The sequence below is a fragment of the Pelobates fuscus genome, chromosome 3 (assembly GCF_036172605.1).
Source record: "Pelobates fuscus isolate aPelFus1 chromosome 3, aPelFus1.pri, whole genome shotgun sequence".
Taxonomy (NCBI): Eukaryota; Metazoa; Chordata; class Amphibia; order Anura; family Pelobatidae; genus Pelobates; species Pelobates fuscus.
The window spans coordinates 401575929-401720107 of record NC_086319.1 but is presented as its reverse complement, the minus strand read 5'-3'; the positions used below and the strand labels follow the sequence as shown (position 1 = coordinate 401720107).

The 144179-nt window shown below is 44.9% G+C and overlaps 1 protein-coding gene across 8 annotated transcripts; it reads left to right on the top strand.

The window, feature by feature from the left end:
* Window positions 1–24422: 24422 nt before the first annotated feature.
* KDM6B (lysine demethylase 6B) lies at window positions 24423–136359 on the top strand. Of its 8 annotated transcripts, none has more exons than XM_063449716.1 (23): window positions 24423–25083; window positions 106008–106081; window positions 115992–116069; window positions 116481–116601; window positions 116755–116853; window positions 116940–117153; window positions 117301–117390; window positions 117819–117971; window positions 118446–118583; window positions 118673–118903; window positions 119056–121673; window positions 121901–122027; window positions 123205–123310; window positions 123625–123830; window positions 123984–124048; window positions 124145–124216; window positions 124732–124880; window positions 125664–125778; window positions 126302–126489; window positions 127075–127216; window positions 127318–127444; window positions 128177–128347; window positions 131384–136359. In XM_063449716.1, the coding sequence occupies exons 4-23, from the start codon at window positions 116489–116491 to the stop codon at window positions 131405–131407; spliced, it is 5148 nt and encodes a 1715-aa protein (XP_063305786.1). In that variant the 5' UTR covers window positions 24423–25083; window positions 106008–106081; window positions 115992–116069; window positions 116481–116488; the 3' UTR covers window positions 131408–136359. The 8 variants fall into 8 exon arrangements, with proteins under 8 accessions (XP_063305786.1, XP_063305783.1, XP_063305787.1 ...); XM_063449713.1 differs by having other exon boundaries at window positions 104335–106081; XM_063449717.1 differs by lacking the exon at window positions 24423–25083 and adding an exon at window positions 86336–86617.
* The last annotated feature ends 7820 nt before the right edge of the window (window positions 136360–144179 follow it).

The following is a 144179-nucleotide window of genomic DNA, read 5'->3' as shown; positions in this document are numbered from 1 at the left end:
CTCCAGGAGCGTTCAGCACAACGGGAGCATCTTTGCAGGTAGCGCGTTGATTTAGTATGCCATGGTTGGGGGCGGGTCCTCCTCGAGGTGCTTGTTTGGAGTGGCGCTGCAGTGTTCAAGGCAGATGTAAGAGTAGAGTTATATATGGAGATGGCCTGTGAAGGACAGGAGAGGGAAGGGATGGACAGCAGTTGTGAATCAATGTCAGCTGACAACTGTTGGAGATCAAGAGAATTAAGGTCCCTCCTGAGTTGAGGGGGGTTAGGCTGAGGTTTTTGGGTGAGGGGGTATGTGAGAGCAAATGATAAGAGGTGGTGATCAGAGAGTGGATATGGAGTGTTGCAGATATTAGATACTGTACATGCATAAGTGAAGATTAGGTCAAGGGTATTGCCAGCTACATGGGTGGGAGAATCTGCCCACTGCGATAGCCCGAGGGAGGAAGTCATGGAAAGTAGTTTGGTGGCTGCAGAGGTCAAAGGTGGGTTTATAGGAATATTGAAGTCCCCGAGAATTAGGGATGGAATGTTAGAAGAGAGGAAATAGGGTAGCCAGGCAGCAAAGTGGTCAAGGAAGAGAAGAGGGGAACCAGGGGGGCGGTAAATAACAGCAATGTTAGCAGAGAAGGGTTTGAAAAGGCGAATTGAGTGTATTTCAAATGATGGGAAAGAGAGAGAAGGGGGGGTGGGAAGAGGTTTAAAAGAGCAGTGAGGGGAGAGGAGAAACCCAACACCACCACCTTTACATTCAGAGTTTCTTGGGTTGTGGGTAAGTTGGAGACCACCGAAGGACAAAAATGCAGGGGTGGCAGTGTCAGAGGGGGAGAGCCAGGTTTCTGTTATGGCTAGTAAATCTATAGAACGAGAGATGAAGAAGTCATGGACAGCAGTGGATTTAGTTATATTGCAAACAGAGCGTGCGTTCCAGAGGGCAGTATTGAAGGAGGATTTAGAGGAACATGAGATGGGTATGAGATTAGTGTGGATCCTTGGGTTAGTATGTGCTGAGTTTGTTGCGAGGGGGCCGGGGTTAGGAGAGACATCACCAGCAGCTAGGAGCAGAAGGATAGAAAGGAAGTGAAGGTGGGAGTAGGATTTGAAAGTTTTGTAGGAGGGTATGTATGTAGAGGATTTGGGAGGAGTTGGTGGAGATAGGCTGGAAAGGTATGTGTAGAGTGCATGAGATGAATAGAGAGGGGAGGGGAGTAAGGTGGAAGTAATAATTATGGTGTTGCTAGGGACAGGTGAGTGAAAGGATAGGGATATTTTAGTGATGAGAGAAGTTAGTGTTAAAGTGAAAAATAGAAGGGAGAACATTAGAAAAAGTGTATTATATAGATATGTAGATCATATATACAAACACACAAATATCAATGAGTGATTAAACCAATGTAAGGATGCAGTGTGTTAAATAAATTCAGGTGAGGAGAGGTTTAGTGATTTGATTGGTGTGTTAAGGAAACCAGCTGATGTGCACTATCTATAAGTAAGTTGTCGACCATGGGGTGGGATGGTGTGGGGAGGGGTGGGGTGGGGTGGGTGGGCAATCTTCCAGAGATGATACCTCTGCTCTGAAGATTCAGCAGGACTTGGTTGCTTGGGAGTGCTGGGTGTTAATGCTGTTTTAAGGGGCCCAGTCTGAAATATAAGGTCTGAGGTTAGAAAAAAAAAGAAATAAAACACACTATTATGGGTGGGGAGACATGGGGCTATTGAGGTAATTAATTAGAGATGAAAAACTAAAAGGAGATAACATTTGGGATAAAAAGATAGGAAGGATCAGATAGGTGAAAGTCATAAACTATAGTAAACTATAGAAAGTCATATATAACTAATACAGAGACCCTATGGTCAGTTATATATAAACTAATACAGCGACCACATGGTAAGTTATAAATAACTAATACAGAGACCCCATGGTAAGTTATATATAACTAATACAGCGACCACATGGTAAGTTATAAATAACTAATACAGCGACCACATGGTAAGTTATATATAACTAATACAGCGACCACATGGTAAGTTATAAATAACTAATACAGAGACCCCATGGTAAGTTATATATAACTAATACAGCTATCATATGGTAAGTTATAAATAACTAATACAGAGACCACATGGTAAGTTATATATAACTAATACAGAGACCACATGGTAAGTTATATATAAACTAATACAGCGACCACATGGTAAGTTATAAATAACTAATACAGAGACCCCATGGTAAGTTATATATAACTAATACAGCTATCATATGGTAAGTTATAAATAACTAATACAGAGACCACATGGTAAGTTATATATAACTAATACAGCGACCACATGGTAAGTTATATATAACTAATACAGCTATCATATGGTAAGTTATAAATAACTAATACAGAGACCACATGGTAAGTTATATATAACTAATACAGCGACCACATGGTAAGTTATATATAACTAATACAGCGACCACATGGTAAGTTATATATAACTAATACAGCTATCATATGGTAAGTTATAAATAACTAATACAGAGACCACATGGTAAGTTATATATAACTAATACAGCGACCACATGGTAAGTTATAAATAACTAATACAGACACCCCATGGTAAGTTATATATAACTAATACAGCGACCACATGGTAAGTTATATATAACTAATACAGCTATCATATGGTAAGTTATAAATAACTAATACAGAGACCACATGGTAAGTTATATATAACTAATACAGCGACCACATGGTAAGTTATATATAACTAATACAGCGACCACATGGTAAGTTATATATAACTAATACAGCTATCATATGGTAAGTTATAAATAACTAATACAGAGACCACATGGTAAGTTATATATAACTAATACAGCGACCACATGGTAAGTTATAAATAACTAATACAGACACCCCATGGTAAGTTATATATAACTAATACAGCGACCACATGGTAAGTTATATATAACTAATACAGAGACCCCCCCCCCCCAGCAAAGGGGAACAAAAATCATTTGAACTACTATAAATAAATAAGACGAAGGGAGTAGCAAAAGAAGCATTGGTATTATAATAATAAAGATTATGGCAGAGACATACATTATTCAAGAAAATTTAGAAATTTATTAAAACAAGTTACAAAAAATCCAGGGAATTAAAAAAACAAAAAAAAATATAACAAACAAAATCAAATGTGTTAAGGAAAGCAATATAACTGTAAACTAGAAATTTGCAAACATTCAAAAGAGGGGTAGGGAAATAGACTGCAGATATAAAAAACAGCAGCAGAATGTTTCAATCGATTTGATATATGGAAGATGAATAATTCTCCTGGTTCCAGTACCAGAGGATCTCTATAGAGATCAGAGAGGAAATGTGTAGAGTGCCATTTGTAATGTGTAGGAGATGAATTTCTCTTGTCTTACGACTGAAGGACCGGTGGGCTGAAGATACAGTGTCATTATTCAGAAAGAACGACCTCAGACTGGGAATTATAGGCCCATAAGGCCAAAATAAATAGTGGAATAGCTTTTCCAGTGGCTTCCAAGGGACAGTATCCATGAACACATTACTTAATACTAGATTAGCACAAATCAATAATTTCTTTTATGAGACATGAGGTCACGTCAGACAAACTCCTGGCTTGCTACGAGTTTCTTGGTGGGAACATCAACTACAGATATAACACAGATTTATCTTAGGTAGATTTTGAGGTAGAGTTTGCAAAAATCGGGCAGGAAGGCAAAAACTCTTTTTCTCGAACACCTTAACAACATTAAGAAAGGTGTTCAGAACCATTCCATACGAGTACGTTGTAATGTCTGCCCTAATTTCAAATAATTGTTTTTTCATGGGTAATCATTGAACAGGTCACTTTAGATGCGAGAGGTGGAAATATTGTTTTGAAATTAAGACAACGAGAGTGAATTTTGGATTCACAGGCTTAGAACACTTCAGCCATGTGGGCTGAATGTGGATTTTGATTTAGTTTGTTTTTTATGATTATTATTATTTTTATTTTATTTCATTTGTATTATTTTTCATGTTTATTTTTATTATTTATTTTAATTTTTTATTATAATTTGTATTTTTATTTTATTATTATTTTTATTTTTACTTGTATTCTATTTCTTTTTCTTTTTTATTTTATTGCACTTTATTGTTGTTTTTATTCTTAAGCCGTTCCCTCTTTCTTCTTTTTGGGGATTTTTTTGGGATTATTAGTATCTCTAAGTTCCCTCTCTATTGTCAGATCCACTGTATATATAATTTAATATTTCTAATACATGTCAGATACACTGTATATATAATTGAATATTTCTAGTACATGTCAGATACACTCTATATATAATTGAATACTTCCAATACATATCTCGTGGTGATATTTTGGACTAGTGATTTGCACTTATAATCTTGATTTTTATTGTCTAAACCACTTATAGTGGATCATCAATTGTTTTATATGTGTTAGAGAATGCTTTTTGTATGAAATTTTATATTATAAGTATTTCCAGGCTGATCGCTAAACACAATTTTTTTCTTCTATGTTACTACGGATATGCATGGATGATTTGGAACGCATTATGCATTCCAGACGCATTGATGTCATCAAGGAGGACTTAACTTCCGGGTGTATGGAACGCATTTACATTCCGGGAACAACCACCAGAAGTCCATATATGGATTATGGCCATCTGAATAAGTAACAGCACATGTGAAGAGGAGAAATGATTGGTAAACCGCCGAAGGAGGGAGATTTAAAAGAAGAAGCTCCCGTCTCTACATACTATAACACTTTATTGACTCACTAACTAGCACTTTGTTTGTAGTCCTGAAGAAGTCTATATGTTAGACGAAACGCATAGAGTTAGTTTTTATTTGCTTTAGATATATTTACTTGTATGCTGCTGTTTCATTTAGCCTAACACAGTTGTGAAGGTTCCAGCTATCGATATCGTTGGGAATTGGACTGGAGATTACATTTGATGGGCTTGTGACTCATTTCCACTTTGTTTTAAATATCTTTATTGGTATCATGTCATAGGTGTGGTTTACGATTGCACTTAAACATTACATTCGATTGCCTGCGCAGAGGCGTGTTTCTAATTGCATCGATCGGAACATTTAGTTGCCTGCGCAGAGGCGTATTTCTCATTGCATCAAACATAACGTTTTGTTGCCTGCGCAGAGGCATGTTTCTCATTGCATCAGATGTAATGTTTAGTTGCCTGCGCAGAGGCGGTTTGAACATGTCATTTGCATCTTTATCAACTAACATAGTTAGCGTGTTGCATGTGGTTTTGTCTGTGTGTGTTGTTCGATGAATGTGGTGCGTATCCCGGTGCTTGTTTTGGGTTTTGTCGCATGTTGCAGCGCTTTTTGTCATATCTATAGGGGAGTCAGCCCGCGCTGTGTGCGTTTGAATCGTTCTTAAGGCTATGTGTGGTTGAGTATTGTATGGGTGTGTGATGTGAGTGCTTGTTGCGTTTTGGGCGTCTGGGTTGCTGTCTCTTAGTCGGCGTCTTTCCCGCCTGCCTCTGTTGTGGCCCCTGCTGTCTTGTCTTGGTTTTTTGCTTGTTGTCGTGTGTTTTGCGGGGTCTGTTGCGGTCCCGTGGGTAGCACAGTGTCCGGCGTATCGAGTGGGTTTGTGTCTTTGGGTTGTCACTGTGTAGTTCCTCGGGTCAGGGTGATTCCCATTCTTTGGTCGTGCAGTTGCTTTTAAATTTCTGGTTGTTCTGTTAGTGTTTTAGTTTTTTGTTTATTGTGTGGGAGGGGGGTCGTTGTTGCGGCCCGTGCCTCCTGTGTTCATGTCGGTGGTGTGGGGGTGTTTATGTTACGCTGTCTCGTCTTGTTCGGTTCATACTTGTTCGCTGTAGTCTCTCGGATTGTTCCCTGGTGTTTGTGTTGTGTGGGGTTGGTTATGTCATGCGGGTGTCGTCTTGGCGGGTGGTTGGTTGCGGTCGTATTATGTGTCTCCTTCTCTTCGTCCGGTAGTGTGGCTGTCTCTTGTGTCTGAGGTCAATTGTTTGAGTGTGTTAGTGTGTGTGAATGTGTCCTGGATGGGTGGGTGAGGGGGTTGTGGGTTGGTGGTCTGTTATCTAGTCCCCTGTCGCCGCCCCGTTCCGCTCAGCCCCTGGGTCTCTCGGCCCCCCGTTTGGGTCTGTCTCTTTCTCACTCGTTCCTCTCGGGGGTGTTTGCTGCGAGGTGGCTTTGGAAGGGGTCTGATGTGGTGTGGCGGAGCCAGTGGAACCAGCGTTGTGTGTAGCGGTCCCTTTGCCGCGTGGTGATAGCTTTCATGTCTTCGAATTTCCACGTCGCTTCCACTTCTTCTACCCAGCGTCTCAGTGGGGATGTAGTGGTCTGCTTCGAGTAGATGGGGATGGTCGCATTGGCCGCGTTGAGTAGTCTGGGGATAATGGATCTGATATAAGCCTGTGTTGGCATGGTAGTTTTGTGTAGAAGGAAGGCGGCTGGGGTCTCTGGCAGTAATTCATCTGTTACTTCGTGTATCGTTTTCCTGATCGTCTCCCAATATAGGCGGATCTTGGGGCATGTCCACCAGATGTGTGTGAACGTTCCCACTGCCTCCTCACACCTCCAGCAGGCGTCTGGTATCTCCGGGTTTCTTGCGTGGAGCGTTGATGGTGTCAGGTACCACCTGGTGAAGATTTTGTAGGAATTCTCCTGTAAGCGTGCTGAGCCCGGCGTTTTCTGTATCAAGGTGATGAGTGTGTCCCATTCTGCCTCTGTCATGGGTTCGTCTAGGTCTTCCTCCCACTGTCTGATGCATGGGGGTGCTAGTAGGTATCTGCTCGTGATTAGGATTGAGTAGATCTGTGATATAGCTTGTGGCGGTTCCTTGTCTTGCGTACAGAGGTATTCAAACGATGTTGGTTCTCTCAGGAGGGATGGTTTCTGAGGGATGGATCGGGCGTATTGTGTCATTTGCGCTCTCTGGAGTGTGTGCATGAAGGTAAGTGGTCTATCCGGGAATAATTCGTTCAGTGGTCGGATGTCGAAGGGGTTCCGGAGGATGTCCTTCATGCGGATGATTGGCTTGTGTCCTATTGGGTTCGGGGTTGGTCCCATGTCCCCTGCCGGGAAGTCTGGGTTGCCTCTCAAGGGGAGGAGTGGGCCTGGGTCCGTCATCAGGTATTGCTTCGCGCCCTGTCTGTGCCAGACTTGCATGGTGGCCGCCACGAATGGGTTGTTGACGTGTTTGTGTTTGTATGTTGCTTTTGGAATCCAAGGTAGTGTTCTGAGGTCGCAGTTGGTCGTGTCCATTTCTAGTTGGGTCCATGGTTTCGTGCCGCTGGCCACCGTCCAACTGATGATTCTCGTGAGGTGTGCCGCGTGGTAGTACTTTTCAAAGTCCGGCAGCGCCAGTCCCCCGCGGAGTTTGGGAGGATTAGTTGGGCGTGTGCTACCCGGGGAGACCTGCCCTTCCATATAAATTTACGGACTTCCATTTTCAGTGCCTTGAAGAATGATGGTGGGGCTGTTATCGGGACTGTTTGAAATATGAATAGCAGTTTGGGATTCAGCGTCATTTTGACCGTGTTTACCCTTCCTAGCCATGATATGTAGTAGGAGTTCCATTTGTGTAGTTCCTCCGTTGCCTTTTTCAGTATTGGGAGGTAGTTGTGCCAGTATAGGTCCGCTGGGTTGGGCATGAGCCAGACCTCCAGGTATCTCATTCGGTGGTCGCACCAGCGGTATGGGTGTTGTCTCTGGATCGTTTTTCTCAGTGCGTGGTTGACGTTTAGGTTCAGGATCTCCGACTTCGAGTGATTGATTTGGAGGTTCGAAAGTCGGCCATATAGTTCGAATTCTGTCTGTATGGCCCGGAGGGAGGTCTCTGGGTTCGTAACCACGAACAAAAGGTCGTCCGCGTAAGCCAGGATTTTATGGTGCGAGTTTCCGATCCCCATTCCTTGTATATCTGTGTTCCGTCGGATCTTATTGAGGAAGGGCTCCAGCGTCAGTGCAAACAGTAAGGGCGAGAGTGGGCAGCCTTGCCTAGTTCCGTTGAGGATGTGGAATGGGTCTGATAGTGCGCCGTTGATACTGATCCGTGCTGTCAGGTTTGTGTAGAGTGCCGTCACCCAGGTGAGGTATCTTACCCCTATGCCGAATTGTCGTAGAGTTTCGAACATCAGTTCCCAGTCCACTCTGTCGAACGCTTTTTCCGCGTCTGTTGACAGGAGTAGTACCGGTGTCTTTTGCATTTTGGCGTGGGCTATGATGTTCAGTGCTCTGATGGTGTTGTCCCTCACTTCCCTGCCTGGGATGAATCCCGTTTGGTCTGGGTGGATTGATGCGGGGAGCAGTGGCGCCAGTCGGGTCGCGAGGATACTTGCCAGGAGCTTAAGCTCCGTGTTTAGCACGGATATCGGGCAATAGCTGGGGCACATTGTTGGGTCCTTCCCCCTCCTTCGGTAGTAGGGTGATGTTGGCCGAAGTGAATTACGCCGTCGGTGTGGCCCCATCTTGGATGGAATTAAGTGCCATCAGGAGTTTGGGTGTCGTATCTTGTGTGAACGTTTTGTAATACTGGAGGGGGAGGCCATCCGGTCCTGGTGCTCTGCCGGTTTTTGCTCTCTTGATGGCATACACTATATCCTCTGGTGTTATGGGTGCTTCTAATGCCTTTCGTGCTATGTCGCCTATGTCTGGCACGTTCGCGGAGTCCAGGTAGTCCCTGATGTTTTCAATTATGTTCGTCCGTGGAGCTCCTGGGGCTGCTTGGCGGAGGTTATATAGGTTCTGGTAGTAGGCTCGGAACGCTGTGGATATGTGGTCTGGCGGTGTCTGAGTTGCTGTCTTGTGTCTTTGATTTTCGGGATGTAGAGTTGGGTCTTGCGTTGTTTGAGGAGGTTTGCTAGTAGCCTCCCGCATTTGTCCCCGTGTTCATGTATCATGTGTTTGTAGTGTTGGTATGAGCGTTGTATCGAGCAGTTGAGGAATGTGTGGTGAGTTGATCTCGTTTGGATACCAGGTCCCTATACGTTGTCGTGTCCAGGGTGCGTTTATGTCTTGCCTCCAGGGTTGCTATGTCTTGGCTGAGGTCGAGGATCGCTTGTATCGCTGTCTTCTTGTGGAATGCGCTGATTGCGAGGATCTGGCCGCGGATCACTGTTTTGTGTGCCTCCCAACATGTCAGTGGCGTCACGTTGTCAGTCTCGTTTTCCTCAAAGTATGTTCGTGTGGAGTTGCTGATTTTATCTACCACTGTCGTGTCGGATAGGAGCGATTCGTTCAGCCACCACGACATTTGTCTGGGCCTGAATAGCGGTGACTTCATCCGCATGCGGATCGGGCAATGGTCTGACCAGGTCATTGGTAGGATCTCTAAGGTGGTGAGTAGGGTCAAGTTTTGATGTGGTGTGAGGAAGTAGTCGAGCCTTGTGTATGTTGAGTGGGTCTTTGAGTAGAAGGTGTAATCGCGGGCCGTTGGGTGCAGAGCCCGCCAGCAGTCCGCTAATTGATGGTGGTGGAGGAGGCGCAGTGTATTCGCGTATCTGTTGTGTGGGGTTGCGCTTTGTGGGGATGAGGAATCTTGGTCAGGGTGTAGTGCCAGGTTCAGGTCTCCTCCGATTATTAGGGTGCCTTCTGTGAATTTCATCAAGGTATTCAGTGCGCGTCCAAGGAATTGGTGTTGTTTTGTGTTCGGGGCATACATGTTGGCGAATGTGTATGTTTGGTCCAGAATTGTGCCTTTGGTGAATATGTAAATACCTTGGTTGCATCTGATGGTAGCTTTCTCTGTGTAAAGGATAAGTCTGGAGAAAAGAATGCCTACTCCCCGCGTGCGCCTGTCAGGGTTGTTACTGAAGTATCCCATGTGGAAGTTGCGGTCTTTCAGGGCTGGTGCTCTGCCCTCTTGAAAGTGGGTCTCCTGCAGGAAGGCTACCGACGCCTTGTAGTATTTCAGGTCTCGTAGGAGTCCCGTCCGCTTCTCCCTGATGTTCAGTCCGTGTACGTTGTACGAGACGATGTCCTCCCGTGCGAATCCGTTTGGCCCCGGGGCCGGCATCTCATGGGCGGCCAGGGGGGATTATTGGGTATGGCAGGGGATTGGGGGGGGGGGAGGTGGTAGGGAGTGTTGGGCTCGTAAGTGTGTTCGCGTGTGGATTTTGTTCCTGCCCTGTGTGTGTTTACACTGCCTTTGGGAGTTCAGTGTCCGTATAGGGTAATGGACAGTTATCCCGTCGGTTCGACTGTTTGTCCGGCCTATTGGAGGGACCGAGTCGACTCTGGGGTGTGTGCGTCCCCTACCTTGAAGGGGGCCGTGTGTCCTGATCCTATGGGGGAGTCGGGCTATGTGTCGGAGCTTGCCCTGCCGGGTCTGTACAGGTGTTAGAGTTTTGGTGTTGGGTTTGGTGTGTGGTCTCCCGTCTCTTTAGTGGTTGTGTGATCGGTGCATCCGCTCATTCTCTCGTTGCGGTACGCGTGTGGGTCCTCTGGTGTATTTTGTGCGTGGTGGTGCTTTTGCTTAGCTGCCTTGTGGCGCTCTGGTGTGGTGGTCGTTCTGTCAGCCCATTCATGTGCGCGGCTCTACTGTTGTTGTTTTCTTCGGTCCGATGGGGTCTCGGGGTGGCTGGTCACGCGGGTCTGTACTAGGGGTACCATAGCGTTTTCTGTTTAGCGTCTCTAATACTGGTGCTTTGAGGTCTGGGGTCGTGGTGGGGTGGTTTATCCCTCTGTGGTGACTTAGTGTATCTCTGTATCATGTCGCATAGTGGGCCCGTGTATCGAGCGAGGGTGAGTGCTGGTCTAGGGGTTTGGCTGGCGCCGCGGCTGGGTGCGTTGTGGCGCATTGTGCGCGTGGTGGGTGTAGTGCATGTTCAACATTACATAGTTACATAGTTACATAGTTACATAGCTGAAAAGAGACTTGCGTCCATCAAGTTCAGCCTTCCTCACATATGCTTTTGCTGTTGATCCAAAAGAAGGCAAAAAACCCAGTCTGAAGCGAGTCCAATTTTGCAACAAACTAGGAAAAAATTCCTTCTTGACCCCAAAATAGCAGTCAGATGTCTCCTTGGATCAAGCAGCTATTATCCCACTAATTAGAAACTATATCCCTGTATGTTATGTTTTTGCAAGTATTTATCCAATTGCAATTTAAACATCTGTAATGACTCGGACAAAACCACCTCTTCCGGCAATGAATTCCATATCCTTATTGCTCTTACTGTAAAAAAACCTTTTCTTTGCCTTAGATTAAATCTCCTTTCTTCTAGCCTAAATGTGTGACCTCGTGTCCTATGTATAGCCCTGTTTATGAATAGATTTCCAGATAATGGTTTGTACTGGCCCCGAATATATTTGTATAATGTTATTGATGTGGGATTATTTAAAAAACCTTATTGTACTTGTATTCAATTATTGCACTAACTCCATTTTAACTTTATACTGTGACAATCCTCCATTTTGTCCTCCTAACTTGACTTCTACAATCCTCCATTTTGTCCTCATAACCTAACTTGTTCATTTTAAAACTACCTTACATGACAGAATTTCCCAGCACATCTAATACAATAGAACAAAGACTGTATTTTCTATAAAGACATGATTAACACAGGAATTGCTGACTTTTCCTTAGATTTGCAACAAAGTATAATTTGAAGGCCATGCGAACACAGTAGTAATGAAATGTTCTATTCATAAGAGACCTTGCACCTGGCCACGAGGCCTGAGATCACCGACCGTGTAAAATGACGCTCAAGACCCCTTGTCCCCCACCCGTGTCCAGAACAATCCCACCTCTTGGTGGGTGGACACGGGACTAACCACTTAGTTGTTTGAACCAATTAATTATATTGATAGGAGGACACTAATTCCGACACTTAACAATTAATCCAATTAATGATGTTTATTTGCTGATATTCTAATAATCAATAATGACGTAAAATGTCTCTTAAAAGGACCTGCGCGTCCGCTTTTTAATCACTTGCCAATAAATTTTCTCGAAGTTATTTTAACCTGAACCTTGTGTGTCAGACTTAATTACTTCAGCGTATATACGCAATTTATTTTATTAATTTGGACAGGAACAGATAGACATTTAAACATTTTGGTTTACTGCTAAAAAGTACCATAACATTATCATATCCCCTCTAAGGCGCCGTTTTTCCAAACTGAAGAGATTTAAATTTTTTAACCTTTCTTCATAACTAAAATGCTCCATTCCTTTTATCAATTTTGTAGCTCGTCTCTGCACTTTTTCTAGTGCCATGATATCTTCTTTAGAACAGGTGCCCAAAATTGCACAGCATATTCAAGGTGTGGTCTTACCAGTGATTTATAAAGAGGCAAAATGATATTTTCATCTCGAGAATTTATGCCCCTATTTATACATGACAAAACCTTACTGGCCTTAGCAACGGCAGATTGACATTGCATATTGCTACCTAATTTGTTGTCTATAACAATTCCCAAATCCTTCTCGTGTGTGGTTATCCCTAGTTCACTACCATTTAGGGTGTAAATTGCTTGTGCATTCTTAACCCCGAAGTGCATAACTTTGCATTTTTCTACGTTAAATTTAATCTGGCATTTTAGTGCCCAGTCCCCCAATCTATACAAATCCCTCTGCAGCAAGGCAATATCCTGCTCACATTTTATTACTTTACAAAGTTTTGTGTCATCTGCAAACACTGATACATGGCTTTCAATGCCCATTTCAAGATCATTTATAAATATGTTAAATAGAAGCGGTCCCAAAACAGAACCCTGAGGGACACCACTTACCACTTTTGTCCAGCTTGAAAATTTACCATTTATGACAACTCGCTGTACTCTATCCTTAAGCCAATGTTCTACCCAAGAACAAGAATATTCATCTAGACCAATTTCTTTTAGTTTGAAGACTAACCTATTGTGAGGAACCGTATCAAATGCCTTGGCAAAATCCAAGTAGATCACATCCACTGCAACACCCTGATCTATATTCCTACTTACTTTTGACATAGCGCATATAGCAGGTATAGGTTACATCCCCTAGCTAGCATTACATTTTGTTTGTTCTTACTTCCCTTCATCTGCTCGTGCTGCCTGTGGCTCTCCATTCCCTCCCCGCCTTCCCTAATCAAGCTTTCTTGGAGCGCCCTGGAGTGCGCGTTTAGATTGTTGTGTTCCCCTCATTCCCTCCCCCTTTTCTTCCCCTCCTCCCCCTCCCTCCCCTTTGCCTCCTTCGCCCCTGTCTTCCCACCACTTTTTGTTCCCTCCCGCCCCCTTTCTCCCCCCCCCTTTCCTTCTGTGTGTGTTCTGTCGTCTGTTTTCTCACTTAATGCTCGCTTAACCCGTGCCCTTCCCTCCCTACTCCTTTCCCCTTTCTCTCCCTCCTCTAGTGCGGCTTTGCTTATGAGTGTAATTTTGTGTCCATGTAGAGTGCCGTGCAGTTTCGTAGAGCTTGGGCGTTATGTGCATGTTCGCCTTTAACCTTTCTGGCCCCTTGGTCCGGCCCGTTCGGCCGTTCCCCACCCCAATTGTCCAGTTCCCCCTCTTCTGGTAAATGGTTGCGTGGGGAATAATGCGTTAGTCCCCTCAGACCCCCCGGTTGCCCCTTTCCCTCCCCAATCCTTCTTGCTCATTCTTATGTATGTCCCCTTATTTGTTACTCACAGTTCGGTGTGGTTCGCTGTAGCCCATGGGTCCCCCCAGGCTGTTTGGTGGTCTGTTTCCAGTCACAGCGGCGTTGGTGCTGGGGCCCTTGGGGGTTTTGATCCGGTCTGCGTGGTTGCTGCGGTCCTGGTGGTTGCTGGAGGAACGACCTTGTTAGCCAGTCGGGTACTTGTATTGGTGGGAGGCCTAGGGTGCGTAGGAAGCTTGGAACTTCTTCTGGTTATCTCAGTGTTAGCTGATCTGGGCCCTGTCTAGGTGTCAGGGAAAATGTGTAGCCCCAGCGGTATGGGATCCCTGCTTGTTGTAGGGCTGAGGTCACCGGGCGTAAGGCTCTTCTTGCTTGTAGTGTATAACGGGACAAGTCTTGATAGATGGATATACTTTGCCCCTCTAGGCGTAGGGTTCCCATGCGGCGGGCCGTGCGCAATATTTCCACCTTTAGCTGGTAATTATCTAGACAGCATATGATATCCCTGGGCTGGTCTTCTGGGGCTGACAGGGGTCTCAGAGCTCTGTGAGCCCTAACTAGGTCTATTCTGGATATTTGCTGACCCCCAGTACCTGTGTGAATATTTGCCTCAGCGTTTCAGGGATATTCTCAGACCTCAGCGTTTCAGGGATATTCACCCCGCGGACGCATAGGTTCAGCCTGCGGCCGCGGTTGTCCAGGTCATCTATCCACGTGGTGAGGTATGCCATGTCTGCTTCTTGGCCAGTGACTGCCGTATTGGTGTGCTCCAGGTCTGTCCGGAGGGCCTTGGTCTCTGCCTCCGCCACGGACATGCGAGCCTCCATATTTGCCATGTCCGCGCGGAGTTGGGCCACCTCCTCGCGTACTACACGGCCCAGGCGATCAGAAAGGGCCTCAAAGTCAGACTTTGTGAGGAGGTTGGGTAGTATCTCTCTCCACCCATCTTCCGGCGGCATCTGAAGCTCTGATGTAAAGGATAAGGCTGGCGAGTGCCTGGCCGGGGTGGATGGAGTGGAGTCCGGTGCTTGGTTTGCGGCCTCCATTTATGGTTGCGGTGATCGTGCGCGGGCCGTGGAGTGTAGGTAGGATCTAATCGTGTGGTCCCCCCCGGGACCCACGGGCCTCGGGGTGCCTCCCGTGTCGGTAGGCTTCCTTTGTGCGACCCATTAGTTAAGTGCGGGCGAGCGGGATTAGCGGGTTGCTGGCGTTTTGTGTGCGGGCGCCACGAGGAGCTCCGGGTTCACACGTCCATCTTGGTCGGCTGCCGGACACGCACCCCCCTTATTTCCACTTTGTAAGTGTGATAATTAAAGCTTGTAATTTCTATTTTACAACAATGTTGCAGTTTGGTTTTTTCAATTTCTTTTCATATGAACCCTTGGATTGCTGAATATTGTTGAATCCGGTGACTACTATGATTAATGAGCTCGAAATCTTCTGCTACTCTGTGAATGCAACCTTAAATGCTGGGGGGCTCTTTAACTTAAACGTTATTACCCTATGAGTTCTCTTTCCATGTTATGTTTTTAGGTATATTTGTTTTGTTATTTATATATGAGGATAAAGAGGAGTCCTTCTGCTATACCGTACATCTAAAATAGGGTAACTGTCATTTTGATTTATTGTGTTTTTACTGCATCTGGGTGGTCTATATTTTTGTTTCAGATTTTGCAAAAAGGCTTTAACACGTTGACATTAGTGTAACTCAAAAGGAAAACAGTTGTATATTATTATTATTATGATTTATATAGCGACATTTTCCGCAGCACTGGGATTATTTAGCAAGAAGCACTAGACAGTAGAACATACTCCTGAAAGACTCAAGGTGAAGAAGTCTCCACTATATGAACGTATTCTCTAAGGAGCGGACTAGTGTTTACTTTATGTTAATAATATAAATACAAACTTTTATTCAAGATAAATAAATGGAAGTGCCATGCTGGTAAAATCTGTAGGTTATCTAATAGTTGTGGAAAAACACCAGGAGTTTTCAAGTCATCTAAATGTACTTCGTATGTTTATTTACCAACAGGTCAATCCACAAACATGGCGCAATGTCAGATGTTTTCTGCGTACCCAACACGGTCAAAATATATTATTATTTATTTTTACGGTGCTGTGTTACATTGCACATGTAAAGGTAAATAGCTATGCATTGAGAGCATGTTATACAGTACAAAAAGAGTGAACCGTTTTTTAAATTAATTTTTTAAACAATTCACATAACAAGGGACAACAGTATGTGTAAGTGACACAATCGTTATCAATAATGTGAGCATCAATCTGTCTATGGTCCCTAGGGACGAATATGGGAATATGCTGAGCGACCTCATTATAGGCAAATGCTAGGTAGTTTATATGGGTATTGAATTAGCCATAGGTGATGTTTTAGACTTTCTATACGATCCTTGCCACCCCTGAAGGTGTATCGGCAGTAGGTCTCTGCTAATCATGAGAGTTGACGCCTCTGCTATCTTAAGGCTATAATGCTGCTAACTAATCGCTGATTGCGGCGGGGAAGATGGTTATAGTGCCAACTCAATTGAGTGCGTAATGTATTCTAGTGCTAGTAGAGGAAAACGAGATATAAGCGAGCCTTGACATCCTGACATATGAAATGAATAACATAAAACTTGAAGCATGAGCCGTCTACAGCTCTGCCCTGCCAAGTAAGCATAGTAAGGCAGACTGCGGGGGATCTCAGGTAGTAGCCACAGAATAGGTATTCGATTCAGGCTGTCGAGAGACAAATGGAGTGATGGTCGACAGGTCCCATCCGCCGTGGCCCCCTGGTGTCCAAACTGGAAGGGGTCTTTGGTAAGGATCAGAGTCTCCAGGAGGGCATTCACCCCAGTCATCACTTGGATTTTATAGGAGGAGCTGCCTTGGTTGACCAGCTGTAACTCATCTTCCTATTTCTTAACAGGGAGGTGAATGATCGGAACGATCACCTCCAAGACGGTTCCTGGTATGTCCACACAAAACGTGAGCGTCACGCCTTCAAAGGCGTGTTGGGGGGTCCCCTTCAGAGCGGCCTGTATCCCAGACTTGTCTTTGCCATGTTGATGTGGTACTTGGAGCCTTCTTTGGTTTAGGGATGCGGAATATTCTTCTAGCAAGACCAACTTGGCGAGAGCAGTGCCGCCACTAGGCATCTCACCAGATGTGAGAGCTGTTCTGTTGGCAGCTCCTCAAAAATTCCCCTTATCTTTAGGTTCGTCTGTCTCCAGTTGTATTCCATGATCTTGAACCGTTGCTCAGTCAGGGATTGTTGCTGTTGGATGCCCAATACGGTGTTCTCCAATGCAGCTATCCTCTGAGCTTGGCTGTTTGTTGTTGTCTTCAGGGTGCCCAATCTGCTTACCAGACCAGTGAGGTTAGAGTGGAGGGAGGCCACATAGGTGTGGATCTTCTTTTCTAGGTCCACAAGCAGCTCCTTCAGGGCCACCACTGTGACTGGCTGAGCTTCTCGGCCCGATGGGGCCAGAGGATTCGGCGCTTTAGCAGGTTTGTCAGCAGTCAGATTGTATAGGGGTTCTTCCTCTGAGGAGTCTGAGTACTCAGCGAGGTAGTCGGCCATCTTGGGCCCAGCTGCTTCATGTGCCTGCCGCAGCATGTCACCGATATTTATGCCTGCTCATGGTTTGTTGGGCTTCTGCTTTTTAGTCTTGCGTCCCATATCGATCGGGCCAGTAGTATTGCTTGCTTCAGGGCTGTAATAGGATGATAAATCGGTCTAGAATCGTAGTCGTAGCAGGAGCTCGTGAGAGCTGTGTCCATCCTCTTCAAGCGCTAAGCTCCCCCCCCCCAGCAACATATATTATAGGGCAAAGTAGGGGCTACTATGTCTCAGTAGTTTTTGTACACTTGTTATAAGGGGGAATTATCTTTTGTCAAGCTTGTCATTTCCCCTACTGGTAAAAAGAATCATGGAACCGCAGCACTACAACATAACAAAATAAAGATTTATTTCACCATTAAGTGGACCCAGCATGTTTTGACACATGCAGTTACATAGTTACATGTCGCTGAAAAGAGACATGGGTCCATCAAGTTCAGCCTTCAAGCTGAACAGAGACACTGCACTTGTCAAAACGTTGCTTGGTCCACTTAATGGTGGCATAAATCTTCATTGGGTTATGTTGTACTGCTGCAGCTCCATTCTTTTACTTTGTGATGGTGTTTAGATAGTAACCTTGGAAGCTGGCACCTATGCTATACATGAAGAGTGCTAAATCTCCAAGAAGTATACACTATTTCCCCCACTGGTAATGGCCGTAGTGCCAACGTTGGCTCCTGGCAACTGAAGCGCCACGAGCTTGAAAGGACTGGACAGAAGAGGATGTCGGAAACCCGCGATTGACCGGTTCAGTTAAGTAAAACTTACCTTATTCTGCCCCCCCTGGCCACTAGACCCCCAGCAGCAATGTCATCTTCAAGGGTCTTTTCAAATTATGACAGAACTGTTTTAAAAACCTCTGCAGTAAATACATAGTTATAGACTAGATTTTTTGGTGTCTTCTGGTTTCAGTATCTTCAGCATGTTGTACTCTCTCATACCTAGAGAATTCCTAGCTTCCAGTTACATCTCTCTCTGTGTGTTACAAGTGTAATCATCCTGGAAAATACTATTCAAGAATTACCACAGGGAATAAATGGCTATGATCTAGTCGCGTTACTCTTCTTGTTTTTATGTCTCCAGAACTTTAAAGGGACACTGTAGGCACCCAGACCACTTAAGCTAATTGAAGTGATCTGGGTGCTGTGTCCCTTTTGCACTTAGTGCTGCAATGTAAAAAATTGCACTTCAAGAGAAACTTCAAGAGAAACTTCAATGTTCACATTGCAGCTCTAAGTCTACCAGACAGCCACTAGAGGGCTTCTGGAATCGAAAGGACCTTTGTTATCTGACTCTGGACTTCCTCTCGCTCTGCATGAGGATCTCCAGCGTCAGATTTTTCCCCATAGAAAAGCATTTATTAATGCTTTCCTACTGAGAAATCCTAATGCGTGCGCAGCCATTGCTGCGCATGTGCATTAGGTCTCCCCCACTGACGTCAGCGTGCGCGGAGCCGGAACCCAGTGCCAAGGGACATGTGCGCTGGATTCAAGTAAGTGACTGAAGGGCTTTTAACTGCAGGAAAACATTAAGTCTAAATCTGAAAGATCTCAAAGTTTAACTGTAATTATTTTTGATTCCTGGTAAAATTACTTCAAAGTCAGTGTAGGAAGTATTTGTTTTTGAGACAATAGATACAACGTGGCTTGTTAGTACAGAATCAATAGCTCTATCTTTCCCTAAAGAGGTACAAGCGCACAGTTTGTCCTCAGGTTCCATCACCATGTTGTGTGCTTGTTCTTGAATCCTGGAAGAATATAAACCTTTTTATATATATGACTAGTTGATAACTCATGTAACTATTTTGATGTGTATGCCTCTCGTGACATTGTACTGGACTCATTGTTTGAACGTTCTTGGCTTGTTCTAGCAGAGTTACCATTGTTGGTAAGTGATCCAGAGGGGATGCAGGTTAACTCTGCAATGGTAACATTGTTTTCAACTGGCTGATTAGAACAAGGGGCATATGGTGCCTGTAGTGTCCTTTAATGACCACACGATGGCTTATCTGTCATGTAGTGCAAGGCTCTAACACCCTGAGCCCAGACTGACTGATGCCCTATGTGCAGTGCTCAAAGCAACTCATAACCCTTTTTTTCTTTTTTGTCTTTTCATATTTTAACAGGACATTGAAAAGAACGGAAGTTATTCTGCAAACATGGAAGATATTACATGTGACGTATTCAGGAATGAATTATTGGTAAGAAGTCATACCATTCTAAAATATATACAGAGATTTTAGTGCTGTAGTGGTTATGGTGTTTGGAGTGTTACTTTAACCCAGTGGTTTCCAAACCAGTCCTCAAGACACGCTACCAGTCCACGATTTCGGGATTACCCAGTTGTGTCTAAGGTTTTTTTAGATGGAAAAAAAACACCTTGACACAACTGGTTAATCCCTCAATCCTGGACTGGTAGGCATGCCTCCCACAGCTATACTGTGACAATGATTGGCAACATGTCTTATGAGAAAAGTAAAGTGGTATTTTGTCTGATCCTGACTGTGGCCATTGGTCTGAGGCAGGGGTTCAGGTCGCAGAAGCTGTTAGTGTACAGAGTTATGTGTCTATCATTGCCTACCACTGTAATATACCGACTAATAGAATTGCTATATCTATTATATTATATTATATTGATTTGCTCTGATTGGCTCACAGCCGGGTTCCAAAATTGAAACCAAGAGAGCTAATAGTGAACCGTCAGCTGAAAAGATGCTCATCGGAAGAAACAGAGAGAGAATAAAGGTAATTATGTTTCAAATTTCCCAGTACTATTTATACAGCTGCAAAGTAGTGATTAAAAAGTAACAAATCCACATAAAATGTAAAGGGGTCCTATCTACCATAGAGCGTCCCACTGAGAGCATGTTTGGGACTGATACCCATGCTGGATTTTTCTACATATTCAAATTTCCTTAGTTTAACCCCTTAAGGACCAAACTGGAATAAAAGGGAATTATGACATGTTACACGTCATGTGTCCTTAAGGGGTTGAAAGATGGTCACCTTTCTGAGGCATAACCCCGCCCCCTTAGCCACGCCTCCTGTTTTCACAAGAAATCTCCCTCATTGGAAGGTACGCAGTGTAGCTCAGCCAATAAGAGATCAGTGTAACTGTGCTGCTGACTTGACTCCGCCTCTCGAGTATTTAAAGCTATGTAAGATAATAGGTGGACGTTAGTAAGTGACTCCAGGGCAAGACAGCAGCTTGGCTGCAAAACCACTCATTTAGAGTGCCGACATGCAGTAATTTAGAGTGCTGGCATGCAGTAATTTAGAGTGCCGACATGCAGTGATTAGATTGCTGGCATGCAGTGATTAGAGTGCTGGCATGCAGTGGGGAGAGTGGTGACATGCAGTGATTAGAGTGCTGGCATGCAGTGGGGAGAGTGGTAACATGCAGTGATTAGAGTGTTGGCATGCAGTGATTAGAGTGCTGACATGCAATGATTAGAGTGTTGGCATGCAGTTATTAGAGTGCTGGCATGCAGTGATTAGAGTGGTGACATGCAGTGATTAGAGTGCTGGCATGCAGTGATTAGAGTGTTGGCATGCAGTGATTAGAGTGTTGGCAAGCAGTGATTAGAGTGTTGGCATGCAATGATTAGAGTGGTGACATGCAGTGATTGGAGTGCTGGCATGCAGTGATTAGAGTGCTGGCATGCAGTGATTAGAGTGGTGACATGCAGTGATTAGAGTGCTGGCATGCAGTGATTAGAGTGCTGGCATGCAGTGGGGAGAGTGGTAACATGCAGTGGGGAGAGTGTTGGCATGCAGTGATTAGAGTGTTGGCATGCAGTGATTAGAGTGGTGACATGCAGTGATTAGATTGCTGGCATGCAGTGATTAGAGTGTTGGCATGCAGTGATTAGAGTGTTGGCATGCAGTGGGGAGAGTGGTAACATGCAGTGATTAGAGTGTTGGCATGCAGTGATTAGAGTGCTGGCATGCAATGATTAGAGTGTTGGCATGCAGTGATTAGAGTGCTGGCATGCAGTGATTAGAGTGCTGGCATGCAGTGATTAGAGTGGTGACATGCAGTGATTAGAGTGCTGGCATGCAGTGATTAGAGTGTTGGCATGCAGTGATTAGAGTGTTGGCATGCATTGATTAGAGTGGTGACATGCAGTGATTGGAGTGCTGGCATGCAGTGATTAGAGTGCTGGCATGCAGTGATTAGAGTGGTGACATGCAGTGATTAGAGTGCTGGCATGCAGTGGGGAGAGTGGTAACATGCAGTGGGGAGAGTGTTGGCATGCAGTGATTAGAGTGTTGGCATGCAGTGATTAGAGTGGTGACATGCAGTGATTAGATTGCTGGCATGCAGTGATTAGAGTGTTGGCATGCAGTGATTCGAGTGTTGGCATGCAATGATTAGAGTGGTGACATGCAGTGATTAGAGTGTTGGCATGCAGTGATTAGAGTGCTGGCATGCAGTGATTAGAGTGTTGGCATGCAGTGATTAGAGTGTTGGCAAGCAGTGATTAGAGTGTTGGCATGCAATGATTAGAGTGGTGACATGCAGTGATTGGAGTGCTGGCATGCAGTGATTAGAGTGCTGGCATGCAGTGATTAGAGTGGTGACATGCAGTGATTAGAGTGCTGGCATGCAGTGATTAGAGTGCTGGCATGCAGTGGGGAGAGTGGTAACATGCAGTGGGGAGAGTGTTGGCATGCAGTGATTAGAGTGTTGGCATGCAGTGATTAGAGTGGTGACATGCAGTGATTAGATTGCTGGCATGCAGTGATTAGAGTGTTGGCATGCAGTGATTAGAGTGTTGGCATGCAGTGATTAGAGTGTTGGCATGCAGTGGGGAGAGTGGTAACATGCAGTGATTAGAGTGTTGGCATGCAGTGATTAGAGTGCTGGCATGCAATGATTAGAGTGTTGGCATGCAGTGATTAGAGTGCTGGCATGCAGTGATTAGAGTGCTGGCATGCAGTGATTAGAGTGGTGACATGCAGTGATTAGAGTGCTGGCATGCAGTGATTAGAGTGTTGGCATGCAGTGATTAGAGTGTTGGCATGCAGTGATTAGAGTGTTGGCATGCATTGATTAGAGTGGTGACATGCAGTGATTGGAGTGCTGGCATGCAGTGATTAGAGTGCTGGCATGCAGTGATTAGAGTGGTGACATGCAGTGATTAGAGTGCTGGCATGCAGTGGGGAGAGTGGTAACATGCAGTGGGGAGAGTGTTGGCATGCAGTGATTAGAGTGTTGGCATGCAGTGATTAGAGTGGTGACATGCAGTGATTAGATTGCTGGCATGCAGTGATTAGAGTGTTGGCATGCAGTGATTAGAGTGTTGGCATGCAATGATTAGAGTGGTGACATGCAGTGATTAGAGTGTTGGCATGCAGTGATTAGAGTGCTGGCATGCAGTGATTAGAGTGTTGGCATGCAGTGATTAGAGTGCTGGCATGCAATGATTAGAGTGGTGACATGCAGTGATTAGAGTGTTGGCATGCAGTGATTAGAGTGCTGGCATGCAATGATTAGAGTGGTGACATGCAGTGATTAGAGTGTTGGCATGCAGTGATTAGAGTGCTGGCATGCAATGATTAGAGTGGCGACATGCAGTGATTAGAGTGTTGGCATGCAGTGATTAGAGTGTTGGCATGCAGTGATTAGAGTGTTGGCATGCAGTGATTAGAGTGCTGGCATGCAGTGGGGAGAGTGCTGGCATGCAGTGATTAGAGTGCTGGCATGCAGTGATTAGAGTGCTGGCATGCAGTGGGGAGAGTGGTAACATGCAGTGGGGAGAGTGCAGTGGCAGCATGCAGTGAGAGATTATTTTCATGCAGAGCGAGGGAGAAATAAACAATAGGTATAGAGAGAGCCATGAGTGAGGTGTGATGACAGGGAGGAGTGAGAGGGGGAGAGCCAGGGATAGGCTGACAGAGTGAAGGAGGGAGAGATGGAGGAGGGGGGGAGAGGGCTGACGTCAGGCACACTACGCACTTCAAATAAAGCAGCGAAATTTCCAGAGGAAGCCTGTTCTCTGTTACCCCATCCTCCTACATTCTGCTGCCTTCTTACCCTTATTGCACCTCTCCCACCCTCTCTCCTGCTCTTACCCCTTAGCCTTCTGGCCACCCTCAGACTGCTGCCCCTACACTTACCTCCACTCTCACTACCACTTCTCTGATCCTAGTCTTCACTTTCTTTGCTGAACCTATTCTGACCTTTTACCCTGCATCCCCCATGCACCTGGTCAGTCACATCCCTGACCTTTTGTCCACCCCCCTCTCCTATCCCTGCACCCTGCATCCCCCCTGACACAATGCCCATGGTGAGTCACATCCCAGACCTTCTGCATCCCCCCTGACATCATGCACCCGGTAAGTCACATCCCTGACCGTCTGTCCAGTCCCCTGCCCCTACACATCCCCCCTGACACAATGCCCATGGTGAGTCACATCCCTGACCTTCTGTCCAGCCCACTCCCCTGCATCCCACCCTGACACAATGCCCATGGTGAGTCACATCCTAGACCTTCTGTCCAGTCCCCTCTCCTACCCCTACACCCTGCATCCCCCCAGACAACATGCACCTAGTCAGTCACATCAATGACCTTCTGTCCAGCCCCCTCTCCTACCCCTACACCCTGCATCCCCCCAGACACCATGCACCTAGTCAATCACATCCCTGACCTTCTGTCCAGCCCCCTCTCCTACCCCTTCACCCTGCATCCCCCCAGCCCCAGTCACATCCCTGACCTTCTGTCCAGCCCCCTCTCCTACCCCTACACCCTGCATCCCCCCAGACACCATGCACCTAGTCAATCACATCCCTGACCTTCTGTCTAGCCCCCTCTCCTACCCCTACACCCTGCATCCCCCCAGCCCCAGTCACATCCCTGACCTTCTGTCCAGCCCCCTCTCTTACCCCTACACCCTGACCTTCTGTCTAGCCCCCTCTCCTACCCCTACACCCTGCATCCCCCCAGCCCCAGTCACATCCCTGACCTTCTGTCCAGCCCCCTCTCTTACCCCTACATCCCCCCAGACCCAGTCACATCCCTGACCTTCTGTCCAGCCCCCTCTCCTACCCCTACACCCTGCATCCCCCCAGACAACATGCACCTAGTCAGTCACATCAATGACCTTCTGTCCAGCCCCCTCTCTTACCCCTACACCCTGCATCCCCCCAGCCCCAGTCACATCCCTGACCTTCTGTCCAGCCCCCTCTCCTACCCCTACACCCTGCATCCCCCCAGCCCCAGTCACATCCATGACCTTCTGTCCAGCCCCCTCTCCTGCCCCTACACCCTGCATCCCCCCAGACAACATGCACCTAGTCAGTCACATCCCTGACCTTCTGTCCAGCCCCCTCTCTTACCCCTACACCCTGCATCCCCCCTGACACCATGCACCTAGTCAGTCACATCCCTGACCTTCTGTCCAGCCCCCTCTCCTGCCCCTACACCCTGCATCCCCCCAGACCCCATACACCTGCTCAGTCACATCCCTGACCTTACATCCAGTTCCCCTCGCCAACACCTGCCTAGCACCATCATAGTCTTCTGTTATATTTCATTACTTTTAATCCTGACCCTCACATTCCCCTACCCTCCCCACTGTGTGTTTTTCTATATCTTACTTTTATTTCTGTTGCCCACTGTTGGCCTCTTGTACCCAGAGCTAAATACCTCTCTACAGCCCAGACATCACTTTCAAACCTTGGCCACTTTCTTCCATACACTCCCAGTCTCTTCCCTTTCATACTTAACTTTCCAGCAAATATCCCAGATCCACTGCTTCTGCCTGTGACTTACATCAAAGGCACAGATGTATATGTAAGCAGCCCGTACAATCACCCTCACTCTTGAAGATGCCACGCTGGACTCCCCAAGAACGAGGAAGGGCAGATACACAGGTGTGTAAGCCCGGGTCATGGGGCAACGGGGTAACTGTGGGCAGAACAGGGAAGGTACTGTTCTCTGGCTCATTACTCCTAATGTCACGTATGCTAGTAACTGTTTATACTATGAGACTGTTGTATGCGTATCATTGTTTAGGTGTGTCCCTCATATCTTTCATTTACAGTGTAGGACTGTCGGATATTGGACCTGTCTTCTATATCCTGTTTATATTATGGGACTAATTATAGAGTTTAGAACCATTTATATTATGAGTCAATAGTAGGGGATATGTCTTATGGTTTAATAACCTCTCTTTATATCTAATTTACATAATAGGACCATTATAGGGTCTGTGTCTCAAGGTATAGAAGGTTCCCTAACTCCTATAGTATATACAGTGCGTACTATAAGACAGTAAGTCCTTCTGTGTCTTAATGTAGAGAATCCCTTTATACTATAGGACGGTATAAGGTGTTTGCCTTAGTCCATGGGAGCCTTGCTCTTACTGACCATGGGATCTGTGTCTCATTACAGACACTTCCCTCAAATATCTAATTCATCCCCGGGACTGTGTCTGTGTCACAATATATAGAGGCCTCCCGCCTGTGTCTCACTGTATAACAAACACCCTCAAATATCCCATTTATACTAGTCTTTGTTACAATGTATAGAGGGGTACCTCATAAATCCCATTTGTAACACAGAACAGTTAAAGGGTCTGAGTCTCAGTGTATAATAAACCTCCCTCATATATCCTATTTAAATCATATCCAGTTATAGAGTCACAGTGTATAATAAACCTCCCTCGTATATCCTATTTATACTATAGCCAGTTATATAGTATCAGTGTATAATAAACCTCCCTCGTATATCCCATTTATATCATATCCAGTTAGAGTCTCAGTGTATAATAAACATCCCTCGTATATTCCATTTATACTATATCCAGTTATAGAGTCTCAGTGTATAATAAACCTCCCTCGTATATTCCATTTATACTATAGCCAGTTATAGAGTCTCAGTTTATAATAAACCTCCCTCGTATATTCCATTTATATCATATCCAGTTATAGAGTCTTAGTGTATAATAAACCTCCCTTGTTATCCTATTTATATCATATCCAGTTATAGAGTCTCAGTGTATAATAAACATCCCTCGTTATCCTATTTATATCATATCCAGTTATAGATTCTCAGTGTATAATAAACATCCCTCGTTATCCTATTTATATCATATCCAGTTATAGATTCTCAGTGTATAATAAACATCCCTCGTTCATCCTATTTATATCATATCCAGTTATAGAGTCTCAGTGTATAATAAACCTCCCTCGTATATTCCATTTATACTATAGCCAGTTATAGAGTCTCAGTTTATAATAAACCTCCCTCGTATATCCCATTTATATCATATCCAGTTATAGAGTCTTAGTGTATAATAAACCTCCCTCGTTATCCTATTTATATCATATCCAGTTATAGAGTCTCAGTGTATAATAAACATCCCTCGTTATCCTTTTTATATCATATCCAGTTATAGAGTCTCAGTGTATAATAAACATCCCTCGTATATTCCATTTATACTATGGCCAGTTATAGAGTCTCAGTTTATAATAAACCTCCCTCGTATATCCCATTTATATCATATCTAGTTATAGAGTCTCAGTGTATAATAAACCTCCCTTGTATATCCCATTTATATCATATCTAGTTATAGAGTCTCAGTGTATAATAAACCTCCCTTGTATATCCCATTTATATCATATCTAGTTATAGAGTCTCAGTGTATAATAAACCTCCCTCGTATATCCCATTTATACTATAGCCAGTTATAGAGTCTCAGTGTATAATAAATCTCCCTCGTATATCCCATTTATATCATATCTAGTTATATATTATCAGTGTATAATAAACCTCCCTCGTTATCCCATTCATATCATATCCAGTTATATAGTATCAGTGTATAATAAACCTCCCTCGTTATCCTATTTATATCATAGCCAGTTATAGAGTCTCAGTGTATAATAAACCTCCCTCATATATCCCATTTATACTATAGCCAGTTATATAGTATCAGTGTATAATAAACCTCCCTCATATATCCCATTTATATCATATCTAGTTATATAGCATCAGTGTATAATAAACCTCCCTCATATATCCCATTTATACTATAGCCAGTTATATAGTATCAGTGTATAATTAACCTCCCTCATATATCCCATTTATACTATAGCCAGTTATATAGTATCAGTGTATAATAAACCTCCCTCGTATATCCCATTTATATCATATCTAGTTATATAGTATCAGTGTATAATAAACCTCCCTCGTATATCCCATTCATACTATATCCAGTTATATAGTATCAGTGTATAATAAACCTCCCTCGTATATCCCATTTATACTATATCCAGTTATATAGTATCAGTGTATAATAAACCTCCCTTGTTATCCCATTTATATCATATCTAGTTATACAGTCACAGTGTATAATAAACCTCCCTTGTATATCCCATTTATACTATAGCCAGTTATGGAGTCTGTGTCTTGGTGTCTCATTCTCTCATCCTTTATCGTTTTTCCTCTATAATTTTGTTTTCTTATTCTCCCCTGCTCTGAACTCTTCCAATTAAATTCATTCCCCTGAATTCAGCAGTCTTTGTTCCCAGCCTTTCCCTCCCCGGTCTCTCTTTTCCCATCTCTTACAGTCTCTATGCTTGCAGTCTTTTTGCCCGCCACCCTCTAGATAAAGATGTTTTGATTCCCTTCTGTCTCTCTGGCAGACTGCTCTTCCAACTACTCCCTTCTCCACTCTCCCTCCCTTTCTGTTCCACTAACTCCCTGCCCTCTGTCTATTTGTCACCATCTCTCCCTCCAGCCTTTATCGTTCCTCTCTTATTCTTCTCTCCCCACCTCTGCTAGCGTTTCTCCTCCCTCCCTCTCTCCCTCTGCAGTCCTTTCCTCATTCTCCCTCCCTCACCTAGTCACTTGTTATCCCTCTTAACAAACCTCCTCTCCCATTCCAATCTGTCTTTCCTACCTTTCTGTCTCTGTACCCAGTCCCCTCTGTCTCACTGGTTTTCAATCTCTGACTAGCTGTTCCCAGTTCTCGTTCACACAATTTTTATAAGACCCTCCCCAGCATGTCTCTTTGTTTCCAGCTGTCTTTTAATGTGTATCTTCCAGGCTGTCTAGTTATGTCAGACTGCCCTGTGTGCATTTTGTATGTGTGCTCTGTCCGTTTTTCCAGCTGTCCCTCCTGTCTGTGTATTTATTATAAGTGCAACCTATTCCCCAGGTTTCTGACTGTTTAGCTCTTTTAGCCACTCTTTGTATCTGTCATCCAGTCTAATTTATTTAAACATATCTCCACATTCTCTCAGTCTACATTTTCTGTTTCTTTTTCAGCCACCACCCACCATGTCTCGTGTTTTAAATGTATTTATTTATACATTTTATTATTCTTAAGTGTTTCCCCCCTTTTTCTGTCACTTTATTTTTCCTTTTTTCACACTTTGTCTTGTTTTTTCCAAAATATACAATAGAACCGTCTGTGTCTCTATATAGAACCTCCCTCGTACACCCTATTTATACTATAGAACTGTTACAGGGTCTGTGTCTCTGTATAGAACCTCCCTCATACACCCTATTTATACTATAGAACTGTTACAGGGTCTGTGTCTCTATATAGAACCTCCCTCATACACCCTATTTATACTATAGAACTGTTACAGGGTCTGTGTCTCTATATAGAACCTCCCTCGTACACCCTATTTATACTATAGAACTGTTACAGGGTCTGTGTCTCTATATAGAACCTCCCTCGTACGCCCTATTTATACTATAGAACTGTTACAGGGTCTGTGTCTCTATATAGAACCTCCCTCGTACGCCCTATTTATACTATAGAACTGTTACAGGGTCTGTGTCTCTGTATAGAACCTCCCTCGTACGCCCTATTTATACTATAGAACTGTTACAGGGTCTGTGTCTCTATATAGAACCTCCCTCATACACCCTATTTATACTATAGAACTGTTACAGGGTCTGTGTCTCTGTATAGAACCTCCCTCGTACACCCTATTTATACTATAGAACTGTTACAGGGTATGTGTCTCAATATAAAACCTTCCTCATACACCCTATTTATACTATAGAACTGTTATAGGGTGTGTGTCTCTATATAGAACCTCCCTCATACACCCTATTTATACTATAGAACTGTTACAGGGTCTGTGTCTCTATATAGAACCTCCCTCATACACCCTATTTATACTATAGAACTGTTACAGGGTCTGTGTCTCTATATAGAACCTCCCTCATACACCCTATTTATACTATAGAACTGTTACAGGGTATGTGTCTCAATATAAAACCTTCCTCATACACCCTATTTATACTATAGAACTGTTACAGGGTCTGTGTCTCTATATAGAACGTCCCTCATACACTCTATTTATACTATAGAACTGTTACAGGATCTGTGTCTCTATATAGAACCTCCCTCATACACCCTATTTATACTATAGAACTGTTATAGGGTCCGTGTCTCTATATAGAACCTCCCTCGTACGCCCTATTTATACTATAGAACTGTTACAGGGTCTGTGTCTCTATATAGAACCTCCCTCATACACCCTATTTATACTATAGAACTGTTATAGGGTCTGTGTCTCTATATAGAACCTCCCTCGTACACCCTATTTATACTATAGAACTGTTATAGGGTCTGTGTCTCTATATAGAACCTCCCTCATACACCCTATTTATACTATAGAACTGTTACAGGGTCTGTGTCTCTGTATAGAACCTCCCTCGTACACCCTATTTATACTATAGAACTGTTACAGGGTCTGTGTCTCTATATAGAACCTCCCTCATACACCCTATTTATACTATAGAACTGTTACAGGGTCTGTGTCTCTATCTAGAACCTCCCTCGTACACCCTATTTATACTATAGAACTGTTGTGTCTCTACATAGAACCTCCCTCATACGCCCTATTTATACTATAGAACTGTTATAGGGTGTGTGTCTCTATATAGAACCTCCCTCATACACCCTATTTATACTATAGAACTGTTACAGGGTCTGTGTCTCTATATAGAACCTCCCTCATACACCCTATTTATACTATAGAACTGTTACAGGGTATGTGTCTCTATATAGAACCTCCCTCATACGCCCTATTTATACTATAGAACTGTTACAGGGTATGTGTCTCTATATAGAACCTCCCTCGTACACCCTATTTATACTATAGAACTGTTACAGGGTCTGTGTCTCTATATAGAACCTCCCTCGTACACCCTATTTATACTATAGAACTGTTACAGGGTATGTGTCTCAATATAAAACCTTCCTCATACACCCTATTTATACTATAGAACTGTTACAGGGTATGTGTCTCAATATAAAACCTCCCTCGTACGCCCTATTTATACTATAGAACTGTTACAGGGTCTGTGTCTCTATATAGAACCTCCCTCATACACCCTATTTATACTATAGAACTGTTATAGGGTCTGTGTCTCTATATAGAACCTCCCTCATACACCCTATTTATACTATAGAACTGTTGTGTCTCTACATAGAACCTCCCTCATACGCCCTATTTATACTATAGAACTGTTATAGGGTGTGTGTCTCTATATACAACCTCCCTCGTACGCCCTATTTATACTATAGAACTGTTATAGGGTCTGTGTCTCTATATAGAACCTCCCTCATACACCCTATTTATACTATAGAACTGTTACAGGGTCTGTGTCTCTATATAGAACCTCCCTCATACACCCTATTTATACTATAGAACTGTTACAGGGTCTGTGTCTCTATATAGAACCTCCCTCATACGCCCTATTTATACTATAGAACTGTTACAGGGTCTGTGTCTCTATATAGAACCTCCCTCGTACGCCCTATTTATACTATAGAACTGTTACAGGGTCTGTGTCTCTATATAGAACGTCCCTCATACACCCTATTTATACTATAGAACTGTTACAGGGTCTGTGTCTCTATATAGAACCTCCCTCATACACCCTATTTATACTATAGAACTGTTACAGGGTCTGTGTCTCTATATAGAACCTCCCTCATACACCCTATTTATACTATAGAACTGTTACAGGGTCTGTGTCTCTATATAGAACCTCCCTCGTACACCCTATTTATACTATAGAACTGTTACAGGGTGTGTGTCTCTATATAGAACCTCCCTCATACGCCCTATTTATACTATAGAACTGTTACAGGGTATGTGTCTCAATATAAAACCTTCCTCATACACCCTATTTATACTATAGAACGGTTACAGGGTCTGTGTCTCTATATAGAACCTCCCTCATACACCCTATTTATACTATAGAACTGTTACAGGGTCTGTGTCTCTATATAGAACCTCCCTCATACACCCTATTTATACTATAGAACTGTTACAGGGTCTGTGTCTCTATATAGAACCTCCCTCGTACACCCTATTTATACTATAGAACTGTTACAGGGTCTGTGTCTCTATATAGAACCTCCCTCATACACCCTATTTATACTATAGAACTGTTACAGGGTCTGTGTCTCTATATAGAACCTCCCTCATACACCCTATTTATACTATAGAACTGTTACAGGGTCTGTGTCTCTATATAAAACCTCCCTCATACACCCTATTTATACTATAGAACTGTTACAGGGTCTGTGTCTCTATATAGAACCTCCCTCATACACCCTATTTATACTATAGAACTGTTACAGGGTCTGTGTCTCTATATAGAACCTCCCTCATACACCCTATTTATACTATAGAACTGTTATAGGGTCTGTGTCTCTATATAGAACCTCCCTCATACACCCTATTTATACTATAGAACTGTTACAGGGTCTGTGTCTCTATATAGAACCTCCCTCGTACACCCTATTTATAATATAGAACTGTTACAGGGTCTGTGTCTCTATATAGAACCTCCCTCATACGCCCTATTTATACTATAGAACTGTTACAGGGTCTGTGTCTCTATATAGAACCTCCCTCATACACCCTATTTATACTATAGAACTGTTATAGGGTGTGTGTCTCTATATAGAACCTCCCTCATACACCCTATTTATACTATAGAACTGTTACAGGGTCTGTGTCTCTATATAGAACCTCCCTCATACACCCTATTTATACTATAGAACTGTTATAGGGTCTGTGTCTCTATATAGAACCTCCCTCATACACCCTATTTATACTATAGAACTGTTACAGGGTCTGTGTCTCTATATAAAACCTCCCTCATACACCCTATTTATACTATAGAACTGTTACAGGGTGTGTGTCTCTATATAGAACCTCCCTCATACACCCTATTTATACTATAGAACTGTTAAAGGGTCTGTGTCTCTATATAGAACCTCCCTCATACACCCTATTTATACTATAGAACTGTTACAGGGTCTGTGTCTCTATATAGAACCTCCCTCGTACGCCCTATTTATACTATAGAACTGTTACAGGGTCTGTGTCTCTGTATAGAACCTCCCTCGTACGCCCTATTTATACTATATAACTGTTACAGGGTCTGTGTCTCTGTATAGAACCTCCCTCGTACGCCCTATTTATACTATAGAACTGTTACAGGGTCTGTGTCTCAATATAAAACCTTCCTCATACACCCTATTTATACTATAGAACTGTTATAGGGTCTGTGTCTCTATATAGAACCTCCCTCATACACCCTATTTATACTATAGAACTGTTACAGGGTCTGTGTCTCTATATAGAACCTCCCTCATACACCCTATTTATACTATAGAACTGTTACAGGGTCTGTGTCTCTATATAGAACCTCCCTCGTACAACCTATTTATACTATAGAACTGTTACAGGGTCTGTGTCTCAATATAAAACCTTCCTCATACACCCTATTTATACTATAGAACTGTTATAGGGTCTGTGTCTCTATATAGAACCTCCCTCATACACCCTATTTATACTATAGAACTGTTACAGGGTCTGTGTCTCTATATAGAACCTCCCTCATACACCCTATTTATACTATAGAACTGTTACAGGGTCTGTGTCTCTATATAGAACCTCCCTCATACACCCTATTTATACTATAGAACTGTTACAGGGTCTGTGTCTCTACATAGAACCTCCCTCATACGCCCTATTTATACTATAGAACTGTTATAGGGTGTGTGTCTCTATATAGAACCTCCCTCATACACCCTATTTATACTATAGAACTGTTACAGGGTCTGTGTCTCTATATAGAACCTCCCTCATACACCCTATTTATACTATAGAACTGTTACAGGGTCTGTGTCTCTATATAGAACCTCCCTCATACACCCTATTTATACTATAGAACTGTTACAGGGTCTGTGTCTCTATATAGAACCTCCCTCATAGACCCTATTTATACTATAGAACTGTTACAGGGTCTGTGTCTCAATATAAAACCTTCCTCATACACCCTATTTATACTATAGAACTGTTATAGGGTCTGTGTCTCTATATAGAACCTCCCTCATACACCCTATTTATACTATAGAACTGTTACAGGGTCTGTGTCTCTATATAGAACCTCCCTCATACACCCTATTTATACTATAGAACTGTTACAGGGTCTGTGTCTCTATATAGAACCTCCCTCATACACCCTATTTATACTATAGAACTGTTACAGGGTCTGTGTCTCTATATAGAACCTCCCTCATACACCCTATTCATACTATAGGGTATATATACTATATATACTTAATATATAGTAAGGTTCACCTTATGCAACAACACTGCACATGTAGAAGTGTGAATCCAGGCAGCTGATGATCCTGCTAGGCTGAGGCCCAGACTGACAGGTCCAAAAGGCCCATAGTGAAGTGCACCGCAGAGTAAGCGCAATACTGGCGCAATAAGGCTGCCGGAAGACAAAATGTCCGCCAAAGCCATTGAGAAAGCCTCCTCCCCTGCCTTAAAATTCAGAACACATTTTCTATTTTACAGAAGCAGCAGTTAATGTGTTAATAAAGCCAAAGCAAGGCTAAAAGTATTGTTAGCTATAATAACAAGAATTAATGACAATAAAAAGGATTATTAAAAAATAGTTTTTATTTTCTTAAGCTTTTGCCCCTTCAGCTTCGAACGCTAGACCTCTGTCTAGTCCACAGTGCTTCCCTAGCTAGTCTGAGAGCAAGCCTTTTTATTATTGCTATGAAAATGTTTTTAATTACTTTGGATATAATATCCAGGTGTCAGAGATCCCATGAAGGAAGATCCGCTTAGCCCCCCAACATCCATCTGAGGAGGCACCCTCGCTCATTTGGTCCCCATCTTGTCAGTGCAGCTTTATGTACATGGGGGATAGTGCAAGGTAATGGCCAAATCTAGCGGAGGATCTGTGTCAGGCTATAAGCAATCTGGGTCTACGCAATCTGGGTCCACCAGGACGATGACGTCCAAAAATATGTGATGCTTTTTAAAAATAGCTCTTTCTCCAGTCTAACAGAGCCTGTGCCAATTTACCGAGAATTGGCAGAGATTGCAAGATCCAGCTGTCCAAAGATGTCGGCGTCCCAGCCAAAACCTCACAGCAATAATTATTGCTTCTTACTATAATGTCAAAGGTTGTTCAAACAAGTATTTACTCCAGAAGGTAGGAGTACCTAGGAAAACCAATGGCTGGAGTTTATGTACAAAACAGTGATTTGTGGGAAATTCGTAAAATTTAAGGCAAAACAAGTGAGACTGGGGATATAGCTCAGTTTAAGATTTCTTTTTCCAGATCAGCTATTTTGTAGCTTCAGTTTCACTTTAGCGCAGTTAATTGTTTAGTGAATAATCCCCCCAATAAAAAAAAAAAAGAATCTGTCACAATAAAATAAACGTTTGCATTTTTATCGTGTAAGGTATATTATTTAAAGAGACACTCAACGCACTATAACCACTACAGCCTGCAAACATGCCCCCAGCCTTGCGAGAACACATGTAGCCACAGTGTAAATGAGGTCAAGTTTTAAACAAGCCTGAAAGATATAATTGTTGCCAACAATATAAAAAAAATGTCCAGGGACACTTTGCAGCACAGCTACCAATTACTACCTTGAAAATTTACCACACCCACTGCCGCAAAGCTCCGCCCACTATGTCCAACCCACATTATTAATCTCTGCCTACTTATCGTGGTGTAGATTACAGGGTCTACTCAATAAAGAGAGAAATACAGGGAATTGAGAAGGTAATTTTAAACTAAGGCCAAAGTAGCCGAGTTGGAAAAATACTCCCATTCAGCTACAGTATTTCTGCCTAAAGTTTGAAATTTCCATCACAATTCCCTGCAATTCTCTCTTGAGTAGACCTTTATAACACCAAGTTCCCACCAACAGTACCATCATCCTTGGTGTGCGATAGATACATTCGCAGCACAACATCTATAGCAGGTTCATTTTATCACAAGGTGAGTTGGGTATCAGTGGTGACACTGTCAGTACAAGTACAAATATAGAAAGATCTTGTGCAGATGTGCTTCAGTCAGAGAGTTGTGTCTATACAATAGAACATACATTAGTTCGCAAACAAACAAGCTCAGTGACACACACAAATTTACTTCAGACAAGCTCACTGACACACACACACTCACTAAATACAAGTTCACTGACACACACAAGCTCACTAAATACAAGCATACTAACACACACAAGCTCACTAAATACAAGTTCACTGACACACAAGCTCACTAAATACAAGCTTACTGACACATACAAGTTCACTGACACACAAGCTCACTAAATACAAGCTCACTATTGCGGTCGCCGGCCCGCCGTCGTCACACGGCCGTGCCCGACCGGCACAGCCTCGCCGACAACACGAGCTTACCTGCGAGCCGGCAACCGCTCCCCCAGGTCTTGCGGGCATCGCGCGGAAATCCAAGATGGCGCTGACCGCGTGGTCGCGTCCATCTCTAGCTCCACCCCCGAAAATTATACTAACGTGTGCGTGACGTCACAACATCAACGCACACGCACGTTTTGGGGTCAGAGGTCGACCTCTGACCAATCAGAGCATAGAGAGGGATATTTAAATCCCTAACTCACCCCAGTACCTTGCCCTGTCGTGGTTTCCGTTTCCTGGTTTCCTGAGAGTGCTCTATATTCGTGTATCTGATTTCCTGGTATCCTGATCTTGGCCTTTCCCTGGTTATTCTGTATTCTGGTTTCCCTGACTTGGCTTGTGTAAACGGTATTGTGTATTTTCTGGCTTCCTTGACCTCGGCTTTCCCTTTGACCATTCTCTGTCTCTAGCGTATTAGTCCGGCCATTCTAAGGTCCGGTTTACGCTCTGTCCTTTTATTTTCCATTCCTTGTATATGTATATGTTTACATAGTTTCTGCGTGCTGGACCACACTAGTAGTCGTGACACTCACTGACACACACATGTTTACTAAATACAAGCTCACTGACACACACAAGCTCACTAAATACAAGCTCACTGACACACACATGTTTAGTAAATACAAGCTCACTGACACACACAAGCTCACTAAATACAAGCTCACTGACACACACAAGCAGTAACATCTTAACAGCGATATGGGCACCCGAGCAAAGCAGTGCACTGGGACCCTTCCTACACAACAACTCACGGGGAAAAAAAAATTATCAATAAAATTAAGCTTTATTGTACCTCCAACAAATGCAATACATACATACAATAAATATACACAGACTGCTGAACAGATTCACACACAGACTGCTGGATACACGCACACACCGACTGCTGAATACACGTACACACCCTTTGCTGAATACACACACACAGAGACTGCTGAGTACACACAGACAGACTGCTGAGTACATACATACACTACACTGAATGCACACACACGAACACATGCACAGAGACTGCTGAATACACACATTGCCATGGTAACACGCGGCAACGCTCTGCACAGCATGCTCTGCCTCCCTATCACTAACGAAGGTCCCTTGGGCATGTGAGGGAGATCACCTGCCCAAGGGACAGGTCTCCTCTGTCGGCCTGGGCACATGGACATCACGGTGGGGTCCCCATGCTTGTGGAGCCCCCGGGCAACTGCCCCACGTGCCCAGGCGGAGAGACGACCCTGCACGCAAGCTCACTAAATACAAGATCACTGACACACACAAGGTCACTACAGACAAGCTCGCTGACACACACAAATGTATTACAGACAAGCTCACTGACACACACACACAAGCTAACTACAGACAAGCTCACTGACACACACACACAGGCTCACTACAGACAAGCTCACTGACACACAAACTAACTACAGACAAGCTCGCTGGCACACACAAGATCACTACAGACAAGCTCGCTGACACACACACACACACAAGCTCAATACAGACAAGCCCACTGACACACACACACACAAGCTCACGGACACACAAACAAGCTCACTACAAACAAGCTCATTGACACACACACAAGCTTTCTGACTAGCAGGCACATACACACACAAGGCTGAGTATATCAAGCCTACCTGGCACTGGAGGCTTTTGCTGGGCCTCTTCCTCCTGCAGCGAGGTCTGCTTCTTAGCAGGGGCAGAGATTTCGAGCGGGAGGCAGAGCTAACATACGTGAAGCAGAGCTGGAGTCTGTGTCCCAGGGAAGCTGCTGGGAATTCGGAAGTGCTCCCTCTGGCCTCCAGCACCTCTCCCCAGCCCCCAGCACTTCTCCCTAGCCCCCATCAGTTCTTTCCTGAATCCCCTGGGACTGTAATAGGCTGTGGGAAAATAGTAAAAGCACATGACCAGCAAGTTGCCAGGATAGTTGGCAACTAAACGGCTGTAAACTCCACCCTGTTGCTTGATCAGGAGTACAATACAGAATGCTGTGTGCACAAAGTGCCACAATAGTGATTTATTTGAAGGACAAAGCATCAATGTGAATGACCTACATTTTTTTGCTGTTTTGACACAGACCAATGTCGTTCAGATGTCCACAGCGCTTGTCTACACTTCCGCATTAGCAAGATCCTTTTTGTCCAAGTTTGGACGGCATTCATTGGCTAAGCATGTCAGCTGATTTCATCAGCCAATGAGTGAACAGAATCGATATTACTGAAGTACAATATTCTGAGCAATTTGCTAGGCTAAAGGCACATGGGAGACCACCGATGGTGTCACGCCACAAGACTTGTGGGACAGTGGCAGTGAGCGGTAGTGGTTATGGTGCTCAGACTGCCTCTCTTTAAGTGACATTGTAAAATCATAGCTAAATCCATTTTAATTCCTGGATGTAATAGTACAAAATCTGAGAATAACAAACGGAAAAAAATCTGAGAATTTATATTAACAATACTTATTTGTTAATTGAAAAGGTTTGCAAAAGTTATGTTAAAACAGCAGATTTTTTTAAATGTTAAATTCATCACATTTTCGGTTTAGTTACAGAATCTTTAAAAACTCTTAAAGTTGTGTGTATTTTATCTGGTAGAGTCACTGCAAAATGGATTGCGTTGTGTACGTGGAGCTCTATCTATTGGTTAAGCACTGTTTTGCATTGTGTATGTGGAGTGCCACCTATTGGTTAAGCACTGTATTGTTTTGTGTACGTGGAGCACTATCTATTGCTTGACCACTGTATTGCATTGTGTATGTGGAGCGCCACCTATTGGTTGAGCACTGTATTGCATTGTGTATGTGGAGCTCTATCTATTGGTTGTGTACTGTATTGTTTTGTGTACGTGGAGCTCTATCTATTGCTTGGCACAGCATTGCATTGTGTACATGGAGCTCCATCTATTGGTTGGCACAGTATTGCATTGTGTACATGGAGCTCCATCTATTGGTTGGCACAGTATTGCATTGTGTACATGGAGCTCCATCTATTGGTTGGCACAGTATTGCATTGTGTACGTGGAGCTCCATCTATTGGTTGGCACAGTATTGCATTGTGTACATGGAGCTCCATCTATTGGTTGGCACACCGTTGCGTGTGTGGAGCTCCATCTATTGGTTGAGCACTGTATTGCAATGTTTACGTGGAGCTTCATCTAACGGTTGGCACAGTATTGCATTGTGTACATAGAGCTCCATCTATTGGTTGGCACAGCATTGCATTGTGTACGTGGAGCTCCATCTATTGGTTAGCACAGTATTGCATTGTGTACGTGGAGCTCCATCTATTGGTTAGCACAGCATTGCATTGTGTACGTGGAGCTCCATCTATTGGTTGGCACAGCATTGCAGTGTGTACATGGAGCTCCATCTATTGGTTGGCACAGTATTGCATTGTGTACGTGGAGCTCCATCTATTGGTTGGCACAGTATTGCATTGTGTACGTGGAGCTCCATCTATTGGTTGGCACAGCATTGCATTGTGTACGTGGAGCTCCATCTATTGGTTGGCATTGCATTGTGTACGTGGAGCGCCATCTATTGGTTGGCACAGTATTGCATTGTGTATGTAGAGCTTCATCTATTGCTTGGCACAGCATTGCATTGTTTACGTGGAGCTCCATCTATTGGTTGGCACAGCATTGCAATGTGTACGTGGAGCTCCATCTATTGGTTGGCACAGCATTGCATTGTGTACGTGGAGCTCCATCTATTGGTTGGCACAGCATTGCATTGTGTACGTAGCGCTCCATCTATTGGTTGGCACAGTATTGCATTGTGTATTTGGAGTTCCATCTAACGGTTGGCACAGTATTGCATTGTGTACGTGGAGCTCCATCTATTGGTTGGCACAGTATTGCATTGTGTATGTGGAGCTCCATCTATTGGTTGGCACAGAATTGCATTGTGTACGTGGAGCTCCATCTATTGGTTGGCACAGCATTGCATTGTGTACGTGGAGCTCCATCTATTGGTTGGCACAGCATTGCATGGTGTACGTGGAGCTCCATCTATTGGTTGGCACAGCATTGCATTGTGTACGTAGCGCTCCATCTATTGGTTGGCACAGTATTGCATTGTGTACGTAGCGCTCCATCTATTGGTTGGCACAGCATTGCATTGTGTATTTGGAGCTCCATCTAACGGTTGGCACAGTATTGCATTGTGTACGTGGAGCTCCATCTATTGGTTGGCACAGTATTGCATTGTGTATGTGGAGCTCCATCTATTGGTTGGCACAGCATTGTGTATGTGGAGCTCCATCTATTGGTTGGCACAGCATTGTGTATGTGGAGCTCCATCTATTGGTTGGCACAGTATTGCATTGTGTATGTGGAGCTCCATCTATTGGTTGGCACAGTATTGCACTGTGTATGTGGAGCTCCATCTATTGGTTGGCACAGAATTGCATTGTGTACGTGGAGCTCCATCTATTGGTTGGCACAGCATTGCATGGTGTACGTGGAGCTCCATCTATTGGTTGGCACGGCATTGCATTGTGTACGTAGCGCTCCATCTATTGGTTGGCACAGCATTGCATTGTGTATTTGGAGCTCCATCTAACGGCTGGCACAGTATTGCATTGTGTACGTGGAGCTCCATCTATTGGTTGGCACAGTATTGCATTGTGTACGTGGAGCTCCATCTATTGGTTGGCACAGTATTGCATTGTGTACGTGGAGCTCCATCTATTGGTTGGCACAGTATTGCATTGTGTATGTGGAGCTCCATCTATTGGTTGGCACAGCATTGTGTATGTGGAGCTCCATCTATTGGTTGGCACAGTATTGCATTGTGTATGTGGAGCTCCATCTATTGGTTGGCACAGTATTGCACTGTGTATGTGGAGCTCCATCTATTGGTTGACACAGTATTGCACTGTATACTCCACGTACACAGTGCAATACTGTGCCAACCAATAGATGGAGCTCCACATACACAATGCGCCACCTATTGGTTGACAATGATGCTGTATTACCTGGATTTTCTAATAACTGAACAAAAATCACTGCAGCATTATTGATTAATGGAAATCTGTTTCTGCATGTTAATGTGTTACACCAAAAGCTTACTGCTTTATCCATCATGCAGCATGATGTATGGCCATATCTATTTTCTATTACTGTTGCTCTACCTATATATGATATGGCCCAGCATCGGGACCCTGTAATCAACAATGATCCCTTTCCAATTGAATCATTGCAATCTGCAATTTTTCTGTAAATTATTGTTTTAAAGGAACACTAAAGAGTTAGGAACACAAATATGTATTCCTAAAACGTGTCCCTGTCCCTACTTTCTTTTAGGTTCCTCTGCATCAAAATGTATGAAAAAAAATGCTGCTTTTCTCTCCCCCTCCCGCGATGTTACAGACAGGGCTGGTGCAAGGATCTTTGCCGAAACATTTTGCCACCCCATTGCCGATTAGTCTTCACCTGTGTTTTCCTAACTCTGCTTTTGAATTTCTTACCCTTCTAGTATTTAATAGCCTCTATTTTGAATGTTTTACCTCCTTTTGCCCCTTTGTGTGTCTTACACCCCCTTTTAGTGTATTTGATCTCCCCTATTGTGTATTTGATCTCCCCTATTGTGTATTTGATCTCCCCTATTGTGTATTTGATCTCCCCTATTGTGTATCCCTTCCCCTTTGTGTGTCTCTTACTTCCCCACCAGGCCCATTTTCCTGTCTCTTTCTCCACCTAAGTCCCTTTCTGTGTCTCTTACTCCTTCCCTAGCCCCTTTGTGTGGCTCTTACCTCCCACGCCATACATACATAGATTTGCAGACAAAAATACATACATGCACAAAGACACACACATACAGACATAGTTGTTCAGGCACAGAGCCACAAAGATATACAAAAACACAGTAATAAATGGCACACAATCAAACAAACTCAGACAATACATGCCAGACATGCAGGCACACAGTCATACAATCTACACGTACAGTTGCACGGTCATACAAACACAGACAACACAGACATACTGTCATACAAAGACATACAGACACAGTCTTACAGAGACATACAGACATAGATGAAGTTATAGTGAGACATACAAACGCAGGCATACAGTAACATACAAAGGTAGATAAATGTCAGCGCTGTGGAATAGCCCCAAATCAGTGTTTGTGGGGAAGCTGGGTATTGAGGTAAATGTGTATGATTTCCACCTCCACAGCGGTGGTTTAGGAAATGCATTAGAAATCCAGAGAATGTCCAAGGGTCTCGCCGAAATGCTGCAAGTTCAAATGGAGGGATGACAAAGCACTTAGCTGCCAAAGGTGTCTGCCTGGAAAGATAACATATAAGGCTTCTAACTCATCCACGCGTTCCACCCGCACTCAGCTGGCTTTTTCAAGATCTTTGTCATCACTCCATTTGAACTTGCAGCATTTCGTCTAGATCCTTGGACATTTTCTGGATTTCTACTGCACCCAGGGAGTGATAATACTTTCAGCACACTGCGTATCTGCTACATATCCTGGACTCTGGATCCTTAGATGGAAAGTAGGATTTAAACACCATCTTTTTTACTGTGTATGAGTTATTTAAAGGATTTGGAGTTTTATTTTTATATGATATTAATAAACTGTGTTGCACTTTCTCTGCTTGGTTTGTATCTTTGAAGATCCGTTACTGTGATCACTGCTGTTGGATACAAATTTACACAGAATACTCCTAATTTCCTAAACCACCGGTGTGGAGGTGGAAATCATACACATTTACCTCAATACCCAGCTTCCCCACAAACACTGATTTGGGGCTATTCCACAGCGCTGACATTTATCTACCTTTGGACATTCTTTCACATAGGTTTGCGGAATAACCTTTTATGTCTGGCAGCTAAAAAATTTTTTATCTTTGGACTTTTAATATTTGGTGTGATACAGACGATTTAATTTTATATTGCGCTTTTTTGCTCTATTTTTTGAGTAACATACAAAGACATACAGAACAAGGCATACAGAACCATACTGACAGTCATATGAAACATAAATACATAGTCATACAGAGACACACAGACTCAGGCATACAGAGGCATACAAACACAGACATACAGTCATACAGACAAATCACATAGTCATACAGAGACACACAGACTCAGGCATACAGAGACATACAGACAGGAATACAGAGACATACATACACAGATGTACAATCCTAAAGAGACATACAGACAACATGCAGAGACATACAGTCATGCAGAGACAGACATAAAGAGGCTTATAGACACAGCCATACAGAAACTTACAGACACAGCCATATGGACACAGACCTACAGAGACAGTCATGCAGAGACATACAGACATTCATACATGCAGTCACAATTACATACTTACATCTCAGGTCCCTGGGCAGCATGCTGTCTGGCTCTGATCTGTGGAGTCCCATCCTGCAGCCCAGCCCCATCACTAGGGTGGCAGCCGCACTGTGTGCTATACACACGGAGCAGGGATGTGCTGCACTTTTGATTGTGTGCGATTTCATCCTTGTCTGCGAGAGCTATTTAGTTGGCAAATAACGTGGAAATCCTATACTTATCTCTAAAATCCAGAAAATCACATTTAAAGGGACACCGTAGGCTCTGTATCTGCTTCATCTCATTAAACTGGTTATAGTGTCTGGAGTCCCCTGGTACCATCATTTCAGTTTCTAATGTTTTAAAGTTAAACAAGAGTGCCCGGCAGTCCATCCCCTCTGTGCTGCTTTGGCTAATAAGAAGTATTCACCTGAGCAGCAATGGGCAGCTGTGATTGGCTGAGAGTGTCAGCTGACTGCTTTTATCCTGTCAGAGCTCCAACTGACGGTATGAATGGGTATGACAACAAGGAAGTGTGTAATCTCTGCCTTAGCTACACATACAGAAGAGGCCGGACTGTGGGTGGCCAGGGGCTCTTATTTTGTGGCATACTACATGAACATGGTGCAACACTGAATGGAGGGACAGTGCCAGGGCATTCCAGGCACTATAACCAATTCAAAGAGATCGGGGGGTATTTTTTCTTCAGAAAATATTGTATTTTTTGTGTTTCATTTTTTGTGCTATTATTTAGTATTTCACCTTTGATGGTTTATCTATATAAAAATGACATTAAAAAGCTATGTCTTTAAAAAAAAAAAATGTATATCATTTGTATGGTGCATTAAGTAATTAGCGGGGAATTTGTTGAACAAATTGGTAAAATGCTAACATGTTTAAAGACTATAGAGCCACATGATAAACAGCAATGATTGTTAATGATTTAGACGTGACCTTGTTACAGCTTCTTTTAGTGTTTGGGGTAAAATCTAGATATAGATAATTTACCATAGTTTGTTGTATGAAAACCAAATGAGAGATTGGATCTAACCACATATTTAGTGATTTGTGTGCATGTGGGCCTTATTATAATTGTTCTTTATATCTAATTATGATTAGGATTACGGTACTTACATTAAGTTAGTTTAATATTTGAATTTAAAGGACCACTCTAGTGCCATTGTTTATAAAACAATTAGTTAACCCTAGCTGGACCTGGCACCCAGACCACTTCATTAAGCTGAAGTGGTCTGGGTGCCTAGAGTGGTCCTTTAATACACTGCGTGCAGAATTATTAGGCAAATGAGTATTTTGACCACATCATCCTCTTTATGCATGTTGTCTTACTCCAAGCTGTATAGGCTCGAAAGCCTACTACCAATTAAGCATATTAGGTGATGTGCATCTCTGTAATGAGAAGGGGTGTGGTCTAATGACATCAACACCCTATATCAGGTATGCATAATTATTAGGCAACCTCCTTTCCTTTGGCAAAATGAGTCAAAAGAAGGACTTGACAGGCTCAGAAAAATTAAAAATAGTGAGATATCTTGCAGAGGGATGCAGCACTCTTAAAATTGCAAAGCTTCTGAAGCGTGATCATCGAATAATCAAGCGTTTCATTCAAAATAGTCAACAGGGTCGCAAGAAGCGTGTGGAGAAACCAAGGCGCAAAATAACTGCCCATGAACTGAGAAAAGTCAAGCGTGCAGCTGCCAAGATGCCACTTGCCACCAGTCTGGCCATATTTCAGAGCTGCAACATCACTGGAGTGCCCGAAAGCACAAGGTGTGCAATACTCAGAGACATGGCCAAGGTAAGAAAGGCTGAAAGACGACCACCACTGAACAAGACACACAAGCTGAAACGTCAAGACTGGGCCAAGAAATATCTCAAGACTGATTTTTCTAAAGTTTTATGGACTGATGAAATGAGAGTGAGTCTTGATGGGCCAGATGGATGGATTGGTAAAGGGCAGAGAGCTCCAGTCTGACTCAGACGCCAGCAAGGTGGAGGTGGAGTACTGGTTTGGGCTGGTATCATCAAAGATGAGCTTGTGGGGCCTTTTCGGGTTGAGGATGGAGTCAAGCTCAACTCCCAGTTTCTGGAAGACACCTTCTTCAAGCAGTGGTACAGGAAGAAGTCTGCATCCTTCAAGAAAAACATGATTTTCATGCAGGACAATGCTCCATCACACGCGTCCAAGTACTCCACAGCGTGGCTGGCAAAAAAGGGTATAAAAGAAGAAAATCTAATGACATGGCCTCCTTGTTCACCTGATCTGAACCCCATTGAGAACCTGTGGTCCATCATCAAATGTGAGATTTACAAGGAGGGAAAACAGTACACCTCTCTGAACAGTGTCTGGGAGGCTGTGGTTGCTGCTGCACGCAATGTTGATGGTGAACAGATCAAAACACTGACATAATCCATGGATGGCAAGCTTTTGAGTGTCCTTGCAAAGAAAGGTGGCTATATTGGTCACTGATTTGTTTTTGTTATGTTTTTGAATGTCAGAAATGTATATTTGTGAATGTTGAGATGTTATATTGGTTTCACTGGTAAAAATAAATAATTGAAATGGGTATATATTTGTTTTTTGTTAAGTTGCCTAATAATTATGCACAGTAATAGTCACCTGCACACACAGATATCCCCCTAAAATAGCTAAAACTAAAAACAAACTAAAAACTACTTCCAAAAATATTCAGCTTTGATATTAATGAGTTTTTTGGGTTCATTGAGAACATGGTTGTTGTTCAATAATAAAATTAATCCTCAAAAATACAACTTGCCTAATAATTCTGCACTCCCTGTATTTATATCTCTGAGAATGTTTTCTTGAATTTTTCTAAAAATAAATTGTGGATAAATCTTTGTGTCTTTGATTCACATGTGTAGTGTTGCCTACTTCCTGCTGCAAGATGCTAATTTATCGATATTAAACATTTTTTATAGCATATAAAAGACAGTTTGCCTGATTATTCTGCTTATGTATGAGCTAAGATCTTGTGCTTAGATTCTTGTTTGTCTTTTGTGTCTTTGAAGCAGTGTGTCTATCCCAAGTTTTCCCAGACTCTACCATTGTATAATATTTACCAACTCTGCTGGGAAGCTATACCACGCATCTCTTCTGATTACAATAATATTCCTCTGGTTATTTGTAATAATCAGAACAGGAGGCAAGACTGGAGCTTTGAAGAGCTCTATGTATTACTTGGAGTGATTGGAAACACATGATAATGGATATGTATTTAGGTGTCCTCGATAAAACAGGAGGAAAATAGACAAGGGCATTGATAATGTTGAGGCCTAGGTAGGCACGTATTCTGCTGCTGAGATACTTTGCTCTAAGTTTTGGCACTTAACCTTGTCAGTTCTTCACAATTCCCAACTTTCCCTATTTTGACTAGACAATAGCGATTTTCGGATCCTGTCCCGCCATCCTGTTCCCAGGTGTCCTATTTTGGGGGCACCCGGGAACTGTCCCCAGGAAACACAGCGCGAGTGTATCATTAGACGCACAAGCACTCTGCTCAGAACATTTGGATCCTGCAGCATGCATGGAAACAGGTGGGCCAGCATACTCCATTGACAGGCAGCCTGGCGTGCATTTACGAATCACACCGCTGGTAAAGGTGAGGTGTACTTACCTGAACCTGTCCCTCCCATCTTGATCTGGCGGGTGCTCTATTCGTAGCCGACGTCACTGCTGTATTCTTGCACATGCGCGAGAGTACATCATTGAGATCTACGGAGGATCCTGGGATACGTAGCCAATTCACTGCTGCTGTCACTGGCGATTGACACCTAGACTTAGTAAGTCAGGCAGAGGTGAAATACAGAGACAAGGTAGTCCCAACACAGTCAAAAAAAGTATTTTATAGGGATTCTCTCAGGAGGAGTGGGGGGGGGGGGGGGAGGGGAGGTGACAGTGCTGCTTTAAATGTAGAAATCTTCTTTATCCTACATGTGGGTGCCTCCATCTTGGCTAGCTGTCAATCATTGTTATAAGCTCTGCCCTTTGCACCTACCAGTCAGGAGAGAGAGGACGAGAAAGAGGAGAAATTAAACAATGTTTTTTTTCTATGTTTCATATCGGAACAAATAAAAATTAAAATAATACATACACATCACATAAAAGGATAGCTGTTGAGAAAGCACCATTAAGATGTGACGCATGCCCCCCTCCTTGCCCCCTCTTCTGTGATATGCATTTATTACTTTATTCTTGTTTCAATAAAAATAGACTTTAAACTCATAGTAGATGTGTGTAACCTTTATGTGTTTTAGAAACCGTAAGAGGCCATGGTGCAGCGCAAACGCAGCCATTGTTAGAAATTGATTGATTACTGGTTAAATGCTGATTTTGGCTGGGAGCTGTCCAAAGTGCAGTGCCCATACCGTGACCTGCACAAGGTAGTTACTGTTTTGTTCCCATTAGAAGCGTTGCCTTACAGTTTATGCTGGGGCACAAAGCAGCCTTCTGACTGACAGCTGTGGGTGACTCTTTATATAAGTGACGATTTCCCTTAAAACTGTCCCTTTTATAAAGGAAGAAAGAGGGGACTGTTCTTTTAAATGTTTGAAAGGTTTGGAGTTTTTCTTTAAAGGACCACTTAAGTCATCCAGACCACCTCGTCTTAATGAAATGGTCTGGGTGCAGTGATTCTGTACTTTTAACCCCGAAATGTAAACATACCTCTAGTGGCTCTATTGATGACCGTCACTAGAGGCGCTTTCTTTACAACGACCAAATGAATGTGACCGTGTGACCACACACGGCTTATAGGAAAGCATTGGACCCACCGTCCATGCACATCAGTCCCAAACGCTCCTCTATGAAGAGCATTGAATTAAACTATCGGATTGAGAGCAACGTCTGCCGGATCACGTCGCGGGGGGTGGATCGGACTACAGCACCGAGGGAGTCTCGATGCTGGAGTAAAACTCAAGTAAAAACTGACTAAAGGACTAGGGCACTACAGAGTTAGGAATAAACATTTGTTTTTGATGTGAAACATTGTTTGTCTAAGTTTATATAGTTTTGTATTTACAGAGTTAAATGTTATTTTTTTAACTGTTCTTTATTATACTATTTACTATACTGTTATACTGTTTTTTATTATATCTTTATTGAGACAGTTTAGCTTCTTTAGACTTTGAGATTTTGAGTTCCGTACCAAGATATTCTATGCCAGTTTATTATACTGTGTTTTAATTGAGGTATATCGAGGTTTGCCTGTTATATAGGAGTCCTTGATCTATTTCAATTATCACATAGCTGCACATCCAGAAAACAGCCACTAGGTGACACCAGATTTCTGAAATCATATCTTACTAAAAGCAAGAGATTAGTAAGAAACTACAATAAAACTAAACTATATTTACATAATTATTTGTATGCAGAGCTCTGCCAGTACAGGATGCTCTGCATGTACCGAGCTAGGAGTATGTTTGCAGAGCTGGGATTTGTATTGCATTCTGTTTGTGCAGAGCTGGGATTGGTACAGAATGCTGTGTATGTGTGTGAGTAAAGCTGGGATTGGTACAGAAGGATGCTGTCCCTGCAGGTTTGGATTAGTACAGTATACCTCCCAATTTTGACTTCCTGTGAAGCGGGATGCTGGTGGGAGGAGCTAAAGGAGGCGGGTCAGTGGCACAAATTGGGATTAGTACAGGATGCTGTGTGTGTGTAGAGCTGGGATTAGTACAGGATGCTGTGTGTGTAGAGCTGGGATTAGTACAGGATGCTGTGTGTGTAGAGCTGGGATTAGTACAGGATGCTGTGTGTGTAGAGCTGGGATTAGTACAGGATGCTGTGTGTGTAGAGCTGGGATTAGTACAGGATGCTGTGTGTGTAGAGCTGGGATTAGTACAGGATGCTGTGTGTGTGTAGAGCTGGGATTAGTACAGGATGCTGTGTGTGTGTAGAGCTGGGATTAGTACAGGATGCTGTGTGTGTAGAGCTGGGATTAGTACAGGATGCTGTGTGTGTAGAGCTGGGATTAGTACAGGATGCTGTGTGTATAGAGCTGGGATTAGTACAGGATGCTGTGTGTGTAGAGCTGGGATTAGTACAGGATGCTGTGTGTGTAGAGCTGGGATTAGTACAGGATGCTGTGTGTGTAGAGCTGGGATTAGTAAAGGATGCTGTGTGTGTAGAGCTGGGATTAGTACAGGATGCTGTGTGTGTAGACCTGGGATTAGTACAGGATTCTGTGTGTGTAGAGCTGGGATTAGTGCAGGATGCTGTGTGTGTAGAGCTGGGATTAACACAGGATGCTGTGTCTGTGTAGAGCTGGGATTAGTACAGGATGCTGTGTGTAGAGCTGGGATTAGTACAGGATGCTGTGTGTGTAGAGCTGGGATTAGTGCAGGATGCTGTGTGTGTAGAGCTGGGATTAGTACAGGATACTGTGTGTGTAGAGCTGGGATTAGTACAGGATGCTGTGAGTGTGTAGAGCTGGGATTAGTACAGGATGCTGTGAGTGTGTAGAGCTGGGATTAGTACAGGATGCTGTGTGTGTAGAGCTGGGATTAGTACAGGATGCTGTGTGTGTGTAGAGCTGGGATTAGTACAGGATGCAGTGTGTGTAGAGCTGGGATTAGTACAGGATGCTGTGTGTGTAGAGCTGGGATTAGTACAGGATGCTGTGTGTGTAGAGCTGGGATTAGTACAGGATGCTGTGTGTGTAGAGCTGGGATTAGTACAGGATGCTGTGTGTGTAGAGCTGGGATTAGTACAGGATGCTGTGTGTGTAGAGCTGGGATTAGTACAGGATGCTGTGTGTGTAGAGCTGGGATTAGTACAGGATGCTGTGTGTGTAGAGCTGGGATTAGTACAGGATGCTGTGTGTGTAGAGCTGGGATTAGTACAGGATGCTGTGTGTGTAGAGCTGGGATTAGTACAGGATGCTGTGTGTAGAGCTGGGATTAGTACAGGATGCTGTGTGTGTGTAGAGCTGGGATTAGTACAGGATGCTGTGTGTGTAGAGCTGGGATTAGTACAGGATGCTGTGTGTGTAGAGCTGGGATTAGTACAGGATGCTGTGTGTGTGTGTGTAGAGCTGGGATTAGTACAGGATGCTGTGTGTGTAGAGCTGGGATTAGTACAGGATGCTGTGTGTGTAGAGCTGGGATTAGTACAGGATGCTGTGTGTGTAGAGCTGGGATTAGTACAGGATGCTGTGTGTGTGTAGAGCTGGGATTGGTACAGGATGCTGTGTGTGTAGAGCTGGGATTAGTACAGGATGCTGTGTGTGTGTAGAGGTGGGATTAGTACAGGATGCTGTGTGTGTGTAGAGGTGGGATTAGTACAGGATACTGTGTGTGTAGAGCTGGGATTAGTACAGGATGCTGTGTGTGTAGAGCTGGGATTAGTACAGGATGCTGTGTGTGTAGAGCTGGGATTAGTACAGGATGCTGTGTGTGTGTAGAGCTGGGATTGGTACAGGATGCTGTGTGTGTAGAGCTGGGATTAGTACAGGATGCTGTGTGTGTGTAGAGGTGGGATTAGTACAGGATGCTGTGTGTGTAGAGCTGGGATTAGTACAGGATGCTGTGTGTGTGTAGAGCTGGGATTAGTACAGAATGCTGTGTGTGTGTAGAGCTGGGATTAGTACAGTATGCTGTGTGTGTAGAGCTGGGATTAGTACAGGATGCTGTGTGTGTGTAGAGGTGGGATTAGTACAGGATGCTGTGTGTGTAGAGCTGGGATTAGTACAGGATGCTGTGTGTGTGTAGAGCTGGGATTAGTACAGGATGCTGTGTGTATAGAGCTGGGATTAGTACAGGATGCTGTGTGTGTAGAGTTGGGATTAGTACAGGATGCTGTGTGTGTGTAGAGCTGGGATTAGTACAGGATGCTGTGTGTGTGTGTAGAGCTGGGATTAGTACAGGATGCTGTGTGTGTGTGTAGAGCTGGGATTAGTACAGGATACTGTGTGTGTAGAGCTGGGATTAGTACAGGATGCTGTGTGTGTAGAGCTGGGATTAGTACAGGATGCTGTGTGTGTAGAGCTGGGATTAGTACAGGATGCTGTGTGTGTGTAGAGCTGGGATTAGTACAGGATGCTGTGTGTGTAGAGCTGGGATTAGTACAGGATGCTGTGTGTGTGTAGAGCTGGGATTAGTACAGGATGCTGTGTGTGTGTAGAGCTGGGATTAGTACAGGATGCTGTGTGTGTGTAGAGGTGGGATTAGTACAGGATGCTGTGTGTGTGTGTAGAGGTGGGATTACACACCAGACATACATACAAAGACATGTTTAAGACATATTTAAGTCACCCTCCTGTTTCCTACATTTTAGGTGCAGGAAGGTGACTTTCCCTGGGATCCAGTGGTGGCTCAGGTTGATGGGAGTCAGCTGTTCTTCCTCCAGCGCGGGCTCTGTGTGTTAGCTGGGACGAGTGACGTGCAGTGATTTAATCACAGGGGCCCGGTTGCGCTGTTAAAGCTCCCAGAGCTGACCGGGCCCATTGATAATCCATCTCCATCGGGTGGCCCTGACAGCATAGGTCACCCGATGGGTTTGCTGCGCGGGCCGGGGCCGCAAATGATGATGGCGGGAACCCGGTCGCAGGAGTCTGCAGGGCGGCCCGGCCCCCTGGAGTGACGACCCCTGTGACCGCGGTATGTACGCCAGTGGTCATTGTCATGTTGAAAAGTTCAAGAGTGTCCCATGCGCAGCCTTCGTGCAGAAGAATGCAAATTGTCTGCCAGTATTTTCTGGTAACATGCTGCCATCAATTTTCACAAGATTCTCTGTGCCTTTATAGTTTACACAACCCTTAAACCATCAGTGAGCCACCACCATGCTTCACAGTGGGATGGTATTCTTTTCACCATAGGCCTTGACCCCTTTCCAAACATAGCCCTTATGAGTGTGACCATAAAGTTCTGTTTTGGTCTCGTCACCCCAAATTACAGCTGTGAGGCGTGTCAAGGTGTTGTCGGGATATTGTAACCGGGCTTTTTTGTGGCATTGGCGCAGTAAATGCTTCTTTCTGGCAACTCGATCATGCAGCTCATTTTTGTTCTAGTATCGTCGTATCGCGCTACTTGAATAACCACAACGTCTTTTTCCAGAGCAGCCTGTATTTCTCCTGAGGTTACCTGTGGGGTTTTCTTTGTATCCCAAACAATTCTTCTGGCACTTGTGGCTGAAATCTTTCTTGGTCTATCTGACCTTGGCTTGGTATCAAGAGATCCCCAAATTTTCCACTTCTTAGTAAGTGATTGAACAATACTGACTGGCATTTTCAAGGATTTGAATATCTTTTTATATCCTTTTCCATCTTTATAAAGTTTCATTACCTTGTTACGCAGGTCTTTTGACAGTTCCTTTCTGCCCCCCATGGCTCAGTATCTAGCCTGCTCAGTGCATCCACGTGAGAGCTAAGAAACCCATTGACTATTTATACACAGACACTAATTGCAATTTAAAAAGCCACAGGTGTGGGAAATTAACCTTTAATTGTGTGTCTGTAACAAGGCCAAACATTCTAGGGTAATTTGTTCATTAGGGTGATATCTGTTATTATTATGATTTTAAAAGGAGCCACACAACTATGTGATAATGGCTTCATATGATAACTATCCTTCAGTAAAATACATTTATTTGCATGATCAGTCATATTTTCAAAATCAATGCCAAAATTTCACAATTTCTGCGAGGGTATGCAAACTTTTGAGCACAACTGTATGACAGCTGGGGATCTACCAATTGCCCATCATTGCAGGGTTGTGTTTCTGAGCAGTGTTTGTGCGTTTGAATGTAAGCATGTTTTTGTATAGAGTATGTGTGTACGTACTAGGGTGTATTTGTATGTACATTTGCTATTGGAATGCAGTGGGTGTGCTTGTGTGTAGTGTTGGCTTTTAAATGCAGGTGTGCTTTTGTGTGTGAATGAAGGGGTGTTTCTATATAATTTTGGTGTTTTATTACAGGAGTGTGTTTGTGACTGATGTTGGCTTCATTTGTGTGTAGTATTAATGTTTGATTGAAGGTGGGCGTTTGAAAGCAGGACTGTGTTAGATTGCAGGACTGTGCGTGTATGTTGTGTTGGTGTTTGATTGTGGAAAATACAATTATATGTAGAAATCCACCCCCCCGTTTGTATCCCGTAACTGAGCGGCTCCATCTTAGCTCCCTGTCAATCACTGTTATAAACAGTGTGTGCATGGAGAGAGAAACAATAGGGGAGATTTATCAAAGAGTACTAAAGTATAGGGCAGTCACCATGGAAACCAGCAGAACCAGCAGGCACATTCCATTGGGGACTCTTCCTCTTTTTACATTTTTGCGCTGTTTTTTAAACAGAAAACTTTGATAAATTTCGCCCAAAGTTTCTACGTTTCCTTTTTATTTTCAAAGTTTGCCCTGGGTTTGCCTTATCTGAACTGCATTGTGGTTTAATTTGCCAGACCTTAAAGTTATTAAAGTAAAAAGTATATTTCTCAAACACTTCCTCTTCTCATCCTCCTAATAAAATACTTAACACAAAGTATTACTCTGTCATGTATTTTTCCTCTGCTTGACAAAGGGCAAGCTTAAATTGTTAAGCCCCATTTTCCCACAATACCCACCTTCCCGTCTATAATCTTGTGATTTGAACAGGTCGTGCTGTTATAGCAGGCCGGAGAAAGGCAGACACGATATGTCATTGCCAGCATACTGAACCTGGCGGCGGCTTGGAACGAGACCCAGTGCCACACTCGAGGAGGAACCTCTAGGAGTTAGAAAGTTGGGGGGGGGGGACAGTAAATAAAACACGGTTGGCTTTTGATAGAGCCACTTCAATACATTTGAAAGATGGGGCTTCTAATTAAAAAGAATCTGCAACTTAATGTTTGAAACTAGGAACCAAACACTGGATGTCCATAGCCAAACGCATGAAATTTGTAGCCAAACGCTTGAAATCTGCAATCTAAACCACTGGGAACAAGAAGTAAACAAATTCAGCCAGGCAGGTTTTTATCCTATTTTTTCCAGATTTTAGCTTTTCAGCAATGTATTTGAATAAAGTGCTTCCAGCGTGAAACCTTGCAATCCCTCGCAGTCCATATCCCAAAGGAGCTCCCATGAAGATTTAAAGGAACACTCCAAGTACCATAAATACTGCTGTGCTTTTTTGAGCTATCCAAACGCACCTGCAGGAGAACTCCGGATGCAGGGGATGGTACTGCTGTTTGACTACTTACCGTGGGACGGCAGCGGGAACTCTTGGCACCATGACCTACGTCAGACTGTAGTGGTTATGGTGCTTGAAGTGTCCCTTTAATTTGTTTCTTATTGGACAGCATTGGTGTGCTCTGCCTGCGTCCCAAACAAAAGAAAGGGGTGGAATCGTATCTCATAGCAGGGTTTCCAAGTTCCCATTGTGTAAATTTATGCTGAGAGGTCGTACATGGCAAGTGTTTCTGTATAGTATACAGAAGTCATGTGCTTCAGGAAGGAAATCAATGAAAGTAGTTCCTTTGAGGTCAATTTCTATTGTTACGGAAGCTCTACAGGGCAGCACTTTTCCTGCGCTATTTAAACTCACAGCTAGACGGAAGCAGAGCATTAGATACATTCGTAGATAGATAGCTAGACAGTCGGACAGACATAGATATTGGATTTTATTGTTTTTGCGTGCAAACCTTCTGTTCTCATGTTTGACTTGGCAGCAATAATGTACACTCTTTTCTTGGTTGTAAAATATAATTTAGTACGTCTCGCTGCATGGGTACATTTTTGCTTAAAAGCAGGCTGTGAATGGGAAGCTTCCCAAGTGTCCGTGGTATGCACAGATGGACTGGATTTTTTATATTTTATATATTGCCCTGAACAACACTGGTTAATCTCTCAATGCCGATTGGCCCAACTGGGCTGGGGCGGATTCCACTGTTGTCATGGTGATGCTTAGCCTTGTTGCCGTGGCTACTCAGGTTCTGGAATCTGGCTTAGCCACCAATCAACAAGACTCTGGGATGTGTGATATCATGGGAGGGGCAGCCAATCAGAGGATGAGTGGGGAGGGGGGGTCCTGTTACTAGGAAGGCTTGGAAGGCTGTGCGTTTGATAAATTTATTTATGGTGTGGATAACCCTTTCAGGGCTGGGCAGAATCAAAGTCCCCCGGCACTCTAAGAGTTAATGCAAAGCGTTTGTGAGTTGAAAAAATGCAAAGGGGGAAAAAAAACTGTATCTGTTCACAATAGGAATTTCTCCATAAGCATCTGTGTTCCATAGGGTTGTTTAGTCCTCTCGTTGTAATATACATCAGTAGAGCTGTCCGCTGGTGTACATGCAATGTGTATTTTTCACAATGCACGGGTTTACACGGTGCAAAATAAAGGAGTATTGCGGTATATTGTTACAATATATTTTTTATTGGAATAACAGATTTTTACAAAGACAACCCCTCAAGCCTTTCACCTGGTTTCAGTGTTCAAGTATTTTTGACCAAATGATGAAAAATGCGTGTCTATGTACAAAGAGAATTTTTTTTTTTCCCCCGACGGTAACTCCTATCATGCTCAGACAGCTTGATTCGAGCCTAATGTGAGTTCGCAATCAGTTGAATTTGCAAAGACTAGCAGTGGTTGCCTAATTTAATTTCTGTTTTACTCTCCCTCAAACATTCTCTTGGTATGCTGTTCTGTATTGCTGTGCTGTGCAGTACGCATCGATTGTATATATTAACCCGAGCAAACATCTAAGCACAGGCCGCAGTACGCTTCTGAGAAAGAGCATTGCTGTACAGATTGCTGTGAATTTCCATAGGCTAAGAGCTATCGGGCTAGTCCCACAGAATGAATGTTTCATGAGAGGTGCCTTGAGCAGTGAGTGAGTGCTCTGTGTACGTGGATACATGTACATACACCTATACAAGCTTCGGCTCACGTTCACGTTGGGATTAAAGGGACATGTAATGGGGGCGGGGGGATACAAGCATTATGGGAACAGTTGGTCTGGTACACACAAGATGGTGCAAAGCACGTTTCATCTTTCTTCTTGATATGGGGGGGGGGGAGGGGGGGTTCCTCTTCCCTGTTGGTTCTTGCACAAGGGAAGGTCTCCTTGTCTGCATGCGCAGAATCCATAGCCGACCCGATCTCACGGGAGAAGTTTGAGAGTCGTTTTCCCTGAAACTGGTTTTGTGATACAAAAGATCGAAAGACGATCGTTCTCCGTCTCGCTGCAAGCGATGAACGTGGAGCGTTACTGCATCATTAATTCCCAGACACTATATACGTGCCATTAAGGAAGGAAAGCAGAGCAGACCGCCATCACTTCCTCGACTCGATGATAATCGTTACCTTGGCAAACTCATCCATCATGATTCCGCCTGGCAGTGACTATATATATTTATAGAGACTTCGCGTTCTTACCTTACAATTAGATGTTCGCCAGTAACGTTTGGCAGAGATAGAAAGGGCTGTGAAAAATATATTGGGTTCGCACATGAGCAAAAAACAATAATATAGTAAAAGGCAGAAAAACAGATGCCGAGTACAATTTAGTTTTTTAATAATAAGCTTTGTTTGTTTGTTTTTGTGTAAGTACTAAAGTACGGTTTGCTCTGGATTGTTATCTAAATACGTGACTGCCCAGCCGATAGACCAAGTTCTGTCACTTCATTGGGTTTAGTTCAGCAGTTACATTGTTTGGCCGTTTGTAAATATATTCAAACGTATACTTCAGATTCTGTGTATACTCTCCCCCATCACGAGTTCAGTTTCAGCCTTTATCTTTCCTGTTTCCTCGTCCTACGCCCCCTGTTTCCCACCTGTGCGCCGTTACCAGCTTTTCTACACGTGTTGTGGTCGCCCGTTCGGGGTGAACGAGAAACCACAACCAGACAAACTAGATTTCTGCTCATCCACGCTCACTTTTTTATGTTCTGTTTTCACTTTACTGTTTGTTCCATTTTACTTTTACAGAATTTTCACTTTTTTTGTCCATACTTAGAACTAACCGTGCAACCTCGATAAGGACGCTGTCTTGCATAATATGATTGCTTTGATCTAAAAATTGCACGGGCTGAAAGAGCAGGTATATTAAAATAAAATGATTTATTTTTTAAATAATTAAACATTCTGTGCATGTATTTCTTTCCAAAGCAAAACATTCTGGGACAGATTACAGTAGATGGCACTTGGAACGTCAACACTGCTAGCTTGCGTCCAAACACTCAAAATGGGACAATTTCTAAAACATATTTGTATATTTTATCCCAAAAGTATGAGGCAGACAGCTGCACCAGGACGAAATAGAATACAGTTATAAAGTATCCGAACAAAAATGGTGTGTGATCGGGTAGGTACATGACTACTGCCCTTCGAAACTAAGCTTGAAATTAACAGTCAGACCAAATCACAAATACAAGTAAAAACATAAATATACATTACAATCAATGAACACTAAACTATACTACACTATCAATGAACACTAAACACAACACTATCAATATTCATTAACCTCTAGATTATACTACACTATCAATAAACATTAAACACTATACTACAATATCAATGAACACTAAACACTACACTATGCAACACTATCAATAAACATTAACCTCTACTTTATACTACACTATCAATAAACATTAAACACTATACTACACTATCAATGAACATTAACCTCTACATTATACTACACACTATCAATAATCATTAAACACTACTCTACACTATCAATAAACATTAAACACTATACTACAATATCAACGAACACTAAACACTACACTATGCAACACTATCAATAAACATTAACCTCTACATTATACTACACACTATCAATAATCATTAAACACTACTCTACACTATCAATAAACATTAAACACTATACTACAATATCAACGAACACTAAACACTACACTATGCAACACTATCAATAAACATTAACCTCTACATTATACTACACACTATCAATAATCATTAAACACTACTCTACACTATCAATAAACATTAAACACTATACTACACTATCAGCATTAAACACTACACAAGCAATACACATTAAACACTAAACACTATCAATAAACATTAAACACTACACTACACTATCAAGACACATTAAACACTATACTATACTATCAATAATCATGAAATACTATACTACACTATACTACACAACCAATAAACATTAAGACTATACTACACTATCAATAAACATTAAATTCTACATTAGACTACACTATAAATGAACATTAATCACTATACTATATAACACTATGAGTACACATTAAACACTACACAACACAACACTATCAATAAACATTAACCTCTATACTACACAACACTATCAATAAACATTAACCTCTATACTACACAACACTATCAATAAACATTAACCTCTATACTACACAACACTATCAATAAACATTAACCTCTATACTACACAACACTATCAATTAACATTAACCTCTACACTACACAACACTATCAACAAACATTAACCTCTATACAACACTATCAATAATCATTAAACACTACACTACACAACACTATCAATAAACATACACTACACAACGCTATCACTAATCATTAGCCACAACTAAACATGAACCTACACAAAACTATATATACTTGCACTACACATTATCCACAAAGCTAACTAAACACCTTAGGCAAACATTAACTCTTAGTCTACTTAAACCCTAACTCTAACCTAAATATATAATGTAAAATAAAACCTCTATAACAGGGAAGAGTGTATTAAGGAAAATAATGCAACCTCAGGGTTCTGTAGACATTTCTATACCACTCGACATATCTGTTATGGCTTAATATGATTTCTTCAGAAAATCTCAAAGCTATTATTTAGCCATTATCCATGGTTCACCGTCATGAATCATGATCTAAATAAATACTATATGTGTAATTATACACACACAAATTGCATGACTGAACTCAACTGTATACCCTCCATACAGCTCATTTCTGGACCCCGAATCTCTGAAAGAAAAGGGGCATACATGTAAAGTAATGATATGCAATAAAATAAATAAAATATGTATACCGGCAAAGTGTGTATTAGGGGGACATAATGGCATCTTGCGGTCCTCAACTTCTGTTTTCGTTATGATCCCCTGAACCCCTTAATGGCTTGCTTTTACAATATGTGTCCCATTTCCTAAAATGCATCCTCTCTAAATAAAGCCTGCAGAATAAAGAGTGGGTGGCGTGTGATCCATTACAATGAGTTAGTGGTGTCAGAATATCTGATCACTTCGCTCTTACAACATTGAAAATCCAGCCCATATAGGACAGAGAAGTAGAAGGTAGTCTGCCATATGCAAAACATGAAACACAAAAAACGAAAAACAACGAAAAACTCTAACACAAGTTTTCAAGTGTTTTGTTTTTGTTTTGTATTTTTAAAGCTCCCGGTTTATTTCATACATTGGAGGATATACCGTGTACATCAAAGTGATCTAAAAAGTGTGCTTGGATATTGGTCTCTAATCTGTGGTTTAAAAAGTTTTGGGGTTTTTCTTTGCATAAATTCTTTAACCCCTTAAGGACACACGATGGAAATATTCCGTCATGATTCCATTTGATTTTTGAAGTTGTGTCCTTAAGGGGTTAATTTTCCCAGAAAGAGTGAAGGAAAGATTAATAAGTCCGTTGTGTCACTAGAAAAGTGGTGGAAATGTAAAAAAAAATGAGTGTTAGGGCGCCAAAAAAGCAACAGATGAAACAAACCGACAGATTTAATAAATTGCCCCAAAAAGATGCCAAGAAATGTCACAAAACTGTCTGTGACCCTCTGCTAATTCTCTCGCAGTCTGTATCTATATGTGAATGTCAGAGAATGGCTCTCTGAATGCAAGATTTATTATAAGTGGGATACTTACCTCCAAACCATCGGAATGGAGGCTGGGCCTATAATGTGTAGCCCAGCCTTCAGGAACATGCGAGGACTGCTGCTGCATTGCCTCCTGCATGGTTCTAGTGCCCACCGTACAGTGCAAGTAATGGACTTGTGCTGTGCTGCCCCGCGGACTGTTCCCTGATGTCCCCAGATGTGAACTAAAGCAGGACAGTACCCAGAAACTGGGACATGTTGGGAGGCCTGTTTGATAGGTGTGTAGAGGAGGCAAAGGAAGGAGTAGGGAAGTGAGAGCCTGTACTCAGTAAGATACATTGGTAGAACTCATGCACCACTCCCTGTTATTGTGTTTCACAGTGTTGGAGGAGGAAAACATCAATCACCATGCAAATACCAGGACTTTTCATGCTGATAAATATAAACTGCTAGTTCTTCTCATGGTGAAGACAGTGTCCCCACAATGCGCTGAGGAGCGTCCTGGAAACGTCTGTGGTTCTGTGAGTTGTACACCTGCACTGGTACACTGCCCACATACTCAGCCAGAACAACGGCACCGGTACACTGCCCACATCCTCAGCCAGTACACCTACACCGGTACACTGCCCACATCCTCAGCCAGTACACCTGCACCGGTACACTGCCCACATCCTCAGCCAGTACACCTGCACCGGTACAATGCCCACATCCTCAGCCAGTACACCTACACCGGTACACTGCCACATACTCAGCCAGAACAACGGCACCGGTACACTGCCCACATCCTCAGCCAGTACACCTACACCGGTACACTGCCCACATCCTCAGCCAGTACACCTGCACTGGTACAATGCCCACATACTCAGCCAGAACACCTACACCGGTACACTGCCCACATCCTCAGCCAGTACACCTACACCGGTACAATGCCCACATCCTCAGCCAGTACACCTGCACCGGTACAATGCCCACATTCTCAGCCAGTACACCTGCACCGGTACACTGCCCACATCCTCAGCCAGTACACCTGCACCGGTACAATGCCCACATTCTCAGCCAGTACACCTGCACCGGTACAATGCCCACATCCTCAGCCAGCACACCTGCACCGGTACAATGCCCACATTCTCAGCCAGTACACCTACACCGGTACAATGCCCACATCCTCAGCCAGTACACCTGCACCGGTACAATGCCCACATTCTCAGCCAGTACACCTGCACCGGTACACTGCCCACATCCTCAGCCAGTACACCTGCACCGGTACAATGCCCACATTCTCAGCCAGTACACCTGCACCGGTACAATGCCCACATCCTCAGCCAGTACACCTACACCGGTACACTGCCCACATCCTCAGCCAGTACACCTACACCGGTACACTGCCCACATCCTCAGCCAGTACACCTGCACTGGTACAATGCCCACATACTCAGCCAGAACACCTACACCGGTACACTGCCCACATCCTCAGCCAGTACACCTACACCGGTACAATGCCCACATCCTCAGCCAGTACACCTGCACCGGTACAATGCCCACATTCTCAGCCAGTACACCTGCACCGGTACACTGCCCACATCCTCAGCCAGTACACCTGCACCGGTACAATGCCCACATTCTCAGCCAGTACACCTGCACCGGTACAATGCCCACATCCTCAGCCAGCACACCTGCACCGGTACAATGCCCACATCCTCAGCCAGTACACCTGCACCGGTACAATGCCCACATTCTCAGCCAGTACACCTGCACCGGTACACTGCCCACATCCTCAGCCAGCACACCTGCACCGGTGCACTGCCCACATTCTCAGCCAGTACACCTGCACCGGTACAATGCCCACATCCTCAGCCAGTACACCTGCACCGGTGCACTGCCCACATTCTCAGCCAGTACACCTACACCGGTACAATGCCCACATCCTCAGCCAGTACACCTGCACCGGTACAATGCCCACATTCTCAGCCAGTACACCTGCACCGGTACACTGCCCACATCCTCAGCCAGTACACCTGCACCGGTACAATGCCCACATTCTCAGCCAGTACACCTGCACCGGTACAATGCCCACATCCTCAGCCAGCACACCTGCACCGGTACAATGCCCACATCCTCAGCCAGTACACCTGCACCGGTACAATGCCCACATTCTCAGCCAGTACACCTGCACCGGTACACTGCCCACATCCTCAGCCAGCACACCTGCACCGGTGCACTGCCCACATTCTCAGCCAGTACACCTGCACCGGTACAATGCCCACATCCTCAGCCAGTACACCTGCACCGGTACACTGCCCACATTCTCAGCCAGTACACCTGCACCGGTACACTGCCCACATTCTCAGCCAGTACACCTGCACCGGTACACTGCCCACATTCTCAGCCAGTACACCTGCACCGGTACACTGCCCACATTCTCAGCCAGTACACCTGCACCGGTACAATGCCCACATCCTCAGCCAGTACACCTGCACCGGTACAATGCCCACATCCTGAGCCAGTACACCTGCACCGGTACACTGCCCACATTCTCAGACAGTACACCTGCACCGGTACACTGCCCACATCCTCAGCCAGCACACCTGCACCGGTGCACTGCCCACATTCTCAGCCAGTACACCTGCACCGGTACACTGCCCACATTCTCAGCCAGTACACCTACACCGGTACACTGCCCACATCCTCAGCCAGTACACCTACACCGGTACAATGCCCACATCCTCAGCCAGTACACCTGCACCGGTACACTGCCCACATCCTCAGCCAGTACACCTGCACCGGTACACTGCCCACATTCTCAGCCAGTACACCTGCACCGGTACACTGCCCACATCCTCAGCCAGTACACCTGCACCGGTACACTGCCCACATTCTCAGCCAGTACACCTGCACCGGTACACTGCCCACATCCTCAGCCAGTACACCTACACCGGTACACTGCCCACATCCTCAGCCAGTACACCTACACCGGTACACTGCCCACATCCTCAGCCAGTACACCTACACCGGTACACTGCCCACATTCTCAGCCAGTACACCTGCACCGGTACACTGCCCACATTCTCAGCCAGTACACCTGCACCGGTACACTGCCCACATTCTCAGCCAGTACACCTGCACCGGTACACTGCCCACATTCTCAGCCAGCACACCTGCACCGGTACAATGCCCACATCCTCAGCCAGTACACCTACACCGGTACACTGCCCACATCCTCAGCCAGTACACCTACACCGGTACACTGCCCACATTCTCAACCAGCACACCTGCACCGGTACAATGCCCACATCCTCAGCCAGTACACCTACACCGGTACACTGCCCACATTCTCAGCCAGTACACCTGCACCGGTACAATGCCCACATTCTCAGCCAGTACACCTGCACCGGTACACTGTCCACATCCTCAGCCAGTACACCTGCACCGGTACACTGCCCACATTCTCAGCCAGTACACCTGCACCGGTACACTGCCCACATTCTCAGCCAGCATACCTGCACCGGTACAATGCCCACATCCTCAGCCAGTACACCTGCACCGGTACACTGCCCACATTCTCAGCCAGTACACCTGCACCGGTACACTGCCCACATCCTCAGCCAGTACACCTGCACCGGTACACTGCCCACATCCTCAGCCAGTACACCTGCACCGGTACACTGCCCACATTCTCAGCCAGTACACCTGCACAGGCATCATCAAGCATGGCAATATCAAGTACGAGGTCTGTTAGCTCTGCCCTCCCCAGCTGTGATCACTGAGAAATTGTGAACTGGTTTGGAGATATTCTCAGTAGCCAAAACTGTATTTTATTTACGTGACTGTCTTTATCCCTAAGATAATAACGTTGGCAGCATTACAATACAGTTTGATTAAGCTTGGCTATAGAGGCCCCTGAATCCTGGAGAGCTGTAAGATTCACAGTGGAGATTTGTGTGAACGGTGTAACTGGTTGGCCCACATAGTGACACCACGCTATATTATAATAGAGGGATCAGCACCTGTGTCTGGACATATCAGGTTTATAACGGATTGTTACTTACAGTGTGCTATGTGCTCACAGGGATGAGGGGAGCATACTGTATTACAAATATTTAAAGGACAACTAACATGAAACAAAATATTTTATTAAATGATGTATACAGAAATATGTCAGCAATTCCCTTGCCTACCTGAAAGCCCCCCCTCTTCAACCTTCCATCTTTCTCCTCTTTCGATCGGATGACAGATTCGTCCGTCCATTCGATCTCGTGGACTGCTCGGCTCCAGCCTGTGCACCGTGTGCTGATGTCATACGCCATCGCTCTTTTCTAGCTCGCCTCCATTGCAGGACAGACTGCAGGGACATTGCTAAAATATTTTAATATACATCATTTTAAAAAAAACATTACAACAGAAACAACATAGAGCGTAAAATTTGTTCAGCATTTCTACCTGTAACTTTGTATTCCCTTACAAACCGCGCAAGATGTTGATAATGCAAATGAGATTTATCAAAGTGGCAATGACAGGTTTGTGACTTTTTTTGGCACAATTTATTACATATATCGGGTTTTTTCATCTGTTGCTTGTTTTGTGCCCGTACTATTATTTTTGTATACCATTTCTGGTGACACAACAGATGTATCAATGTTTCCATCACTTTCTCCGACGTGGATTTGATTAGATCTCAATGTCATGGTCTATTTCTTCAAAGTCGTTCCTGTTATTTTTTGATGTGTGAAAAAAGCACATCCCTTGTATGTCATAGCTTCCTAATGCAATAGGGTTAAAACCACCCGACCTGTATGGGCCAGTACACATGCACCGGTGCACTGCCCACATTCTCAGACAGTAATTCGAAGAGATGACTGTGGTCAAATGGGGCATTCTGCATAGAATGTAGAGTATCAAAATACCCCATCATGTGCCCCATCCACCTACAGCAGCCAGTCGGTACGGATTAACAGGCACACATGGAGGCACATACGAGCTCTGTTTGTGTAGCTGTTTTAAAGCAGCTCTGTCATTTTAAATGACAGACCCTTGCAAAGAGCCTTAATGGTGACTTTGCCGCTTGGTGTCTGGTGGATGCAGGGTGCAAAAGAAGGTGAGCTACTTACCTGAATCTGTCCTTCCCATCTAGTGGGTCCTTTTCACTTCCTGCTGCTTCACGTGCCAGGAGCCAACGTCATACTCTTGCGCATGTGAGAGAGTACCGCACTGAGGATGTAGGATCCCGTCAGACCACGGGGGCCTCCATAGATATTGTCTCTCAATGAGTGAGATAATGCCGTATTCCCCAAGTCATCGCTAGCAATTTTTTTCAAGTGGAGAAAAACTATATACTTTGCCCTATGTTTTTTTTAGGAGAAATAGATTGAAAAAGGAGTAAGGAAGAGAAGAGGAATAGACGGGAGGAAGGTAAGTATAGGGTAAAACGTGGGTGTTGAGTTTGTACAAGCCACAGGTGTACTTAAAGCGTGTGGGTGCTGAGATATTTTATAGCATTTGGTGTGTATCAGATTGGGTTTCTGAAGAAGGCCTGTATAGAAACATAGAAACATAGAAACATAGAATGTGACGGCAGATAAGAACCATTCGGCCCATTTAGTCTGCCCAGTATTCTAAATACTGTCATTAGTCCCTGGCCTTATCTTATAGTTAGGATAGCCTTATGCCTATCCCACGCATGCTTAAACTCCTTTACTGTGTTAACCTCTACCACTTCAGCTGGAAGGCTATTCCATGCATTTATGTATATTCACTGACGTATCCCTGGCAGAGGTGTAAATGTGTAATGAGTCCATGTTCAAACCAGAGAACTATGACGTTTTAAAACCCAGAATGTACTTTTTGTTATATAGTTTGTACAATACATAATAACATTTGGTTGAAGCAGCACATGATACTATCTGTAACAGACCCAACCGCTTCGCCTCCATAAAGTGGGCTGGGTGCAGTGCTTCTGCCTTTTTAACTCTTCAGCATAAAACATTGCTGTTGCACAGGCAGTTTTGCTGCAGCGGCTGTGTAAAACTCGTTCACGTAACGCTGCAGTCTCCGTAGGAAAGCACTGATTTGGTGCTGTCCTGTTGGGAATGAGCGCATGATGTTCGTCGTGTATGCGCATCGGTCCCTAGTGCTTCTCTACGACGAGCATTGAATTGGACCACACCGGAGGAGGACGTGGTACTTAAAATGTACTACAAAACAGCTTCCTGACCCACATTGCCTGCGGTACCATTATTTACAACTCCTAGCAATAACAGCCCCAGCAGCCTCTGCCTATTCTGTGTTTAAAATATTATCAGATATTTATAAGCCATATTCATACGTTTCAACAAACCAAATAGAGATCCATTTCTTTAATTATGTTTAATTTCACTATAGTGTATATGTAGACTGTCCTGTAGCCCCATGTAGCTAGAGCGCAGCTAAGCGGAAAAAGGCCTTGACAGGGGTTAGGAGGCGGGCTTAGGAGGAAGTAAGCGTGGGTTGGAATTATGGGTAAGTGGGATTGGCTATTTAAACGAGCAGCCATTTTAGGTGAGTCATTCTAACTTCCTACCTGGTCGAGTTTGTGTTCGCCTCGGTGTGCGCGGACTTTGCTTGGTCGGATTTCTTTTGTCTCCTCTGCAGGAACAATGGACGACGTGGAGCGTTTGCTGGAAGGGATCGGGTCGGCAGCACGGCATCAAGGTGTGGACTGGCTTCGGGCACAGCTTGGCCCTGCCCTGGCGGAGGCGGCGGATCGGGACGGCGATGGCGGGAGACCGGTCCGGGCCCGGAGGCCCCCGAGGAGGCTAAGCCCGGGCGCGGGGCCCGGTGAAGTGGTACCCGGGAGCAGTGGAGTTCCAGTTACAACCGGCAGCAGGCCCGGGAGCCGCGTGGTCGAGGCCTTGCCTCCCCGTGTGCGGACGGAGCCTCGGATGTGCACTAGGCGGCAAAGGGATATCGTGGACGGGGGCGCGGCTGCTAGCAGGTCGGAGGCGGCCGGGCGGCCCCCTGGTGCTTCGAGACCCACGGAGGGGAGGCCCAGGAGGGCTTCCCCCCCTTCGGACAGCGGAGACAATGAGGAGGCTGGATCCGGGAGACCGCATGGCAGGCATCAGGCAAGTGCAGAGGGCTCAGGTCGGGGCCCTCTTGGCGGGAAGGTTGTTCGGGGGAGCTCTGCCACTGTGGGGGGCGGGAGTAAGCCGGTTGGGGGTACACAGGCCTTAGTGGGAAAGGGGGAGGGCCCTGGGGCCCCGAAGAGGAAATGTGGCTCTAAAGGAGTAAGTTCTACGGGTGGTAGGGGTTCCCGGGGGGGGGCCAGGTCAGACAGAGGGTCTCCCGTAGGGGTGGTGGGTAGTTCGGGGCCATCGGGGTCTGGCAAGCAAGGGGTCAGAGGTAAGGGGGTGGGGGAGGGGGTTTCGGAGGTAGCTAGGCAAGGGCGTAGGGTAGGCCGGGAGTCGGGTCTTTCCGTAGTGGAGGGGCGCAGGGGGGGCCCGGGTTCCAGGAGTAGTAGTGACAGTCCCTCGCCCGTTAGATCTCTGGGGTCCCGGGATGCTCGGGGGCGGTCGGGTCGGCACTGCTCCCCCTCGGATAGCTCAGCAGGGGAAGGTGCGGCAGCCCCTCGGTATGGACAGCAGGGGCGGCTTGCGGGTAGAGACGGGAGGAGCCGTAGCCCCAGGGGTTCCCGGGTGCCACGTGGTGGTAGAGGTCAGCGGGAGGCTTCGGTGCAGAGCAGGCGCTCCCGGGGTCGGGACGGGAGGGGAGTGGATGTTCGTTACCCCCTACCCAGGACTTCTTCTCCTTGTCCTAGATTTCGGAGCCGTTCTGCTTCCTCACAGGCTGGGCACCGGGTGGGCTCCCCGGTCGGCGAGATGGCGGCGGAAGTTCCTCTTCCCGGACGTCAGGCGACCTGCACTGCAGCCCCCACCGCTCCGGTGTCGGGGGGCTTGGCCGGTGAGTCCAGTGGGTCACTACACTCTAGCGCACTAGTTACCACACTTCAGGCACTACTCCACTCATTGGGGGCGGGGGGTGACACTAGCGGCGTTGGTCAGGTGTGGGCTCCGGGTGCAGGGGCTTCAGGTTCTCGGATCCGGGATTCCGCGGGGCCTAGTTCGGGCGGGGATTTGGCGGGGCCGCAGGACGTAGGAGAGGTTGGGAGCGAAAGGGCTGAGTTGTCCGGGGGTATCCCCGACGCGGCTAGGCAGCACGCGTACGTATCTTTTGCGGGCCCACTGGGGGTCCATTTGAAACAGGACGTGAAGGATAAGATTTGGAAGGGCGAGTTCTGTGAGATCTTCTCCCTCCTCCCGTTAGAGGACTTCATTGACCTCAAGGAGGAGGATAAGAAGGATGAGAAAAAAGAGGAGGAGGAGAAGAGGAAGCGGTACCGCAAGATACCGAAGTCCTTCGGTAATTGGTTGCGGGCCTTTTGTGTGCTGGCTAGTGTGCTCGGCGAGAAATCGCCGGGGTTGTGCTCGTCTTTGTTCTGCTATTTGGATGGCATTTGGGAGGCGTACCGGACTTACGGGGGGTTGGCATGGTGGAGGTACGACGAGCAGTTTCGGCAGCGGCTGGCGGCTAACCCGGGTATGCGGTGGGACCAAATGGACCTGCCGCTCTGGATGAAGCTAATGATGGCGCAAAAAGCGCAGCCCTTTCAGAGTTCGGCCGGCGCCAGGGGGCAGTCCGCCTCGTCGGCCACCTTACAAAAGGGCTTATGCTGGCTCTATAACGAGGGCCAATGCAAATGGGGAGCCTCCTGTCGTTTCAAGCATGAGTGCTCCGGCTGCGGGGGAGCTCATGGGCTCAACCGCTGCTTTAAGAAGGGTAAGTCCGGAGGCGCCGGCGCGGCTGTCGCGCCGGGGGGAGGGGGTGCATCCGCTTCCCCTGGGCCTAACCCCAGTGAAGCTAAGCGCGATGGAGCCGTGGCTAGGCCGCTACGGTAACAGGGCGGACGCTGCGGTGCTCCTGGCGGGGTTTGCGGTGGGGTTCTTTATTCCGTTTCAGGAGCGACGAGGGGGTCAAGGGAGGCTGCGCAACCTGAAGTCTGTGGCGGACTTCCCGGATGTGGTTAGGGAAAAGCTGGGCAAAGAAGTAGGACTGGGCCGCATGGCAGGCCCATTTGTAGTGCCTCCGCTGGAGGGCCTGCGGGTTTCCCCACTTGGGGTGGTCCCCAAGAAGGAGCCGGGTAAATTTAGACTCATTCACCATCTCTCATACCCGAAAGGGGAGTCGGTGAATGACGGTATTCATAAGGAATTGTGCTCGGTGTCATATGCATCTTTCGACCGGGCGGTCGATTTGGTCCGGCGGGCCGGGCATGGGGCCCTGATGGCTAAGGTGGACATCGAGGCCGCGTTCCGGCTGCTACCGGTCCACCGGGACTGTCATCACCTGCTGGGGTGTTTCTTTGAAGGGGCCTACTTCGTGGACTTGTGTCTGCCCATGGGCTGTTCCATTTCCTGCTCCTATTTTGAGAAATTCAGCACTTTTCTCGAATGGGTGATACGGGTGGAAGCGGGGAGTCGTCTTATTGTACATTATCTAGATGATTTTCTGTGTGTGGGACCGGCCGGTTCCCTGGATTGCCTGCGCCTGCTGCGGACGGTTGAGTGGGTGGCGGGCCAATTCGGGGTTCCGCTGGCGGCGGATAAGACCGAGGGCCCGACCACGTGTCTGAGTTTTCTAGGTCTGGAGATTGACTCTGGGAGGGGAGAATGTCGGCTGCCCCAGGATAAGCTGGCAAGGCTTCGGGGGGCGGTGGCTGCCGTTGCTGGGGCACGCAAGGTGACTCTGGTGCAGCTACAGTCCTTGATTGGGTTGCTCAATTTTGCGTGTCGGGTCATCCCGATGGGAAGGGTGTTTAGTCGCAGCTTGTCGGCCGCTACCGCGGGGGTTAAATCCCCGCACCATTTTGTACGGGTGTCGGCGGCCATGCGAGCGGACTTGGGCATCTGGGATGCCTTCTTGCGGGATTTTAATGGGACGGTGTTGTTCCGGCAGGAGGGCCAGTCGTCGGCCGAGCTGGAGCTTTTTACGGATGCTTCGGGCAGTATAGGCTTTGGGGCATATTTTGGGGGCTCCTGGTGTGCGGAGCGGTGGCCGGACTCTTGGGGTTCGAGCCCTCTTATGCGCAACTTGGCTTTCTTGGAGTTGTTCCCGTTGGTTGTTGCAGTAGCGTTATGGGGTGACAGGTTGCGTGATCGGAAAGTGGTATTTTTCTCGGATAACATGGCGGTGGTTCACGTGGTGAATCGCCAGTCGGCGGCATCAAAGCCGGTGGTTCAGCTGCTGAGGCGACTGGTATTGCTGTGTATGTCCCGAAATGTTGTTTTTCGCGCGCGCCATGTTCCCGGCTATTTGAATGAGGTGGCTGATGCTCTATCTCGTTTTCAGTGGTCCCGTTTCTGGCTGGCGGCGCCGGGGGCATCGAAGGAAGGGCTGGCTTGCCCGGACGAGATTTGGCAGCTGGGGGCGTCCTGCTTGGAGGACTCGTGAAGGCTTCTCTGGCACCGGCCACTTGGGCCTCGTACAGTAAGGTTTGGGGCTTGTGGGAACGGTCACTGGAAGGGTTGGCCATGGACAGCGGGGAGGCCCTGCGGGACGCTTTCTTGTGGTACACCTGTCAGTTGCTGACAAAAGGGCCGTCCCCTGCCGTGGTGGACAGATCCATGGCGGCGATGGCGTTTTGGTTTCGGTGGCATGGGAAGGAGGACTTTACCAAGACCTTCGTCATCAGGCAAGCCCTGAAGGGTTATCGCAAGGGGCGCAGGGCGCCGGATACCAGGCGCCCGGTGTCGGTGCGGCTGCTGGGGGATTTGGTGGGTATATTGCCTGAGGTTTGTTTTGATGGGTTTGAGGCTTTACTGTTCAAAGTAGCGTTTGTTTTGGCGTTTTTTGGGGCATTCCGAGTAGGGGAATTGGTGAGTGCTAGTAAAATGGCGCAGGGGGGCCTGCAATTTTCGGGGGTCCGTATCTTGGATAGGAAGGTGGTGGTGCACCTTGGCAGGTCCAAAACGGACGTCCGCGGCGTGGGCCGGGACGTGACACTGGGGGCCTTGCCGGGCTCGGCTTTGTGCCCGGTGGCTGCTACGGTGGAGTATCTGGCGCGGAGGCCAGCGGTAGGGGGCTCCTTATTGGTACATGCTGACGGATCGTCCCTTTCTCGGTTCCAGTTCCCGAAAGTTTTTCGGTTGGGCTTGGGCAGGTTGGGGCTTCAAGCTGCACGATTTGGGACGCACTCGTTCCGTATTGGGGCGGCCACGGAGGCCGCACGGTTGGGATTGGGGGACGAGGTGGTGAAGAGGATCGGGAGGTGGGAATCGGTAAGATTCCGCTCCTATGTCCGGTTGGGTCTATTGGATTAATGGCATGGGACTGTTTTGTATTTCAAAAAAAAAAAAAAAAAAAAAAAAATAACCATCAAATTTAAAAGGTGTTGTGTTATGATATGAGGGGTTAATGGCTATGTTGGGATGTTTCGCTGTGTTGGTTGGGGATGGGGTAGGGGTCTCTGTTGGACTTCCCTCATCATTTGTTTTCTCCCCCCAGGGCGTGTGGCATGGATCGTGGGCCATTCGTTTGTCTTCTGGGCCGAGAGGAGGGCCGCAGCTCGAGCGCAAGGCCAGCAGCTGGGTTTTCCGAGAGGCCAGTTGGCAGTTCGTTGGTTTGGGTATCGGGGTTTTTGCTGGGGGGATGTTTGTGGGAAACTGTTTGGGATGCTGGCAGCAGGGTACACGCCAGACGTGCTGGTATTACATGTGGGGGGTAATGACCTGGGCCTTACGCCGCAGCGCCGGCTGGTGAAGTGGATGAAGCAGGACATTAATAAGTTGAGGGGCCTGCTTCCGGGGGTAATGTTGGTCTGGTCTGAGATTGTCCCGCGGCGCCGGTGGCGGCACGCTCGGGATACGGGGGCTATGGAGAGGTGCAGGAAGAAGGTGAATAGCTTGATGGCAAGCTTTGTGCGGAAAGTAGGGGGTGTAGTGGTACGGCACCTGGAGTTGGAGGAAGGGTTGCCAGGATACTACCGCTCGGATGGTGTTCACCTCTCGGATGTGGGTTTGGACCTGCTCAACTTGGGTTGGCAGGATGGTATAAGGATGGCCCTGTTTCTTCGGGGTGGCGGAGCTCAGACAGCTTAAGGGGTCAAGGTCTGAGCTTGTGGCGGGACGGGGAGCTGAAGGAGAGGAAATAGGCTCCCCTGGATGAACGTGAGGTGGAATAAACAGATTGTGGTCATCGGTGGTTGAGAGGTTTCGAGTCCTGGAGGTGGCTCAGAACCTGGTGGGGCAGGGGTATCCGGGTATACCCCTGCCGTGGTTAATGGTGGTTGGCACTTTGATATAAAGTTGGTGTATGTTATAATTATGTATATGTGTTATTATATGGGGGTCATTGCCTTTTGTATGGTAGCCGAAGGAACAGGATGCGAGGGGGCGGAGTATGGGGGGCAATGACCCATGTTTACCTGTTAATTTATTATCGATATTATTATTATTATTATTATCATTATTATTATTATTATTATAATTATTGGTTAATAAAGCTGTGGACAAATTTCCCCATACTACTTAGTGTCTGTGTATTATTGGGTTAGGTTATGGGGGTGGTTTGTCCTGGATTCCGACTGCCCAAATGGCGACTATAGACCTGTCATGTAGCCCCATGTAGCTAGAGCGCAGCTAAGCGGAAAAAGGCCTTGACAGGGGTTAGGAGGCGGGCTTAGGAGGAAGTAAGCGTGGGTTGGAATTATGGGTAAGTGGGATTGGCTATTTAAACAAGCAGCCATTTTAGGTGAGTCATTCTAACTTCCTACCTGGTCGAGTTTGTCCCACCCACCCTCCCTTTGTTTGTTTTGTGTTTATTTAACCCGTTTCTTTCACAGCGGCGGGACGGGGAGCTGAAGGAGAGGAAATAGGCTCCCCTGGATGAACGTGAGGTGGAATAAACAGATTGTGGTCATCGGTGGTTGAGAGGTTTCGAGTCCTGGAGGTGGCTCAGAACCTGGTGGGGCAGGGGTATCCGGGTATACCCCTGCCGTGGTTAATGGTGGTTGGCACTTTGATATAAAGTTGGTGTATGTTATAATTATGTATATGTGTTATTATATGGGGGTCATTGCCTTTTGTATGGTAGCCGAAGGAACAGGATGCGAGGGGGCGGAGTATGGGGGGCAATGACCCATGTTTACCTGTTAATTTATTATCGATATTATTATTATTATTATTATCATTATTATTATTATTATTATAATTATTGGTTAATAAAGCTGTGGACAAATTTCCCCATACTACTTAGTGTCTGTGTATTATTGGGTTAGGTTATGGGGGTGGTTTGTCCTGGATTCCGACTGCCCAAATGGCGACTATAGACCTGTCACGTTATTACTAATAAAAACTATAATTAAATTATCTCTAATTGCATTGTTAAAATAAGTGGTTTTATACTAGTGGTAATCTCTGGAGATTTGACTCCATCTGTTTGGTTTGTTTGTTGACATTTATCAGGGACTACGCCCCTTAATGGTTACCCATACAGTCCCCTTTTCTTGCAATAGGGTTGGGGTTTTGTACCTAACCCCTATAGCAATTTTTCTCTTTATACTCATAAGTTGATGTGCTGTAAAGACAATATGTTCAGCATTTCTACAGAGTCATCAAGGCTCCTCAGAAAGATGTCAGGAAGCCATCATACCCAAAAATGCAGTGTACAGTCCAGATCGTAACTAGAAGGGACAGCAAAATGGAAGAAAGTACGCAAGATGTATTACTGGCCCTTCGAAAGGGGGATCTTAAATGGACATTAAGTGCCCCCAGACCACTGTCCCTAGTGCCCTTAGTCCTGCAGTGTAAACCATTTCAGTTTTAGACAAACTGCTGTCTACCATACAGCCACTAGAGGCGCTAACTGCTAGGTGGGCAACTTCTGGGTGACGCTGGACGCCCTCACAGTCTGCATGAAGACATAGGATGCAGAGGGAATCTTATTATCATTTTAAATGGACCCATTGAGTACTATAACAACATATGTTTATTTCATAGATATAATGATCTGTCTAGAACACAGGGACTTATAACTGCAGCTATAAGATGGAAATCAGAGGAAGACATGTTATTCCTCAATCCAGCCCCCGCCCTCCTTCCATCGAATTTGTGTGTAATATGCGAGGGGCATGCTGGTTGTGTTACTTGCTCTTCACCAGTCATGGCCATGTATATACACATCCAATCCCTGTACACAAAACCGCTCTCCACTACGGCTCAGAAAGGGTTACTTGCATTTCCCCTGGTGTATATGTCCAATCAGGCTATGCTAGGTACCCAAACTAGCATGTAGTGGGGTAGTGGGCCCCATTGCCAAAAAATGTCTGTTATCTGTGTATAGTTATATTGGTCGGTTAGAATTAGTCATGTATTAATGTTTGGAATATAATTTTAAGAGGCTTTTTACCTCTCAATAAACGTCACCTGCTTAACTGGCCCGCTATCTCCTGTTGTGCTTTTTTATCTGGGTGGGATCCCCCTAGCGGTGCATCGTGGTGCGGAAGGGGTCTCCTGACTTCATGGAGTGCATTGTGCATCTACTTCTTTGTATTAAAGGGGCACTCTATTCCTGTGCGTCCAACTCGTCTTGTAGCAAATACTTGTCTGTTAGTACACCCATTGTACAGCGCTGAGGAATTTGTTGGCATTTTATGAATAATAATAATAATAATATTCAGATAACCTGTACTACACAGCTGTCACCTGAGTGTGCCAGAATGTTGGTGGATTATTTGTGACTTGTGCCTCGCTCCGGTACGCTACCTGTTACAATTGTATTTACTGGATTGTACATTTCTTTAGCTTTATCACTAACATTCTTCTTTTTGTGTGTTTCATGTAGAAGTATTTTTGTATTGCATTAATAAAGCTGTGTTCAGTATTATTAGCTGCGTTGGTTTGCATCTTTATGTTTGAACAGATTGCAGTAATTACCGTGGGAAATTAATGTGAAGTAATAATCCATCTCCAATAATGGGAGTGGTGTCTGAATGGTCATAGGCTGTCAGTGAGTATTTAGTGGCGTGTGCCGGAATCAGCAGATAATACATTGGATGGCCAGTGTTCCGTCTTCAGCTCTGCTCAGTTTTATTAAAGGAATGCTGTAGTGATTATAGTACCAGGAGCGCTCTTGCATCCCTACCGCCCACTGTAAATAGTTAAACCACTTTAGAACTCTTACCTGGGACCCTCTGTGATTCATTCCTTACCTCCACTACTTCCAACAGAAGAGCTGGAAGCAAAGTACAAGGCTTAGCTCTTTTGCTAGAAGCGATCAGCTGACACTCAGTCAATGAGCTAGGCCTGCAGTCTGCTTAGCTCACGAGAGCTAACGAAAGCTTCTACGCAACAGCATCTGGCTAGGGTAGTGGAGTCAAGGACAGGGGTCTCTTTGGCACAGTAACCACTATGGCATTTTGTAGTGGTTATGGTACTTGGATTTTCCCGGATCTCTGTAGGATGTAGTAAAGTTATTCTACTTTGACTGCTTACCGGGGTGTGGCGCTAGGACACTCATGGCACCATAAACACTGCAGTGCGCTGTTGTGTACGTGCTGGTTGGAATGTTTATTTAACAAACAGCAAGCCCACAAAAGTCAGTTTTCACTTAGGAGGCTTAATACAAAAATCAAATCATGTTTGTTTGGAGACAGCGCAGAAAGATGGGCGCCATACTTTTCTATAGCATTCTATCTCCTACCAGCCAACAAAATGGCCTCCTAACCTCATCCCTCATCTACTCAGACATTTAATGAGCAAAAGTTGATTCAATCCTTCTCCCCTCCAAAATGGCAGTAATTGGGTCTCCCCTCAAAAATGGCAGTAACCTGTCTCATTGGCTGTCATTGTCGCATTGATGGTAACATCACAAATATCATAGCAATACCTGTCATATAGTGGGCCAGAAATACAGTCAATGTCGGGCATATTTACTAAGAGATTGGATTAAGAGGGATGTGTTAGGCTAGAGATCCGCCAGTTACATCATGGATACAGGCAAATGAAAGACATCTTAAATGTAAATGTAACAAAATGCAAACAGCAAACCTGTTGTGTTTTATATAAATTAGATTGTTTGCCTCCTTTCATTATTCAATATAATACTTAACGTGAAATCCGACCTTTTGCTGGAAATCTATAGATACATACACTAAAATACATTAATCGTTAGTTGACTGCTGACCAATCCTCTCCCCCCATTGCCCCCAACAAAACATGAGACCAGAAATATGGGTATGGGCAACGGCCACAGCTTTATTAATTTTACAACTTTTTAACGGACCAGCATTCTATCCAACTGTCAGCTGTTGGATAACGACCCCCAGCAGACAGGTACTACTTCCTTGTCCAGAGTTCGTATCACTCCCCAAGTCGTTTCCCATCACTTTCCATTTCGCTGGCCAGGAGCATCTCCTTAATGAGCACCTCCTCATTAAGACCACATTGTCGCCCTCCAGGTCCACGTGACGGACCACCTTGCCACCCATCCATCTCACAAACAGAGACACCGTCATGTTCAACTTTCGCCGCCCACGCTCAAGGCCCCTAGCGTTCGTCAACGCCCGCCAACAAGGGTGTGGAACGATTTCGGACCAGACAAGTGTGAGATCCCGAAACAGGACCGCACAGCGGGCTAGATCCTGCTTGATTACGTGAATGAGATATGACGTTCTCATCCGGCCCAAATAGTTCGAAACCCATGTGCACCACCATAGTTACCGGCCCCGACACAACCCTCCTAAGTTCAACACATTAGTTATAAAACTGACCCCAGGAAAGACCCCTAATCCCCCGCCACCGATCCCTGGCCATTTCATCCGGGAAGCTCATGTTCCTGCCGTAGGACCTCACCTCCGCTCTGCAAGCTGCCCAGTAAACATATGAGTGGCCCACGATCCACACATAACGAGGGGAACCTACAAGAGAGGAAAGCGTTACAACAAGTGCGGCCAAAGATACAGCCAAAAATGAGTCCCATCTGCCCAAACGCTTAATCGCAACCGCTGAATAACCTAAGATGCCCGCCTGCATGGTGACTCCAATCTGAAAGGAGTGAGCAGAATACCCAGAGGCGTCCACTCTGCAGGCACGCAACGCCAACCAACGCAATGAGGAGAACTGGTATCGCGTGAATGGCGACCCATCCTGATGTACCAATACAGACGACGACGCCCCCGGCCTCGCATCCAAATCAGACCCGACCAACTGAATCAGACAAAAGAGGCCCCCAGCGGCCCCAATCTGTACCCATGCTCTGCAACACACCTGATCGGTCTTGGATCGGCGCACCTGAAGTTCCAACGAAGACTTGGACAATCCGAATATCTGACAGCAACATAGGAGCCACCGACCCCAAGTTGGGTGCCACCAATTTCCCCACTCGAAACGCTACAAAAAAACAAAGGGAGAACACAAACCGACACAACAAAACGTCAAATGCAGAAGCGCACACCTGCGGAAGGACTGTTGAGAGCTGCCCCAGTAAGTCCACCGAAATTGGTCTCCGACGATCCTTACCTTTCCTAAGCCTCCAACCTTTCAACTCCCTCTGAACACTAAACTATCGACATCGCTCGTTCCACAGATGCACACGACTTACCCTGAGACTGCAACGCCGACAGGAACAGAAACGTATCTTCGAAACCTCCCCGACTCCAAAGCGATCCTCCGCTCCCCGTTGCTAAAGGATAGCCACTGCAACCACACCGCCCAATATGCCTGCCACAACGCTGAAGACAAGGACTCAGCCACTATATCCCCCAGGCCTTCAAAGCAAGGTCCCATAAAGATGCAGGACAAGTCCGTCCCACTTGGTCCGCCTCTGGCTCTGCCTCTCAAAACGGTCCCACTGAAACCGAGATAGAGAGTCAGCCACCACATTGAGCACACGTGGAACATGAACCGCCTTCACCCAAACATTATACTGCAGGCTCAGCAACACCAAGCGCCGAAGCAACGCCAACACGGGGGGAGAGGCCGATGATGATCGATTTATCACATGGACCACGCTCATATTGTTCGTGTGAAAAACCATGACGCGCCCCAGCAAGTCGTCGCCCCACAGCTCTAAGGACACCACGATTGGGAAAAAGCTCTAAAAAGGTAAGGTTACAAATTAAATCCAGATCCTGCCAACCGAAAAAACACTCCGAAGCCGATGGAGCCCGAACCATCTGTAAAAAGATGCAGTGCCCCATTGGACGTAACTGCCATCAGCCAACATGAATGCCCATTGTAGGTCCCTTGGAACAAACTCCATACCTGCAGATCCCCCCAGAGCCGCTTGTTGACCCTGATGAAGTGATGCGGTTCCCAAATGCACATCGGTGCTAACGACAAAACACCTAACCCATTGGAAGGACTCGGCAAGCAAATGCCAAGTGCCCCAACAGGGCCTGCATCTGACATAATTGGACCTTCCTGGCACCCTTCACCTGGTTCACCAACTCCAGGAGAACTACCAATTTGTCATCCGGCAGCAAAAAAAATCATGTGCACCGTATCGATCTTGATCCCCAGAAACAACAACGTGGAAACTGTCCCTACTGTCTTCTGTTCTGACACCGGGACCCCGAATTCCCGTGTGACCACCCAAAATGAGCCCAACAACGCGACGCATTCCTCCGAAACGGCCGACTCAACATACAAAAAAATCATCCAAGTAGTACGTAACTGAGCACCAACCCGACCACTGAACCATTAATCACTCTAGGAAGGAAGAAAATGGCTCAAAGTAAGAGCACGAAGTCGCACACCCCATGAGCAAACACATGTCGTGGTAAAACAGGTGACAACGCAACAGGTGGAAGCACTCCGGGTGATCTGGCAGCAAGCGAAAGGCTGACTCTATATCCGACTTAGCTAACAACGCCCGGCCCCCGCTTCCCGCAGCAATTCCAACGCCCGATCAAAAGAAGCTTATCTCACACGGCAGACCTTCCTCCCATGTCTTCATTCACCGAAACCCCGGCCGGATAGGAAAGGTGATGAATCAACCGGAAAGACCACTTCCAACGGGGAAACGTGCAAGTTGATAAGGGAGGGGGGGAGTCAAAAGGCCCCGCCATCCACCCCAACTGGACCTGCTTGTCCTGTAAAATTTCCTCTTTCCCTAACACCAACTTCAAATTATCCGTGAACAAAGAAAACTTCTGAAAAAACAAACAGTATCCAAAACCCCTCGGAAAACCGCCCATCCATTACGTTTGTGGAGCACCTTTTAGGGTACCGAGCGAGCCACGGCCGCATCCTTACTACGCTCACCGGCGTTCTCGCCTCTAGTAACGCCATCCCTCCCTGCTCCTTTTGCCGGTGTAGCGGAGAGCCGATATTCCACAGGTTATCTCCACTTAAGATCCCAGTGAGGCTCAGGAACAAGTATTGTAAATCCATAAGGCAATAATTTGTAGCAGGCAAAACAATCCAACAATATCCCAACATCAATCCCAATGACTGGACGACACACAGCATCAGGAGCAGAACTGAACTTTTAATCACACAACCGTCTTTTAACCCCTTAAGGACCAAACTTCTGGAATAAAAGGGAATCATGACATGTCATACATGTCATGTGTCCTTAAGGGGTTAAAGCATTCTCCCATGCAAGGGAGGGATTTACAGTAATTACACAATACACCAATCATACACGGGTTGCCACCCACACCTCCCCTCCCCGTAGTGTGACACATAATCCCATTATACAGGACACACATTCCCTGGGTTTCTGGATGTACCCCTAAACATAGGGGTACCCCTTTAAATATTACAGCCCCTGGTATCCCTGATCTGGGTGAGACACATATCCAAAAATCACCCAGATCGGACCAGGGGTTCGGGAAATTCATGGAAGTACTAAAAAGACCGACAGTCGAAAAGGGTTCCAGAAAAGGGAATGAAACACACAAATGGCTTAGGTTATGAGAGCGGGGGAGGATTCGGGTAAATCCCTTTGTTCGTGGGGTTCTTTCTACCGAACGGGAAGCCGTTCGCTAGTTTTTACACGAATTGCCGGCAGTGTGGAGGTCTCAGCTCTAACCGAGTGTCCAATTTGGGTTACAGACACTCGACGGCAAAACACCGCTGTTCGGGAGTTTAAAATGGCCGCCGCCACATGTTCGTTTCCTGAATGGCGGCCACCCAGAGAACAAAGAACACACTACACGAATTGCCAATTAACCGTTTGCAACATTGTTCCGGGGGTGGTCTGATTGTTCGGTAGTTTCACTCGCATAATAACTGGAGTGATTTTACCGAACAATCAGACGAATGCTGCATACACTTCACATACACATGTCAAAATTCAACCGAACACATAGGAATAAATGCAATTTTTAGGACAGCCCAATGCCATCCGCTACAGCCGGCACCTGCAGCGCATAGCGGGATGCGCTCCTCCACCGACAGGAACTGAACCACTTACTGTGACTCTCGTTAAAGAGCGAGCATACTCCTTTTTTGGTCATAGCAAAACCAACATTGCCCGCCATAGACCTTATAAGCCCCCAAATTAAAATCAAGATAGCCAAACAGAGAACCGCCACGCCAGGATGCTCGCAAAAATTTTAAATCCCTGCAGCCAGTTCCCAAATGTGCGGGGGATTTGTTTTGCCTTATCCCCGTCCTGAGCCTCCCCTCTGCGTGGCCTATCCACAGATTCCCTGTCCAAGGGAACTAAGGCTAAGAAGTCCACATACTCATCCCTTAGAATCCTCTGCTGTGTCTCGGCGGGGACATGTACCCCCAACGGGGACAAAACACAATCCGGAAGGGGAGGGCGGTACCGACTCGCACTAACCACCTGAGTGCACGCTGGACTTAACCCACTACCCTTGGCCAACTTGTCTAAAACTGCATGCAGCTATCCCAACACCTCACTAGATTCCCCCTGCGCCCCACGCATATCACCCCAAACGCTTGCGCAGGTTAACTCACCCCTGGGGAGATGGACAGCTGTCTCCAGGACTTCGAGCTGAGCTGTGTCCTCCTCACCGTCTGCACCTGTGGTCCAATCCGATTCTTCCCGGTAGACTCCACTCTCTCCGATCCTCCTGCCCACTGCAGGCAGAGTTCCGCCGGCTTCCTGGCCTCCTCCGGTGTATCCGACTCACCGAAGAGGTAAAGGAGGCGGGGCCTGTGACGTGGCCGCGTCCCTCCACTGACGTCACCTGTCTTCTTCCTGCCATCCAACGTCACATGCCATCCAACGTCACCTCTCACCACGCCGGGTCCTGCTGCTCCTCACCGGGCTGGGTGACAACCGCGTCGGAGGCCTCGACTGCCTGGCCTTTTGGCGGTGTGCAGGGGATACCTCTGCTGTCCTCTCCGCCTCACCAGCTCCCAATCTTACTGCGACGCCGGCCACCGCCGCATCCAAAGCACCTGAGCCATAGGACTCCAGGTAAGCTTGTAACATCGCCACCATCTCCTCATGGGACTCTACTGAGGACGCTGCCACCATGGTAGATTCGAACTCCAACTCCTACCTCTCACAAGACAGCACAACTTCTAGTTATGTATTTCTCAGTAAAATACAGTACTTTCTCGTGAGCACCTGTCTGTATTCACACACGTCTGTAAAGATGCATTTTAGTTTACACACTCATTAACTCATTGAGGATGGATTTTACTAGATGTACAGTGTGAGGACATCCAGCGTTGTTTCCCATTCAAACTCCAGAAATCGCCTCCAGTGGCTGTATGGTATACAGCGGCTAGATGCAGTCTTAACCCTTTAATGTAAACATTGCAGTTTTTTGGTACTTTCAACGTTTTGCATTGCAGTGTTAAGGGGACAGGGTCAGTGCACCCAGATTACTTCAATAAAGTTAAGTTGTCTGTTTGCCTATAGTGTACCTTTAAATCGTTTTTATTTCTGTTTATGCAGCCCTAGTCACACCTCCCCTGGCTGTGACTCTCACAGCCTGCATGTTTACTCTAGAAGTTCTTATCTCCTACTCTATTAATTCAACTTTAATCGAACACAGGAGGCTGTTGCAGGCTCTAGAAGGCTATTAACAGAGCAGGAGATAAGAAATTATAAATTAAGCAACAAGGCAAGTTTAAATATTAGATGACTCTTTACAGGAAGTGTTTAGGAAGGCTGTGTAAGTCACATGCATGGAGGTATGACTAGAGCTGCACAAACAAAGTGATTTAACTCCTAAATGGCAGAGAATTGAGCAGTGAAACTGCAGGGCATGGTCTATACACCAAAACCACCACCTAATTAAAATATTTTTTTTTCGTGATTAATTTGTCCCTTTAAATTAATTTGTGTAATACTCTGTTTAAAGTAAGCATGTCAAACTCACCGCATGTGGCCCACAATGGACATTTTTGCGGGCCGGCGAGCCGCGAGTACATGCTTAGTGTTAAAGCAGAGTAGGAACCTGCTCCCACATTGCAGGTTCTTATTCTGCTAAAATTTACCTGGCTGGGAGGAGAGGTCACTGGAGGAACTCAGTATCCCTGCTCCCTTGCGGGCGCCGTGTGTAGTGATGCCGGGTGCAGGAATATGATGTCATATTCCGGCACCCGGCATCACTTAACTGCGCGCGAGGGAGCAGTGAGCAGCAGGAAGGAGATCTCCAGATAGAATATCCCAACTGTACCCCAGGGATAAATACAATGATGTAATGTAATTGGGGACTGGGAATTAGTAGAGGGGGGCTGTGGTTTAGTAGAGAAGGATGCTGGGGTTTTTTTATACTGTCATTTTCAAAATAAACCTACGTTTCTATGATAATGTAAATATCTTTTTTTTTTGCGGCTCACATAAACTTAAACCTTGTTTATTTGGCCCGTGCTAGACTTTGAGTTTGACGTGCTTGGTTTAAAGCATTGCTGTCCGTGTAAAAGAAAATCCAGCAGTGCTCTGTGCAATATTTATTTATAGTATATATATGTCTGTTTACACTTATTTAACAGTAAATGTAATCGCATACACTGTATATTGTTAAATGTTTTTTTCCACAATACATTTCTCAGTTCTCACATATCTGAGTTTATATTCTGTCTATGAGGTTTTTGTTTACACATATCTGAGTGTATATGCTGTGTCTCTGCACACATCTGAGTGTATATGCAGTGCCTCTGTTTGCACATATCTCTGTGTATGTGCTGTGTCTCTGTTTACACATATCTGAGTGTCTATGCTGTGTTTCTGTTTACACATATCTGAGTGTATGTGCTGTGTCTCGGGTGTATGTGCTGTGTCTCTGTTTACACATATCTGATTGTATGTGCTGTGTCTCTGTTTACACATATCTGAGTGTATGTGCTATGTCTCTGTTTACACATATCTGAGTATATGTGCTGTGTTTCTGTTTACACATATCTGAGTGTCTATGCTGTGTCTCTGTTTACACATATCTGACTGTATGTGCTGTGTCTCCGTTTACACATATCTGAGTGTATATACTGTGTCTCCTGTTTACACATATCTGAGTGTATGTGCTGTGTCTCCGTTTACACATAGCTGAGTGTATATACTGTGTCTCCTGTTTACACATATCTGAGTGTATGTGCTGTGTCTCTGTTTACACATAAATGAACACTTGAACATAACCCCCACCCATGCACTGAATACATCATATAACACATAGATACATCATGTAATGAGATATATATTGTAGAGGTGGACTAGGTGCAGTTTTCCTGTCATTGTAACCCTGCAATGTAACACATTGTGTTTTTTTTAGAAGCTGCGATGTTTACATTACAGGGTTAAATCCACCTCTAGCTGGGATCTTCCTGACAGGCATTTCCGCCTCTAGATCAAGTAAAACTCAGTCTGGGTATTAAAGGCTGCTAATCGCAGCATTTGATTGGAGGGACGCCGCGCTAGCCCGCACTTGCGTACCTTTCATCCATTGCTTCTCTGAGACACAATGGAATGGAGGAGATCGCAAAGATTTCGGAAGTCATAGTGACGTCTCCGCATGCGGATTGAGACCTGTCGCTGTAAATGAGGTAAGTAATCTCTTTTTTAAACTTTATTTATTTTCTTTTTTTATCAAAGGTAAGTGGGCAAAAGGGAACCTATAGTTCTAAAATAAAAATTGTTATCGATACTATTGGTTTCCTTTCATGCATTTTTTTTTATTGCGTTATTTTATAATGCGTTATAGAAAGGGGTTAATTTTTACCCCTAGTTTGCTAACTATAATCTCACCTTTTCTTTACCTTAAATGGCAGTCCCTCACACTCACTTTTCTCCGCAAGACTAAACTCACCTTTCTTTCTGCCTCTCTCATTCTTACCTCACCCTTCTTCTCTTACACAAACTGTTCGCCATTCCTAACTCGAGTATACACCCCTCTCCCTATATCCCTATCACTGCCTCTCGGGTCCCCCTACACTCCTCCCTACACACACCTCTCCCAAAACCCTCATCTCAAAGCAGTCTCCCCACTCCCAGCGTCTCCCCCTTCCCACACCTCTGGCTCCCCCCTCTCTCACACCTCTCTCTCAGGAGGGGAGATCATTATAGGGGAGAGGGCGGGGGTTGTGGCTGCTTGTGGGGTGAAGTAAGGACACACTGCAGATGTTATATAAGAAATGAAGAGAAGGGGTCTGGGCAGTTGGCCAAAACCTGTATACAGCTGTGCGTACAGTAGGGGAGGGTGCGAGGCCATGTATATGTTTTGTATGTGGTATAGGTATATCCACAGGCCCCGCACACCCATCTGGGGAGATTTAGAGAACTTTGCTCTCTGTATATTCACTGTTGATAATTCTGTGTAGTCTCTTTGTGCGTCTATATATTGTACACCCAGAGCTATACAGAAAGATTCCCAGTAAGTGCATGCTGTGCTCACCTCGGTTACCTGTGCAGCCATATATGTAAACATGTTTACACAGATTTGGCCACGCGCATGTACATGCATGTGTATAGCCGTGTGAATTTAACCTCAATACAATTGCGTTCTTGCTACAATTAATCATTTGTATATTTGGCCAGGTCCCTAAAGCGTCACCACCTCTCTTCCTCCCTACCCCCATCATCGTCCATTCCCTAAAGGTGTCACACCCCTAAACATGGGCAAGTTACACACCAGACAGGTTGTGTGTGATTCTACAACTGAGCAATTCATAAAACTGTGGCATTCTTCTATTGAGAGAATTTAGTAAAGTTCTGTCACCGTGTAGGGACAGTCTCATAGCTCTATTAGCCTGTCACTCTGCCATTCTTCAAGGAGGACAGTCTCATAGCTCATTCTGTCTGTGTCACCCTGCAGGGGGAGGGGCAGACTCATAGCTCCTTCTGTCTGTGTCACTGTGTCACCCTGCAGGGGGAGGGACAGACTCATAGCTCATTCTGTCTGTGTCACTGTGTCACCCTGCAGGGGGAGGGATAGACTCATAGCTCCTTCTGTCTGTGTTACTGTGTCACCCTGCAGGGGGAGGGACAGACTCATAGCTGTCTGTGTCACCGTGTCACCCTGCAGGGGGAGGGATAGACTCATAGCTCCTTCTGTCTGTTACTGTGTCACCCTGCAGGGGGAGGGACAGACTCATAGCTCCTTCTGTCTGTGTCAGTGTGTGACCCTGCAGGGGGAGGGACAGACTCATAGCTCCTTCTGTCTGTGTCACCCTACAGGGGGAGGGACAGATGCATAGCTCCTTCTGTCTGTGTCACTGTGTCACCCTGCAGAGGGAGGGACAGACTCATAGCTTCTTCTGTCTGTGTCACCCTGCAGGGAGAGGGACAGACTCCTAGCTCCTTCTGTCTGTGTCACCCTGCAGGGGGAGGGACAGACTCATAGCTCCTTCTGTCTGTGTCACTGTGTCACCCTGCAGGGGGAGGGACAGACTCATAGCTCCTTCTGTCTGTGTCACTGTGTCACCCTTCAGGGGGAGGGACAGACTCATAGCTCCTTCTGTCTGTGTCACCCTGCAGGGGGAGGAACAAACTGTGTCCAGTGATTGCAGGCAGAGGGGGCAGATTGTAGCCCCTGTTGGATGCAGATTTGGGCTGATTCTGTGTGTCTCCCATGCAGGTGTCAGCCAGCTCTCTGTCTCTCTATGTGAGGGTAACCTTGCAGTAAGATGGCCAGGCTGCCTGTCAGAGAAGGATAAGCAGAGGGAAGGGGGAGGAAATGTAGCCACAGGATGTTAGAGACAGAGTGAGGAAAGGCTGGGAAAAGGGAGAAGTGTGAGAGAGGAGGGGTGGGAGGGCAGGGGCTCTGAAAGCGAGGCTGGGGTTCCGGAGGGGGGGGTAGGATTTGGGGGAGGGCACAGACAGACCTGGGGGGGGGAGGGGAGCTGAGCATTTCTTTGTTTGAATACAGACTGGAAAAAAGAGAGAGAACAGACAGAGTGTGAAAGACAGAAAGGAAGAGAGAGCCACTATTATTTGCCCCCTGTACCTGTCTGTACACAGCCCTCACACTGGGGGCAGCAGCTGCTTCAGGGATTTAGGGTCCAGCTCCTGCATTTTGGGATTATATTGGTTTCTTGGAAGAAAGGAATGAAAAATCATTAACAAAAGAGGAGTAACCACAAAGAAAAAGGGGATCTCATACAGCCCTCCCCACGCAGGTAAATTACTTGCCCCATCCCACCTGTCCCCTTCTATGTCTATATATTTATAATTCTCAACATTCTTTATTGCATTCTATAGAATGTGGCTAGGACAGCCATTAGCCGGGCTAGTGACTTACAGGAGGCTTTTATTGAGCTGGAGAAAAAGGGGCAGCTGTCAAGGGTTAATGGGCTAACATGATGGCCAGCCTGTAGTAAATGTTATAATCAAAAAGCTACAGAGGGGGAAAGGTGTGAGAGGAGAGGGTTAAATGCCCTTTAAAGGAACTCCAACCAGTTTAAATGGCTGAGGTGGAGTTTAAAGGGACTGGGTGGGGGTTAAAGGGCTGACTGACAGCCTGCACTCTAAGAGCTTATTAGACGGCTGGGGGCAGTTTAATAGCCCTGGAAGGTATTTATCTGTTTAATGTGCAGTTTTATTGCTCTGGGGGCATTTTAAAGGGTTAATGTACAGTTTGAGTGTGAAGTGGTATTTACAGGGTTCATTAATCTGGATGCCATTTTCTAGGGCTGGGGTGCAGACTGTTTGTTTAGAAGAGTATTTGTAGCTTGTGTGGGTGTAATGGGTTAAATGCCATTTAAAAAAGAACTGGAGCAGGTTTAAAGGGCTGAGGTGGAGTTTAAAGGGACTGGGTGGGGGCTGGTGGGCTGAGTGACAAGTTAATTTTAAGGGGATATTTATGGGATTAAGGTGTACTTTGATGGGTCTCAGGGGCATTTATGGGGCTATGGTGCAGTATGTGGGGAATCACAGGGTTAAATGCAATGGAAATGCTCTGTAATCGGTTTAAAGGGATTGGGCAGGGGGTAATGTGCTAACTCAAGTTATATCCCAGAGATGGATATTTTACAGGGTTAAGGTGCAGTGTAGGAGGTGTTTCTGGTATTTGAAAGGTTAAATTTAATTTGGAGAGTGTATCTTTTGGATTTAGACATGAACTGAATGCTGAGTTCAGGTTTAATGGACAAAGTGTGTGTGTGTAGTTTAACTCTCCAAGTGCCAAAGGTTAGGCATTGCCATCTTCCTGGCACCCCAAGGGTTAATTTACAGTGCCATCTGTTTATAGATACATTGCCCTGTGTGGTATTTTTAGAGTCCCTGAAAAATGATGAAAGGGTCCATTAACCCTGCTAATGCTAGGGGGCTGCGCCCGGCTAGTATGCTGAGATTAACTCTGTGGTGACCAGACAAGGGCCAGTTGTCAAGTCAAGAGGTGGTGTGGAGGCCAGTATTTACAGGGTTATAATGTAGATGCATCACCTGTGAAATATAGTATTTTTGCTTTGTAGTTGCAAGGGTTAATATGTTCCAAGCATCGGCAAAACAGAAAATATATCTTTAATGTGTTTCTCAGAGCATTGTGCAAACTGACTTGTTTAACCTCTTAAGGACACATGACATGTGTGACATGTCATGATTTCCTTTTATTCCAGAAGTTTGGTCCTTAAGGGGTTAAACAATTGAAGAATAATGTGAGAATGTAAAATAAAATGATGATGGGGGGGGGGAGGCAGGGGTTAAATTGAAAATTGGGGGACGGTTTGGCTGAATTGCAGTAATTTTCGTTTTTAATTTTGTGTTTTCTCTCCCCTTTTTATTTTATTTATTTTCAAATCACTTTGTAAAGGCAAGTCCATGTGTAGTGTTTAAACCTCACCAGTGTTCTGGGTACTGGACACTGGAAGGGGTTAACTATTTTGCTTGTATGTGGCCACAGCTGGCCCTTCTCACCAGATGTATTTAATTCTTGTCTGTCACTTTGTTAACCCTGTTGCAGTGCATTTTAACAGTAAAATATTAATCAATTTAACCGTTTCTGTATCAGAGGTGCAAATACTTACTCTTGTACATAAAGAGTTAACCGTTGAAGAAATACATTGTAATGATTGTTTTTTTTGTGTGTGTGTGTGTACACCAAGGGTTAATGTGAGCTATGCATACCCAGGCTGCATCCTACTTGTAGGGTTAATTTTTTTTACTAGAATAAACACGCAATTGATAGACGTTCCAGGGTGCATGGGGTTAAGTGGCAATATACAGTGTCTTTTATGGCGAGCCAGGGGTTTATATGGTATTGGGGCTGGTGGGTACTTAGAGGGTTAACATGTAGCCCAGCGCGTATTTATAAAGGTAATGGTGTAATATGAGGCGAGAGAGGAGTGTGATTAGAGTACATACTAGAGGTATTTTAAGGTTAATACGCTGTGTTTATAAGATTATGGTTTGGGAAGGAGGCATCCGAGGGTATATTTAATGACATGTTAAAGGCGGAGTTGGCGTGTTAGACTGGGCACAGTGGGCATGTATAGGGCTACCCTGGCATGAGAATCTAGCATAGTATGCCTTGTCTAATGTTTTTTTTTAAGGGTTTTGGAGCAGGGTGAATTAGTAAAACATGTTTAGGGTTAAAATACATGTATTCTAGGGGGTCTGAAGTACAGATAAAAGATGGGGTATCTGGTTCTTGTGAAGGATGTATTGATAAGATTGCGGCGCTGGTTGTGGTGCAGTACACGGGCATCGAGGCAGCTGTGCTGCGGTAAAATGGGTCTGAATTTGCATGTAATGGTGCAGTATGGAGAGGCTTGAAGGCAGATGAAGGGGTTATGGTGCAGTATGAAGGGGTTATGGTGCAGTATGAAGGGGTTATGGTGCAGTATGAAGGGGCACACTGGTACGCATAACGTACTGTTTGAAGAGGTGGGAGGCGATCTGTATGGTTGTGATGGTATATGAAGGGACATGAGCTTAGTTTTAGTGTTATGATGCATTGTGACAGGGCAGGGAGTATGGGAGCTGTACAATTATGGTGCTATATGAAGGGGCAGGAGGGTAGTTGTAGGGTCATGGTGCTATCTGCAGGGGCGGGAGGGTAGTTGTAGGGTGAAGGGGCAGGAGGCTAGTTGAAGGCTTGCAAGCAGTGCAAAGGAACTGAAGGGTTAGTGTAGGTCTACGGGGCAGGATGACGTGCATAAAGTTACAGGGCAGTGTGAATGGGGCAGGAGGTTCTAGGGCTGGTTGTAAGGTAGTGGAACGGTGTGACGGGGCTGCTTGTAGGGTGACAGGGCTGGTTGCGTTATTATGGGGCAGCGTGGCAGGGCTGGTTGCTGGTTAGTTATGGGGCTGGATGAAGGGTTACGGGGCTAGTTGTAGGGTTGTGGATCTGGATGAAGGGTTACGGGGCTAGTTGTAGGGTTGTGGATCTGGATGAAGGGTTACGGGGCTAGTTGTAGGGTCGTGGATCTGGATGAAGGGTTACGGGGCTAGTTGTAGGTTGTGAATCTGGATGAAGGGTTACGGGGCTAGTTGTAGGGTCGTGGATCTGGATGAAGGGTTACGGGGCTAGTTGTAGGGTCGTGGATCTGGATGAAGGGTTACGGGGCTAGTTGTAGGGTCGTGGATCTGGATGAAGGGTTACGGGGCTAGTTGTAGGGTCGTGGATCTGGATGAAGGGTTACGGGGCTAGTTGTAGGGTCGTGGATCTGGATGAAGGGTTACGGGGCTAGTTGTAGGGTCGTGGATCTGGATGAAGGGTTACGGGGCTAGTTGTAGGGTCGTGGATCTGGATGAAGGGTTACGGGGCTAGTTGTAGGGTCGTGGATCTGGATGAAGGGTTACGGGGCTAGTTGTAGGGTCGTGGATCTGGATGAAGGGTTACGGGGCTAGTTGGGTTATAGGGCAGGCTGTATTTAGGTATATAATGTATTATTAATAATCCTATGTAACAGATTAGCGTGCAGGATGTCACTTAGAGGGACCGTATGCGATGAATGAACAAAAGTAGATGCGTGGAATTACGTGGGCTGCAATGAATGTGTGTAGTGTTTTCATTGTTTATTTTTATTGTGAAATTGAATGGTGTTTTTATTACCAGTTGCGTTTGCATCTCCAGGGTTATTGTGAATGGCAGATGATTTGACACTGGTATCTCCGTGGTTAATACTCAGTATAATGGCAACTAATCAGACTCTGGTATCTCTGGAGTTAATAAGTGGAATCATTTTGTTGAAGGATTACTAGTGGTAAGGGGCCGGTACAGATTGTTCTTGCACCTTCAATAATTAGTCACATTGTTAAATGATCTCTTAGTTTAACCCCTTAAGGACACATGACATGTGTGACATGTCATGTTTCCCTTTTATTCCAGAAGTTTGGTCCTTAAGGGGTTAATGTCCCTTAGATTTCCCGTGGCTGGTCTGGAGTATTGCCTCTTCTGCCCCACTGCGTCTCTCCTCAGCCCAATGTGTTTTCCTTCTGCCCTCTCTTCCCTCCCCTGTAAAATAACATAATGCTGTATTGGCAGGACTCTCCCAGCTGTGCCTCTCGGTTTCTCTCTCTCTGTGTATTGTCCTGTCTGTGCTGTTTGTCTCTTGCTGCTCTCTGTCTCTGTTTTGGCTGTCACCCCACCCCCCTCTGTCTTGTATGTCAGGCCAAGGTCTGTATTAGGTCAAATTCCATTTTCTCTGAATTCTAGCTGACTCTCTAAACAGGTGTACCTTGTGTTCCTTGCTGTATGGAGAGATATTTTATTATACCTCGTAATGTATGCATGCCATTGGCGTGTGTTGCTGTATGCACTGTACTGTACTTTGTACATTATAAAATATGCCAAATACCGCCATTGTGCTTTACCTTCTATCATACAATACAGTATATGCAAAATGCAGGTGGTGTGCTATACCTTGTTCACAATAAAATATGCCCAACGTTGGTGGTGTGCACAGTACTGTGCTTTCTACAATACAGTATATGCAGGACACTGGGTGTATGTGCTGCACTTTACATTGTACAATTTAATATTGCAACATGTGTGTTTGCTGTGCTGCACCTCGTACAATATAGTGTATACAGAATTATGTTTACAAAAACTGCAAATATGCTGCATACATCATTTTAAACTTTATACATATGCATTGATCTATTTTCACTTTTTTTGTTTTTATGCTTATTATAAAACGTGCAGCATACTGAACATTGGCAGTTATTGCATACCTTGTATTATACAAGGTGAAGCACAGTGCGCACTGCCATTATCCTACAAATATGAGATCATGTAGAAGGTACAGTGTGGTGTGCACCCCCAGTAGTATGCGTATGTTCATAGTGTAGCAGGTACAGTGCCGTGTATGCTGCCAGGGTTTTGCATACATTAAGCTGTACTATTGCCAGAGAGTGTCAGCTGATAGCACTTGGCCAGGAAGTTTTTAAAATTGGCTGGCATGCTAGTGTTTGCATTTCCACCTTAAGTTCATAGACTGCTTGCCGGTTTAATGTGGGCCAGCGCCAAGGGACTCTGTGTTGTATAATGCATGTAAATGAAGGGGAAACATACAAAATAAACACAGTTTAAATCTGCACAGGTTAGTTTGCGTAGTTATCCTTGAGCTTTGGCCATTCCAACAATAGTTTGGACAGTGATGAAATGTTGTGGAGGTCCAACCCAGCCTTGGCGGCAGAGGAGAGCTGACTAGCATGTCTCTCGTCACAGCGTCCGATCTGCTCAGATAGGAGTTTCTCAGTTATTCGCTGTCTACATACTGAACATGCAAAAGGAAAAATGTAATAAATAAATAAAACCTGAAAAAGTGTGTGTGTGTGTGTGTGTGTATATATATATATATATATATATATATATATATCTCTGCTGTTGAGAATTAAGGCTTTTCCCAATTTAGGTGATTAAAGGAACACTCCAAGCACCATTTTTGAATGGTTCGACTTCATACGTGGGGTTTGCCAGGTTCCTCTACCATTGGCAGAGATCTGGAACTAAGTAGGAACTTCAGTTGGCCCTCCGGCGATAAGCTCCACAAAGCAGTGCTTGGCTCAGACAGAACTTCTGGCTCTCCGTCATTCTAAAATGGTTTGACAATTTATAAGGCGTTCGCTGCAGTAAGAGTCAAGCCAATTTATTACAAATGTTGAAAAACCAGAAGCTCTGTTTGAGCTAAGCCTTGCAGTGCGTGGCTTAGCTAATTGGCAGAGAGCGTTGAACTGAGGCTAGGCTTGGCTCAAGAGATCTAATGAAAGCTCCTGCTTAGGAACTTCCTGGCTCTCCATTCTAAATAGCCGAGGCGGGGAACGGAGCCTAGCGGACCCTGGTACAAAGTCAAACTGGAGTTCCACATTGGGACACTGTCCCCAGTTTGGATCAGGGATGTAGTCCAGCAGCATCTTGGGGCTGTCGTTTAACAGTTCTGATGTTTTCCCAGGACCCCAAACACCTAGAAAACTTGGTTCCTGTCCCCCCAATCTCATATCCATTGCTATACGCTGTAATGATTCACTAAGCTGTAGTGGTTATGGAATTTGATGTATCGTTGTAATGCTATCTTGACGCATTGAGATTTAATAGGTAAAAATTGGTTCTCCTCTGCCAGCAAACTCTGTTTCTAAGTGGAGCTTGTATTGAGAAACATGAGGTTAGTGCAGTGTGAGTGAGCGTTCAATGGAACTTGAAGTGATCTCCAAGTAAGCGTGTATGCAATGTTTCTGAATGAGAAGGCTTTGCACCAAGTTAGCTTTTTATGTTGTTATATAGATCAGATCCAGTTGTGCTTCCAAGTGAGTAATATAGTCCGGGAGTGCACATCAGCCTGCCTGTGCTTGCAGTCTTATGAGTGGGTATTGATTAAGACTTTCTACTAACGAGTAGAATCTATGAATGAACTGGAGAACGTAGCCATGTACAATCCAACTAAGAAGGCCAAGTGACCAGATTTGGTTGGGGCTGTCTAGTGATCTACTTTCTGATCAATGAACAAGTTAGATTGACTTTTTTGTATTCATAGCAACCTGCATCTGTGCCACCACCCCATTCTGGCAACAGAATGGCTTGCAGAATGATCACCAGTCGGAGGTCCCTGGAAAAAATTCTCTCTGGCTGGAGCGGAGAAAGGACTGTGTGGTGGCGGTTGTGATTGGATGGAGCGGTGGAAGGACTGTGGTGGTGTTTGTGACTGGTTGGAGTGGAGGAAGGACGGAGCAGGGGTGGTAGTGATTGGCTGCAGGTTTGGCTGCGGCAAATGAAGGATGATGCAGTGGTGGCTGTGGCGGATGAAGGACGGTCCTGTAAGTGCTTGGCTGCAGTGGCGCTTGTGCTTGGCTGTGGCGCATGAAAGCTGGTGCCGTGGCGCTTGTGCTTGGCTGCAGTGGTGGCTGTGGCGGATGAAAGCTGGTGCAGTGGTGGCTGTGAAGGATGGTGCAGTGGCGGCTGTGCTTGGCTGCAGTGGTGGCTGTGGCGGATGAAGAATGGTGCAGTGGCGGTTGTGCTTGGCTGTGGCAGTGCTGTGGTACCTTTCTATCCGAGGATGATATGTGGCTTACGAGGGGGCAGGTCTCTGGAGAGTGGCTGCCAGGGAATTTTTTTTTTTTTTTTTTTTTTTACACATGATTAAAAAAAATTTGCAGAGCTCAGTCATCGTTTACTTGGAGAGGTTAAGGGATAGTTTTGGTGATGGGCAAATAAAAGGGAGGACTGTTTAATCTGCGTATTCTGAGCACAGAAAGTGGGGTAAGCCATGCGTGTGTCTGGGTGGCGAAAAGATGAGTGACCATCTGTTCACATAGTCCGACAAACCCATCTCTGTATACTGCCCTCCCTATCGCACACTCTCACTTGGTTTGTCTTGATCAAGCTCTTTGCCATCGCTCCCTAAGCTCAATTTCTTTGTCTCCTCGCCCTTACCCCACATGACACTGAGTCCTTGCCTCCCCCCCTCTTGCTCCGCCTCCCCCCTCCCCTCCATCCCCTTCTCCCTTCCCCCTCCTCCTCTCTCTATCAGCTGTTCATAAATCATTCATGCGCACTGGCTGCAGTCCAGGACCAGCCTCCGGCTCTTTAAACAGCACCAGGCTCTCCTGCTGTATGCTTTACATTTCTAACTCATTCATTTGTGACAGGGACACTAGGAAGCTGGGAGATTGTTCATTCTGTGCACACAATTACCGAGACGGAATGCATCTGTGAGCATGGCACTCCCTGGCTCAGGGGGAAACACAATAAAAGTGAAAAAAGCCTCTATCTATCCCTCCCAACCTCTCACCACTGCAGGGTGACACAAACAGAAGGAGCTATGAGCCTGCCCCTTCCCCTGCAGGGTGACACAGTGACACAGACAGTAGGAGCTATGAGTCTGTCCCTCCCCCTGCAGGGTGACACAGACAGAAGGAGCTATGAGTCCATCCCTCCCCCTTCAGGGTGACACAGTGACACAGACAGAAGGAGCTATGAGTCTGTCCCTCCCCCTGCAGGGTGACACAGTGACACAGACAGAAGGAGCTATGAGTCTGTCCCTCCCCCTGCAGGGTGACACGGTGACACAGACAGATGGAGCTATGAGTCTGTCCCTCCCCCTGCAGGGTGACACAGACAGAAGGAGCTATGAGTCTGTCCCTCCCCCTGCAGGGTGACACAGACAGAAGGAGCTATGAGTCTGTCCCTCACCCTGCAGGGTGACACAGTGACACAGACAGAAGGAGCTATGAGTCTGTCCCTCCCCCTGCAGGGTGACACAGACAGAAGGAGCTATGAGTCTGTCCCTCCCCCTGCAGGGTGACACAGACAGAAGGAGCTATGAGTCTGTCCCTCCCCCTGCAGGGTGACACAGACAGAAGGAGCTATGAGTCTGTCCCTCCCCCTGCAGGGTGACACAGTGACACAGACAGTAGGAGCTATGAGTCTGTCCCTCCCCCTGCAGGGTGACACAGTGACACAGACAGTAGGAGCTATGAGTCTGTCCCTCCCCCTGCAGGGTGACACAGTGACACAGACAGATGGAGCTATGAGTCTGTCCCTCCCCCTGCAGGGTGACACGGTGACAGACAGATGGAGCTATGAGTCTGTCCCTCCCCCTGCAGGGTGACACAGACAGAAGGAGCTATGAGTCTGTCCCTCCCCCTGCAGGGTGACACAGACAGAAGGAGCTATGAGTCTGTCCCTCCCCCTGCAGGGTGACACGGTGACACAGACAGAAGGAGCTATGAGTCTGTCCCTCCCCCTGCAGGGTGACACGGTGACACAGACAGAAGGAGCTATGAGTCTGCCCCTACCCCTGCAGGGTGACACAGACAGAAGGAGCTATGAGTCTGTCCCTCCCCCTGCAGGGTGACACAGACAGAAGGAGCTATGAGTCTGTCCCTCCCCCTGCAGGGTGACACAGACAGAAGGAGCTATGAATCTGTCCCACCCCCTGCAGGGTGACACAGTGACATACACAGAAGGAGCTATGAGTCTGCCCCTACCCCTGCAGGGTGACACAGACAGAAGGAGCTATGAGTCTGTCCCTCCCCCTGCAGGGTGACACAGTGACACAGACAGAAGGAGCTATGAGTCTGTCCCTCCCCTGCAGGGTGACACAGTGACATAGACAGAAGGAGCTATGAGTCTGCCCCTCCCCCTGCTGGGTGACACAGACAGAAGGAGCTATGACGTGTCCCTCCCCCTGCAGGGTGACATGGACAGAAGGAGCTATGAGTCTGTCCTTCCCCCTGCAGGGTGACACGGTGACACAGACAGAAGGAGCTATGAGTCTGCCCCTACCCCTGCAGGGTGACACAGACAGAAGGAGCTATGAGTCTGTCCCTCCCCCTGCAGGGTGACACGGTGACACAGACAGAAGGAGCTATGAGTCTGCCCCTACCCCTGCAGGGTGACACAGACAGAAGGAGCTATGAGTCTGTCCCTCCCCCTGCAGGGTGACACAGACAGAAGGAGCTATGAGTCTGTCCCTCCCCCTGCAGGGTGACACAGACAGAAGGAGCTATGAATCTGTCCCACCCCCTGCAGGGTGACACAGTGACATACACAGAAGGAGCTATGAGTCTGCCCCTACCCCTGCAGGGTGACACAGACAGAAGGAGCTATGAGTCTGTCCCTCCCCCTGCAGGGTGACACAGTGACACAGACAGAAGGAGCTATGAGTCTGTCCCTCCCCTGCAGGGTGACACAGTGACATAGACAGAAGGAGCTATGAGTCTGCCCCTCCCCCTGCTGGGTGACACAGACAGAAGGAGCTATGACGTGTCCCTCCCCCTGCAGGGTGACATGGACAGAAGGAGCTATGAGTCTGTCCTTCCCCCTGCAGGGTGACAATGTGACACAAACAGAAGGAGCTATGAGCCTGCCCCTTCCCCTGCAGGGTGACACAGACAGAAGGAGCTATGAGTCTGTCCCTCCCCCTGCAGGGTGACACGGTGACACAGACAGAAGGAGCTATGAGTCTGTCCCTCCCCCTGCAGGGTGACACAGACAGAAGGAGCTATGAGTCTGTCCCTCAGTTTGGAAATATGTGGCTTGGTTTCTTTAATCTGTAGTAACCCACTGCTACACTTCTGTTTCTTTCTGATGCCTTGGGATATTTTAATTAATAATAATAATAATAATAAACATCCCCTTACACCTGCCCTCCAGCCCCTGGGGACGTCCTTACATCATCACGTCTAACAGGTTACTCATTCTTGCATCACAGAGCTGTAAACATTCTTACTTACTGTGTATTCTATCCATAATTTGTAGATTACATCACTTACGAGAGAGTGTGTGTGTGTGTGTTGAATGTATGTAGAATTATTTTTGCCATATTGTCCAGTCATGTAAATAACAGATAAAAATGCAATACGCCTTTTACTTTTTTTTTTATCCCATTTACCTGCCTGCTACCTAATGCGTGAATGGTCCCTAGCCACATTAAAGGCTGTGAGTGGAATATTTGGGATGTGTGCTTTGTCCTGTTCTAAAGAGATTTGCTTAACCCATTAAGTGTTTAGAGATGTATGCTGACTGTATTGTAAACCAAACTCTCATTACAATATGTGGACTAAACACACTTGTTTGCAGTTTGCTATCCAAATGTATGAATTGGATTTTGCTCTGTAATTCCCACCTACTTTAATATTTGCCTAAACAGTTGGATGTATCTCTGTAAGTCGGCAACATATTCAGTGGTGCAGCACAATAGGGTTACAAAGTGACAGACATTGCAACATTATTTATAAAGCGCTAACAAATTCTGCGGCGCTGATTACGGTTTTAATTGAGCTGGGGACATGTCCGAGTTATAAAGCTAACTGGGCCGGGAACAACTCACTTGTGCACCATGGGGATTCATTGTTGTGATCACTAGTCGATGGCTAATGAGGGGGTCTTGGCTTTGTGGCTTATAACAAAACATTCAAAGCTTTAAAAGAGGGGATGAAAACGCAAGGTCGGAAGCCAACAAACCGGAAGCCACATGAAATAACAATGGGGAAAATTGTCCTTTCAGGAAGTAATGAGGGAGAGGAGTGACTTTTTTTTTTTTCCCTGTGTGCTTTTAATTTATTTATTTTTCCCTCCTTCTCCTCCTCCTTTCTCTTCCAATGTTCTATGTAATTGGGAATAAAGTGAAACGTTAACCATAGCTTGTCTCCGCTATGGGCTGGTGCACATTATGTCTTAGGGTTTGGGGATTCTTGTTGCTGATGGCAGATTAAGGGCTGATTTTTTTTAAGCCAGTCGATCAGCAATCCATTCTTCCCCGGCCGCTCACCCCAATGTTGCCGGTGATGTTCGGTTTTGCCGATGTCGCCGGCAGAAGTCTAAAAATGCCCTAGCCTGCTACTATTGGCTGGAAATGGTCCTATCCCAAGGTCAGCCTAGAAGCTTGTCAGAGTCCATCATAGCTTCTGGCAGACTTCCCAAGAGGAATCCCACTGTCGTAATCGGCTTTAAATGAATTTACTGTTGTACTTGAGGGAAGCATTGTTTAAAACTGTACTGTTTGTTCATAAATGTTCTCGTTATACCCTAACCCTTTCTCTTCTTGGTTTTTGTTTTTTTTGTTTGTTTGTATAAAAATGAGACATAACTTGTTGGACAGCAGTATGCAGAACATATTCCAAAAAAAAACTCCAATGTGAAACTAGTATTTATATCGAGTGTTTTGAAGTTTTTATTTTCCATGTTCTATTTCTGTCCTACAGCGTGTGTTGGGCTCAGACTACAACGTGTTATTTAAGGTCACGAAGGTTTTTTTAGGTGATCATTTGGTCTTTAATTGGACCATTACCCTCCATGACTAGGGACACGTGGAAGCTAAGATTTGTCTCTATGTTTAGGGGGTCTATATCCGTGCCATTATTTCCTTTAGTTGTGGTCTACACTTATCCACGAACTGATCAATATATATCAGTCCTTCTCATCAAGGGATAGTCTTATAACCATACTATAATGATGGACAGTATATAGATCATGCAGAGGTGGTCACAATAATTCACAGTTTACCTTTTTATCCCGAAATCAATTAATATAATGGAGGGCACACTCCACATACAAGCAAGCGAGCGCTATAGTGTGAACGGGTGCTCACTGTGAATACCCTGTGTCCCTTCAAGGCTAAATACATACATACATACATAAATATATATATATATTAAACCGGAACACATTGTATAAAAGAAAGCAACAAACTTTTTATTTAGCAATCCAAAATGTCCTCACAATTCCTGTGAATATAGCAACATCCAGAACAATAAATCAGTACATGTAATGAAAAACAAACAGGTTAACATACCAGAACCTATGGTGGCCCACCATTGTGACCATCATCTTTTGCTGACTTGCTTGAGAACTTTTCTGGGAAGCTCCCACCCTACCGGAGTAGAATGCTCTCCCCAGCGGTTCTCACCTCCTACACCCTCTGCAATACAATCCTCAGTTCCCGACCCGTCACCCCAATAATGGAATAACCTCATGGACGCAATCTAATATTTCTCCAGCCTAAAATCTTCTAATAGATCTTTGTCAATCTATCGCAATACAGAATGCACTTGTAATCATGGTTGGCTATTTTTCTTACCTGTTCTGGATTGTGTATTTTTTTTTATTTTTAATATTATATTATATTGTACCCTATTGTAACAATTGAACGTTTTGTGACTTAAAAACAAGAGCAATCTCAATGTATCTTTCCTGGTAATATGTTTAACAAATAATGTATTTGCGTTGGTGGCCACCAAATGCGGTTCAACCCAAACATTCATGAGTTGTTATAGTGTAAAGAAAAAGGTGGGATCTGTAGACCTCGGTGCACTGTTCCTAGGGCTGGCAAACCCGTAGTCCAGGCACTCGAGGTCTTCATACATCAGCCGATTTACTGGAAAAACATGACAGATCCAGCAGGTTGCGCAGGTAATACTATATTAGACAATATGGTTAAGATACAAAGAGATAACAATCTGCCAACGATGCTTAAAGATAATCAAACCCTATGTAATGCCAAAGTCTAATTATAGCATTGTACCGTATCACTTAATAATCACCAGATGTAAGTTTACCAAAAGGTCATTAATATTACAAATGGTTTTGGATTGCTAAATAAATTTCAAATTTTTATATATAAATATAGATTTATATTTGTATGCATTTCTTTATTCGCCGAGAATCAGAGCAGGGTCCAGTCCAAAGTGGGTTAATACCTGTATTTGGTTGGATACAGGGAATATTTCGCCCTATTGGTTAATACTACTAATCCATTGGAAAATCTTGCTAAAGGTTGTGACCTCTCTGCACGCGTAGGCTGATGTTCCTAAGGGTTGACCAGTACAACAATGTAACTTGGTACCTGTAGAAGTCCTTTTAATACGGACGATTTGTTTGGAAACTTGCTGGAGCTACGTCCTGATGCACACATTTTGTAAATTCCTGATGGGGAAACACGTGGCTTTGTAGACCTGCAGTTGCCTGGGTACATTCAGTGGAGACTTATACAATGACTCAATGTAGCTTTAAACTTCTTCGTGAAATGTTCAAATCCCTTCATGCCCCCTCATTATGGCCATACTGTTCAGGTGGCATTTACAGAAGTCCACCAGCAATAAAAATCTAGCCTCCAAAACTCCACAGTGGCTGTTAATTGGGTTTTTATTTATTTATTCATTTTTAATGACCACAAAGCATTATTACTTCTTGCTTTTTTTTTGTTGTTGTCCAAAATGGGAAAGATTTCAGCTGCCCAATAATCCTCCATTGACAGTAGATCTTCACAGAATTTGACAGTGTCTAATAGAGCAAAACCTATTTTGTTTTGCCCCCCTATTTTGTGGGTAGTCTTGGCTGTGATCACCAGGATTAAAAGAGGTTATTGTGTAACTGGTTCAATAACCTGGATATTTTGTGAGAATTGTTTGGAATTCTAAATGAATTTCAAGTCTGTCAGCTGAACTGGAGAATTTTGTCCTTAAAGTTGAAATTAATTTTATATTCGTGAAATGTCCTACTTTAGTAAACCACCTTGTCGTATCCATGTATGTGACACTTGAGGTGGAAAACCGAACCTGCTGTATTTTGTGGAAGAGGATGTCTAACCTATAAAATGAACTCTATTCCAAAATCTCACCTCTTTGTTATAAACGGCTATAGTGTGTTTGTTGATTTATATGATGACCTTATAAATGACAATCCGTAACTTTATCTGGTTACTCGTTGGTTAGTTTGGCAAATCTGTCTGGTGGCTGCTTTTGTTTCGATCTAATACCCGCTCTCTTTTGTGATTTGTCTTATTGTGAGATTTTTTTTTTTCGTCCTTCTTTGCTAGGCTGGTATACCATTCCTGGCTTAGCAGAGCTTTTAGAAAATCCCTTATTTTATTTTCCCATTTAATTACACAAAGCGACGTTTAGGAATCTTCCCCCCCCCCAGATTCACAATCCAAATTCCATGCTTTAAATATGAACAACCAAACTCTGTCAAGGATTCCTCAAAGCACTCGTCTCTGAGGAAAAAAACCTTCCAGAATGTTATAAAACCCAGTCATGTGTCAAAATTGCTCCACATCCTGTTTTAAGTTGGGTTTTATATATGTGACAGTTTGTACAGATGTCAATTTACTTGTAATACTTGAATTTCCAGTAGAACACACCAAACAGAAATTAGAAAAATAGAGTTGTACAAATATTCAGTCCTTTCGGTCTTCGGAAAATGATGAAGAGTTTGGAGACCCTTGGGTTCAAGTGATGTGGTTTTAGTGTGTGTAGTGAAAGTGGTTTTAACTCTCGGCTATTGAGACAACCAAGCTTCTAGTCATTTGATGATTAAACGCTTCAACCACCAAGAACAAGGGGTTTTTAAGGGAAATCTTAGATATCTGTGAAAAGAATCATGTAGCAAGTGAAGTGAAGGCACCTGTGATAAGACGTGCAATTTGTTTAGTTCTGCATCAAATTTGGGCAAATTGCGAGTATCCAAATCGACAGAAAACTGGGATCCATATGGATTCTGTGTTGGATCAGTTGGTTTTGATAAGAATGGCAAATGATGGAGTGGTAACTCTTTTAATTTTGCTCTTTCAGCTGTTTAGTAGATAGCCCCCTAATTCCTTACATGGAATTGCAATATTTAACAATGCCAAATTAGGAAGCCCCCTACTAAAGAACCGAAAGGGTGAAGTTAAGAATTTTGATCTGTCAACTGTTTATTAAATACCTCCCTAGATAAAATTAGTTTGTGGAATTGGCATATTTAAGTCTAACAAATTATCCTGCTATTCAGCATATAGCTCCCCTTCTTGGTATCTGATAGCAGTGACGGTAGTGGGTCCCTGGATGCTCTGCCTGTGCCTATTGTCATTGCGGAGGATGTATGAAGTGGTTGGTTGTTTAGGGTTAAATGTTTTGTGTGCTCTCCTGACCTACTCTTGCTTTTAACCACCTAGATGGATTTGGCTGTGGAGCCTGTACAGCGCTATCTGTTGGTTGTGCAGGTTTTGAAACGGCTATTTGCTCTACCTGAATAGCAAGGCTGGCTGATTTGCATGTTGAGGTATATTTGCATATTGGGGATTCTACAGGCAGGGGAGATGCTTATTGTTGGTTATTGTCTTTCCCAGCCCTTTATAAATATGTCCATACATTATGTTGACTTCCTGTATGTCTCCACATATGATTTGATTATTTGTATTTTAAGGTTTGTCACAGTAAGTTTAAAGTAATGAGCCTATGGGCGTATCCGAAGCAAAATCAAAGCTGTGCGAGCAGTGCCGCAGTAAAAGCGGTAGCTGGTCACAGTCCTGGTAGAGGGGTCAATAGCCTCCTTGATGGGGAGAGCTGGAGCCTGGTTGGGTTGAAGCGCATCTGAGCGACCCTAGTGAAGATTCATTGTCTGGTGGAAGAGTTCCTTGGTCTCAGGAAGGAGACTGGGCAGAGGTCCTCTGTTGTAGTCCAGGAGCTCCGTCTCAATAGCCTACTAGGGAATTATCTACTGAACGGCTGAAAGAACAATCCGATCACTTCATAAATTGGTACTTGGTGACTGCCACCCTCATTCCACATAGAGAATAATGGGCGTCTAGATTTAAAAAATGAATTACATTTTTGGAACATATTTAGTTTTATCCGAATCTATATTTTCTGAAACTTTTATAAATGAACAAACCCATTTCCCCCCCCAGTGCACATCGCTACTAGTTATCCCGTTTGGGACAGCAACAAAAACCAATCTGTAAATGAGGAGATCCATTGTTAGAAAATAGCACCCACATCCGGCACTCCTTGGAAGCTGCAAAATGTTCTGTGACGGATACAAAGCAACGATTCTAGAGGTCTCGGGTTGGAACGCTGTGTACCAAATCAGAAACTTTGTATCCACTTTTAGGACAGAGGCCATGACTCAGAAAGGTTTATCCAACGATTGCGTGTGGAATGATCGTAGATGATGATGCTGCTAATTTAAGGAAACATTTTGCATGTGTGCGCGTGTTCAGAAGGAAACTTTTTTTTATTTTTGGTCCGAATGCCAATTGTTAGCTGGCTCATGTTAAATCCATCACCTAGGTGTGTTAATCCCTACAGTCCAGGCGGTGGCAGTATTGAGCCACGGGATGCTTCTGCATTGAATACATGTTAGTGATCAGAGAACCTTGTGTAAGATAAGCACGATACCTAGAAAGTGTTCTGATTTTAGCAGGATAGTTGGTCCATGTCAAATCGGAGTAGCTTACTGCAAGACTGTGTGTGTGTGTGTGTGTGTGTGTGTGTGTGTGTGTACGTACACAAACTATACCATTCGTTGTTTTAACAGGAGTTTGGTTATGGTACAAGGAGGCAACGTTTTTTGTTGCATCATGCATAGTGTGTGTCTCTTGTATCAGTGGAAAGGCTAGGGTTGGCACTAAATTACAGCCACCTTCAGGTCTCTAGAAAGCCGTAAATCTTAATTTTTTTTAAATTTAGTTTTTGTTCTTCAGTTTTAGAACATTTTGCTTTGTTTGAGAGGTCCGTGCCACTTTCTTTTAACCTTTTTTAATCGCCTTCAGTGTATGCGATTTATATTTTAACTGGTGGTGTAGACCTCCATAAGTTTATCATTCTAATAAAACAAAATTTATGCAAATGTGATCCGGTCATTGAGTCATTTCAAAGCTCCAATAAGAATTCTCTGTAATGTGTTCAGGACACTGCTAGATTATATTGTTTAAGCCAGCGTCACATAGGGCCGCAGTAAATACACACGGTGTGCCGTAACAGGAGTTTCCTATTGGATGCGACGTTATCGGACAGTCTGCTCTGTACCATGGGGGGTGGGGAGGGAGGGTTACATCCTTGGAGTAATGGAAAGCTTCCATTTGTAACTGGTTCTCATCAGGAGAGTGCTTTATGGAGTAATGCTCTGCATATGGTTAAATGAGTAATGATCTGCAGGTCACTGACAGAAGACTGTTAATGAAGTGATGCTCTGCAGGTCTCTGGCAGGAGAGGTTTAAGGGACTGATGCAAGTCTACCCAGCCCTGAGGAAAAGATTCGATCATCTGCAGGTCTCTGGTTTGGAGACTGCAGCAGCACTTCCCTTCAATCGAGCTGAGAACTTTCAATTACTACCCCCCCTGCGCAGCCTTTATCCCTGCGCGATCACTGCCCCAGTCACAGCCCCTTTAACAATTCCAAAATACTGCCCCCTAAAGGATGGGAGCAACCACACTGCTCTCTACCTTTGTATTGCTACCTGCTATTCCTTTATTAGTTTCCCCCCCCTCCATATACATTGAGCACTACCTCGCTGCTCTCTATTTATTGCCCCCTTAACAAAGCAAACAGAGCTACCTCTCTGCTATTCTTTATTGCCCCCTTAACAATCCACACAGAGAGCTACCTCTCTGCTATTCTTTATTGCCCCCTTAACAATCCACACAGAGAGCTACCTCTCTGCTATTCTTTATTGCCCCCTTAACAATCCACACAGAGAGCTACCTCTCTGCTATTCTTTATTGCCCCCTTAACAATCCACACAGAGAGCTACCTCTCTGCTATTCTTTATTGCCCCCTTAACAATCCACACAGAGAGCTACCTCTCTGCTATTCTTTATTGCCCCCTTAACAATCCACACAGAGAGCTACCTCTCTGCTATTCTTTATTGCCCCCTTAACAATACCCTCTGAGAGCCATTGCTGAATACCACCCATACACGTTCAGAGCTGCCGTTCTGGTCTCAGCAGGATGTGTAGAGTTAGAATGACGGCTCTGAGTCTGCAGAGGTTGTACAAAATTATTATGGAGGCACAATGCGACTTTCCCTCTACCTGTCCCATATATCTAGTTGTTATTTATTTGTATCTGTATCTCTACTGCTTCGCTCTCGCACTGCACTCCGTACAGACTCGTTTCTCGCACTGCACCTCTTACAGACCCGTTTCTCGCACTGCACTCTGTACAGACCCGTTTCTCGCACTGCATCTCTTACAGACCCGTTTCTTGTACTGAACTCCCCCTACGGGCCCACTTCTCGCATTCACTGCACCCTGCCTCTCACACTACCCCACTACCTCACTAGTATGCTGCTAATGACCTGATAGTCACACTGCATCGTTTACACACAGCAACCTCTACTACCGCTTTCCATAGCCCCTCTACATTCCCTGTGCCGGCCATAGCCGTATTCTATATCCCGGCTATCAGACTGTTTCACACACTACATACCTTAGTATAACTGTACTGATTTACCCAGGCAGGTTCTCTGCTTGACTGTACAGAATCCTCTTCTATGAATAATGTGACTGTCTTTCTGTGTGCATCGCTACTGTTTGTTCTGTCCACCTACACTGCTCTGCTCTTCCTGTCTGTCCTGTCCTCCTACAATGCGGCTATTCTTTGCTCTCCTAAAACAACCATGCTGTCTTTTTTTTGTATTGTGTGCTGTCGTCATCCTTCTATGTCCTCTATTCCACGGCTGTCCAGGTTTAAGCCTAGAGGGCCGCTGTCAAAATGGGTTGGGGGGGGGGGGGATTCATTTGAGAAATCCTTGTCTAGGATTTTGGCACTCAAGGCCTGTTTGGACAAGCCCATTCTACTGACCTCATACCACCACACACTGCGCTTGCTGCTATTCCTCCACTAATCCTTTCTGTGTTGCCCACAGGATACCTCTTTGGCCCAGCTGTGATCTCGGTATTGTCCTCCCTGACGTGCCACCTCCTGACCTTTGACGACACCGTAAGTAAAATCTCTCATTGTCTATGTACAAGCGTAGGGCATCAAAGAAGCAGCCGGTCTGTTAATGCTCTGTGTAAATCAATACATTGTGTTCAGTGCCACATTGGATCTGCATTATATGATGGATTATACTTGGTATTAAAGGTGCAGAACAATCAAAATGCTAATGTCTGCTTCAGAGCTGTTAAGGTAAACACCTCTTATTTTATGGTCATGAAAACAAATTTTGTTTTCCTGACCCAAAAGTGTTAAACACTATTTAGCCACCTTTTCCCACTTAAATAGGGTGAAAACTCTCCATATTACCAATGCCACCAAAGCTGGCCCCACCCCCGATCTGCCTCCTCTGCATTGCATCATCCTAATTGATGATCATAGCCAGTCCATTGCTTTGACAAAAGAAACGCATTGGATTGGTTGAGATCGTCAAGGAGGCGGGGCCAAACACCAGTCTGGCCAATCAGGATCAATGCATCTCTATGGGGAAAGTTCAGCATCTCCATATAGAGCATCTGAGGATTGGCCACTAGAGGCGTTCGTAGGCAGTAATGTAAAACACTAGCTTTTCTCTGGAATGCCAGTGTTTGCATTAAAATGTCTACAGGTACTGCCTATACTCATCAGGATAACTCCAACAAGCTGTAGTTGTTCAGTTGATTTATAGTGTCCCTTTAATATTCTTGTTGGCAGTGTAGTGCAGTATGTAGAACATGTTGTAGTTTCAATATGCCAGAACCAGGTGACCCAATTCAATCAGGTGGAATCTCTATTGGGTACACCTTGGTTTAATAAAATCTCCTTCATGTATACATTGGTGTAAATTACCTCGATTTTAGTTTTTTTCTGCTAATGTAAAAAAAAATGTTGTATTTCTGATCCTTCATATAAACTTTTCAAGTGACACAATTTGTCACAGACTTAAAACAGACAAAATTGGAGCTGCAAGCTTGGCACAAAAATGTTTAAACATTAAAAATCTCCATAGATGTATATTTGTGTGGGTCAGAGTAATCAGTTGACCTGTACTGCACTGCATCCTCGGAGGGTCATCGGTGAGTAACTTTGGCTGCAAGCAGGTTGTCTTATAGATGCATGCATGTGCCTCTTAAAGTGGCACTAGCACTAGAAATTCACATAGAATTGTTTATAAAAAAAAATAAAAAAACTCCCTTTTTGGAATTTTAGTTTAGTTATTCCAAGCACCGTTTCACTGATTTTGAAGTGGTCATGGTCCTGAAGTCTTGGTGTGCACACTTTCACTATAAAATGCTACACTTGCTGGAGGTTTAACTCCACCTCTGGCCATTTCATTTGGGCGTCATTAGTTAGCCTGGACCAGGAGTCCCTCCGTTCCTAAACAACCTATCCAGAGTTTTCATAGCAGCCACAGAGCTTGAACTGACATCCGCTAGAGGTGCTTTCTGACGATATAGCTGCGTGAAACTCTGCTGCTTCAATCAGATGGTCTCCTGTGGTGTTTTGCTGTGCATGCGCAATAGCCTCCCAGCATTTTCCTATGGGGACACATTGGATTGGTTATGGAGATCATAAAGACTGATGGTCTTCTAGAAAGAGGTGGCGCAGCTTCAGGAGAGAGCAGTGCGGCGTGGGAGCATGCTAAAGTGTTTCTTTATATCCCTCCACAGCTGTGTTTTATGAGCATAGCAAGATTTCCTGCAGATCTAACCACTTTACTACATCTCCCAGAATCCTTTACTGTGTAGCTGATTGTCATGTTCAGACAGAACTAAATGAAAAATGGAGGGAATGGGGGCAATGTAGGCAACTATCCTGGCATCCTCAAACTGTTTAGTTCCTAAATGGTTTTAAATAAAAAATGAAAATGGTTTTATGTAATTTAACCAGCAATACAGCAGTCTAATTGTAGATGTGCAGACATTTCTTATGTTTGGCCTTTATGAGCGTTAACTATTGCATCTAATATTTAGCACAGATTCTTTTTGTAAATGTATTTATTTTTAGAACACCTGTAGAGTATTCAGAAAACCTTAAAACCGGGAACCGGAGTATTTTGAACCTGAAAATGTAAAACCGGTTTTGTTTGTTTGTGATTTAACCTCTTTATTGCTTTTGTTTATTGATTTTATAAAAGACATAACACCCTTCTGATGGAGAAGCACAAAAAAAGGTGTTTTTATTTCAGGGACACTCTAAGTGTTAAAACAACTTTTGCTTAATGAAGCAGTTTTGTTGTATAGATCATGCCCCTGTAGTCTCCCTGCTCAATTATCTGCTATTTAGGAGTTAAACCATTTTTGTTTTGTTTATGCAGCTCTAGCCACACCTTGTTTCATTTTCTATCAGCTCAATGTGTTTACTTTAGAAGTTTGTATCTCCTGCTCTGTAAATTAAACTTTACTCACTCACAGGAGGCACCTGCGGGGATCTAGCAAGCTATGGAAAGAGCAGGTTATATGATTTTCTAAATTAATTAAATTAAACAAAGTGTGCCATAAAGGAAGTTTGAACATTAGATCTCTTTACAGGAAATCTGTAGGGAGACTATGCAAGTCACATGAAGAGGAGGTGTGACTAGGGCTGAATCAGCAATTATTTTATCCTAAATGGTAGAGAACTGAGCAGTGTGCCTTTCTTGCCTGCAGCATTATCTGTTCGCAACTTTAATGTACGTGATTTAAAAGGGGTTTTGTGCGTTTTCTTTTTTGTTTGTTTGTTGTGTGCAGAGAAAGGTAGGAAATGTAGTAAATCTTTAAATCAACGTTGAGGCAGTGCCAATATTAGCTGCCTTTTTATTAGTACATTTTATTTGGTGTGTGTGCAATGTGCTTTCTGTGGGCCTCACCGGTGAAATTTCACATTTTAGTGTCACGTTTCACAGTAAGTTGTGTAACGATATTCTGTAACTGCAACTTCTGCAAAAACTAGCCGTGTGAAGCCTCAGAGACGAATAAGACTAATTAAAGGGATATTTTGTCCGGTTACCTGGCAGGGATACTGGGTGGGTAATTGGCAAGTGAAGGTGATAGATGGGTAACGGGTGTCTGTAAGGGAAGGGTTAATAAAGGGATCCTGGCTGGGTATCTGTAAGGGAAGGGTTAATAGATGGATCCTGGCTGGGTATCTGTAAGGGAAGGGTTAATAGATGGATCCTGGCTGGGTATCTGTAAAGGAAGGGTTAATAGAGGGATCCCGGCTGGGTATCTGTAAAGGAAGGGTTAATAGAGGGATCCTGGCTGGGTATCTGTAAAGGAAGGGTTAATAGAGGGATCCTGGCTGGGTATCTGTAAAGGAAGGGTTAATAGAGGGATCCTGGCTGGGTATCTGTAAAGGAAGGGTTAATAGAGGGATCCCGGCTGGGTATCTGTAAAGGAAGGGTTAATAGATGGATCCCGGCTGGGTATCTGTAAGGGAAGGGTTAATAGAGGGATCCCGGCTGGGTATCTGTAAGGGAAGGGTTAATAGAGGGATCCCGGCTGGGTATCTGTAAGGGAAGGGTTAATAGAGGGATCCCGGCTGGGTATCTGTAAGGGAAGGGTTAATAGATGGATCCCGTCTGGGTATCTGTAAGGGAAGGGTTAATAGAGGGATCCCGGCTGGGTATCTGTAAGGGAAGGGTTAATAGAGGGATCCCGGCTGGGTATCTGTAAGGGAAGGGTTAAAAGATGGATCCCGGCTGGGTATCTGTAAGGGAAGGGTTAAAAGATGGATCCCGGCTGGGTATCTGTAAGGGAAGGGTTAAAAGATGGATCCCGGCTGGGTATCTGTAAGGGAAGGGTTAATAGATGGATCCTGGCTGGGTATCTGTAAGGGAAGTGTTAATAGATGGATCCTGGCTGGGTATCTGTAAGGGAAGGGTTAATAGATGGATCCTGGCTGGGTATCTGTAAGGGAAGGGTTAATAGAGGGATCCTGGCTGGGTATCTGTAAGGGAAGGGTTAAAAGATGGATCCCGGCTGGGTATCTGTAAGGGAAGGGTTAAAAGATGGATCCCGGCTGGGTATCTGTAAGGGAAGGGTTAATAGATGGATCCTGGCTGGGTATCTGTAAGGGAAGTGTTAATAGATGGATCCTGGCTGGGTATCTGTAAGGGAAGGGTTAATAGATGGATCCTGGCTGGGTATCTGTAAGGGAAGGGTTAATAGAGGGATCCTGGCTGGGTATCTGTAAGGGAAGGGTTAATAGATGGATCCTGGCTGGCTATCTGTAAGGGAAGGGTTAATAGATGGATCCTGGCTGGGTATCTGTAAGGGAAGGGTTAATAGAGGGATCCTGGCTGGGTATCTGTAAGGGAAGGGTTAATAGATGGATCCTGGCTGGCTATCTGTAAGGGAAGGGTTAATAGAGGGATCCTGGCTGGGTATCTGTAAGGGAAGAGTTAATAGGTTAATAGAGGGATCCCGGCTGGGTATCTGTAAGGGAAGGGTTAATAGATGGATCCCGGCTGGGTATCTGTAAGGGAAGGGTTAATAGATGGATCCCGGCTGGGTATCTGTAAGGGAAGGGTTAATAGATGGATCCCGGCTGGGTATCTGTAAGGGAAGGGTTAATAGAGGGATCCCGGCTGGGTATCTGTAAGGGAAGGGTTAATAGAGGGATCCTGGCTGGGTATCTGTAAGGGAAGGGTTAATAGAGGGATCCCGGTGTATTTAAGGGAAGGGTTAATAGAGGGATAGTTGGTGCCAATAATACAGTTGATGGTTGGGAGGAGAGGGGTTAGTGGGTGAATGGGAGGAGAGGGTTTAATGGGTGATGCTGGGTAAATGGGAGGAGAGGGGTTAATGGGTGATGCTGGGTGGGTGAATGGGAGGAGGGTTCAGTATGATAACAAGTTGCTGATGATGTGTTTCGTGGTCTGACGCCCACTAGTGTGGGAAGGATTCAGGAACTGAACATGCTGTGTGATACAGACAGTGACCTAATCTCCATCCTGCCTCCCTTCCTTCTCCTGTCTGTGTGTTTGTCACTAAAATCGTCTTTTTTTCATACCAGAGGGGGCTTTGTAGACCCCCCGTCTGTTTTTCTGTCTACATCCATTTCTCTGACACTCTTTGCTGTCTGTCTCTTTATTTGTGTCTGTCTACATCCATTTCTCTAGATGACACTCTTTGCTGTCTCTCTTTATTTGTGTCTGTCTACATCCATTTCTCTTTGCTGTCTGTCTCTTTACTTGTGTCTGTCTCTTGCCCTGTCTGTGTGTGTCTCTCACCCCTGCCTTTACTCACATCACTTCCTTCCCCCTGTCGATGCTTGCTGTTGTCACATTCTGTGTAGGGGGTGACATTCTCCCGTGTCACATGCCGTGGTAAGACGCAGGACAGGCGGTCAGTCATCTTTCCCCAGCTCGCTGCCTCTGGCTTTCTTTACTGCTCCGTGTGGCTTATTCACTAAACACCGACTCTAGTAAACTGACAACCAGGCTGAAATAGCCAACCAGTTACTACAGATCTGAAGAGGTTTTCCAAATCTTTTAGTCTCCGTTTGGCCATTCAGTTCTCTACGATTTGGTGTTTAGTGCATAAACCAGGCTGCGTATGGCACCAACACATTCCGTGGCGCTTTATAAACCTAGAAAGGTGAACTGCATCTTATTTCGGGCACGAAAAGTGCTCCATCATAATGAAGTTGTTATGGTGCCAGGATGTCTGGGAGCCTGTTGGCTTTGTAACTGAAGCCTCGGGCTGGAAGGAAGTGAAATGACCAAGTTTGCATAGTTACTACGTCCCCATTCACACAACTTACCTTTTTCACTGCGTTTTGTGAATGGGGAGCTGCTGCTATCTGATGCTCTTCGCCCTGAACGGAGGTTCTGGGGCAGAACGGACTGGTGCCAGTCTGAGGAACTTGGGGTTAAACCAGGACTTGCTCAAACATTGACCTTGTTCTGATAAAGTTGTTATGGTGCCCAGCATTTCCAATTCAACGTAGCAAACCGCCAGGATGGTTGTAGTTCTGTTCAAGTTCAGGGGAATTTTTAAATGTATTTTTTTTTTTTATTACTATTTAATTTTTATCCCACCCCCCTCAATGTAAATAATGTCCCTTTTGAATATTAATGAATAAAAGCAGCGTGTGTGTGTGTGTGTGTGTGTGTGTGTGTGTGTGTGTGTGTGTGTGTGTGTGCTCGCTGGGGATTACAGCTCTATAACTAACTTTCTCCTACACGTGATTGTGGGTTTTAATCCATGCATGCGTTCCCATTCACTCTCTGTAATTCCACGCAGTTACGTGATGCTGTTACATATCTCGTTCTAATAGTCAGCCAAGCCTGCCATAATGCTAGCTGAGCAAATCCACCTTAATAGAGCGGTGGGCTGGGAGTGGGAGGGGTGTGTGTGTGTGTGGCCAGGGAATCCCAGGGTGGGTGTGTCCAAGGGGGTGTGATGACATCAGTGTCCCTTTAAACTTGGCTCTTAAAGACAGAGGTGAGAGGAGGGGGGAGGAGCTCACTGAGGGGGAACAAGAGAGAGCGTGAGAGAGCATTTGACAAACTCAGACAGAACTGGCTGACTGATCAGACCGGCTTCCAGCCCAAACTACAGCTCGCTCTGTCACTTGGGATCTGTCCCAGCGAGCGCTCAGCCGGTGGGAGATTTTTGGAGCAGACTATACTAGACTCCCTCGCCAGCTGTCTTTTTGTTCTGAAGGTGAGTGGCAGGTGATTTTTAACTCTGATACTGGGACTTTAGGATAATTATTGTTTCGTAAGGATTCGGTGCTTTTTGAACCTTTTCGTCGTCGTCTGTCAAGGACTTGTCAGAATAATTCCCTGTCTGATCGTTCATTGTGTGTCTGTCTCCTCGTCCTGCGCTGTCTGCCTGTCTGCTCTGCCCATTGTTTTGATTTTCCTGTTCCGTCTGTGCTCCCTTTTTGTCAGACTGTCCTGGTCGCCTTTTCTCTCTCCTTCTCTTTGCTAATTATTTAGACACATGCGCTTTGTGGCATCTGTTTGTCACATGACTTCCAGAGCATTTCCCAACGCAGCCTCCTGCCGGTACGCAGCCCAGCATTTCTGGCAATCACTCTTCCACGAACTGTTCCTTTCCCCGTAACGGTGCTGTGTACTGCGAGCGGGTATTACCCAGCACTGACGTACTGGGGAAGCCCCTTGTCGCAGCTCTTAGTTGGTTCCGTGGGCGGAGGGGAGATTGGGGGAAATTAAGGGAAATCGTGTTATCAAAACGTTCAAGGGGAGTTGGTGCTGCTGTACCCGTGCTGTGTATACATGGCATGGTGTAGCAGTGTGTGTGAGGGCTAGGCTGGCACTGCCGCTGTGTATACATGGCATGGTGTAGCAGTGTGTGAGGGCTAGGCTGGCACTGCTGCTGTGTATACATGGCATGGTGTAGCAGTGTGTGTGAGGGCTAGGCTGGCACTGCCGCTGTGTATACATGGCATGGTGTAGCAGTGTGAGAGGCAGATTCTGGCTTTGATAGTGTATGTGTTGTGTATACACCAGGGGATGTAGTGGGGTGTGTGAGCTGGAGGCTGGCATTGATAATGTTTTTGCTGTAGTAGTGTAGTAGATTTTGCTTTGATGTGTCATTAGAGTGCCACCTGTGTCCGCCTCCAGTCTCTTGTGGGTGTGTTCAGTGTTTTGAGAATAGACAGTGGGGTGAGTGTGTCAGACAGTGTGTGTGTCAGTGTCTTGCTCACAATGCTGGGAGTGTGTGAATAGACTGTTCCCAGCAGGAAAACAATGTAACACAGAGTAACACAGTGTGACTGTTACATAGGGCAGGATAATGGATACAAATCTTAACCCCTTACTGCCTGCACTGTGCCCAATTCAATGCTTTGCAGAACTCGAGCATATTCAGGTTTACTTTGTGACCAGTATACTTTAAGAAGAAAATTATTTGTTCTTTGAACCTACAGATGATTAGGAAGTAAATTTTAAAATCTATCAGAATATGAGAAGTTTGTTCTGCTCCAGGCATCATAGGGTTAACTCTGTCCCACGTGTTGTTTTTTGTAGTGTGTAGCGAGGTGACACATTGGGGGTGTGTCTGTACGTGGTTTGCTGAGTAACATATCGCTGTGAGTTGGGGGGTCTGACTCAGCCTCTGTGTGGGATGTGGGAATTATCGTCATGGGATTGAGAACTGTATGTCTGTATGTGTGTCACAATAAAATAGATTCAACAAGGCACTCCTGACTGTGTCACCCTTCAGGGGGAGGGACAGACTCATAGCTCCTTCTGTCTGTGTCACTGTGTCACCCTTCAGGGGGAGGGACAGACTCATAGCTCATTCTGTCTGTGTCACCGTGTCACCCTGCAGGGGGAGGGACAGACTCATAGCTCCTTCTGTCTGTGTCACTGTGTCACCCTTCAGGGGGAGGGACAGACTCATAGCTCCTTCTGTCTGTGTCACTGTGTCACCCTGCAGGGGGAGGGACAGACTCATAGCTCCTTCTGTCTGTGTCACTGTGTCACCCTGCAGGGGGAGGGACAGACTCATAGCTCATTCTGTCTGTGTCACTGTGTCACCCTGCAGGGGGAGGGACAGACTCATAGCTCCTTCTGTCTGTGTCACTGTGTCACCCTGCAGGGGGAGGGACAGACTCATAGCTCCTTCTGTCTGTGTCACTGTGTCACCCTGCAGGAGGAGGGACAGACTCATAGCTCCTTCTGTCTGTGTCACCGTGTCACCCTGCAGGAGGAGGGACAGACTCATAGCTCCTTCTGTCTGTGTCACTGTGTCACCCTGCAGGGGGAGGGACAGACTCATAGCTCCTTCTGTCTGTGTCACTGTGTCACCCTGCAGGGGGAGGGACAGACTCATAGCTCCTTCTGTCTGTGTCACTGTGTCACCCTGCAGGAGGAGGGACAGACTCATAGCTCCTTCTGTCTGTGTCACCGTGTCACCCTGCAGGAGGAGGGACAGACTCATAGCTCCTTCTGTCTGTGTCACTGTGTCACCCTGCAGGGGGAGGGACAGACTCATAGCTCCTTCTGTCTGTGTCACCGTGTCACCCTGCAGGAGGAGGGACAGACTCATAGCTCCTTCTGTCTGTGTCACTGTGTCACCCTGCAGGGGGAGGGACAGACTCATAGCTCCTTCTGTCTGTGTCATTGTGTCACCCTGCAGGGGGAGGGACAGACTCATAGCTCCTTCTGTCTGTGTCACTGTGTCACCCTGCAGGGGGAGGGACAGACTCATAGCTCCTTCTGTCTGTGTCACTGTGTCACCCTGCAGGGGGAGGGACAGACTCATAGCTCATTCTGTCTGTGTCACCATGTCACCCTGCAGGGGGAGGGACAGACTCATAGTGTCGTCTTGATGTGATCATCATAAATGTAGTTTTTGTTCTGTGAAAGGAAAAAGTACAGATCTTTGTTTTTAACTCTACGGTGACCACATTTTTATTTTTTTAAATGAAAATGCATTGTGTTTGCCTGATTTAATAAAATATTATATCTTCCTGATGCAAATTGTGTGTGTGTGTGTGTGTGTGTGTGTATATAACCCAGGACATACTTGAAAACGAGAGAAATCTCAATGTATCTTTCCTGGTAAAATATTTTGTAAAATATATATTATATATATATATATTCTATCTCTCGGAGATGTCTTTTTTAGGAAAAGTTTGCATCTGACGGCTGACCTCACCCCATATATTTTGGTAAAGTGGATTAAGCGAGTGATCCCCCAAAAATGTCTGAGTACTGAGATCTCATCCCCTAAACTAGCAAATGCTTACCGAAGGGCCACCCATGTTCCTGGAAAATATTCTAACATAAGTCTCCAACGTGCCAGGACTTTCTACGCGTCTTGGTAAAAGTAATTCAGAGAGACCGGATACCGAGGTTATTGGTGATGGTCCTAAGCAGCCCTGTTCTTGTTATGGCAAAGCATTGTATTCAGACAGACAGTGTGACCGTGCTTTTGATTGGGATTATTTTTAATAAGTTCCCTTGTCTTTGCAGGCTCTCTCTGTGGTCCAGAACATCATGCTTTTTCCGCTCCTTCTTTTCAACTTGTGAATGCTGGCACTGATTGAAACGGTATGATCAGCCTTGGGAAGCATCTCTGAGAAAGGAGCACACAGCCCCTACATAAAACACTCACACTCCTTGGCACAGCAAGCAGAGCCCTCCCTTGCCAGGAAGAGTCCAGCTATCCGTAGCATGTCATCCAATCAGTGCAGACGCCATAGAGAAGGATAAGTAGGTTATCCCCCAGGAGCAGTTCCACTTATCCCATAAGATCAGAGAATCTGACCGATAAATGGGTAACAGCCAAACTGTGTCTGCTCTCGGCTTATATAAACCTAGATTAAAATATGTACACCTGATGCGCCTGTCGTTGTGAACAAATTTTGTGTAAATGTATAGACTATTTTACTTACAGGATGCTTTTATTTCGCTTTTATTCCCCCCCGCCCTCCTGCGTTTCCTTGGATTACTCCCTGTCAGCAGTCTGGATGTATCGCCCACAGGACCAGTTTGGCTCCCGATTTCCCCGCGATCCCTTCAACAACGGAATCAACACAGCATGGAACCCACCCCACCCCAGAGCCTGGGCTCCAGCGGGCAGGTGAGAAGAGCAGGCATTGTAGAACAGATTGAGTAGAGTTTAGATGGTGCTGTACATGTCATGCTGTTAGAGGGAGTCTGAATGTACTAACTATGTATTGTATGTGTAATTCTCAACCTTTTTTTTTTTTTTTTTTTTTTTTTTTTTTTGTAGGTGTCCTTCCAACATCAACCAGTCACAGCTGCCTCCTCATCTGCCCGCTAATCATGTGACGAGCATAGGTCATCCCAGCAAGCCCTACTTTCCTCTAGGGTAAATGTTTTGCTCAATAGACGCAATTTGACTTTGCTCCGGCCCCTCTCTCTCCCTCTAAGTAACTCTCTGTTGTTTCTGTGCAGTTCTCCTCCTGGCCCGCGGCTAGGAAAGTTGGAGCGCGTACACTCCTGCGTGCAGACCCTCCTCAGGGACGAGCAGCAGCCACAGATTTGGGAGCAGCTTGGCCAGATTTATGAGTCTGAGCAAGAATGGGAAGATGCTGTGCGCTGTTACCAAACCGCTGCACGGTATCATGGCGGCTACGAGCTCACTGCTCACATCTCCCGGCTTCAACAGGTAAGGACATGCAAGATCCTATCTAAATGAGGTGTGGGTGTGTGGCTCGGGGAGATGGTTTAATGGTCCTAACCATTTTTTTTTCTTTCTTTTTTTTTTTTCTTTCTCTTTTTTTTTTCTCCCCTCACCCCCCTCTCCCCCCACAAGACTCACCTTTGGAACTTGCACTCCCCGCCCCATCATCGCCCAAAATCTCTGCCACCATTGCAACAAGTCTGGGATCTCATGCAACATGAGGTAGAACTGACCTTAAAATCAGCGCATTGCTCTAGCCAGAACATTGCAGAGTGTATAGGAAGGAGTATACTTGTGGTTAGAGTACTTCCCAAAGCATTTCCTGTGACTGGCTCCATGTATAGTCACTGTGTGTGTGTGTGTGTGTTGCTGTAGCCACTGAATGGCACACGTTGTCCATCGTGGGATAAATTGTGATTGTCGGCAAGTGAGCAGCTCCCTTCTGCCTTTATCTACTGATCATGAACACAAAACTCTGTAAACTGAGAACTCTTTATTTATAAATTGATGCAATTATTTTATTTTTTTCTAAAGAGCTGCGTGTTTTTTTTATTGGGGGGTATATAGATCAGTGTGTAGATACTCTGAGAATAAACCTGTATAAATGAGTAGAAGTATACATTTAATTTTTTCCTTCTATTATTTTACAGCAGAAGAGACATTTTGTGGGGAAGAGGGGCCCCCCACAGCTGAAGCGTGCTGTCCCCCCACCTGACTCGTCAGGTCTCCAGTCACCTCCCCACAACCCCCATGGAGGAGAAGAGCAGCCCATGAAAAGGAGACGTAGTGGGAGCCCTGAGCAGGTATTCAGTGCTGGAGAGTGAATTAGTTACAGGGCCCTACTTTTGGATTGAGAACTGTCACATGGGGAAGAATTGCCAAGCTGTGTATAAATAGCGCTAGCGTTCTTATAGTTACGTTTATCAATTTTCTGACCGGGCATAAAGACCTACACCCAGTGGTCAGCGGACAGTCCTGAGCCATTATTGCTATCCAGAGTTGGAAAGCTAAATTTCTCTTCCACATTATCTGAGCCATAGCCAGGGCTAAACGGGTACAGGGCCCCCACTCTTCACTACACAGTGGTTGTGGTGTCTAAAGTTCTACTTAACCATTCTCTGTCCTATACCGTCAAGCTAGCCTCATCTGATCATGTGACCAGATTTTCAATTTTTCCTGGCAAATATAATAACCACCTTGAATAATTGTTCTGTTCATATATATGCTGGATTTTTAATGTGACCATAACATATTTATTTTTTTTCATCCCTCTACAGCAGAGGAGGGGATCACACAACCTGCACTCCCCTCCTGCCGCTGGGAGTTCTGGGAATTTGTACCATCAGGCACCTACGAAGCCTAATGTCTGGAATCCTCTTACTCACGAGTCTTGGAACGAGCGCAGGGATAGGCAGGTGAGGAATTATACAGAATGAAACGGCATATGGGTTCGTATATAAACTATATAAGGCAGTAACCACCACCTATGTTCTCATTCTCCCAGCAGGAACCTCGTCTGCCTCCCCATGTTTCATCGTATCCACCATATTGTCCTCCTCGTCCACCACCACTTCACCAGCAGCCCCGTCCTCAAAGTGACCTTAGTGATGCTAGAGGTCAGAGGTCGCCTGCAGAGGTCATCCCTCCAGTACCACCACCTCTCCATGTGCCTTATGACCAACGAAGACCCCGCTTACCACCACCACTGAAGACCTCTAGACCTGAACTACCCCCTGTAAGTAGATGCAAATCCATTCTATATTTCTCAGGTTTCGATCAAACTTTCTCATATCTGTAGGTTTGATTAGCGATTCCTGCTTAAACTGCTAAACTTTATTTTACTCTGTTGTAAAAATCAACCCTTATCTATCACCTCTTTGGTTCCAGTCTTCCGATCGCTACCAGAGCCCCGTGAATACTCCAACCAGAATCTGCCCCCCTCCTCCGGAGCAGCCAGACCCCCCGAAACCAGTCTGTGCATCTCTCCAGCCCCAGCCATCCCCTGCCTCCTGTCCTCCCCCACTCCAGCAGAGCTGGCTGCCAGCCCCGATCAAGGAGGAGGTGAAGAGGGGGGATGCACTGGAGGAGATACTGTATGGAGAGAAGCCTGGGGGGGTCAAACGGGAAGGATATTTCCCGTCTTGCGATACCCAAGGGGGGGGCAGTGTATACGAGCAACGAACTCAGGGCATCACCACCAGCAAAGCCAGGCCAGGATCTGAGGCCTTCCAGGCTGCAAGCCTGGATCATGTACTCAAGACCCTGCAAAAGATTGATGACCCTGTGTTATTTGCCCCAGAAAATAAAGAAAAGGAAATTAGTGAAGGAGTAAGAAAGCATCCCCGGGCCCCAGAAATTGAGATCAGTGGGAACAAACCAAGTCATGGACTTTCTAGGGCTGAGGCCAGCTATTCAGGCAGAAAGGGGTCACCAGTGCAAGAGGACAACACCTCGTTTGGCCCTTCTTCTGCCCCTCTCCTGAAAGATACCTCAGGGAGCATGCGGGTATCGGGTTCTGCTTCTCCAGGGACACCACAAGTTTCAAATGTTAACAGCAAATCTCTAAGCCCAAATCCAGACTTGTCTGAGAGCAAGGGAGGCTGCAGGCCTGAGAAGTCACCCACTGGATGTAGCCAGCTCTTTGATTTTCCTGGAGGGCAATTATCTGAGCATTTTGAGGAGCCCTCTGAGTTTGCAAAGATTTTGCCTGATGGACTGGATGATATAATGAAAATGTTGGATGAGTCGATCGAGAAAGAAGAAGTTGGTGGTAACTCCAGTGGAGAGGACTATCTCTCTCCTGCCTCCTCCTCCTCTTGCCCCACAGCAGAAACCATTTCAGATACCCAACCTGCCAGTTCCATGCAAAACAGCGTACTTAATGCTCCTGTGCAAGGAGCAAAAATGGCAGAAGTGAGGCCTAGCGAGTTGTTCCCCTACTATGGTCCCAAGAAGGCAATCTTGGGACAGGAAAGTGGCAATGAAGGGAGGCCTGCACAGCATGGGGGCAATAGTGTTCTTAAATCACTTGCAAGTGTTTTAGAAGGGCAGAAGTATTCCTACCGCGGTGGTGCAAGCCTGAAGGCAGGAGGTGGCTCGGCCTACTTTACTGGTGCTATGGTGGGCAAGCGTAATGACCCATACACTGCGCAATCTACCTCACGTCGGGCCTTGGAGGGAAAAGTGGTAATTGGAGCACCTCCTACATCAGAAGTCACAGGGCAAGGGATCTTGGGCAAGAGGACAGGTGTACGAACCGAAACAGATATTCTGGAAGATATTTCACGAGCTTGTGAAACTCTAGTCGAGGGATCAAAAGTGTCTGGGTGTAGCAGGGTGGAGGAAGAGCGAGTTGTTGAGAAAGGTGTAAGGAGACCTGAAGTGGTTACCGAAAGAAAGTCAGACAAACACAGGGTGGCAGATAAACCAGATGATGTAGCTAAAACCAACACTAAAATACCTTGGGGAGCTATTAAACAGGAAGCAGTAGTTGAGAAGAAGCTGGAAGCACCCAGGGTGGCCGAGCATAAGGAAGGGCCTGTTGAAAAGAAACCCGATGCACTTAGGGTGGCAGCTAAAACCGATGCAGTTATTGAAAGGAAGCAAGAGAAACCCTGGGTGGTGGATAGAGTGGAAGGGACTGTTGAGAGGGATTTAAAGATGTCATTGAAGGTAGTTGAGAAAAAGAGCCTTGCCAGTCCAGTTGTTTCTTCCCCTAGTAAGATTCACAAAGAACATTCAGTTCCACAAAGGACAACTGTAAGTGAAGTTACTAAGGCAGATGGAGTGCTTGGGAGACTGCAAGAATTAATTGAGAGCCAGTCCCCAAAGAAGGCAACAGAACTAAAAGTATCCCAGGTGGGAGTAAGCGAGAATTGTTCTTCTGAGCTAGTAAAGAGAAGAGTGGAAAGCGAGAGTATGAAGTCTCCAGCAGAGGTACCCAAAGCCGAGGCTGAAGCTGAAGGCATTAGAGTAGCGGAGGCAGAAAGGCCCCATGAGAGGCTGACCATTTCCCTGCCAGCTCCTCCTCGGATCAAAGAGGAGGGCAGGAAGAAAGATAGGAAGCACAGGAAGTCTAAGAGAGACCGTAGCAGGAGGGCTAAAGAGGGACGATCTCAGAAGGACAAAGAGAGGCAGATTTTGGGTAACTTGGACCTTCAAAGTCAGTGTAGGGACACACCAAAAGCTTCTCCAAAGCAAGCAACAGGTGGTGAAAGGAGGAAATCAGAGGTAGGTCGGAGAGCAGAAGAAGGACATCATCAACCTACACCCCCTGCTGCCCCGGCTACTACACTTCCCCCACCTTCCAATGGGAGTGTAACATCTGACCTCTTGAAGATGAGACCGTTCATGGAGGGTCCACCAAAGGAGCTGAAAATTCGACTGATCAAGGTAGAAAGTGGAGACAGAGAAACCTTCATCGCCTCTGAAGTGGAAGAGAGGAGGTTGCAAGCTAGTGAGCTGACCATTAACCACTCGGCTGCAGAAATTGTCAGAGCCAGCAAGTAAGTTGGGTGTTGGAGTAGGGAATGTATAATGGGGTTAAATGGCTATAATGCTCTCTGTGAGGGGAAGGAGGATGGGCTAGAGTTTAGCAATGGTTGATAGAAGGGGCTATATGTGTGCATGATCTGCTGGCTGGAAGAATGAATGTAGAGATGCTAATTATAGCAAATCAATAATTTGTTGTTTGTTTTCCCCCCTCTTGTCTCTTTTTCTCGTCTTTACCTAGAAATATGGTGCTCAAGGGCAAATACAAGGAATCCTACCTCCTGCCATCAATGTCTGTGAAACCCCCCATGGGAACAGAGCAAAATTTACCCAGAGAGAAACTCAACCCTCCTACACCCAGCATCTATGTAAGTATCCTGTTCTTTATTATTTAGTGACCACCCTGTTGTATGAAAGGAGCTCTGAAACTGCCCCTCGATGTGGCAGTGTGACACAGACAAGAATATTTCCTTTCAGGGGTGGCATGATGACCGAGAAAGTGCTATAAGTCTGTCCCTCCCCCTGCAGGGTGACACAGTGACACAGACAGAAGGAGCTATGAGTCTGTCCCTCCCCCTGCAGGGTGACACAGTGACACAGACAGAAGGAGCTATGAGTCTGTCCCTCCCCCTGCAGGGTGACACAGTGACACAGACAGAAGGAGCTATGAGTCTGTCCCTCCCCCTGCAGGGTGACACAGTGACACAGACAGAAGGAGCTATGAGTCTGTCCCTCCCCCTTCAGGGTGACACAGACAGGAGCTATGAGTCTGTCCCTCCCCCTGCAGGGTGACACAGACAGAAGGAGCTATGAGTCTGTCCCTCCCCCTGCAGGGTGACACAGACAGAAGGAGCTATGAGTCTGTCCCTCCCCCTGCAGGGCGACACAGTGACACAGACAGAAGGAGCTATGAGTCCGTCCCTCCCCCTGCAGGATGACACAGACAGAAGGAGCTACGAGTCTGTCCCTCCCCCTGCAGGGTGACACAGTGACACAGACAGAAGGAGCTATGCGTATGTCCCTCCCCCTGCAGGGTGACACAGTGACACAGACAGAAGGAGCTATGAGTCTGTCCCTCCCCCTGCAGGGTGACACAGTGACACAGACAGAAGGAGCTATGAGTCTGCCCCTCCCCCTGCAGGGTGACACGGTGACACAGACATAAGGAGCTATGAGTCTGCCCCTCCCCCTGCAGGGTGACACAGTGACACAGACAGAAGGAGCTATGAGTCTGCCCCTCCCCCTGCAGGGTGACACGGTGACACAGACATAAGGAGCTATGAGTCTGTCCCTCCCCCTGCAGGGTGACACGGTGACACAGACATAAGGAGCTATGAGTCTGCCCCTCCCCCTGCAGGGTGACACAGACAGAAGGAGCTATGAGTCTGTCCCTCCCCCTGCAGGGTGACACAGACAGAAGGAGCTATGAGTCTGCCCCTCCCCCTGCAGGGTGACACAGACAGAAGGAGCTATGAGTCTGCCCCTCCCCCTGCAGGGTGACACAGAATTGAGATACCAGCCTTGTTTATTTTTGTTCCTGTACAGTTGGAGAGTAAGCGCGATGCATTTTCTCCTGTTCTGCTTCAATTCTGCACCGATCCCAAGAATCCGATCACCGTTATCCGCGGATTGGCAGGCTCCCTGCGGCTAAGTGAGTTATCCCGGTGTTTAGATGTTTTACTGTGAAGGACTGAGGCTTGAAGTAAAGATTCGCCCCCCTCTCATTTTAATAAAACACTATCATAAAAAAAATAGTCATTGCACCTTTTTAAGGAAAGTACGATTATCTACCACCCGTCCAATCATAGCTCACAACTCCTCCTCCTCTTCTCACTTTACTTTCTTTTTTTTATGTTTCTTTTTTTTTTATCTATATCTATATTTTTTATTTATTTTTTATTTATTTTTTCCTAATGTTGTCTTTCTGTTTGAATCCATTGATTCCCAACCTTGTCTTTCCCTCAGACCTCGGCCTGTTTTCCACAAAGACCCTGGTAGATGCCAACGCAGATCACTCTGTCGAGGTTCGCACTCAGGTCCAGCAGCCATCCGATGAGAACTGGGACGCCTCTGGAACGAAGCAAATCTGGCATTGCGAGAGCAGCCGTTCACACACCACCATCGCCAAATACGCCCAGTACCAGGCATCATCTTTTCAGGAATCTCTACAGGCAAGCACGATGGCCTATGGTTTTATTCCCTACGTTTTTCTTAATCTTTTCTTTGTTCCTTTTTTTTTTTAAAGCTTTCTTTCTTGGTCGCTCATTCATCAAGGTAATTTTTTGTCAACTTTTATTCTTCCTTCCCTTTTTATTTCCCTGTAGGAAGATAAGGATAGTGATGAGGAGTCTAACGAGCCAGATAGTACCACAGAAACCCCACCCGCCAGGTAATGTGGCGCACTTTGCTCATTTAACCATTGTTGAGTCCACGTGGGGCAATTCATTTAGTAAAGGACTTTCTTCTCCTGTCTCTTCCTCCACAGCACAAACAATGAGCACAAAACCCCACATATCATTAAATTTGGAACCAATATTGACCTCTCTGACCCCAAAAGGTAAGTTGAGATTTCGGCACAATCTGCTGTGATTGCATTACTGACTTAAATAACCGATTATGTACACGAGATACTGGAGCGCCTGTTGCCCTGCCATTCGTGTCCTACAGACTGGGGTAACCCTAACGTCTGGATAAATAATACTTTGACACCGCATACATGTCCTCCATAGTCCTGTAACCGTTACATATTTGCAGCTGGGACAAAAAATGCCCTACTTCACACTGCTGGTCAAGGTTTCCATGTTTTTATATTAATGTTAAAAATGGAGATGGGCATCCACCCAGATTTATAGTGAGATCGCAAGGGACTGTCTCCTTCCTGGTCCTCAGTGTGAGCAGTTTAAGCCGCGAGCGGCATGTGGCATCACATTGTAAGGTGGTGGAGAGTGTTGAAATTGGACCCGAGACGCACTGCCCCATGCAGCCTGACTAGACCATTGCCCACCACATATATTCCTTTTACAGTCTATTAACAGGGCATATGGTGAATCTTTTATTTTATTTTTTAATTAGGTGGAAACCTCAGCTGCAGGAACTATTAAAGTTACCATCGTTTATGCGTGTCACATCCAATGGAAACATGCTAAGTCACGTTGGGCATACGATTCTTGGCATGAACACGGTTCAGCTGTATATGAAGGTTCCAGGCAGCAGGACTCCAGGTAAGAGGAGGCAAACATGTCCACTTAACAACAAGAGTATAAACAAAGGGCTTTGAGTATAAGGGGACGTTTTAGAGCACGTCCTATCGGTGGACATGACCGCATGAGCATGCAGTTGAATTGCTGCTTCGGTCACTAAGTGGGGTGCTTGGAGATAATCATTGCAACTGTTGGAAAAGGCCATTTCTGATTTGGTTGCTGTCCACACACCATCTCATATCGAGGTTGTCCTTGTAATAACGTTGCAGTAAAATGCCTTTTTACCACTGAATCTGCTACTTGACACTGCTGTTTATTTCTTTGAGACTATTTGGTGCGGTTGATGAGCCCACAGAGTGTGTTCTATGGACAGGTAGGTAGAGCCCATGAATATAGTCCGTCAGAATTAAACTAGTAAAAACTTGGAAAAGCCAAGCCGAAAAAGGGAGGGAAGGACCAAGCACATCCTGATGTTGTCTTTTGTTCCTGCCTACTCATTGCACATTACAAACATGGTACAAATTAACAGACCCCGTTTTTTATACAAACTGTGCTTATGAAAAGTATCAGTTTTCACAGAACTAATGAGCGCCTCAAGCCTGTAATGACCTCCCTGAGAGATTAATAAGGAAAAGTGGGGTGGAACTATAGAAGGGAAACGCCTCGCGGCTGCAAGGTCTAGCATGGCGCACACAGACAATGAGGTGGTTGCGGGGGGCGCCGTGGGTTATACAGACGAGACAAATGGAAAAACAAAGCATGATTTTTTATTTATTTTTTTTATTTTATTAATTTTTTCTCTAGGTCACCAGGAGAATAATAACTTTTGTTCTGTGAATATAAACATTGGGCCGGGCGACTGTGAATGGTTCGCTGTGCACGAAAATTACTGGCAGAATATCAGCACTTTCTGTGACCGGTAAGATTAGTACAGCGAAGGTATCCCGTTTTATGTACATCATTTATTGCAAAGATAAAGACAAAATGTAATGGGTGCAGGTATGATATTCAAAATATTTTTTGGGTTGTGTTTTTTTTTTTTTTTTTACCATCATAATCTGAAAACGCTTAGTACCAGGCAAAATGCTGTAGGACCTACGGTCTCCCCACCCGAAATGCTGTTATTTTCTATTTAAATGCCTCCTCAAGCGTCTTACTCCTGTCCCTCTTTCTTTACGACTTCATTTTTTGTTGAGTATCAATCTAGAACACTCACAATAATTAATTTAGATTGATGAAATTCATGTCTGTTTGTCCCGTATCTAACAATCCAGGGCTAAGTAACGGCATACTCCTTAAATGATCTGCATGGTGGTTTGAAGATCGAATTGCAAGGATTGAAAAAAAACCTTTATAGTTGTATTTTACCGTGTAGGTTTGTCCTAAATTATCTTTCCAGATACTTTGCTGGTTAGTAAGTCAATCCCTTCCTTCTTCTCCAGGCACAATGTGGACTATCTGACTGGCTCCTGGTGGCCAGTCCTTGAAGATCTGTATCGCTCGGATATTCCGGTGTATAGGTTTGTTCAGCGCCCCGGAGACCTGGTGTGGATTAATGCTGGAACTGTTCACTGGGTGCAGGCTACAGGCTGGTGCAACAACATTGCATGGAACGTGGGGCCTCTGACACGTAAGTTAGATTGGCAATTTGTGTCAAATTTCAAGACCTGTTTTGTCATTTAACGATCCAATCCAAGCACCACACATAGTTGACTGTGTGAGAATCCTTAACCTGGTGCTGACGGCTGAAGAACCTGTTCCATAACCCTCTTTATGGGATACATTTAGATCACATAGACCAGAATGAGATGGTCCTAATTGGTGGAGCCTCTTGTGGTGTAGGCTGCGTTCACTGCTGGGTATTTGCTGCAGAAACAGAACAATAAAGTTAGAGCTCTTTTGTTTTGTTTTGTTTTTTTTTCGCTCTGTTATCTATACATTAAATTAAAGAAAGTGAGGTTCTTTTAGCATGGCAAACTGTGCGCTGAAAATTGCTGGTAATTAAATTACAAAAATGTGTAAATCTGAGCGGATATCCCAACCTGTCACTGCTAGGGGAAGTCTGGAAAGCAAAACCGCTGCTCCCAGCAACTTTGTTTAAACGTGCAGAGTCTCCTGCCAAAAAATAAAGTGACAGTTCGTATTGTGTGATTGTGATAAAATGTAATTAGCATTGAGCTGGTTATGTGCAGTGATAGGTTCTTGTCTCTCTCAGCGTATCAGTATCAGTTGGCCCTGGAGCGGTTTGAGTGGAATGAAGTTAAGAACGTGAAATCCATTGTCCCAATGATCCATGTGTCGTGGAACGTGGCAAAGACCGTGAAGATTAGTGAAATCGATCTCTACCGCATGATCAAGTGAGTGCCGATGGGCTAAAACAAAAACCAACCTGCTGTAGGGATTCTCTTGGTCCTGTTGGGTTTCCATGGTGTAACAGGGGGACTTTTCACCCTTCCAGGTACTGTCTCTTGCAGTCTATCAAGCGATGTCAGGTGCAGAGGGACAGCTTGATACGGAGTGGAAAGAAGATCTCTTATCAGGGCCGAGTGAAAGACGAACCCGCCTATTACTGCAATGAGTGTGATGTAAGTGTTGTCCTCATTCTCTGTCCTTCTCGCCTGGTTATTTTGAGATGGGTATTGTATTTGATCTGAGAGTGTAGGAGTTTACAGATTTCTTTAAAGGGCCGCTCAAAGCATCAAAACTACTAGAATGCTTTGTACGGATTATGGTGCCAGAAGATGCCTGTTCAAGCCGTTTGTTTTTACGTTTGACACTTACTTGGGCCTTCCTTTGCTGGTGTTCCTGCCCTTCTTCACAGATATCTTTAAAGGGGAAGTTCCCCAAAGATAGGCTTAATTGATTTTCGTCAAGTGGAAGGGGAACTTCTACTCTATATTAAACGGTGCTGGGCCACGGACGTGTGAGGTACCAAGGGACGTGTAAAACCATTTCAGAAGGGTTTGACTTCACAATAGAACAGCCCTAGGGGACTTCTGGGATCATAACGACTTTAGCTGGCTGTGGTAGTAAAGGTGCTCTATTAATGGTTTGGGGATCAATCGGTTTTTGCTGTTTTACAGAAAATCAGTTGAGGTTAAGCCCTGTTGTACGCTACACTCTGGTAGATGGGGGTGGGGGTCGCATTTATTTTTAAACCTGCCCAGCTTCCCACAATGTGAAGTATTTTGTGTAATCGGACATTTGGCATTTAACTTTTACTCTATAAAATTGAATTATTTGGGCAGTCTGTGTGGAGATCGTTGTTTGAGCGATGGAGAGAGAATTGCAGATAAAAATATCCTATGTCCTTACAGGTCGAAGTGTTTAATATCCTGTTTGTGACCAGCGAGAGCGGAGGGAAGAATACGTATCTTGTTCACTGCGAAAGCTGTGCTCGTACCGCTTGTAACAACATGAACAACGTGGTCATACTCGAACAGTACAAGATGGAAGAACTCATGCACATCTACGACAACTTCAACCTGGTGAGCAATGGGTGAAAAGAGTCAGTGGGAAAGGGCAGAGCAAAATCTGGGTGAGGAGTACAGGTATGTTCTGGGAGCATCTGGTGTACTGTGATAATGCCTTGCTACATTTGTTTGGAACAGATCCATAAAATCCTTGCCTATATATATCTGTGAGTGTATTGTTTTTATCCTACTTTAGGTTTATCCTGGCATGTGGTAAACTCAATCCTACCAGGGAATAGCTGTTTCTAATAGCTTCAGGTTAGGAGCAGTTTGACTATGCTGGGATATCGCTATATGATAAATTGACATTCTCGATTAGTTCTTCCTTCCCCCTAAATTATGACACAATTGGACAAAAATAAGTCGTCATGGGGAGGTTACTTATTTTTATATATATATATATATTTTTAAATAAATCCTGTTTTTGAAGTATATTGTATAATCAAATTTGAATACACCAGTATAGATGCTTATTTTATGTCAAGTTCTAATACATATGTCTTTGGGGAAATTTGGACTGATACACAATACTACGTGACGTGTTCTCCACTCCATGCATTGGCTTCCAATTAAATGGCGAACATCGGCCTGGTGACCTTCAAAGCCTTTAACAATCCCGGCTTGCATTACCTGAAAGAACTATTGACCCCATATATCTCATCTCGCTCACTTGGGTCAGCCAACGAGTCCCTCCTGTCAGTACACAGAATAAAGATAAACTCTCGGACACTCAGCCACGCTGCCCCCACCTTCTGGAACTCTTTACCTCGATCAATCAGAGAGGCTCCAACCATCCTTACAGATTTAAAAAAAACTCTTACGTTTTTCAAATATTTAATTTCATATATTTGTAGTAAAGTGCTTGGAGTCTCACAGGGAGAAGCTGCAATTTATTGTTAATACTTTGCACCTTTTGGGTTTTGTGCTCTGTTATAAAGTCCCGCATAGTAATGTTTCTGGGATAGCATGAAAGTGGCATCTAGATCGTGCAGAGGGAACCTGGAGAGGCTAGGTCAGATTTGTGCATTAGGTAATCCAAGGATTAATAGCCTGTCTACAAATAAAAACATGACATTGTTTTACACAGTTAAAAATATGCGTTTTTATTAGTGCTTTAACATTCCTAACCTAGCTGCCTACGTCCCGGTCTCTTGGCGTCAGAGCTTGCGTTCTCGAGCTAAGCTGATCTGCCCCTTTTAGTCCTTGTTTGTGCTTCCCAAGAGCCAATCAAATGTTTAACGCTGTTCTGGGTGTAGGGAGCATAATATAGCAAATTAAGAGCACTCTATTAACAACCTAGTGAATATACCCAAACACCCTGAATGTATATAAAACAAACCTGAAAATAGCCACATTCGTTAGTGATACAGTTATTAAATATTAATATATTTTCATAAAGGGAAACTGTTCAGGAATGTTCTGTTTACTAACCCCCTATATTTGTGGGGTCTGTAATATTAACTAAATATAGATATCCACGCTCTATTTACATCTATTCTGAAACGCAAAGTGTTCGTCTTTACCTCCTGTCAATCATTGAACGTGGTGGCAAAGAAGAAAACCAAATGGCTAATTTTTTATTTTTTTTTGCTTGGACTGAACTAGATTGTGGTGCCAGCTGTTATGTCTTTAATATGCAAAAATATAGCATGATGTGAAAAATAAGGTTAACATAAGTTGTAGCTAAACCTTCTCTTTTTAAATATATATATATTTTTCTTTTTTTTACAATTTTATTCCTTGAGAGTGATAGTTCCCATTTACAGCAATTTAGGATCACCTTTACTTTCTTAAAGCATTACTTTAAGCACCAAAACTACTGTAGATCATACCCCTGCAGTCTCACTGCTCAATGCTCTGCCACTTGGGATTTGTCACTTTGCTTATAAAACCCTAGTCACACCTCCCTGCGTGTGACTTACACAGCCTTCATAAACACTTCCTGTAAAGAGTCATCTAATGTTTACACTTCCTTTACTGCACATTCTGTTTAATTAAGAATATCTTATCTTCTGCTCTGTAAAGAGCCTTCTAGACCCTGTAGGAGCCTCCTGTGTGTGATTAAAGCAGGAGATAAACTTCTAAAGTAAGTTGACATCGGATTAAAAATGAATTTTTTTTTCTTTATTTTATTTTTTTCCCCAATGCAGGCTGTCTGTCACAGCCAGGGGGGGTGTGACTGGATCTCCATAAATAAAAATTAAGTGATTTAACTCTTAAATGGCAGAGAATTGAGCAGTGAGACTGCAGGGGCATGTTCTATACACCCAAGCTGCTTCATTACATTGAAGTGGTTTGATGTCTATAGTGTTCCTTTAAAGCCGCATGGTCACGCCAGACATACCTTTCTCCTATTGTTTCCTCTTCTCTTGTCTCTCCAAATCTCTTATCTTTATTTCTGATCTAGTTTTCTTTAAAACATAAGCTCGAGTAGGGACTATTTTGTCTTGTGTATTTTCCTCCTCCTTTACTTACTTTGACCAAAGGAGGATATTAAGCCTGCTCCATTTCTTGTGTAAAGTGTAGAAGAATACACAAGACAAAGTAGTCCCTACAATAGGAGCAAGTTCCTTGTGACTGTGTTGGGGTAACCCTTTAAGCATTAAAGCTGCATGGTCACAGGGACCTTTCTCCTATTGTAGGGATTACTTTGTCTGGGTTATTTAAATGATATAATGTTTAGTTTAACAAACACAGCAAAGTGAGCAAATAAAAACTTTTAAGAGACGAGTGGTTGAGTGTTCAAGGAATAATTACTAAAGTGAGAATTTATATTGAATTTTAAACTGAAGGCCAGAGTATCTAAACTGAAAGCGTAGCGGACTGTCCGAATGGATTCAGTTGTTTTGACCTTAAATTTGGAATGAAGTTTGACAGCGTTATTCACGAAGAATGAGTTCAATTATGTCTTGTCTCCGAGGGCAAGAACTAGTTAAGGTGAACTTCGTGAGATTTCTATAAGAAATATGACCATTAACGGAATTATCTGCCTCCAGATGTAAATGGATATTGAGACAATGTTTCAAAGCATTCTTTTCTTTTTGTTTTCAGGCCTCGTCTCCAAGCACACGGTGAGCTTGTGCCCCCTCCTCCGCTGTTCCAACTGCAGCGTCACCCCCCCTTCTTTAAATACCACCGAGCCAGCCAATCAAATCTTCCCTCTCATTCATCCTGTACCAGGGTGATGGGGGATGGTGCTATCCAACCAGCAATTCACAGATGAGAGCCAAGGAATTGGGGGGGGTTGGAGGGGAGCCAATCATGGATCGGCAGCTCTTGTCTCTCTCCAGCCAATCACAGGCCTTGTTTACACAGATCCCGTCCCAATGCGGGAACAGCCAGTCAGGATGCAGGATTCTACTTGTCCACATTGATTATTTTATTTTAGTTTTTTGTACTTTTTATCAGGAATATTTATTCTGAAATCTTGAATTTGTGACTTTGGGGAGGGTGGATTTTATTGGGGGCTGTATTAATTTGTGGGGTAACTTTTGTGAATGGGGATTTTGTTTTGGGGGGGGTGGGAGGGATTGGACGTTCGGGTTACTGAGTGGACTTTATTTTTAAAGAAAATTTTAAATTAAGTTAGAGTGGTGCTCTGATTTTCAAACTTGTGGATGGGCATGGAGAGGCCCAAAATGACCCACGCTTGGGGAGGGCAGCACAAAGATCTAAATCTGCATTGTGTTGTGCAAATGAACGTGCGGTTGATTGTGAGTCTGGTATGAGAGAGATGAGGGCTTCATCAGGAGTGTTGAATATCCTTTTGTGTGTGCTTCTTCTGCTTGAGTCATAGACAAAATGTTGAAGGTGGCTTTGTTGCCTACAGGAAAAATAAAGCCTTAGATGCTGTGGGATTTGATGGGAACCTTTCAAAGATGAGCTGGAGAGCTACACAATGGTTTGCCAAGTTCACCTCCGAAGTGTTGTTGGTTTTGTGAATGGTAGATCACAATGGTAATTACAAGCCCGAATGTGGAGACTCTGCATGGCTCATGGTCTTGAAGGTTGGAAACCTAGTGGGAAGCTTCACAGAGAGCTTCATAATTTTGCTGGCATTGACTGATTTGCTGCAAGGGTGATATAGATGTCCTACAGGATCATCTGCAGGGATTCTTCGCTGGCGGCAACAACTTTTTGTTTTTTAATTATTGTTTTTTGAGAAACAGAAGGTTTTAGCCCACCTCTCCCCTTTATAAAATTTGAGTGCATGACCTTCTCCCCAAGTTGTGTTTGGTGAGAGAGATACGGGTTTTTATATATAAAAGATATTAATATCTATTCAACACAGACTTCTCCCCTTTTAACAGTTTCTTTGGATTTTCACCCCATTTCCTGGTCTCTGTAATATAGAAATTATATAAAAATTATAAATATAAATATATATATATCTATATAGATAGATTTGTTTTATCTTCCCTTCGGAAAGTTCCTGTCTGCTGGTTGTTGTCTATCTTGTTCCTGTGTCTTCTACTGTCTTGACCTCTCGGCTAATGCTCTTGTTTGGTCTTTGTCTTTATTAATGTTACTTTTTTTGTCATCTGTCTTCTAAAATTACAAGTTCTTTCATTGCTGATAATCTACTTGCTAGGACCACCCCTTCCATTCCAGTCCACATTGTTATCCTTATTCTGAATATGCAGTCAGACCTCATGGGGTCGTTACCAATGCTAACCCAAAATTACTTGGTGTTTCCTACCATAATCCAACACCATGTCTTTTCAGTCTGGCCATTCCCCTGCTTCTTATCATATCCGAAACCTTTGGCTCATTCACCCCAATATTGACCCACCACCTCTTGGCTAACACTTCACTGAACTCTTGTTTACTGTTATCCTCTTTTTTCTTTCATGTAGTGTTCCATTCCTTCCCTTTGCTCAACTACTCTCCTTTGTTGACTAATCTTTAACCTCCCCCTTTGTCCTATATTGACCAGCCTTTTACCAACGTTTTCTTATTACTTTATTTTTTTTCCCGCCTCTCTCCTGGTCCCATTCTCCACACCTTCTCCTTTCCTTATATAGACCTCATCCTCCTCTATCCTCCACACCTTCTCAGACCCTTCTCCTTTCCTTATATAGACCTCTTCCTCATCTATTCTCCACACCTTCTCAGACCCTTCTCCTTTCCTTATATAGACCTCTTCCTCATCTATTCTCCACACCTTCTCAAACCCTTCTCCTTTCCTTATATAGACCTCATCCTCCTCTATTCTCCATTCACCACTTCCGCTGTCCTTTAATGGGTAGCCCCTCCATTTCTCCTCTTTTACTGACCAGTTCTTGATTTCCTTCTTCTTTCCTTTTTTTACTGACAACCTAACTCCATTTTACAAATTTTTCTTTAACCATAATCACTTCTTTTTATGGACATTTCCTATAGACTTTCTTGTTTGTGCTATTCCCCTGCATAACTGCAACGTCCCCTGTTCTCCTGTCCTAATGTTTCCTTTTAACCTAACCCTATACTCCTCTCCCTATATTGACCAACTCGTCGTCCTGGTCTACTCATCTTTCCTCCAGCCTTTCTTTCCTTTTTTTAAGCTTCTTCCACTTATCGAAGCCTCTCCTCCTTTTTGCCGTTTACAATTCTTTTTCCCTTTCTCTTCATGTTCTCCCTCTTCTGCCTCCAATCCTTGAGCGCCCCCCCTCCCCAATTTCTATTCCCCTTCCCTACTTTAAATCACTCATTTGCTGCCCCTGTTATAACTTACCGGGGTGTTTAAGAAATAATGTAATATGGGAATTCACTCTCTCACACACAATTTTCATATTTCCCCCTCCTCCCCCCCATTTGTATCTACTCCGAGAGCTAGCTAGTTATTCCTACATTACATGTCACATTGTGTCCATTTATTTATTTCAGCATTCAAACTCACTGTGGTATTTATTTACACCCAAACACGTGTGACTATATATGTACATTATATGTAATGACCTACTTCACTTTCATATACACTCTACCCATACTACCATACCTACTAACATTTCAGTCGTTTTGACGATCTTCAAGTCATTAAATACAATAAACCTTTTTTGGTTTTCTGTGCCGACATCTTTTCTGAATGTCGCACGCTGTCTGCAATTCTGCGTAAAGTGCGTGAAATGCACGCCCAGTGTGGAAGAACGAGTCCAGGACAGAAAAAAATATATATATATCTCAAGTTGAAATCCTCTAAGGAAAAAAAACCAATATGCATAAACAGTATTAAATAAATGTGTAAAATGGAACGTATTAACCCATTAGTAAAAAAAACCAAAAACCTAAGGCAAATGCCAGAACAGCAGACTGTTAAAGAGTCCAGAACTTGCTTGTCTCTGGAACTCTGATTATTGAAGAGTATGCAATACACTAAAATCCCTGTTTGTGGATACACAATAGATATATATAAAGAGAGAGCGTTTAGAGTTTTATGACACAGACATGCCTTTGTACACACACACACACACACACACACACACACAGTATTCACAAAGCCTAAAGAGTACGTGCAGGGCCTGTACCCATAAAGATGTCCATAGATTTATATACTGTACAGCTAGGTGAGGAAGATTGGACGTTCTAGGTCACAGCCAGAAGGTTTTATAGAAATCTAAGCTTACTTTATAACCACTACATGTTTACCGATCCATATATGTGTACGTGATTTTCCTGCCGTCAGATGATCGATGTTCTTTAATGGCAATATGCCCGCGTTCTCGTATCATCCAATTGGGTGTTGTCGCCAATCGGCAATTAAGCTGCCTATTGGTCACTTTTATTACATATATATATATATATCTATTGTCTAAAACCATATAAGAGACCTCATAAGGGGGGAAAATCCATCAACCCAAAAATTACCTTGAATTAACCTTTTTACTGATTTATTTATTATGTTCTGCAGGTTTTTTTTTAAAAAATATTCTTTTCCTAAAAATTAAACTTTTTTTTTTTTTTGTAATTTTAATTTTTTTTTGTGTATAGTTTTTATGTTTTGTTAGGGTAAATATTTCCCTTCTTTGGTGCTATGTTTCCTACAATTTTGTAAATTGTTTTAAAATGGTGGAAGGGTAGATAATTTTAACAGAGGGGGTGGTATTACTTTTCTTTGGTTTTCGCCCTGAGGGGTAGTGGGGATTGCAGGGGACATTGTTGTGTAATTACAGATCTCTTACGGCAAGTTGTCAGAAGGGGTGTTTTTTTAAAAGCGTACAGGAACTGGGTGACTGACAGGTAATGGGATAAAGGACTGATGCTCTGCTGGACTCTGGCAAGAGAGGGGTTAAAGGTGCTGCGTGCCGCTGCTGAGGTCCTACTCAGAGCAGTGCCACTTCACACTTCTCCGGTGCTAAGGACCCTCTTAACTGCCCTGGAGCACAGAGCATCACAACTCTCCAAAAATGTTCAGCTGGTGCTAATTACTCAACCATTGGGGTTATGCCCTTCTTCGTATGTTGTCACTGCCCGGTGGGGACTGTTAAGTGCATTGCGCAGGTGGAACTGCTACAACTATGCACATCCCATATCTCGATGTGTCTGGTTCAGAAGAACTGAGCGAAACATTCCTTCTTGACCCGTTTTATGGACCTTGATACAAGAACTTCTAGAATTCCAGGACACTTGTTTGTTTTGAAGGGCAGTCACAAGTGTTGAGTGAGATGGCTCGCTCTTCTTGCTACAAGCTCACTCAATACAGATGGTCGAACTCATTGGAGAGTATCCCATGATGCAATTGGTTAAAAAAAGAAAAAATTATGAAAATCTCATTAGCCAGACCCAAACCTCACGCCCCTTTTAATACCTCTCACCTTTATCATCTTTATCATGGAGGCACACATGGCATTCTTACCCCAGCAGTAAGCAGGCAGGGGGGTAACCTGCTCCCTCCATTTTTAAACTTCAGATTGTACTTACTTTCCTCACTCCCATCACACAAACTCAAAACTTCTTCTTATTTTTAACTGAGCCAGCGACTTTTTGCCTTTTTTGTGAATTTGTGATATTAATAAATCTGAAAAAAATAAAGATTTTGATAAAAAAAAGAATCTTTTCCATTATTGTGCATCTACATGTTTCTTAATATAGTGGGGTGTTTTTTTTGTTTGTGTTTTTTTTAATTACCTTGTAAACCATGGTAAACCATGCAAACCGCTCTTTCACATGTGTGTGTATTCAAAGGCAACAGATGAATCTAATTGCTGCCACCACCAAGTGATCTCCAGTATTACCTAAAACAGAACCATTCTATACAATGTGGGGTGCGGGATATAAAGAGTACACAACAACATGTTTGAAAAGTAACCAGATTATTTCAGATGCATCTTAAGGTGCCGAGACCATCCTGGCATGCAGTACTTGTGTGTTAAAAATAAAGACAATAGTGCGGACAGGTTTAACCATACACTAGGGCAGTGATGGCGAACCTGTGGCACGCCGGGCCCTCTCTGTGGGCACGCGGCCATAGGTTCACCATCAATGCAGAGTAGGCACCTGCCTGCCCAAAACGGCAGGCGCCTACTCTGCTTCCGGGTCGGGAGGCAGGGGGAGGGATCTGTGATGCAGCTTCCCTGTCCTCCTGCGTGATGCTGTGTGGAGCGTTGCCACGCGTTACCATGGCAACGCTCCACACAGCATCGTGCGGGACGACGGGAGTTGATTCACAGATCCCTGCCGTGCTTACCACCACCGGACCACCAGGGATGGCTGTGCCGCCCCCCCCCACTTCATTAGAGGGAGGGGGGGGGATACTGACGCAGAGCACCCGCACCCCTATCCCCCCAGCAGTACCCCTTCCACCCCCAGCAGTACCCCTTCCACCCCCATCAGTACCCCTACCACCCCCAGCAGTACCCATTCTCCCCCACAGCAGTACCCCTACCCCCCACAACAGTACCCCTACCCCCCACAACAGTACTCCTACCACCCCCAGCAGTACCCCTACCCCACAACAGTACCCCTACCACCCCCAGCAGTACTCCTACCACCCCCAGCAGTACCCCTACCCCCCCACACAGCACCCCTACCCCCCACACAGTACCCCTACCCCCCCCACAGCACCCTAACCCCCCACCCAGCACCCCTACCCCCCACACAGCACCCCTCTCACACACACATTACCCCTCATACACACACACATACAGCACCCCTCTCACACACACATTACCCCTCATACACACACACATACAGCACCCCTCTCACACACACCTAGTCACAAAGACTGGCCAAAGTAAACACTGGCCAAAGTCTCTTAGCCCCCAGAGAACCCCACACACCTATACATGGGAGGTATCCCTGAACTCAGGAGATGTTGCTAAACACATATTGGGGTGTTTTTTTTTTTTTTTTTGCAGTAACCCTTAACCCCTTAACACCGCAGCCAAATGTACAAGTTGTGAACGAAACAAAACGTAAACAAAACCTGGCATTTGCGCTATATGTCTGTCCAACCGTAATTCACCTCTTTCATATTAAATGCACCCCCCTTATTATATATCATTTTATTCAGGGGAAACAGGGCTTTAATTTAATATCAAATATTTGGCTATGAAACATAATTTAATATGAAAAAAATGGGAGAAAATAAGATTTTTTTTTATTTTTTTCGTTCTTCATGACATTTTAACTGTCAATGTCATAATACTGTTTGCTTTTACTGCAATAAAATACACATATTTGTATTCAGCAAAGTCTCACGTGTAAAACAGTATCCCCTATGTACAAGTTTTATGGTGTTTTGGGAATTTACAGGGTCAAATATAGCGTGTTACATTTGAAATTGAAATTCGCCAGATTGGTTACGTTGCCTTTGAGACTGTATAGTAGCCCAGGAAATAAATTTACACCCATAATGGCATACCATTTGCAATAGTAGACGACCCAAGGTATTGCAAATAAGCGATGTCCAGTCTTTTTTAGTAGCCATTTGGTCACAAACACTGGCCAAAGTTAGCGTTTGTATTTGTTTGTGTGTGAAAAATGCAAAAAACGCCAATTTTGGCCAGTGTTTGTGACTAAGTGGCTACTAAAAAAGACTGGACATACCCCATTTGCAATACCTTTGGTTGTCTACTATTGCAAATGGTATGCCATCATAGGGGTAATTTTCATTCTTGGGCTACCATAGGGTCATAAAGGCAACGTAAGCAATCTGGCGAATTTTAATGTGAAAAAAATTAAACACATATATTTGACGCTGTAATTTTTGAAAACACCATAAAACCTGTACATGAGGGGTACTGTTGTACTCAGGAGACTTCGCTGAACACAAATATTTGTGTTTCAAAACAGTAAAAAGTATTGCAGCAATAATATCGTCCCTGTAAGTGCTGTTTGTGCGTGAAAAATGCAAAAAACGTCACTTTTACTGGCGATATCATGGTTGTAATACATTTTACTGTTTTGAAACACTAATATTTGTGTTCAGCGAAGTCTCCCGAGTAAAACAGTACCCCCCATGTACAGGTTTTATGGTGTCTTGGAAAGTTATAGGGTTAAATATAGTGCTAGCAAATTAAATTCCCTATACTTTCGGCATGGGTGGTCAGGCAGGTCCCGCTAATTGTAATTAATTAGGATACCTAATTATGTAAAATTATTACATAAATATATGTGTAGAATTAATATATGTATATATATACATATGTGTATATATACGTATATATATATATATATATTTTTTTTAATATTTTTATTTATATATAGGTATATATATAGTGATATATACGTATATATTTATGTATATAGATATATATATTATTTCGTTATGTGTATTTTGATATAAATATATATATATTAATATCAGAATACAGTTAGAACGAAATAAAACACATCTATATATTTTTTAATATTTTATTTTTAATTATTTTTTTTATTTAATTTTTTTACGTATTTACATATTAATTTTTTTTATATTATTTATAAATATATATATAACAATTATATATATTTAATCAGTATCAGTCTACGTGTAATTTGATATTAATATATATATATATAATTATATATATATTAATATTAAAATACACCTAGACGGTGTATGTGTATGTGTGTATATGTGTATATATATACTTAGATCATATATATATATATGATCTAAGTATATAATTTATTTATTTTTACACTGTTTTAAACATTTTTTATTTGATTTTCAGCCAGCAGGGGGACCAACTGTCATTACAGTTGGTCCCCCTGCTGGCAATGCAGCAGGCAGCTATACCGGCCATGTGATTGTGAGGTCCTCGCAAGGACCTCACTCTCACATGGCCGGGAGGGCTCCTGGAGGGCGGACGTGCCGCGGGGGGCTCCCTGGGAGTCCCCCGAACCGCGATCGCCGGCGTGGGACCGCCAGCGACCGGGTAAGTTACTAAAAAACGGAGGGCGTACTATTACGTCCGGCGGCGTTTAGAGCCGCTTTTAAAAGGACGTAATAGTACGCCCTCCGGACTTAAGGGGTTAAAGTTCTCCGTACATGTATTCTGGTAAAATGGTTGCATAAAAAGAGTCAAAATACCTTAGGTTGTCTTCTTTTAAAAAAATGTATATATGTGACGGGTTATTCAGTTATTCCTGACAGATATTAGTGTTACAATGTAACTTGCGTTAATTTTGGGGGGGGGAAAGATTTGGAAATGGCAAAGTATTTCTTGTACTTGTAGCCCTGTAACTTAAAAAAAAACAAAACAAAACCTAAGAACATGCTAACATTGAGCATTTCTAAACTCAGGACAAAATTTAGGAACTATTTAGCACGGGTGTTTTTTGGCGGTTGTAGATGCGCAACAGATTTTGAGGGTCAAAGTTAGATGTAACGGATCGCCTGGCACCCCGGCCGGGTACCTCCGTTAATGGATGCTCCTAGCGTTTCCTGAGGACTCCAAGCACTCTGGCAGACACCACAATCACCGAATCCGAGAAACCTTTAAATTCTCCCAAGCATAGGAATGCTCTCTAGCATATGAATGCTGTAGACCGTTGAATAGGAACCATACGAATAGGCCTACACTCCTAGCAGTCAACTGGAACGGCATGCAATAAATCCTTCCCCCAATAATGAGACAACACTTCACTTTGAGGGTAAAACAGGAACTCTGGACTGGCTCATCCAGCCTGGCTTTTATTACAATAATACACATACAGGCCACACCCAGGGGGAGGCATAAAATAACCAATCACATACATGGTTCAGCCCACACATCCCCTCCCCTCAGATAACATTAAACCCAATTATCCGGTACAATTTTTTCAGCCAAGTTCTGGATGTACCCCAAAACCAGCATCGCTGGATAGCCCTTATTCAGGGGGACAACATATTCAAAATTCAAGTCATTCGGATGAACGGTTCGTGAGATATGGGGTTCCAAAGATTTGACCGACCGCATGGGTAAAGTATCCGAAAACAGTTCCGAACGCTAACTTTGGCCAGTGTTTGTGGGGGATGTAGTCCACAACATCTGGAGTGCCGAAGGTTGCCTATCCCTGCACTATAGGTATCCCTTTGGAGGGGACCACAGGAAGGCATACCATGAAGAGTCTCAGGAAGCAGTTTAACCCCTTAGTGACCAGACCGCTTTTCAATTTTCTTACCGTTAAGGACCAGGGCTGTTTCTACATTTCTGCGGTGTTTGTGTTTAGCTGTAATTTTCCACTTACTCACTTACTGTACCCACACATATTATATACCGTTTTTCTCGCCATTAAATGGTCTTTCTAAAGATACCATTATTTTCTCCGTATCATAATTTACTATGATTTTTTTTTAATATAAAATATGATGAAATAAAAGATTAAAAAAAAAACACCTTTTCTAACTTTGACCCTCAAAATCTGTTGCGCATCTACAACCGCCAAAAAACACCCGTGCTAAATAGCTCCTAAATTTTGTCCTGAGTTTAGAAATGCTCAATGTTAGCATGTTCTTAGGTTTTTTTTTTTTTTAAAGTTACAGGGCTACAAGTACAAGAAATACTTTGCCATTTCCAAATCTTCCCCCCCCCCCCCCCCCCCCAAATGAACACAAGTTACATTGTAACACTAATATCTGTCAGGAATAACTGAATAACCCGTCACATATATACATTTTTTAAAAGAAGACAACCTAAGGTATTTTGACTCTTTTTATGCAACCACTTTACCAGAATAGATGTACTGAGAACTTTAAGGGTTACTGCCAAAAAACACCCCAATATGTGTTCAGCAACATCTCCTGAGTTCAGTGATACCCCCCATGTATAGGTGTGTGGGGTTCTCTGGAGGCTAAAATACCTTATTTGGAGGGTGCACATTCCAGTTTCCCCAACTGAATACGAACGCTAACTTTGGCCAGTGTTTGTGACTAGGTGGCTACTAAAAAAGACTGGGCATACCTTATTTGAAACACCTTGGGTTGTCTACTATTGCAAACGGTATGCCATCATGGTGGTAATTCTCATTCCTGGGCTACCATTTGGTCTCAAAGGCAACAATACCCATCTGGCAAATTTCAATGTGTATAAACTGAAAAATGTAACATGCTATATTTGACCCTGTAACTTTCCAAAACACCATAAAACCCTGTAACATTGGGGGGTACTGTTCTACTACTAAGATATCACTGAATACAAATATGTGTATTTTATTGCAGTAACAGCTAACAGTATTATGACATTCAGTTCTAATGCCATGCAGGAAAAAACATTCATTTCTATATATTTTTAAATATTTTATTTATATTAAATTATGTTTAATATACAAACATTTGATGTGACATGAAAGCCCTATTTCTCCTGATAAATTATAAGTGTGGGTGCACATAATATGAAAGAGGTGAATTACGCCTGAACAGACATATAGCGCATATTCAAGGTTTTGTTCACAACTTGTACAACTGCCTCAGTCTTAAGGGATTAAGCACATTTTACACAGATTGTTTTTTATTGTACATACCATATTTATTTGGGGTCAATTACACCGTGTTACCCTAGTGCAGTGATGGCGAACCTTTTTGAGCCCGAGTGCCCAAACCGCAATACATGCCAACTTTTTTTCCTTAAAGTGCCAACACGGCAATTGCGTGTGTGTGTGGGGGGGTGCATGTGTGTGTGTATGAGGGGTGCTGCGTAAGTGTGTGGGGGGTAGGGGTGCTGTGTGGGGGGTAGGGGTGCTGTGTGGGGGGTAGGGGTGCTGTGTGGGGTGGTAGGGGTGCTGTGTGGGGTGGTAGGGGTACTGCTGTGGGGTGGTAGGGGTACTGCTGTGGGGGAGTAGGGGTACTGCTGGGGGGATAGGGGTGCGGGTGCTCTGTGTCAGTATCCCCCCCCCTCCTTACCTTTGAATGAAGTAGGGGGGGCGGCACAGCCATCCCTGGTGGTCTGGTGGTGGTAAGCACTGCAGGGGGAGGGATCTGTGAATCAGCTCCCCGGTCGTCCTGCGCGATGCTGTGTGGAGCGTTGCCATGGTAACGCTCGGCAACGCTCCACACAGCATCGCGCGGGAGGACAGGGAAGCTGCATCACAGATCCCTCCCCCTGCCTCCCGACCCGGAAGCAGAGTAGGCGCCTGCCGTTTTGGGCAGGCAGGTGCCTACTCTGCATTGATGGTGAACCTATGGCCGCGTGCCCACAGAGAGGGCCCGGCGTGACACCTGTGGCACACGTGCCATAGGTTCGCCATTACTGCCCTAGTGTATGGTTAAACCTGTCCACACTATTGTCTATTTTTAACACACAAGTACAGCATGCCAGGATGGTCTGGACCTCCAAATGGTTTTACCTTAATTTCCTCCTAGTAATGATTTTTTTTTTTTTTTTTTTTTTGGATGTCCCCAATTTGTGGTGATTTTTTTTTTTTTATTTCCCTCTCGTGTTCTGTAACTTGTGTATTAGCCGAGTACAAATTATGGGCCGGAATTTTTAAAATATTTATATAAACTACTTATTGTATTTTTTTTATTTCCATGCTGCCCTACAGGGTTTATTGTATTTATGGAGTGCGACAAATCAGATTGCAAAATAGAAACGCTGGGGAATCTCTGCAACTCTGCTAGTTTTGTCCCAAATGTTGCAATTTAATTTCGATTCAATATAGTTTGGTTTTTAGCAAATGAATCCCAATGTATTTTTCAGAACAAATAGTGACACCTTGTGGACACTGTGCACATAGCAGTTTATTGCCATATGACTCCTTGTGTGTGCTCTGTGCACATACAGCACCCATCTGAGTGACACCTAGTGGGTCATATAGATATAGCAGGTTATTGCTGAATTGTATTTTTAAATTAATTTTAGTGACCTCTTGTGGGTAGCTCATATATTACAGGTTATATTTTATACTGATATTTAATTAAACCTTATCTGCACTGTGAATACTAGAAGGTGTATTCCATGTGGCCAAACGTAACAAAGAGCTGACTGAAGACATTGCGAAGCCGGAGTTCAAGGGCCGAATGTTAAGGAATGGATACAAGTACCCAACAGGTAAAGAACGAGTACTATTTAAGTGAAGAACAGATTGTGTTTAGTGGCAGCATTATCTGTAAATCGCATAGGACCTCATTAAGAGTGAATGAAGACAAATGGGAGATTGTGGAAGAACGAGAACTTCGGTGTTGAGTTGATCATCTTCAAGGAGTCTGGACCAGTGGTACGAGTTTCAGAAGTAATGACAGGAGAGGAAGGGGTGGATTTAGTATCTGGACATACAATCTCATCAGGTCAATTGTCAACACATGAAAAAGATGCCATGTAATACACATAATTTATATAAAATGCAGTATTTCTGGTTGGCTTATTCTCAGATTTACTATCGGCTGCATTTAGCATCTACCCATGAAAGGGCAACACTTTCCACATGCTCTCTGTTAATTTAAATAAGTTCGCTGAGTCCTGGCAAACAT

Excerpts from the sequence above, each read along its gene's own strand:
- KDM6B (XM_063449716.1), top strand. The coding sequence starts at position 116,489 with ATGTATCGCCCACAGGACCAGTTTGGCTCCCGATTTCCCCGCGATCCC. Across the intron at positions 122,028-123,204 it reads CTCCTACACCCAGCATCTAT|TTGGAGAGTAAGCGCGATGC; the intron begins GTAAGTATCCTG and ends GTTCCTGTACAG. Across the intron at positions 123,831-123,983 it reads CTTTTCAGGAATCTCTACAG|GAAGATAAGGATAGTGATGA; the intron begins GCAAGCACGATG and ends ATTTCCCTGTAG.